Source organism: Melitaea cinxia, chromosome Z, assembly GCF_905220565.1.
Source record: "Melitaea cinxia chromosome Z, ilMelCinx1.1, whole genome shotgun sequence".
Classification (NCBI taxonomy): domain Eukaryota; kingdom Metazoa; phylum Arthropoda; class Insecta; order Lepidoptera; family Nymphalidae; genus Melitaea; species Melitaea cinxia.
The window spans coordinates 19972777-20090000 of record NC_059424.1 but is presented as its reverse complement, the minus strand read 5'-3'; the positions used below and the strand labels follow the sequence as shown (position 1 = coordinate 20090000).

At 32.4% G+C, this 117224-nt stretch overlaps 2 protein-coding genes across 2 annotated transcripts; both read left to right on the top strand.

Annotated features, from left to right (window-relative positions):
* The first annotated feature begins 24761 nt into the window (after positions 1-24761).
* Positions 24762-52322, top strand: LOC123668912. The gene is made up of 15 exons (XM_045602604.1): positions 24762-24825; positions 25277-25354; positions 30572-30710; positions 34617-34836; positions 35700-35871; positions 38030-38250; positions 39144-39345; positions 39724-39821; positions 41295-41448; positions 41952-42136; positions 42804-43059; positions 43826-43954; positions 44711-44793; positions 46080-46272; positions 52225-52322. The coding sequence occupies exons 2-15, from the start codon at positions 25282-25284 to the stop codon at positions 52320-52322; spliced, it is 2223 nt and encodes a 740-aa protein (XP_045458560.1). The 5' UTR covers positions 24762-24825; positions 25277-25281.
* Positions 52323-57451: 5129 nt separating this feature from the next.
* On the top strand, positions 57452-96425 carry LOC123668963 (DENN domain-containing protein 1A-like). Its single transcript, XM_045602650.1, has 14 exons — positions 57452-57468; positions 58172-58327; positions 62171-62308; positions 64564-64747; positions 65419-65676; positions 68247-68348; positions 70017-70129; positions 75564-75672; positions 77310-77498; positions 79772-79804; positions 88450-88556; positions 90169-90367; positions 90865-91263; positions 95479-96425. Exons 1-14 carry the CDS (start codon positions 57452-57454, stop codon positions 95710-95712), a joined length of 2238 nt encoding a protein of 745 aa, XP_045458606.1. The 3' UTR covers positions 95713-96425.
* The last annotated feature ends 20799 nt before the right edge of the window (positions 96426-117224 follow it).

Sequence of the window (117224 nt, the reverse complement as noted above, 5' to 3'; positions counted from 1 at the left end):
CTTGTGGTTAACAACGGATCAGTCAATTGATTACTGTTTGCTTGTATTTGGTATCATGATTATTATCATATTTTTCTTTACCTTCTAATGGTTGGAACTACTTTATAAAAAAAAAAAAACATTATTCCCTTAGCATTAGGACGTGCTGTCTATTACCGCAAGTGTTCCTTTGAAGAAATACTCAGTTAACTTTGATTACCACTGAAGGAAATGTCGGAATGAAATGTATTTCCTGTTTGGGAAAAACGTTTCAATATACTGATCTTATTCTACGGTTTTTTTATTTTTGAGGAAATTGTATTATTTTTAGAATTAGAAAGGATCTGGAAATAGATACGATTTTATTAGCGAGGGATTCTTTCAAATTTCTTTACCTCCAGGCATTCCAATGCCCCAGTTACGTATATTAGGGACATCCGTAAATAAAATAAAAATAAATACGCTTATACGGTAATAACTTTCTTATGCCTTTAGATGCTAAAATTGTCAACCAATTGAGGACCCATCAGAAAGATATGATCACTAACGCTAAAACTTCGAATTGTTACGATTACGGTCGAAACGTAAAATTCAAATGAAAACAATATTATACACAAAATATTAGGAATGAATTTGAATCATTATAATAAGTATTACTTCTGTTTGACTTATCTTGTTGTAAAATTTAATGTATCTCTTTATATATGAATATATATGATAAACAAAACAATAATAAAAAAAAATAACAAATAAATTAAAAAAAAATCTTTATTACATACATATTTTTAAATTATATCGAATAAGTAAACGTAATGTATATGTTTATAAACCTGTCCGTGAGCGTGTTGTCCTCACGGTATTGGACATGTACCCGTATTCTGCGTACAAACATTATACTTGCATTTCTTAAATGTTTTGTTATCCTACCCCATATACTGCTCAATTGTTGTTTATTTATATTTTGATTTGTATCCCTCTACTTAATATTGAGAACAGCTGTGACTAGATTGTAGCACACACAAATATTTTAATATATTTCTTTTCTTATTGTTAGTTTTAAAATGAATAACTTCGAATGTAAATATGCCAAGACAAACCCAATAAGGGTTTAATAGCATTATTACTGTTGAAATAAAATATGTGTATCTAATATATAAAATTCTCGTGTCGCGGTGTTTGTAGTTAAGCTCCTCCGAAACCGCTTGACCGATTCTCATGAAATTTTGTGTGCATATTAGGTAGGTCTGAGAATCGAAAAACATCTATTTTTCATCCCCCTAAATGTTAAGGGTAATCCACCCCCATTTTTTTTTGGATAAATTATTTATTTTTTAATTTTTTATGATACAACATAAAAAAATAGGTGCAACCCTAAATTTTCAACCCAAGACAACGTTTGCCGAGTCAGCTAGTAGTAGTATATATATATATATATCTTATATAAGATTGTTATATCCAAGGTATTTTTTTTCAATACCACATATATCGGCTTAGTTGTAAATTTTTTTGTTATTTGCTATAAAAATGTAATTTTTATTAAATTATTTTTGTTAAATTGGAATTTTTAATTGTTTAATTGTATATCTACGTAATACATTATGATTAAATGCATTACGATTATAAACGCTCCACACTACAGCCTGTAATATCCCTGCTCTCATACATACATAGTCTCTTTTTCCATCTAGGAGAAGTAGTGGAGCTTAGTCCATCCCGCTGCTGTACTGCGGGTTTTCAAATATATTCCCTACTATGAGTAACGATCGCTCATCAGGTGACAACGACAGTTTAACGTGCTCTTCGAGGCACGGTGGGGATACTCACAAGGATAAACAACGAGACTGAAAATCATATGAACACAAATATCCACTCCGAGCGGGAATCGAACCCGCGACCTTTACGTCGTCATACCAGAGCGGCTCTAAATGCAAAGTATCGTTATAATAAAAATTTGCCTGTGCCAGACTTGATTTTAAAATCATAATTGGACTGCTACATCAAGTGACATAAACAGATCGCCATATTCCGTGTGTTATGACAAATTAAAATAAGAGTTAATGACTTGATACGTCGTATTGATCGTGTAGCATTGACATGTACGTCGCTTGTATTGGACCAGTGGCGTATTTTAAAATACAACGCCCCGAGCTAATAAAGTAGGCATAGGCAGCGTATGTATTAAGATGTAAATTTTCGGAAAATAAAATGATTAGTCAATAATCGAATATTTTCGTTGTAATTTTTCGATTGAAAGTTTTTTTATGCCGTCTTTTTTTCACGTCTCTAGTACTCGTATATATACTCATCTTGCGCCTCCCCTCGTGTTCGGGTAGTGCCGCCCCTCACAGCCTACTGGCCCAAACCATGACCCTTTAACAATAACAGTTATAACATATCATATATATCAGTAATAATAGTTTCCAAATGAAAATGTACCACCAAGAAACACGTAGACTTGTAAGCGTAAAATTCGATTTCATGTTTTTTTTAATAAATAAAAAAAAACATTTAAAAGAAGATTAACAGATAACTTTGAAAACAAATGGCATTTTTAATTATGTTCGGAGAAGACCTTGGAAATGTTTATGTACCAAATTACAGCCCAAATGGGGAAGTCCCTTAAACTTAGAAAAGATAAGAGTCAAATATATTAATACTCTAGATAGTTTTACATAGCGTTGTGGATTTTTGGTTGTACCCAGAATACCTGAGCTGTGTTGACAGCACATGTTGACAAAGCAGTTGTAATACTCCTAGTGTTGCAAGATTACGGTTACCGCCAATCCTCTATACTGTCTATACTATCAGGCCAACCCTAGTAATATTTTTTATAATATTTATTATGTACATAAATATAAGTTTTGTATATACTTAGCTTATTTAATTTGACTTTACTTTATATACGAGTTTTATATATATAACATGTTAAATGTGGTTTCAACAATAAATTTGCATTTTTTGTCGTTTATGTTATACGTAGATATATATTTTCTCTATAAAGTTTGCCGGTAAGATATCGGTATTTGTGACGAGACCCACTCTGTACTTTTGAAAGTTAGAATATTGCTATTTTCCCTAATGGTAAAATTATAAATGTGTATTAAATAAATAAATAAAAAAACATAAAGCCGAAAAATAATACTGTCGATATTTAATAACCTAACTCGCTCGTTATTAGTTGAATAGTGGAACAAATATTATTCAATACTCGTTTTCCAAAGGCTTTTTAGTACGAAATATTGAATATTCATTCCAAAACGGTAAATATATTTTTATTTATCTTCAAACGAAGCCTATTCACCTATTTCAGTTCAACGCAAAACAAATTGTTGACGTTTTATTTAAAAAAAAATCAATGTTAACAACTATGGCTTTTTGTGTTAGAAATTATAACTTGTAAACAAATCCCGACCTTATCCCGTTGTATTTAAGTCATGAATGGACTAAGCATTTCAGTTTTTGATTTCGGAAAAACGCGCTGGCAGCTATCATCGTACGTGTTTTAACCGACTTCAAAAAAGTACCGACCGTTTGACCGTAATCTTAGATATCTGTCTCCTTACAACTTTTTTATGTGTGAACCGATTTTAGTAATTCTTTTTTAGTACTTTTTGAGTAGTACTTTTTGAGTTATAGCTAATAATGTATATAGTTATATTGTACACGATGCAAATTGAAGAAATTTTGTTTTTGTTTGAGAAATGGTCCACGCTATAAAAAAAAAACGAAAAATTCAAAAAAAAAATTCAATTTATTTCACCTCATGTTTCAACAGAAATCAACCCGTAAAACGTATATATAATACTTAAATAATATTGATTACATTCTTTGATTAGCAGCATATAACTAAAAAACATCGTAAGTGCATTCACTATTATAAAAGTTTTTAAAACAATATACCGCTTATTACAATAATAAATATACAATAATGTAGATCAGGGATGTCAAAGATACGAAGAAAGAAGAATCATGACTTCACTCGATTCCTTTAGGAAAGTTTTAAAATGCGCACTCAATTTTGCAGTGCCATATATTGAATATGACCGTATGCAAAATTCAGTTTGACACCCCTGATTTAGATGTAAAACAAATGCATTTTTCAATTTATTATTTATTTATTTATTTGTAATCAACAGCAATCACAGTTTATATTGTATAATTTTAAATCATCATCATCATTTCAGCCTATCGCAGTCCACTGCTGGACATAGGCCTCCACAAATAAAAATAAAAAATGGAAATAAAACTTATTATTTTTTTATCATTTAAATGTGTTAATAGGGTATAATTTATATACGTACGAAAACTGTGGTAGGGCACAGCAGGAAATTTCCTGCTCAAAATATGGAGTAGCCCGACTACTGGGGTAGTACCTTGATCTTACAGAAGATCACAGCTAAATAATACTGTTTTCAAACAGTGTTGTGTTCCTGTTGGTGAGTAAGGTGACCAAAGCTTCTGGAGGAGAGATTGGGGATAGGGTCGGCAAAACGCTTGCGATGCTTTTGGTGTTGCAGACGTATATAAGCTACGAATTGCTTACCACCAGGCGACCCGTACGCTTGTTGGCCGGCCTACTTATATTTAAAAAAAAAACACACAAAGTATTTTAACATTTAAGACGTGTTTGTAAGTATATATATATCAGTAAGTGTGTACCTGATCAAAGTTAATTTCTACTGGTATGTTAGTACCGGTACCTGGGTGATGGTGGCAGTGGGATGGTGTGGGTGGAAATATATGATATGTCACTTAAACTTTAACTAGGTACTGGATTTCTATATGGCGGCAAGTGGTTTATTTCAAGAGTTTGCTATCGAATATTTTTTTCCCGCGCTCATTTATGAAGTAAGAGATCGTAATGAAACTTAACGTACCCATTATAACCAATCTGCCTTGAAGCAATTCTATTGAGATATATTATTTATTTTTAAGAGATATTTGTCTAGGAATGAGATATTTACCAACATCCATCTTTAGAACTTTACGATTTACATGCTAATTTTGCTACGTCTTATACGTAGAATGTCGTACAGGGATAGAAAATTAATTTTGTCTATGGCAACATATATCGACAAGATAGCGAAAAATATCTCCAAAAAAATTTTAAATTTAAATTGTCATATTTAATTACCATTCTATTGCAACTATATATTGTTCGAAATTCGATCATTATTAACTTAAATAAGCTTGAACATTATTAAAGGTTTTATTGTCAAAGACTGTGAGTATACTTCTATAATAATAAACAAAAGAGTACATATGCGTGTGTGTGTCAAATACATCGTAGTGTGTGTACCTTAATATTTTAGTTTCATGTATTAATGTATTTCTAATACACCATTAAAAAAAAATTAGCATTCTGCACTCCTCTATATAAACTATTAGTGTGCCAATTTCATACTCCGTCCACACAATTTTCGTAAAAACGAGCACAAAGTTTTTGCTTCACGTATTAATATATAGATATGTCAATTTTAGTTTTATAAAGTTCTAATAGTTCTATCCTAACAAACCTATAAAATGTAAACACAACTAATGTTCAGTAACTAATCGGTTGTTAGCGAATCATTGACTTGGATACACACAATTCAATCAGCGACGAACTATATTTGCTATTTTTCAAATATTTAGAAATTTATGGTCAATTAATATTATTTTGTAAATTTTCAAGAATTAGGTATACAAAGTTATTGCCTTAAATACCGTCTTATGACTAAGAATCGACTTATGAATAATAATTTATAGTTTTTACAGTGAGCTATTAGTTGCCTTAGAAAATATGTATTAAATAAAAAAAACCGGTCCCGTGCGAGTTGGACTCACGCACCGAGGGTTCCTTACAAAAAATATTAAAGATATTTTTATTATATGATATAACAAAAAAATTATTCTTTTCACAAATTTTCCTTTTTTCTGTGGTATGACATTGCTTGGTACCTTTGAAGATTCGGAGTTCACTGAAAGTACCCTGTAAGTTTAGATTCCCTTGCGAGTGTCCAAAATTTGCAGCATAAACGGCTGTATCCTTTAATTGCGTTGGCTTAGAAGTTTGATTTTTGCACAACTCCAAGGGACATTAGATCTGATTATTTTATATGAATTTCAGCTCGATACCTCTACGTGTTCCTGAGAAAAAGGGTCCTGACAGACAGACGGACAACAAAGTGATCCTATAAGGATTCCGTTTTTTCCTTTTGAGCTACGGAACCCTAAATATAAATCATTGTTGGTTCCAGAAGAGAACACAATTTGACAAATGTTTTAAGTTTCAAGTGATTTCTAATGGATTATATTAATTTCTTACTTTCAGGACAGTAAAATCGATCTGATTGTCAGTGATGTTAAGAATATATTTTGTCATTGTCACACATACAGAGATGGCACATAAGTAAGATAAAGATAGCAATGAGCTCATCTTGATAGGGCTTTCGAAACTGGATTACATTTTTTTTCGTACTTTTTAATACTTAAAACCTCCTTGTCTATAAATAAATCTATACAAATAAATAAAATTGGTCTGTCTTGTCTGTTTGTAATATTAAAGTAACCGCTTTTTACTAAATGCATATGGATGTATACATGGTAAATATAGCAAAATAACATTTTTTACAATTTTTATCTGTCTGCCTGTCTGTTTGTTCTGGCTAATCTCTGAAACGGCTGGACCGATTTTGATGGAACTTTCAAAGAAAGATATGTGATGTAATAAGGAGTAACTTAGACTACTTTCACTGTATAAATTTATTTATTTTGTAAGACTGTGAACTGAACAATTTTTTTCTTAATTCCACGCGGACGAAGTCGCGGGTACAGCAGTATAAGAATAGAATAAAATGTATCAGAAAGTCTATTCTTTTTATCTTATAATAAGAAAACAAATTTTTTCTTTATAGTGTAATAATTATATTTATTACTAGCTGACCCGGCGAACTTCATATCGCCCAACAGTCGATTCTTTAATTTTATTATTATTTTTTTTAGAATTTTTCTCTCCGTAAGAACCATCCTCGTACTTCAAGGAATATTTTAAACAAAGAATTAGCGAAATCGGTCCAACCGTTCTCGAGTTTTGCGCTTAGCAACACATTCAGCGACTCATTTTTATATTATAGATATGTATATTATATTTATAATAATTATATTTATCCCACCAAAAACATTTTCATGTAAAATGTTGCCAAGACGAGATCATATGGCTCGCACTGTCAAAAAGTTATCAGATCTCTTGTAGAGCCAAGCTTCTAACTCTACACGCCCTAACTCTACAAGCCCTAACTTCACAAACTCTACACCTTAGTCAAAATATGTGGCTTGGCCGTTTCGCTACCGTCACGTGGGTGTAAGGTGAAAAATTTTTTCACTGTTTTTTACTTTTCTGTCATACAATAGTTCTATTAAAGAAAAAATAAAAAGAAGAAGAATAATTGAAATACATATAATACAAATAAAAATAAAAAGAGAAAATATATTTATATAAATGAGACAGGAAAGTCGTCATCTACAACATCGGCAGCCGGTAGTAACGAAACGGCCAAGCCACATATTTTGACTAAGGTGTAGAGTTTGTGAAGTTAGGGCTTGTAGAGTTAGGGCGTGTAGAGTTAGAAGCTTGGCTCTACAAGAGATCTGATAACTTTTTGACAGTGCGAGCCATATGATCTCGTCTTGGCAACATTTTACATGAAAATGTTTTTGGTGGGATTTCACTTCTTTTTGTAAGTTGCTTATGACAATATTATAGTTGCATTTTACCTCCGACACATTTTATACCATAAATATCATCCAATCTTCACCATATTCGGTTTAAGCACGCTGTATTTGATTTTATGTTGAACTGATATGCAAACGGTGATCTCCGCCAAAACTTAAATACCAAAATTACAAAATGTAAATTTTCGACATAAACTAATAACCGATTTTTATTTTTTTATGTATTTTATTATTATTATTAATAACAAGGAGTCCCTATATCAATTTTCAGACCTCTAGCATCAAAATTTGAGGAAGTCTCATACAAACTTCCATCTCCTAGTTTAAGGGGTTGGGGGGTAAAAGTTCCAAGTTTTAGAATTTTTTTGTTGTTTGTGTACTAATACTAGCTTACATACCAAGTTTCAGCTTTCTGGGACTTCAGGAAGTACTCTATGAATTTTGATGATCATCAGTGAGTGACGAAATCGGGGTTTTTTAGATATCAATAAAATCTAAAGTATAAGAGCTATGCAATTGAAACTTTATATGTTTAATAAGTTCACTATTGACATCATATCCCCAGAATTTTGTTTATCTAGTATAATCCAAACCCAAGTTATGAGGGTTCAAAAAAACGACGAAGCACTTCGAGAAAAGATAGATTTTTTTTTTTTTTTTTTGTTTCGTCTTGGCGGGGGCACTACCGTGCCCCCAGATATACATGTATAATTTTTATTTGTCTCATCATAAATTTTAAAAAATTCGAAATAATTTTGTATATAAAAAAAAACTAAAATATGGAAATACCTACAGCTAAAGTTAAACTTTAATAAATTAACAAGCGCTAGATTAATATCTGTGTTTAAAATAAAACCCACACGAGAACACTACAAAAATATTTTGTGACCTACGCAAAAAAAAAATTGTTACAGTAGGGGTCACCTACAAATTGACGTCAAAAAATTATTAAATATTGACGATCGTCAAAAAATACATTAAATACAGAGAGTAAACAAAATAATTAATCCCCTTTAAAACTTTTTACAATCACCCCACGTAATTAATATATGTTAGAAATTTTCTTTCTTTTCTAGATTTTTTTGTCTTCGAGACAGATTTATTATATATTTTCTAAAACATCCATATCCATAACCTACATTTAAATTAATATGTATGTAATTTTTGGTACATTGTGTATACCATACATTGAGTTGCCGTTTTAACAATGGAGAATCACACATTAAAAATTACTGTCTTACAGAGAAAATATATATGTTTTAATGCAATGCTAAGTAGGTATATGAATTAAGTTGTAAAGGATCTAATAAAAATAATCAGATTTTATTTATAGAATAGCCATTACAAAAATGTATACGCAGAGCGACAATACAAATCACTAAGGATAGTTACCTTATAAACGGTAGTTCAATATTGTCTTTGTTTGTATTTAATTTGTTTTTGCACTATAGACGTAAACAAATTTTGTTCAGATCAATCGAGTTATTAACTTACGCCATTATTTTCCAACATTTTAAAAGTCTCAAGTGCTTATTTATACGCATAAATGTACCCTTAATGTTTACTATTATAATCGATACAACGCCTTTATAAAAATGTGGTATTTTAATACCGTCATGAGGCTAACTTAAAATGCTGAATCACAAAGACACTGAAGACACCTCGGAGTGAGAAGTCTAAAAATGGTATAGTAATTTATTTGGGTGCATATAGTGTTCCAATGTTTAGATTGTTTAGACGTCTGTATTTTTTTTTTTTACATTTATTACTGCAATTATTTGTATTAAATCTTAATTTGGAGAAATAAAGAAAATCAGAAGAACTTAGACAAGAAACCTAGCAATAGATGCACAATAAAGTATTCTCATCTCATTCAAACAATTTGATAGGCTTGGAAAGAAATTATACATATATACTAATATCAAAACAGGCACAAAAATACAATTGTTTTAAAAGAAGTTTCAATAACTTTCTTTGATGTACGTGAATTGCAAATTAAGTGTCTTTTACTTCGACGAAGTAGCAATATTCTTTAATAACTCATTTAAAATATTGCGTAAGCGTTTTCGATTGCATGAGAATTGCAGGTATCTTTGCCATGCAGTTGAGGAGCCCTAATTTAATTTAATTTAATTTAATTTACTCTTTATTGTACACATAAAAAAGTTTACAATTTACAAAACGATTCACAAAAAGAAATGTACAACAGGTGGTCTTATCGCTAAACAGCGATCTCTTCCAGACAACCAGCTTGGAGGAGATAATGTGAAAAAAGCGGAAAGGGTGTACAGAATTAAAATGAAGAAAACAGGAAGAAAACCAAATATACACACACATACTTGCATACATATACATACATACAGATATTAAAAATATGTAGTTAACTATACAAAAAAATACAGAACGCATTATATAATAATATGTACATACACTACGCATATAAATACATATCATAGATTATAATACCTTATAACAAACTAAAGCGATGGGTTATCTCATGAAGCGAAATCGATGCCATTTCTATAGTTCACACGTTCTGTGCTCTAAGTTAAAAAGTTTGCTGACAGTTGTAATCGGATTCTCAAACCCGAAACGATTTTGTTAAGAATTCGATCGACTAGTATTCAATGCTTACCGTTTTACTGACATTTTTTTGCTGTATAAATTATAACTGTATAAATTGTACTAAATTACACAATGTTATTCTGAAAAAAAAAAAACGAAGTCATGTGCATTTTTTGCATTTCAACCAACCAACAACATTAATTGCATTTACTCGCAAAAAAACCGACTTCAGTTACGTCGACGAGTAACAACGAAGGTAGTTGAAATAATAGTCAAGTAAGTTCAGATTCTTAAAGATAAGTCATATTCATACATATAGTACTCGTCAGACCGAGAAAAGTAAATAGGTCCAAATGACAAGTACCACATTTTGATTAAAGAGAGAATTCTTTAAACCGGTCAGCTCAGTAAAAACTTCTGAGTTAGCACAATATCATTTCAGCCCAATACAGTCCACTGCTGGACATAAGCCTTCACAATTTAGCGCCAAAAATGGCGTGAACTCATGTGTTTTGCCCATAGTCACCACGCTAGGCAGGCGGGTTGGTGACCGCAGGCCTGGCTTTGTCGCACTGAAGACGCTACTGCCCGTCTTCGGCCCGTGTATTTTAAAGCCAGCAGTTGGATGGCTATCCCGAAATCAGTGGGCTTTTTAAGTTCCAAGGTGGTAATGGAACTGTGTTATGCCTTAGTCGCCTTTTACGACACCCACGGGAAGAGAGGGGGTGGCTATATTCTAACTACTGTAACCACACAGCAACCGTAACCACACAGCAAAGCACAACATATAAAATTTAAAAAATAAAAATAATCGAATCGAGGACCTCCTCCTTATTTCAAGTCGGCTAAAAAAAGAATAAGATCGGACAAGCTGTAGCTTAAATAAAAAAGAATTCTTTATTTTGGGTAACAATTAAACGACCCATAAAGACACTTCTTCGTACAATGGGTATAAACAAAAAAAAAAAACAAATACAACTAAACATTTTAAATATCACAACAGTTTTACAATTACAATAATAATAGTAACTAGCTGTACCTACCTGTGCGAATAATTGGCACTAAATTGACACTTCATAATAGTCACTTATAAAAGAAATATTTAATTTTAATTTTATGTATAGGAATTGGTAAATAGCTTTAAATGTCGTTTCTTTGTTCTTTCAGGTAGGTTAAGGGTTTTTATAATTAATTTTGTATCATAATGTATAAAGAAAAATTGTATAATAAAATCTTTGTTCTTTCAGAGCAACACATTGTATAATTTTCCGATTCCAATTTAAGTAATCAACTAATGTCTTATAAATATAATATGATAATCATACTGAAGAAAAAGAAATAGTAAGTAAGTACAGTAAAAATCTTGACTAGACTAGCTCGCTGGCTATTTTTACAGAAGCCATTCTTAAAGCTACAGAGCTGTATTCGATTCCCGACTCCAAGTCAAAATAAATTTATTTGATCTTATATCTTGTGAATGTAATGCCTTTTTTTCACGTGGGGAAAATCCATCATGGATACTCTCCAGCGCGGGGGCGCCAGAGGGTTATGTCAGACTCCTACTAACTAAAAACCACCACGTGTGAGCAGTCGTCCGCCTGGGTGGGGCGAGATCGCGCTAGCATTCGATGCCTACCTTAGGAACAGACAACCGAGTGTATAAATTGAATATTATATAATAATAAAGTTAGCAAACAAGCGTATACATTCCTCTTGTTAGTACACGGCTTTATTTTTTACGTGGGAAAATCCTCGTGGATACCTTCGGTTAAAAACCACCACGTGTGAGCATACATCCGCCTGAGTGGGGCGAGATGGGACCGCGCTAGCGTGCACGTGGCCACCGTAGCCTATTTTATTTCAACACTAGGAGAATACAAGTGCGTTACTGACCCTATCTCTTAACCTCCTCAGAAGCTTGTATACCTTACAATTGCAAACCACACTATTTGGACACAGTAAAACGAAAAACAAGTTTAAGAGATGCGTTTAATAAATCGTTATTTTATTTTACACTTTAATGGTTTTATGTAGTAATGTTAATTCGGTAAAGCCGCCCATTGCGAGTAATCGTCGATCTGAATGTCTTTGGTTCGTAGTTTAAAATTATAAAAATACTAGCTGTACCCGCGACTTCGTCCGCGTGAAATCTAACAAAAGAGTTACTGTTCAGTTCGCAGACTTACATAATAAATTTCTAAAATAAAAGTAGCCTAAGTTAGACCTTATTATACCAACTATCTGCCAGTGGAAGCCCCGTCAAAATCGACCCAGCCGTTTCAGAGATTAGTCGGAACAAACAGACAGATATACAGACAAAAATTGTAAAAAATAATATGTAATTTGGTATATGTACCGTGTATACATACAATATGCATTTAGTAAAAAGCGGTTATTTTAATATTACAAACGGACACTCTAATTTTATTTATTTGTATACACGAAGTTTACATTAGTAGATACAGTAATATTTCATGGGTAAAAATTGACTCAAGTGAAAAATGATTTTTACATACACACGGTCATGTGATCCTAATGTAAACATTTTATTGCGTATGTTTTAGTTTACAGCTGACTATTATACATATATGAATGTCCATATAAATAACATTGAATCGCTAAAATGTACGTACGCTGATAACTTCTGAATCTGCACTAAATTGAATATTTCTTTGATTTTTGTTTTCCTTACTGATAGAATAATGTTTATGTAAAAGAAAATTAAAATCAACATGTTCAAGAGAAAGTTAATTTATCATTAAATTTGATGGTGCGATGGTTAATATTACATCCGAAATCAGCCAACTGCACCAACAAGCCTAATTAAAAGTTTTTGTAAGTTTGAAAACTTTTTTATCATTTTTTATGTTTTGTTTTTAAAACCCTAGCAAAAATATTTTTAAAAAAATCTATCGCGCTACGTTATTTACAACCCATACCAAAATAAACAGATTTCATTAAGAAAAGGAAAAGATACTTATTTTAAATTCCGACCTTATCTAATCGTTCCATAGCTTAATTGGCTAGAACACCGACACGGTCAGTCGGAGATGCAGGTTCGATCCCCGCTGGAACGTTTAGAATTCCCTATGTAATAAGCTAAGTAATGGTATGAGGTAAGGCAGGTAATAAGGTAAGGTAATACAAAAAAAAATTGTACGAATTAAAAAAATGAACCACTGAAGATCTAAATTATAAATCTTTTAATATATAATCTTACTTCATTATAATTGTAGTAAATTACATTTGTTTCAAACATATTTTTAATATATTTTTTTTAATAATCTGCTAATTCAAATTTTAATGATGTAATTTTTTATGAAAATAGACGCTAACTGATTATAATGAAAGAATGAATAAATGGTTTCAAAACCGATGTAAAAATCTTGTGCAAATGTACTTATTTTTTTTAATAATAATTATCTCTTATTATTTCATCAGGAACGAAAAAAAAACACATTAAGAAAATTTTAAATTTATATCTCATACGTTGAGATAGCCGTACGAAAGTTCACAACCTTACCGATTGTCTCATACGACCTCTAATAAATGTTATTTTATAAATAAATAAAAAGAAATACGCAAGCGTTTGGAAAAGAAAAAAAATATACATACATTATAATAAAACGAATTGCCGAGTATCAAAAAAAAGCAATCAATATTAACAATGTAAACACAAAAACTAAAAAAAATGCGAGAAATAATATCACCTACCCACTTTTTAATTTTATAGCGACGTACGAAATCCTCTTCAAATTTTACAATGTTCCAGTCGTCACGTATTTCGTTAAACTCATTCGGTACATTATTTATCACAGTACACTTTTAATTAAATTTATTAATAGTCCAGTTTAAAAAGTTTCGTCACTTTATGAAAACTTTTTAGTACGCGTGTTTTCGCGTGAGCGCTCTAAGGCGGGCGGACGTGCTACCGCGACGGGCGCTTGGACGATAAAACGAAGTGTCAAGCGGGCGTCGGTACGGGCTTATTACAGCGTCCACGCGCACAGACTACCCTAGCATGAGCTGCTCGCTGTAACTTTGACGCGTAGGCGGCAAACAAAACTATTTTACCGATCGGAAAATCTTACAATAAAGAACATCTCATCTAAATCCCCAAATAATATATAATCAAACATATTGCTTTGTAGTCATGAGTAGAAAATGTTACGTTTTTACGTTTAAGGAAAATGCAATGTTAGTAAGTTTTGTTGAGTGGGGAAGAACGTGGTCTCATTGGTTGGACTGAGCCGCCCAAAGCCAATGGCGTTGGAAGGTGGAGTCGCGGTGTGGATCGCTACGAAATACGTTGAGACAAATCGCCTCCCTTGTTCTAATCTTTCGCGTCATTTCTCAAAGACGGAGACGCTCTAAGCACCCTTAGATACGATGGGAGAGGAGCATAAGGAAATTATATAACATGAATACAGCTTAGTAATTTCATTCATTTATTTAAATTCCAAAGAATACAAAAGATTAATAAAAGTACCGTAGACTTTCGGAAGTCCGAACGGAATAATAATAAAAAATGTGTCTATTTTGTTTAACTTTCTTAGGGAAATTAGCCCCAAGCATTTCAAACTTTTTCCTTGAACTGCGCAGTTGTATAGAAAATTAAATTAAATACAGAAAATCAACGTAGGTACATGTAACCACTTAAAAATCCGTACAACTGTATAAGTTGTTAGACATAAATTGTCAATTAGATTTGAGGATTTTTTTTAAGGACTTCACAATTAAATATAATTACAATATTATCCAAAGTACAGACAGATGTTGTCACATCTTTCGGGCTGCCCAACGCGTAAAGTTTGTTATATTTATGGTTTTTGAAATTATTTCGCTTTTGAGGTAGGTCACAGTAGGAAAAATCCTGGGCAAAATCTGGAGCAGCCCGTCTGGGGAAGTATCTTAACCTTATAGTAGATCACAGCTAAATAATATTGGCAGCGTTGTATTCCTGTGATGGATGGTAAGCGATTACTGTAGCATATAGACGCCTGCAACACTAGAAGCATCGCAAACGCGTTGCCGGCCTTACCTCTAGTTCCCCCCTAGGGGCTCTGGTCACCTTACTCACCAACAGGAACACAACACTGCTTGAAAACAATATTATTGATTAGCCCGATGGCGCAGTTTGTAGTGCTTTCTCTTCCGCGGGTTGCGGGTTCGATTGCCGCCTGAGTCTGGGTGTAATATTTGTATTTATATATTAATATATGTATTATTTCTATGTATATTTATTAAAAAAAATAATTATAACAGTCGGCTGTTACCTGTAACACAAGCATTAAGTTGCTTATCATAGGAACAGACAACCGTGTGTGAATGTTATAAGCTATTTATTTATTTATTATTTATTTATCTGTGATCTTCTGCAAAGTCGAAGTGCTATCCCAGTCGGGCTGTTCTATATTTTGAGCAGGAAATTTCCTGCTGTGCCCTACCCCACTTAAAGTTAACCCGTTGATGTAAATTGAAATCCCTTTTTTTTCGTTTACGACCAAACATAACGATTCTATACACCTATTTAAAATAAGTATTCTAAATTTAATTGAAAACACAGTCTTAATTTAAACTTCGAAATACTAACTATTTGTAAATTATGTACATATTTCATCATCATCATCATCACATCAGCCTTTCGCATTCCACTATTGGACATAGGCCTCCACAAGTGTGTCCAACTCATGTGTTTTGTCCATAGTCACCACGCTGGCCAGGCGGGTTGGTGACCGCAGGGCTGGCTTTGTCGCACCGAAGACGCTGCTTCTTCGTGCTGCTTCTGCCCGTCTTCGGCCTGTGTATTTCAAAGCCAGCAGTGTGATAGTTATCCCGCCACCAGTCAGCTTTTTAAGTTCCAAGGTGGTAGCGGAACTGTGTTATCCCTTAGTCGCCTCTTACGATACCCACGGGAAGAGAGGGGGTGGTTATATTCTTTACTGTCGTAACCACAAAGCAAATTATGTATTTACGTATACATAATTCATCCCACTGTTCATTTGCTAACTAAGAAACTTGAGCGGTTGTGTATCCTTAGCGTGTAGATCGCTTAACCCTCGCAAAACAATCGCTGTTAACGTAGTTGCAAGTCACGTGGTCTACTAAATCTGTACTTAAAATAAAACTGTAATATATCCAATACGTTATAAATATTTTGAAACAAAATTAGTTTACTACACAAATGCAAAAAGGCGTTTTTTTTTTTGTGCCTGTTTATTTACGGTCTGTAAACGTTATGAAAATTGGACTCATTGCTGCTACTCTTCCTTGATCAATTTCCCATACAGGAATCCTCAGAATTGACAATGGGGCTAGGCTTGGGCCAGGCTGCTTAACCCAGCCTCGGCTATGCCAATGATTATCCAACCTTGGGCCAAGACTGGCTAAACCAGCCTTAGTCGTTCAATGGGGACCCAAGCTTATGTTGATCAGTTACATACGGTGTAATTAAAGTATTATTTATTGTTCTAGTTGAGACATGGTTCCCTAGATGTCGCTGTAAAATTCAAGTTGTTTTCCGAATCGCGCTGGCCAGATTATATGAAATATTATTTCTTGACTTATAGTCTAAAATCAAAGTGGTAATTTTTTTTTCACCTCAATATCCGAAACCTCCCGTACTACAGACCAGTGGGTGCTAGTGATGGCTAAGTGGGTAACTCATCATTTATATATGAGGTTGAGGGACCACCTCATTTGAGGCTAGGTATCGTAGGTCGGCCTATTCACCGCACGAACCGAACTCAGTCGATTGTCCGAGGCGCGTCGACTCACGAGTCACGACTCTCGAGTAGAATTTAGAAGTGTTCATAACTTATAAAGTTAGTTGACGCCGCGTTGGCGCAACGGTTACAGCCATGGATTGTATCTGTTGCGCTGGCGGTTGCGGGTTCGATCCCCGCACATAACAAACATTTTTATTGGCCATACAGGTGTTTGCCGTGGACTGGGTGTTTGTGCACTCCTTGTGGGTCTCCCCACCGTGCCTCGGATAGCACGTTAAGCCGTTGGTACCGGTTATTATCATGTACACCTGATAGCGATCGTTACTCATAGTAGGGAATATATCCGCCAACTCGCATTGGAGCAGCGTGGTGGATTAAGCTCTGATCCTTCTCCTACATGGGGAAAGAGGCTTATGCCCAGTAGTGGGATATTACAGGCTGAAACATTAAACGTTATAACTTATAAAGTTATAACGATACACTACTTTTATTTTTTATATCACTTTGCTTCAGAGAATGACATGTTTTGATGCGCGCTGTTAAACGTTACATATCATTTAATACTTTACTAAAAATAATGTTATGTTTTTCTGTTAAATGTTTTTTTTTTCAATTTGATATACATACTGGTTTTGAACGAAAGGCTCTTTTTTACAGTATTATACACTTTTTTAGAATTTTCATCCAGCACGGAAAATAAATCCACATTTGTCCTTTTCGTTGCATTTTAATTAATTACACTAAAATATAACTAAAATCGCTAAATTAACAATAATTTACACTACACTAAAACTAAATTATATTTACATTCTTAAACACATAATTTAAATTACATTATTTACGTTCATTCGCTCACTAAGCTCACTCAACTGTACCTACTACTCACTTTAGGTACTGGTATACTAAATTGATTTTTGGAAAACGATAGAGAGTTACGTGTTACAGGGATGCCTTTGAGAACCAAGTATGGCCCAGTCCTGACAATTACGCATGGCCCAATTTTGGCAATTAAGCATGGCCCAGTCTTGGCAATTAAGCATGGCCCAGCTCTGGCAACCAAGCCTTGCCCATCGTTATCATTCCAGACTTCTACCAAGACTGGGCCAAACCTAAACGATGAAAGATATGCAGTAAGTTTAACAAGTAATACATAAATAGATAGTTCCACTTTATATCGTTAGTGAAAACAGAAACGCAATGAAACAAAGGGATCTCTTATTACACTTCAAGAATCGCCTCGAGCAATAGCTCAATACGCTCTTGTTAAAATAAGTCACAAGGCTGCAAACATACTTTAAAAACTAAAAACTGTGTCTAACTAAACTATATCTAGTGAAAGATATTGTTAGTTTGTACAAAATTGTCTTATCCCTTTTTAATATAAGTTACAGTAATTCTACATTTTTAATTTAATTTTTTCGAATTATTACTATACAATAAAAATATTACTTATTTTATATTTAATTATAAGAATAAAAATATCAAACATAGATACAGGTCATAGAAGTACCTACGTATATAAAGATATATTCATGTCCAGAAGAGATTTTTTCTAACACATCTGAAAAGAAACAGTTAAAGAAATTACAGAAATCAATCGAGGCACTAGTTTAATAACATGCACGATTTAAGTGATTATAAAATATTATTTTCTAATCGTACTTAACATTTAATCGTGCAATTAATAGAATTGTGTTTGCTCGCAAATGAATAAAAACCGACTTAACAATTACATCGACAAGTAATACAACGTAGGAAGATGAAAAAATGTTGTCATGTAATACGCGTTATTGGAAATAACTGATAAAGAACTCGTCAGATATCAACACAAGCACCACCTTTCGTTAAAAACATTAATTATCAAAATCAGTCTAAAAAAAATTCAGTCAAATTGAAAACATAATCCTTTTTTTAAAGTCGATTAATAAAGTTGATTTTTATCCTTTAAGCTTTAAAAACACTTTCGAATCTATAATAATTATTTAAAACTTAATTAAATCAATGTGAAGCTAAAAAAAAGATTCTGATAAGAATAATTAGCAAGAAACTCGAGAGTTAGGTAGGTACTATTTTCAAAATCATGACTGTCTAGTGCTAACCCAGTACAAGTTCAATCATTCAGTATGTCTTGCATAATCTTTATTATTATTATATCGATTGCAACCTTTATCTGAAAATCTATAAAGTCAATGAATCTCTATAACCCAAAAATTATTTCATATTAGTTTTCTCTGATTGTAAAAATACTTATTATACAGATTAAACATTTGTAGTGACAGCGTTTTCTTTATATACTTATTCTTTTTCTAAAAAAATTGAAGCTAGTAAATCACGTAATAGATTTACACAAATTTATCAGAAAAAAAATACAGTATTTTTATCCATATAAATAAAAATAATCGCCAAACCGTAGTTATGTACGGCGCATACATAACTTTCTAACGACTGCACCAAACTGGATTTTTTTTGTACTTATTCGTTATTGTCAGGATAAGGTTTGTATGAAAGAATGTTCACGATAAACCGATATAATTACAAAAAAAAATAGATATATGAAATTCTTCTTATTTTTATTTTATTTTTTATAATGATATTAATATGTCCACAGGCTTATAATACCCGGGCTTTTGTTATTCCATATTTTTTGATTTTTTCTTTAAACATGCATCGGTACTTTACTGCAACTTTAAAAAACTTAAGAACTAGCCTTATAGTCTTTAAAAATCGACGCTTTTAAGCGGGGAAAATCCTCAAGGACACCCTCTGGCTAGGAGGCACCGGAGCGGAGTCAGACTCTAAGTGAATAAAAACCATCCATGAGTGAACAGACTTCCGCCTAAGTTGGGCGAGATCGGGTCGCGCTAGTATGCACCACCTCACCCCGGCGGCCGGCCCAAATTAAAAAATCCAGGCCCCGGCACCCATAGAGGGGTGGCACCTACAAGACCACCCCTGCTGACGTCGTGTGGGGCCTCAAGCCAGCCGAAGGTCCCTAACCCCCCAGCCGGCCACCCCACTTAAGGGACGCTCAACCGGATCAGTCTACCGTTTGCAGAATGGGGACACATGTCCAGGAGCGTCCCACTCCAAGCCTGGCAGGCCTGACCTCCAATGCCCGGCTACACGGCGTTGGAGGACAGGCCCGCCCGACCTCCAACGCCGGATTGCACCAGCAACCGAGCAAAGCTCCAAGGAGCTAGTACAACCCGGCTGGCACACCGCACCTTAGCGCTACAGAGTGGGCGAGCCAAACCCCCAAGACCCACCCGCCCTGTTCCTCCCAGCTAGGCAAATGCCCTATCTCCAACGCCGGATCGCACCGGCAAACCAAGCTAAGCTCCAGAGAGCCCAGTACGACCCAGCAACCACCCTACAGGTCCGCCGGACTGCACCAACAACCGAGCTAAAAGCTCCAGGGAGCCAGCACAGCCTGGCCCTCACACATCAGGTCTGGCGAATTGCACCAGCAACCGAGCAAAGCTCCAGGGAGCCAGCGCAATCCAGCCGGCACACCCCGCTTTCGCGCCACACCGCGCTTTCGCGCCACACCACCCGACCACGACGCGCGGGCGACCGAACCCGCCCCGTCTGTCCGCCGGTTTTTGGTCTACGGGGGTCCAGGACCTAAGACCCCTAGCACTCGTTGGAACCAGGCGAGTGACATTCTCCCATCCGCCATCTAGGGGACGTGCCCAGTAGGAGATCCGGCAGCTTCCCCTGGGTTATGTTCAATTCTATCTCAATTTAAAAGTACTTTTGAAAAATTAAAAAGTTGCATGCTGTAAATCTATACTGAAACCAAAACTGTGTTTTTTCTTACTATTTATCTATCAACATTATGGCTGGGCATCACGGCGAATCTACTAATATGATTTGTATGAAACTTAATCGGTTGGGCTGGGCGGCGCTTGGCAGGCTTCGTCGGGTCTTCACTTCGAAGATTCCGCAATGCTTGAAGACAAAAGTCTTCGAGCAATGCGTCCTGCCTATGTTAACATACGGAGCCGAGACGTGGACACTGACGAAGGGACTGGTCCACAAAAAAGTCACTCAACGTGCAATGGAATGGATAGCCCGTTCCATGCACGTTGAACGACTGATGCTTGGGTTTTCTCTCAAAGATAGGATTAGAAATGAGACTATCCGCGAGAGAACGAAAGTAACCGACAAAGCCCACAGAATTAGCAAGTTTAAGTGGCAGTGGGCTGGTCATCTGTGTCGCAGGACCGATGGCCGTTGGAGTAGACGGGTTTTGAAGTGAAGACTGCGTCGTGGCAAACGCAGTGTGGGACGTCCTCCAGCCCGTTGGACCGACGATTTACATAAGATTGCCGTTGTAGGCTGGATGAGGATTGCGGAAAACCGGGATGTCTGGCGCGAACTTGGGGAGGCCTATCTTCAGCAGTGGACTGCAATAAGCTGAGCTGAAACTTAATACGAACCAACAAATTAAGATCTAGGACACTACTTTTTATTCCAAAACTAAGTAATTACAAATCTTCAGATAGGCATTGAGTATACAAATGTGTAATAGCGGAAAAAGTCAAAGGTACAGATAGTCTTCTATATAAATAAATAAAAATATAAATATCACACAATACACACACTGTTCTGTTCCTAAGGTAAGCAACTTAATGCTTGTGTAACAGCCGACTGGTATATAACTACATTTTTTTTTCGATAAATATACTTATAAATAATACATCTGTAAGAAATAAATAAATGTTTTTTTTTTTAATTTTTTTATATATAAATAAATATTCATACTACACCCAAACTCGGAGTGGGAATCGAACCCACAGCCCTCGGAGCAGAAAGCAGGGTCACTACAAACTGCGCAAATGGGCTAGTCAAAATAGAATCGTTGAAGGTATTGCTAAGCGCAAAACTTGAAAACAGTTCTTCGATTTCCTGAAACTTATATACATAGTTTTATTTTCGGTCAGTTCCTATCTATAAGTCCGGCCGCTGAATACGAAGAATTTCGTACACCGACCCCTCATCTTTTATCTTTGTCGTTCACGTATAAACATATTGCCGTTGCTCTCACGCAGGTGCAGTGACCGCCGTATTCACAGATTGTCAACCTTTTATTCATAGATAAAACAAATAAAAGTAAAAATAAAATAAAAAAGAAGCTTTTATTTGAATGCACTAAAAGGGAAAAAAAATTTACTTTAAAACTTTTGACAGTCTTTACATATTTTATATATGATATAATAACTTGGCACGAGATTTGAGTACTCGTATTACCTTCGTTCGAAAATTTTAATTGTTAAAATCCATGTTGGATTAAGAATGACGTCATAAAGTGACATGAGTTAGACATGGTTACATGCATTGTCATCCAAATTGAACTGTTGGGATGCGCTCGAGTTCAGCTTCTGTCGGCGACGAGGTCCCGAGTCAAGTCGATGCATGTCTGAACGAGTAAAGGACATGTCAGGACAAGTCAAGCAATTTAAGGAAACTGAATAGCCGCTTTAATAACTTTTCTCTTTTTCATTTTACAAATGAGTGAGAGACAAAAACATTGTAAGATTCTTGTAAATAATTACGTTACTTGAAAATGTAAATTTTTGTTTATAGGGATATCATTTTGAAATTAGTCTTAAAAGAAAGGTCTTGACTCAAAACTATTTTACAAAAAGATTCAAGTCAATAGGGCATAAGCCCTTAAACTATAAAGTTTTTAAGATATTCAGAGAAATGTATTAAATTAATAGAATGAGTATCACACCTATAATTAAGATAACGCTTAGCTATAAAGATCTTTTGTTTATGATTATAGCTATCTATTGTCAGTATACTATTTTGTTGGTGTTAAATAAAAAAATAAATAAATATTAAATGCGAATCTGTGTTTATTGGTTTCTTTATATAAAAATTTTGAGAACAACTGGCAGTAGGCAAAAGGTCATTGTACGAAATTCTTTCTCTTCAGCGGTCGGACTATACTAGGCTATTGCAGTCCACTGCTGGACATAGGCCTCCCCAAGTTCACTACAGACATCCCGGTTTTGGGCATTTCTCATCCAGCCTACACCGGCAATCTTAAGTAAATCGTTCCAGCGGGCCGAAGGATGGGATGTGCTGCACTGCGTTTGACAACACGCAGTCTCCACTCCAGGACACGTCTGCTTCGGTGGCCATCGGTTCTGCGACACAAGCGACTAGTACACTGCCACTTCACTTGTTACTTCTAATTAGGTTTCTACGAAATGAAAATTAAGAATATTGCACAAAAAGTTTTTTTTCAGAAAGCGTAACGATCTTCTTCTTCTACGTTCTCAAAATATTTTGTTCATTACGAGAGGAAGAAGTTTTAAATTATGAAACCATAAAAAATAATAATCTCTCAACCATAGAAAATCTTTGTAAATTAGTAACATATTATTCCGAGAAGAGAAAGAGAGTGTGCAGTATATAAAAAAGTTAATAAATCTACAATGTCCAATTCATCATTCTTCTTCTTTCATCATATTAAAACAACGTAGCGACATCTTCCGTATGGTATAGGAAGTGATTATGTCATTTTTAATTTTTTATTTATATTGTTAGGTTGGTACTGATTTATTGATTATGTCGAATATGTTGCTAGACTTGCAATTTTTACCTGAAAAAGGGAATTTTTTTATTAAACACAGTTTGTAATCTTTAATGGTTTAGGTGTAGTTGGAGATATGATAAATGACAATTTTAAATAATTTTTTTTGCCAGTTAATTATTTTATTTTATAAAAGTAAAAAGATAACATCATTAAATAAGTTTTCGACTTGAATTGACAGAAATTTTGGAAAAAAAATAATAATTTAAAAAGTAAAGGCTGTTTGTATTGATTGATTTCTAACCGAAGCTCCTTGTGGTGACAATTATTTATTCTTGAAGATTCATCTAAAATCAATCTGACAGAAAAAATAATTTTATTTATGGATGATCTAGTGCGTGATAGAAGCTTTTTTGTTTAAATTAACAAAACGGCGGCCTCAGGAATTGTTTATAAAAAATTAAAAAAAAAAACTTTCGATCAGTTTTGACGTGACAACGTCTTATAAATTGGTTTGCCGGGTGACACTTCAAGAAACTGCGTTACGCTCCGCTCACGTTATGCGCTCACAATGAGAGCGAGTGAGAGGCACGCGGGCATGGTTAGCCCGCCTAAGAGCGAGAGAGACAGACATAAAAAGTGAATGAAATTCAGTGCGAGATTCTTTGTATAAATTAATGTTTTAAATATAATTCTTTGTATAAATAAATGTTTTAAATTGTTACTATTATTTCATCCTTCTTCCTACTATACGAATGAATATTCACATTAAAATTATTTTACCACTCAAAGTCGTTGTCACGTAAAACTTTCGCCCGTATACCGACTTTACAGGCAACCAATTTTTCATGTTTTTACTTTATTTTGGAAATTTATTTATTTTATAACTCTGTGAACTGAACAATAACTTATTTGTTGAACATATACATTCTTATCATTGTCATTATTTCAGATTGTGTTGTGTATATTACTTTAGGGGTGTTAATTAACCAGCTCTTGGCAACACTCAAGTCTTACAGAATACAGGTTGATTATTCCAATGATACAACTTGACAACTTAAACAGTATACGAATTTGTCGCTCATCGAATGTGTTGTGAAATCATGGAAAAAACATGTGGTTAATAAAATTGGTGATTTTTTAAAAAGTAAATAATATTAAGATTTCTTAAATCATTTACTTATTGTGTTTTTTTTTTAATATTTAATTTTAAAAGCAGCTCAATTAATTTTATTATATATAAAAAAAAATATATATATAAATCTTATACTATTGGAATTTGGATCTGAAAAGGTAATTGTATCACATTTTATATTATATTAGTAGTAATTTATCGGCGAGCGAATGTTCTAAAATATGGTTGGTGTTTTTTTGTATTCTCAAACTCAAACAAGCATTGGCGTTTCGCGAAGGCAATTCTTGGTACCTCTATAAAAAGACTAGTAACGATTTTCCTGATTACTAATGTACTAATAATAATAATAATAACGAGTCCGGTGTTAATGTTATGTAGCTTTGCGGATTTTTACTCTTTAAGTAACAGTAATATTAAATTAAATCAATTGTTATATGAACAAAATTATTATCAATTAAAATCTATAAGCTATGAGAATCTGCAATGCTTATGACTTGATGTTTACAAGGCTACTTTTTATATTACCGAATTGTGTATTATATTTAAATAAATTGTCCTTGTTGCTATTTTATTGCTTATTTTTTTTTAAATAGTATACCTTTATTTCAGAATTGATGGTGCAACTAAAGATGAAAGTTAATAAGAAATTGCTGCCAATCAAGGGGCACTTTTTCTTATTCAATGCAGGTATGTCTTTGTCTTAAAACATTCTAATATGACTATTATATCATATCATAATCATCGTCATTGTCGTATAACAGTCATAGTGTCTACCAGTTTTACGTTGGTTGAGTTTCCACAAAATTTTTTTTGTAGGCGACAGGTTATTGCTTTATTTGTAGCTTTATAACTTATCTTAAACCAGTATCTCAAACACAATAATCATTTTTATTTGTATCTTCTCCATTCTACACGACATTGTCGGAGTCAAATATGTTTTATTAGTATTTCTGAAACCTTTAAATTTACCAATCAGTCAATTAACTTTTCTTTATAAAAATAAACTTATCAACATAAACATTTTTGCAGTTTACTGTTAGGAATAAAATAAGACCCATATTATGAAAAGGAAAGGGAATTAAATCATATGAAAAAATAACGCTGACCTGCCCTGAATTTGTTGTTCTTCTTGTTGTCAGAAAGAAATAAATATAGTTTTTGAAACATTAATGTAATTGTTGTTATGAAGTAAACTCCAGTGCCTCTTCGGGGCTGATATACACACTTTATTATTTAAATGCTTGTATTTTCGTTGATTAAATACTAGTTTTTGCAATGCATATGTTCAACTGAGGTAGGGTACAGTAGGTACAGATAGTGGTGTTATGTTCCTGTGATGAGTAAGGTAGAGAGCTCCAGGCGATTGGGGATAAGGTCGACAATGCACCTGCGATGCTTCTGGTATTGCAGGCATTTATAGGCTATGGTAATCGCTTACCATCAGGTGAGCCTTAGCTTGTTTGAGGACCTATAGTACGAGATCCGGCTGCAAATTAGTGCACTCATATCATATCATGATATATAAATCTAATATTTTTTAAATAATACCTTATCAATAAAATTTTCATTTACATAAATATCCTGGGTTTTATTTTTCATCAATATTATTATTAATTAAACAACTTTTTTCGGATTTTATCGCGGTTTATTAAATATGCGGTTTATTTAATATGTAATGAACCGCGATAAAATCCGAAAAAAGTTGTTTCATTAAATGAGTAAAATTCGCGTAAACATTAGAAAACAATTATTATTAATTTTTTTGTTGTAATTTTTAAAATTGTCATTTTGAAAAGAAAGACATATCTTTTGCAAGTATTTATTAAGTCAATTCTATTACTTCCCTGTGGTTGAGAACACTAGTATCTGACGCATTCGCAATGACTTAAAAGCGTAGCACAGATGGTAATCGCAATCCTCGTCTAACAAATGTTGTTACACGCTCTTTTTCACTCTACTTTAAATAATAACCATTTTCAACAGTAGGCGACCCAAATTTGCGGCCGAATTTGGTTAAGTTATATATAGAAAAAATAAATAGAAAAAAAGATGTAAGAAAGGTGCGGCCAGGTGCACACGGCAACCGTTATTTTTCAGAATCTTTACATATGTTGCCGTGATGTCGACGGTATTTTATTTAAAAAACAAACAACGAAATTTTTTACCAAAAATCAAGTATAAAAATAATTTAATTAAAAGTACTAACGGACACATTTTGATAGGCAACCTGGTTGATATATTTTCTCCTAATCATAATTGTACATAAAAAAAATGTTTTTTAGCAGAACCTCAATGAGTGCACTAATTTGCAGCGGAATCTTAGAGCACTAGTTGTATAAAAAATACATGTCAATGATCTCCATCATTATCATATTATAGATTATACAACCAGCAATATCATTTTAACCTTTAAAAATATATTTAGAAAAAGACATATATAATATATCACTTTCATCAAAGTGTAATTTGGTTGTAAATGATAATTATGACATGAAATAAAAATGAATGAATTATGATACATTCATAAATATTTTTATTACTTTAAATTACAGTTGTTCTGATAACATTTACTGAATTATATTCAAATCCAGACAGATAACAAAAAATTACAAAAGTATAGTTGGTGGTATTAAGATCTCTGGGAGAGTCCATAATAGTTTCGGAAAATTGCTAGCAATTTTCCTGGTGTTGCTGGCATTTAAGCTATGGTATCTGCGTACCGTAAGGCAGAATCATATGATTGTTTATCTTTGTTACTTTTGAAGTAAAAAAAAAAGTGTATTAAAATTTTTCTCTATCATATTTAGATTGAGGACAAACATTAAGGTTTAAGCCGCTACTAATAGCTGATATATTTTCTATTTATAACCCATTTATATGTACATATAATTAAAAAAATAATATTAGGAATAAGGAAATATTGTTTGAAGTTGGTATAAATATATTATTCCTTATCTCCTTATAAGAATGGAGTTGTGCAGTCAGTTTTTGGGTGAATTTGTGAAACACAAGCTTGTTGCTTAAGATTTCTACTGCAGAGTTATCGATAGCTGAAATTTTAAATATTAAATATAAATTAAAGAATACAGCCACCCCATCTCTTCCCGTGGGTGTCGTAAGAGGCGACTAATGGATAACACAGTTCCAACCACCTCGGAACCTAAAAAGCCGACCGATGCCTCGATGGCGGGATCGCGAGAGAAAGAGCTAATGTGTCATACACCGTATACTACGGGTATCGTGCGGATATGCTTGTTTATTAAATATATATAAAACTAGCTGACCTGGCGAACTTCGTATCACCTTATTTTTTTCTGAAATATAATAATAACATAATATATCAAAATAAAATATAGCCTATCTTTTAAGTTGGATCAAACTGCACACGGTGTGCAAATTTGACTAAAATCGGTTAAGTAGTTTAGGAGTCCATTGAGGACAAACATTGTGACACGAGATTTATATATATTAAGATTATATTTTATAAATTAAATATATGTGTAATACAAATAAATATAATGTACATAAACTAGCTTTTGCCTGCGGCTTCGCTCGCGCAGGAAACCTACCTAAGGAAGTACCTAAGGATTAAGACTTATTTATTTAGTCTATGCTGAAAGTACTTAAAATACTACATTAGAGGTTCTGACTTCAGATGCTAACACGACGATGAGCTCACTCTCGAGCAGGCCACGTAAAACTGGCCGTGCGAGAAACAATCCCCCAAAGACCAATTCCTGATGTTTTCAGTGACTGACCCTGAGACTTATTGAGAGTTCAGAGTTTGTATTGGGAAACAATTTAATTAATTTTATGTCATGTCCGCCGTCTTATACTTCGAATTAACTGCCATTTTCGCAATCAACGTCCCCAAAAACATAAATAACGATACCCATGTCGATTATATATCAGGTCGTCGATATGCCAGGTGTAATACCATAATGAGGAAACCAGGATCTGATGATGGGATCCCAGAGAAATCAAGGGGAAACCTTTGAAAATCTTCATACCTTTTTACTAAGTGTACCGATTTTGATGATTTTTAATTTAATCGAAAGCCGATGTTTACCATGTGGTCATATTCAAATTTCACCGAGATCTGATTACAACTTTTGGCTTTGTCCGGGCCTACCGCCGGGGCGAGATAGGGTCGCGCTAGCATTCGCCATCTCGCCCAGGTGGACGACTGCTCACACGTGGTGGTTTTTTAATCAGTAGGAGTCTGACATAACCCTCTGGCACCCCCGTGCCGGAGGGCATCCATGATGGATTTACCCCACGTAAGGGGAGGGGGGGGGGGTTGCTAGTTCAAAATATGTTGCTACTTATGTTGTTGCTTACTTATAACTCTATATAACTTGTATCAATTCGATTCCTTATCGAACTAATGTAAAACAAGAAAAAGATAATGTATAATCTATGGGTCAAAAAACCGACCTAAATGTAATTAGGGCGTTAATCAAGGTTCCATTAGGCTTAAATAAACTAGATAATAGCGTTTTCGTTATCGTGGTTATTCGACTAGGCGTCCTTCGTGGTTTTATACGTTATCTTCGATATATGTCGTAGGGACGACTAGTGCGTTTGTTAATTTTGTTCGTCTACTTACGTTGTATTACTTGTCGATGTAATTGAAGTCGTTTTTTTTTTTCGTTTGCGAGCAACACAATTGTGATTATGTTATAATGTTTCTTCAATTATTGTGGTAGTTTCCAAAAAAAAAAGACTTCAATTTGCAGCGGCAAATATAACCTAATACAGAATATTAGGGAAACCTCGAAAATTACATACCTTCAATATAAATAATTGTGTACCTGCTACTGTACTAATTTTCTTTGTTTACCTTTTTACTATGTGTTTACTCATCCTAGCGTCTCTTTTTTTTTAATCAGTTTAAAAACAAAGAAACGAACTTAGTACTTCTTGTGAAGCAAACTAGTAACTGTTACTACAATTACTGCACGTATGTCCAAATAAACGTTTTGTTTGTAACTAATTCTCTTTTCTTATCTTAAACATTTCAATTCCCGTCGTATACTTACTCTCCATCGTTATCAAATGGAACAGATCTAGTAATAAATAAACGCTTAACGCCTAAATGTCCCGTGGTTATATGTTGTGGGGTTAAGAGTAGTCCCTAATTTAAAGGGGGATCGTTTACTTCCCACATACCAAGTTTTGTAGCGAAAATTTTGTAGGTTATATGTGACATTTAACACTAGCTGTCCGCCAGCGGCTTCGACCCCGTGGACTAGACACGCTTTTGGCTGTTTCGTTCTCTCTGGTTAAAATATCGACACCAACAATTTATACTACGCTAATTCGACTTTTCGATAAGTTTGTTTTTTTAATGCGAACTTGATAAAATGTGTTTTTTATATGTAATAAAAAAAATGTGAAATTGCAATGAATAAATTAACTATTAAAGATACCAAATTTCAAAAAGGTTTCTTAATTAATATAAAAGGTATCACGTTTTTCCCTTTTATAAGCCTGTATTGTAAAGTTCACTTTTAAGAGTTAGCTTAGTATAAATTGCTGGTGTCGATATAGCCTATTTCAAGGATAACGTAGCTTATATTGGTGAAAGAAATTTAAAAGTCGGTCAGGTTATAAGTTTATTATAATTGTCTTTGTTCTCAAACCAAAAAAAAATCAACTTCATTTTACTTGGGCAAGTATTATTTAATACAAATTATTAGGTAAAACTCATCAGATCTTGCTCAAATTTAACTGGGAAACCATCAAAGTCGGTACCCACTAAGAACTTATGAAGTGATAAAAAAAAAACCAACCGAATTACGAATCTTCCTCTATTTTTCGGAGTCCATTTTTTATGCCTAACAAATCGCTCCTCATTATAATCGCAGTGTAGGTGTATAATAAATAACTTTTTTTTCACAGGTACTGCGCCTCTTGTGCCGTATCTGTCAACGTATGCGAGACAGCTAGGTTTTACTTCAGCAACAGTGGGATTGATTTACACCGTCCTGCCTATATTTGGTCTCTTCGCAAAACCACTGTTTGGTGTTATTGCGGACAGGTAAGTGATAAAATGATAAAAAAGGTGCAATGCACGGCAAAAAAAAATAATTTCAGAAACCACTGTTTCCGATGTCGCTATGGAGATATTCGTGATTAACTTTTGACGTTTCTGTAACTTTTTGTGAACTGACGCTCAAGTCAATGCGTCCGCTATATTGGACAATGTCAAAATTACGTATAAATTTTATTGAAAATCGTAAATTATTAAACAAAATGACATAATTTTTCAAAACAAATTATAAAATACAAAGAGAAATTATTTGGGATTTAGATTGGTTTAATCAGCAGGAAATAAATGTTAAAACTAAATGAGTACATATTGGTAGTTATCATTGACGCACAATACCGAACTGTGCTAATGCTTACCTGGCAGGCCCGAAGGCCTGTTTGGGTATGGGCCTCGAGGTTACCCTCTTCTACCCGGGCTTTCATCACCGGGGCTTTGCCTCCGAGGGTAAAGCTTTAGATTAGGTAAAACCGAATTTCGGGACCGTGGGGGGATGGGGGGGGAGGAGAGGGTGGGGAATGCTACCCCTGGTACCACTGTCACACCTCAGAACCCCATGGTTATGGAGATATCCATGGTTAAAGTTTTGAGGTTAGAAGAAGAATTTCGAAAGTTAGAGGAACGCTTGGCTCCGGCGCTGCGGGAAGTGCAGCCCTTCCGCCCTTGCGTGCGAAAGCACGCTCACTCATGCTCCGTTCCGCGCTCCTCTACGCATTCGTTCGCGCGCTTTCGCACGGCGGGCGAGGGCTGCCCTCCCTCCGCGCCTCCGCGGCACAAAAAAGCACTAGGGGTAGGACTGACCAAGACCACGTGGACAGTGGGGTGCTCCGATTCGGTTTTGGGTATTTTTCGAATTTCTAAACCTATATTCTAGCACGCAATGTTACTAATTTTATTAGAATATTAGCGTTATTTTGTTTAAGTGTCGATTTGTCACACAATGCAAACAGTACGAGCTCAAAGGTATTATAATAGCTTTAAATTCTTCTTCTAACCTCAAAACTTTAACCATGGATATCTCCGTAACCATGGGGTTTTGAGGTGTGACAGTGTTACCTTGTATAGATTCCCCTACACCCTCCACCCTCCACACCCAAAAACCCCATAATTCGGTTTTACCTAATCTAGATCTTAGCCCCTCCGAGATCAAATATTTCGGCCTTAATGGGCCCAGGGTCTTATAGCCCTTGGGGTCTTCGCTTAAATAAATAACGGGCGATCTGAGGTCGGGAAGTGGTAGGGAGTGGTAAAAAATAGTGCGTGCGTACAAAGTACACCTGTCAGAAGTGAAACTTCTTTAGCAAACTAATTAAAAATAAATACATTAATAATTAAAAACTAAGGTGAAGCGGGACACGAGGCGGGTGACGACTGTACCGGACGAAGTAAGCGGTATCGTAATTAAAAAACGTTGCACATCAAAACGTCGCGCATCTTCGTGACGTTTCACCCGTAAAAAATTTACACTCATGTGCCGAAAGAAGCTTCACTTGAAGAACGGCTTATCTCGATTTCCTCGATTATCTTTGATTTTTTTTTTTTTTACGAAATTTGGTGATTACCTTTTTATGTCCCAAATATACTGTAATATTTTGATTAACAATATTTATTTTTTCACCTTATTTTGACCTCAATATCGAAAAATCACCCTAACTTTCATTTGAGAATTCTCACGTCAAAATTTCTTTTTTTTTTTATTAATGTTTTCAGAAAATTGATTTTTTCTTGGAACTGGAATATTAGGATTAGAGATTTTAAAATGCTTTTTATTTACTACAACATCTTATTGTCTATATCTTCACTATCAACACTATTTCATACATATTTATGTATAAAAAATCTACCTTAATTTTCCTTTTCAAATTTATTTTGTGTGTGCAGATAAATTTCGTTCGAAAATCATTCAATTCGTCTACAGACGACCTCTGTGCATGTTCGTTTTATGCACATCTCATTTTTTCCTGCTGTAATTTTAATCTTGAAAGTTATTAAATAAATTCCTCTTTGATTTTTTTACTTGTATCATAAATGTAAAAGTTCTAGTACTTGCTTCGAGTCGAGGTAGGGAAATGCCTTACCTTGCCCCACTGTGGATCAACCCATGACTATTATAATAAATATTTTTTCCGTTAAATAATTATTAAAAAAAAAACTTCTTTAAATTAAATTTTTGGATATTTCATTTCAATCTATCAGGATGGACGTGTATGATGTGTTACTCCTTTACACGAAAAGAAGTTTCAGAATATAACATTTACCAACATTTATCCTGAAGTTTCTACATGATTGTATAATCAAATCATTTAAAAAAAATGCAAAAAACTGTTACTCGCGGCTTGTATTAAACAATTAGCACACTTTTATTATCGTGATGTAAAGATACAAAATTTAGACTTGGCGACGACCGAATCTAATCAAGATACAGATATACGTTATATCACAACTGTAGAACTGAATTATGACTTATACCATCTTTCTGAAGATTAAGATAATTCATGATAATGTAACAATAAATTTTAGGTTATATTTTAATATAAAATAGCTCAAAATTAATTTTTTGTATGTTTAACCATATACACACCGTAATCTGTTCCTTAAGTGGGCAACTTAATTTCTGTGTTTTAGGAAACATCTGGCCAATATAAATAAATATTTTTAGTAATAAGCCATATTATATATAACATATTATTATTTAATCTCTATAGTAAATTAATTGTACATGAATCTTGTCTAGGCAAGATAAGACAGATTATTTAGGACAAAATTATTTTCCCTATGTTTGTTTACAAAGGTGTATATTTCTTATCTTCACGGTAATCAAACAGTAACATAATAAAAGCCTATACTTTCATAATCATTTACAATTTTACTGTTGTGTTTTAATACTTGCGATATAACTTGACATTGTTTTAGAGTTGATTCTATTTCGTTGGTAAAAACTTAATCTACATGAATATACAAATTTATTTATTTTAATCTACTTTTTTTTGTACCCAAAATAAATTTACACAACAATAAAAAAGAAATGCACAATAGGATAGCCCCTTTGGTAGAGGCTAGCTATAAAAATAGCATGTTTAAACATGATTATAATTCAGACTAGAATGTAAAAAAAAAAATCAACAATGTGTATCACACGTCAAAGCAAAAAATATTTATTTATTAATTTGGTACATAATAAATGGACCTTTAATTACAGTATTATAGACAATTCTTTTGAAGATTAGAAAAAATTATACAAACACATGAACATCAATGCAATAATGACAATAAATATGCATTAAAAAAAATTATAATTAAGACTCCATCATACATTTTTTTGAATGAAGTGTGGAAAACCCCAAAGTTTGTTGACATTTTTTTATGTCGATACAGCTAAAAGACCTTATCATCAGGTTAGAACAATATACTTACCCAAAATGTAACCTAGATATATCCTTGAATTTTTATAAAATGATTATTTCTTGTCAATTATTGGTAGTAACTAGAATCTAGGGTAAGGTTAAAGATCTTTATTTTCTCATTTAAAAACCATACAGTCATTTGCATGAGAAATAACATTATTAGGGTACCAATAATAACTTCGAAAAGAAATAATTTATCCAACATACTTGTAACGAAAAAACAAGTCCTTTTAAAGTATTTACGCTTATCCATATATTGTAAGAATTTACTTTGTCCGCTCTCCCATATAGACAATTGAGATGCCATACATCTTTTTCTTATATTCTCATGTATTATGATGACCATTAAGCGCGAGGTTTCCAGACAACGCTATTCTAGACTACTACTGACAAATTTATTAAAAATCTTTATATTTTGTAATTTAATTGATACGCTCTCATTAAATTAATAAGAAAACGTAGAAAACTTAATCTCTACCAAATTTTGCTCCAGGTTTCAAATTCAAAAATTGCTGTTCCAAGTATTCCAATTAGTAATAATAGTAAGTTTCTCGGCCATATATTTCATACCGGGAAATGTAACGAAGGCGACCGTTGATCTCGATTGCGGTGATGGAGCGTCGATGCTCAGAAGTTGTTACAAAGACGCTGGTCAGATAGATCAGTGTAAGGTGAATTCGCTCGGCAAGGATAATACCACAAGTGTCTGCAAGGTATTTATTTATATCGACTGCAGATTGCCAATAATGAGTCTTTAACAATTTCGACTCTTAAAAACGTTAACTGGTATATGCTATGTTAATGTAAATATTTTTTAATACCACTGGGGACACGAATATCATTACAGCCTATATAGTCCACTGCTGGACATAGGCCGCCACAAGTTCACGCCAAAAATAGCGCGAACTCATGTGTTTTGCCCATAGTCATAGAGAGGTTGGTGACCGCAGGGCTGGCTTTGTCGCACCAAAGACGCTGCTGCCCGTCTTCGGCCTGTGTATTTCAAAGCCAGCAGTTGGATAGTTATCCCGCCACCGGTCGGCTTTTTAAGTTCCAAGGTGGTAGCGGAACTGTGTTATCCCTTAGTCGCCTCTTACGACACCCACGGGAAGAGAGGGGGTGGCTTTATTCTTTAGTACCGTAGCCACACAGTACACGAATATATGGTCGCCTAATGTTAAGAGATAACCATAGTCATTGCCTACACCATCAACTCTAGGAGCTAACTAAGTGCGTAGTTGCTGACCCTAGAGCTCTGACTACATTACTCTCAACAGGTAAACAACACTTTTTTGAAAGATGCTAAGTACCCATATATTCACCTGTAATCTTCCGAAGGTTTAGTAGCTTCCCCCGTCGGTCTGCTCAAAATTTTAAGCAAGATATTACCCATTGTGCCCTACCTCACAAAATAATAAATTAATAAAAATAAACTCTCTCTTTCAAGGGTTGTTGGTACAATTACAGCCCCAGATTTTGAGGGTAATATTTATGTGTATTACTTTTTATTATCTTAGGAACAGACAACAACACGTGGATGTTATATATTTATATTTAATATACTATCATATTACAGATGAACTGCGACATGGATTCCCCGGACATGTGGCAAACAGTTTGCGAACACTGGCACATACCTAGCTACTGCTACAACAACGTGAACTCTATCGTGTACAAGGCAAGCATAAGTCATATCATGGAGGCTGATAAGTGTGTCCGTTTTAATGCATCCATCGTTGAACTTAATGGTAAGAATTTTTTATTTATTTATTTAATATTGGATGATGAATTAACAATATATTTACAGTATTAACAGTAAAAGTATTAACAGTTGATTAGACATTTGTGTTTTTGTCGTGAGTGCTTATAAACACTGTTTTCTCTACAAGGTCCTTTGAGTTTGAGGCTTGTTTCAGTAACTTTTTGACCTCTTCCCTGTCCTTGACACAGAGTGTCACACTTATGAGATATCTCCTACCTAGTGTGCCATTACATATTTTTCAATTTCACACCTGTAAATTATTATTTATTAAATTACATAGTCTGGCCATAAATACTGTCACAATTAAAAATAAACGAAATATTTATATTTGAATTTGGAATCAGTCATTTTTATATGATTGTTGTGTTTTAACAATTTCGCGAAATAAAATAGTAAAGTATTTTGTTGGTATTTAAAATGGAGTGGGTTGATAAAGAGAACTGAATCGCTCTGATTGCATTACACAAAGTAGGTATGGAGCTAAATACAATTTTTAAAACTCTCCATACGCTTTGTATTTGTCAAATGTACCATATGATATAAATGTACATTTGATTAATATGTTTAAAACCTCCTCTGCTTGTGACAGAAAAATATCTGGCCGTTCTTCGTACGAAAAAGGCGATCAAAGCAGTGAGGGAAATAATTTGAAGAAACGCTTCCATAATAGCTTTCTTAGAAATTCTTCATTATCAACATTGGTTTCCGGCCGTCCTTGCCTCCGGGGCTTGTTCTGCAGGTCGAAATTTCCAGAACGAAAACGTTGAAACCAAAAACGCAGTGCTTTCTTTTGTGTCACCGCACCCATACACATCATTAACCCTTCGAGCCGTTTCTGCAGCACACCAGTGCACCAGCCAAGGTGGAACTCGTACTCATAAATAACACGTCAGGCTTTCCATTTTGTAAACCGAGTGACGCAAAGATTAAAAACAAGAGAGGATAAAACAAATGAATTAGAGTTTTCGAAACGCAAATACATGAGTAAAAAGCTGTATAAATTTGAATTTGGAATTCTTAACCAAGGAGGATATTTGAAATGAAAGTGGCCAGAACGACAAAACGCCAGTTTCATGTAAGGACCTAATATATGTATATTACAAAAAAAGTGTTTATATCAGCCGGGTATTATCTAAAACAGGAGTTACCAACCAGGGGGCACGCTTCCCAACGGGAGGGGGGAGGAAGTGTTTGTAACTTTTTTTTTATACCACTGAGGTGGCAAACAGGCAAGAAAAATCAAAAAACCATGTATATTACACACGTGGTAGAAGTGAAACCTTCAAAAATAGATAATGAGACGAATGTAAAATTTCAAAAGATAATTGTAGATTTTAGTAATGATCATAGTGATACAACGTTTGATGGTTATTTTACATTTTATTCGTATATATTACATAGATTTATTCAGACTCAGAGCTTACATTTTCGATACCAACCACCAATATGGCACATGACAAGAAATCCATTTGTTGTCGATGTGTTACAGTTACCAGAAGTTTAGGAAGAATTTCTAGAAATGAAGGCTGATTCGTCAATGAAAGATGACTTCCACCTTTTGGCATTGGAGCAATTTTGGATCAAAAGATTGCCTGTTAATTCGAAACTTGCCTCTCTTGCTTTACGAGTACAAGTTCCTTTTTTTTCTACTTGTGTGAGACAGGCTTTTCTGCTCTTAGTATAGATTAAAACTAAACAGTGAAATCGTCTTGATGTCGATAGCGACCTGATGATAGCTCTGACAAAAACAGAACCTAGAATTAAGCAACTGGTTCTGAACATGCAATCTCAAATGCCTCATTAGTACCTACTCTTATTTTATTATTATTATTTTGATAAAACATTTATTATTTTAATTTCAAAATTTAAAAATTGTTTATTATAATTAAAATAAATGGTTTTTAAGTACATAATGTGCGTTTTTTTTGTATTTATTGAAAATTGTATTGAAATTTATTGAAATTTGTATTGATGTAAAAGGGGGGGGGGGGGCATGAAAAATTATTAATAGTCTGAGGAGCCTCAACAAAACAAAGGTTGGGTTGACACTAATAAACACTAAGGCTACCTTAGAAACAGACCGCGTGTGTATGTCAAACATGTCTATATAAGAATACTTGATTTAATTATATTTATTGTTTCAGACTTCCAATATTCACCAAAATGTCGAAACAGTTCAGGATATGTTGAATTGAACGAACCCTGCACGGCTAACTGTGATAATGACAATCTTTCACAATTAATAAATACAAGTAAAGTCAATATGACTTGTCATGATGAAATGGTCGATTTTCGTTTCTGTTCATACGATAGTAGTCAACTATCTACTGTTATGAATGGAAATGACTCTCTTGGTGATTGTGATGTATGTAATTTTTTTTTTAATCATCTATATATAAAAATGTTAATTTTTCTTAATTATTTTTAATATATATATATATATATATATATATATATATATATATATATATATATATATACTAATATTATAAAGATGAAGATTTTGTTTGTTTATCTGTTTGTTTGTTTGAACGCAGTAATCTCAAGAACTACTGGTCCGATTTGAAAAATTCTTTCAGCGTTAGATAGCCTATTTATCGAGGAAGCCTATAGGCTATATCAACAAGGTAACATCAATAGGAGCGGAGCACTAATGAAGAATGTTCCAAAATCGGGACTTTTTTCCAAGTAACAATTAAATGCGGACGAAGTCGCGGGCAGTAGCTAGTATTTTGTATAACTAGGTCGGCAAACAAGGTACGGTTCACCTGGTGATAACCAATTACCGTAGCTTATAGACGCCTGCAATACCAGAAGCATCGCAAGCGTGTTACCGACTCATTCCGAATCGGTGGTAGCTTTACGTCTACAAATATAATAATTTATTTTTAAAGTTTTAATTTGTAAAATGACGATTCGAAAGTGCTCTTGGAGTCTATTTGAATAAAACTGTTTTTTATTTTGATTATTCTCCGATCCCCCCCCCCCCCATAAGCTTTGGTCACCTTATTCACCAACAAGAACACAACACTGGTTGAAAACAGTATTATTTAGCTGTGATCTTCTGTAAGGTCGAGGTACTACCCCAGTCGGGCTCCTCCATATTTTGTGCCGGAAATGTCTTGCCGTGCCCTACTTGCAACCCTGTAATTAAATATTTTAATTTATAGTACAATTTTCATATAAGTTACATTAAATATAATCGGCATAAAAGCTTTTTTTTAACAAATATATTTAATGAATACAATTGCTTTTCAGATGACATGTGCAATAAATTCTCCGCTAGTGATAATGGAGATATGTGAAACATGGAACGCCGATACCGCCATTACTTGCCAACCGAAAAATATTAATGAACTACCTTCAAATTTGACATTTGACGCGACATTATTGCTACACAAAACACTATCGGAACACAAATGCGTTTATATTGAAGTCGATCATATACAACTGATTGATGGTTTGTATATATTTTTTTTTGTTTGTTTTTGTACTTGATATAATTAGTTTTTATTCTCAAAACAAAATAATTTTTTCGCTAGGCTTTAGATTAAGAACCGTCATTTGCAGTTTGATAGGCTAGGGCTTTTTTTTTGTAACGAAATTATGTCGATAATCAGTCTAATTTTGTAGTTAGATTGGTTAGGGTTATTTTTTTTTTATGTAACAAAATTATGTCGATAAACGGTCTAATTTTGAGCTTAGATAATTCGACGGTTCTTAATCTAAAGCCTTACCATTTTTTTTACATCGACAAGTACGAGTACGAAAATGAGTACATCAATCAATAATTAAAAAAAAGTAATAGAAATGTTTTAAATTTGTTTGTATCTTTCAGGTTCAACACATTACCCGTATTGCGTATCGAAGATAGAGCACAATCCATTACTACACGAATTTCACTCATTCTGTACCATTGAATGTGATAATGATGAGGTACGTTTAATATGTATTTTTGTGTTACCCACACATTAGGAACCGAATTTCGCTTAAACCGAATATAAAAATCATCATATCAAAAGTTTCGATGTAGCGGGTACATCGTTCCATAGCTTAATTGGCTAGAGCGCCGACACGGTCAGTCGGAGACGCGGGTTCGATCCCCGCTGAAGCGGTCAATTTTTGATATGATATTCAAAAATGTATTTTACGTAACGTACGGTACGTTTATTTATTATTTACAGTATTTTACGTATAAACAATTTGAAATATTTCACAAAGAAATATATGTTTCATATTAATTTATTGATTTTAAATTGGAAATTGTGGGTAGTATACGTGGATTAGTTTAACGTGTGTCAATTGTATTGAGTAAAAAGCTCTATCAATGCTGTTCTAGGAATCGTTTCTTTTTATAAGTAGTTTGTTTATGTGTTAACGGGTAATATTTTCGTGGTTCAGTCAAATTGGTTTCGATGACTGGTTCTTTTTAAATAATTTATTTTTCTTTTCATCTTATGTACCTTATTTTTGTGATACATTTCGACTCGATGACAAATAAATTTGTCATTGGCTTAAATAATTTGTCTAACTGCCTAATATTATTTAAAGGGACTACAGGAGCTAAAAGCATGTTTTATAAGCGTTAAATTATATGATACACTGCAGTAAAAAAAAAACCAAAAGTATACAATACTCTACAGGATATATGCTAGTTACATAGTTAACTAAAACAATATGTTTCAAGTACGATAGAAAAAAAATATAAAGGTACTCTATATAATATATAAGATATGTATTAGAATGCTAGGGCTTAAGCTCGCTTTACGATGGCGTTCACGTTGGTGGATTTAACCAACTTCCAAAAAAAGAGGAGGTTCTCAATTCGACTGTATTTTTTTTTATGTATGTTACATCAGAACTTTTGACCGTGTGGACCAGACCGATTTCGACATTTTTTTTAATCGAAAGGTGGTGTGTGTCAATTGGTCCCATTTAAATTTATTTGAGATCTAAGAACTGCTTTTCGAGTAATATCTAATAATGCGTTTTTACTTGACGCTTTTTTCACCGACCTACGTTGTATTATACCGCAAAACTTTTTAGTGGATGTACCGATTTTGATAATTCTTTTTTTGTTAGAAAGGATATATCCCTAGTTTAGTACCATGATAAGGAAACCAGGTTTGATGATGAGATCCCAGATTAATCGAGGGAAACTCTCGAAAATCCGCATAACTTTTTACTGGGTGTACCGATTTTGATAATTAATTTTTAATTGAACCGAAAGCTGATGTTTATCATGTGATTACATTAAAATTTTATCGAGATCTGATAACTACTTTTTGAGTAATCTTTGATAACGCGTAGTTACTTGACTATTTTTTCGTCGATCTACGTTGTATTACTCGATGTAATTGAAGTCGGTTTTTTTTTTTCGTTTGCCTGCAAAAACAATTATTTTTCCAGGTAAACGATGTGTTCCGGGCAGCGACAGAGAGTCATATAAATGTGACGCAATACACTAAACAGTTTTGGTTGTTCTTCTTAATGATGATCATCAGTTGGATCGGACAAGCGGTTGTAGTGACGTTCGCTGATACTATATGTTTTAATTTATTAGGTAATTGTGGTTTGAATTATTTAATATATATGTATGAATGTAATATGTATATAGAGTAAAAATGAATCACTTAATTTGTACCTATTTAATTTCCTACTTATTCTAATTTTAGCAAACGTTACCTCTATAATTCGTTTCACATATTGCAAGACAGGGCGACATTTGTTAGACCAGCTATTTAAAAAACTATATGTTGTAAAAACAAAAATATATCAATATCATAGAATACATTTTTTCAAAGTATGTGTAGTTTTTTTTTTTTTTTTTGTGGAATTTAAATTTATTTATAAAGAGAAGTGTTGGTGTTTAATGTTATACATTTATATTTAGTCCTTTGATAATTGCAACATATTAAATCAACTGATTGTTTTTAATTTACTGACTGTTACGTTTTTCATGGCAGAGTTATACTAAGAGATAGATTAAACTCTAGAAATAAAGGTCTGTCTAAATTATTTACCACGTGATTTATATAATATTTTTAATAATATACACAATTGCAGGTACAAAAATATCACACTACGGTAAACAAAGGCTATGGGGTTCGGTCGGTTGGGGCATATTCTCACTAGTAACCGGGACCCTCATAGACGCATTCAGTGAAGGCTCGAACAAGGACTACACTGTTGCTTTCGTCCTTATGTTTATATTCATGTTGGGTGATTTGATTGTCTCCTGCTTTATAGAGGTATATAAGATTTTTTTTTTTTTGACATTGACAATATCATGTCATTGCCACATACACAATACAGATATGTAATATATTTTTATTACCTGAATTGTATTGAATTCGTTAATGATAAAGTTTTATAAATATATTGTTTAACGAAGAATATTGACTGGGCTGTTGGTATCATTGGTGTAGAAGTGATGAGGGTACCGTGGTTAGTATCCTAACTAATTATGTAGTATATAGAAACAAATAAAAAGTACAAAACAATGTATTTATTTATTTATTTTATATACTTTATTGCACTCAAAAAATAGATATAAAACACAAAATAATAGAAAGGTTTGGAAATGGAAATGTAAAGAACCGTATCCCGAATGGGGCCATTTTGCGTCCATTAATGAAACGTATACGGTTGGTATACCAACGGATAGGCGTTTACGAGTAAATTCACGGAAAAATAGTTTCATTTTTATTCGAAGTGGCCGTATGATTATAGGTAACTTCTGCATCTTCAACCCACCAAGTTGGTGCTCTAGCCAATTAAGGCAATTAATTAATTTTTGATATTATGACTTCATAGCCCAGAACCCGTACTATCCAAGACACGGTTCTTTGTCAGTCATAGACGACTATGTAAAGATGTTCTTATATTTATTTTAATTTTAAAAATATTTCTTTCAAGGTCGAATCAACAAAAATGTCAGTCAACATATTAGCAGATGTCGGATCTATACTGTATTCAATACCTACGTTTATCTTCATAATGTGGACAATAGCTGTGGGTATGTGTACGGGATTGATATGGCAGTTTTTATTCTGGCTTATTGAAGATGTGGCCGATGGTACTTGTGACGGTTCGGACTATGTGAAGACATTGCAAGGATTGGTCAGTGCGATACAAATGTTTGGAGGTGAAATGCCTTTTATGTTTATATCAGGTAAGTCTGTATATAATAACTAGCTGACCCGGCAATCGTTGTCTTGCCGCTAAACGCTATTAAAAATAGGGGTTGATGGTAGAGGGTTGAAAATTTAGGGTTGTATGTATTTTTTAATGTTGTATCATAAAAAAATTTTGTCTAAAAAATAAAAAAAATAAAAATTAGGGGTGGACTACCCCTAACATTTAGGGGGATGAAAAATAGATGTTGGCCGATTCTCATAGATACCGGATAAGCACAAAAAATTTCATCAAAATCGGTCAAGCCGTTTCGGAGGAGTATGGCAACGAAAACTATGACACGAGAATTTTATATATTAGATTAGAAGCACTGAATTACAATACATATAACTATCACGATTCAGCCTGTTACATCTCACTCCTGGGCATAGGCCTCTATGTACGGTCGGCCAAAAAAGTGGTGTACCAGTTTTGATTTGGTTTCCTGGTCATCGAAAATTACAACAAGATTCGTTATTAAAAGATATTACTGCAAGAGACATATAATAATGACGTAAACCTAATTGATAATTATTCATACGTCATTATTACACGTGACATTTTAAACTCTATTAGGTATAAATAATATCGTTATCAATAATCAGATAAAGACGGCAATAGAAGTTGTCAGATCGATCTGCAAGCGAAACTAATCTTTATCAACTATGAATCAGCAAGCGGCATTCAACCTTAGGGTGGTATACCACTTTCTTGGCCGACGGTAAATAAAATTATCAATTTCTATATAAAATTTAATATTCCAGGCTACCTCCTAAAGAAGATAGGACATATAAACTCTATGACGCTAGTTCTGTTCGCATTCGGAGTACGTCTCTTTTTGTATTCATTCCTGACAAATGCCTGGTGGATCTTACCCATTGAACTGTTCCAAGGTATTTTACATTTGTAATTATAATGCCGCATGCATAAATGCGTTTTCGTCTGCAGTTTTATATTTAATTTTAAACTTTAATATAAACATGTTTAAAGATAATGATTCTTATAACTAAAGGTTCATTTAAAATTTTAAACTAATAAGTAATAATTATAACAAGCTCTTATTTTGTCTTATACGACCTTAGCAATACTGTTATTAAATCATATAAATATAAAACCATCGATTGTCTTTTTTTGCAATCAATAAATAAATAAACGCTTGACACGCGTTGGCGCAGCGGTAATAGAACTGGCTGTTGTGCTGGCGGTCGCGGGTTCGATTCCAAGTTACGACAGATTTTTGTATCGACCATATAGATGTTAGTCGTGGTCTGGGCGTTGTGTTTGTGTATTGTGTGTGTTTCCGGACCCCCAACACAGGAGAAAATCCTACTGGGGGATTCGTTGAGTGTGAAGCGATTATTATTATTAATAACACCCAAAGGCCTAGTCTGGGTATATTTACCCCTGTGTCGGGGATCCGGGAACATTCAATATACAAGCACAAAAGCCCAGAAAACGAAAAATATCTCCGTGGCCAGTACAAATGTTTACCATGTGTGGGGATCAAACAGTCAGCGCTGTAATGGCTGTGCCAACGCGTCGTCCACATATAAAATATAGATTTCAAATTACGTGACAAATAATAGAGTAACTTGAAAAATTGAGACTTTAAAAAAGTAGGTTCTCAATTCGACTGTTTTTTTTTTAAGGTATTACTTTTGGCATGTTCTACCCAACTATGACGTCATACGCCAACGTTTTATCCCCGCCGGGAACAGAAACTACTGTCCAGGTAATTTAAATATTAATTTTATCTGTAATAATTTGTTTTGAAATAAGTGATATCGTAAATTGTTACAATAATATTAAACCTGTAAGTGTTGGAATTTATTACAACTTTATTTCATATGTTAGATTTTGTTTTTATTTTTATTGATAATATTCAATAGTATATAGAAAAATAATGTTATTTAATTACCTAAAATGAATAATATTAAGCAAAAAACTAGGTAGGATATAGACAATATTTTTTGTAGTTATACTTCTATTCACGCGTTAGGGAATAATTATGAGAGAAAATATTACGATGCTCGCGCACACCGTCACGAAAAAAACCGACGCTGAAGCTATCTAGTCAACGAAGAAGTAGTTAGCAACGTGAAGTTAGCTAGCCAATGAAGTATAACTTCTTAAGTGCGTACATAAGTACACACACATTTTTTTATCAAGTTGTATCAATGTTTCCACAAGGTCTTAATTGCGAGCAAATTTTTTGATATTGTCAGTCAGTCAGTCAGTCAGTTTAGCCTATTGCAGTCCACTGCTGGACATAGGCCTCTCCAAGATCGCGCCAGACATCCCGGTTCTCGTCAATCCTCATCTCCAGCCTACACCGGCAATCTTACGTAGATCGTCGCTCCAACGGGCTGGAGGACGTCCCACACTGCGTTTGCCAAGACGCGGTCTCCACTCTAGGACCCGTCTACTCCAACGGCCATCGGTCCTGCGACACAGATGACCAGCCCACTGCCACTTCAACTTGCTAATTCTGTGGGCTATGTCGGTTATTTACGTTCTCTCGCGGATAATCTCATTTCTAATCCTATCTTTGAGAGAATCCCCAAGCATAGCCCGTTCCATTGCACGTTGAGCGACTTTAAACTTGTGGACCAGTCCCTTCGTCAGTGTCCACGTCTCGGTTGCGTATGGTTAACACAAGCAGGACGTATTGCTCGAAGACTTTATTCTTCAAGCATTGCGGAATCTTCGAAGTGAAGACTCGACGAAGAAATTTTGATATTGCTTCGCCAATATTGATAAGGTCCAAACCCTCAATGCAGGGCCGTTCAGAACATACGTTCGTAAATAACGCTGATATTCTGACTTTCATTTACGCATCAATAGTTGATACGAAACATAGCACATGTTTACATATATATTTTAAAGATAGCCAGAATAATTTATTATCTCAGATTACATATCAAATCACTTCAAGTTATTTGAAAATATATTTCATTTAACATCCCTTATTATCAAAACTAGCTAAAACTCTCAGATAAACTATTGTTTTTGTTACAGGGTCTTGTAGGCGCTGTCTTCGAAGGGGTAGGTTCATCCCTCGGTAGTTATATAGGAGGCGTGTTGTACGAAAACTACGGGGGTTGGAATACATTCCGCTGGTTCGGCTATGGGGCATTCGTATCCTGTATTCTCCACGCCCTAGCTCAGTACCTAACGAAGAACAAACACCCACAAATGGGAATGACTCAAGGTAAATCGGTAGAATAATTTCATTAAATTCGTTTAGTTTATGAGATTAAATATATAAAAAAGGGTCTAAACTCTAGACTATTAACATTTTTAGATATAGTCGTAATTTACTCTTTTACAGTGTTAAAAGTTCACAGTTAAACATATATACTTTTCTGTATTAGTACATGGATACAAGCAGAATTATAAATCATATTATCAGCACGAAAACCAATTTTGTGCCGATAATATTATTTCAGATCAGATTTTTTTTAAATATGTGGTTTTTTTTAAATGCCTCTCGCTTGTACCTACGTATACAAGTTGTTCGACTCCTAACTGTGTTACTTCAAATGTCCTTCTGTAACCTACAGATGCGCTACGTGTCTGTTACACCTGTAATAGATCACGTATCACGTGAATAAACAGTCCATTATTAAGTTTTACTTTGTTTCAATAGACTAGCTTTAACTGAAGTAGGGCACAGCAGGAAATTTCCTGCTCAAAATATGGAGCAGCCCGACTTTCAAGCAGTGTTGTGTTCCTGTTGGTGAGTAAGGTGACCAGAGCTCCTGGGGTTTTGGGGATTGGGTCGGCAACGCGCTTGCGATGCTTCTGGTGTTGCAGGCGTCTATAAGCTACGGTAATCGCTTACCATCAGGTGAGCCGTACGCTTGTTTGCCGACCTAGTGACATAAAAAAAAGGTACATCGATAGGCTTGTTCCGCATGATACTATCCGTGAGCTGCTAAGCATGGCTGGAATTTACAAAATATAAATAAAGACGGCTCTGAAATACAATAAAAATATTTGAAGGAACGCAGTTGGAGGCGAAAAATATATATATTTATTTGATAAGGATATAAAAAGCTTCATTTTAAATGAATTTGTCCATAAAAAAATAATAATTGTATTTTATTTGGTTTTCTTATTTTTAGAAATAAAATTTCACTCATTACTTCTTCAAAATTCCAATCCTGAGCTTGGATAAAAAAAATATAACAAATAAATAATGCTAAATATATTACATAAATATTGAAAGAATTTAATATCTAGGAATCAATATTATTTTTATATGCAAAAAAAAATTGATAACTAAAAGACAAGAGAATAAAAATATAGAAAATTGTCTGCATTCCCACTAAGAAGGAAATTACTCGTATTAATTGTTTATTTGATAACATTAATTTGTAATTGTATAGTTAATATACGAAAATAAATATAACCACAATTAATTAGTACTGGAAAAATGCAAAACATTTGAATTTTTTTTTACATCGGTTACAAATTCGTTTAAAATGAACTTTATAACGTTACATAAGAAATTATATACGTATTTTTGTAAAGAAAATTTAAAAAAGCCAGTTATTCCTTATGAAAAAACTAGTTTAAAAGCTAAGGGAAGTTTCCTAACATGTAGCCAAATAAATAACCTGTAAGGTTTTTACTTATAAGCAAAATGTTTTTGAAACATATTGACTAAGGAGTTTTTATGAATTGGGCATTTGTTTTTTATTATTTTTTCTTTATATTATTCGTATTAAGTACGTTACTTTTTTTTAACAAATGTGACGAAAATGTATCTACATTAAGTTTCTATTCAACAATACGATCGAATTTTATGAATCATGAAATTATAAATTTCTCACTCTGGAAGTTGATTCTCTGTGATAATATTGTAGTTATCCACAATGAAACTTGGTTAAGTCGCCCCTGAATGTCTTAGAAATACCCTGTTATTGATAACAAGCTGACCAAACTAAATATATTTGCTATCCGTGAATATTCAGATTTTTATAGTTCTGGTATTTTCAAATATTGTAAGCTTGACATTGGATTTCTTGCATTATTTCTTACTGTTCAATAAACATACTGTAGTGTGACGACGTCAGGCTTAAACATTATATAACTTGCTTATTAATAACATTTTAAATTTCTCCTGCCCCTGTTAACTATCAATCAAATAGAGCCTATATAAACAACAAAACTCATTGGAAATACAGATTTACAGGTTTCATTGTATATTTATTTCATCATACATATATCATGTCTCAGTTAAGAACATAGAGAATAAAAGTCCCTTTATATATTATATAGTTTTAAGGTTTCTTTTAATGTCAATTTGACAGGTCCATTACAGAGTCGTATTTTTATTTTTCGTATTTTTTTTTTTTGAGATTGAATTTATTATTTGGCTGTGTTATCATATAATATTATATTCGGTTTATAATTTTATATTTGTTTCATAAAAAAACATTATACCGAAAAAATTAGAAGATCTTTTTTTCTTCACATAAATCAATATCTTAGGAATATATGTATGTGTAATGTATATTCTAGAAGAATGATCATTAGATGATCGATTTATCAATTTTCGAAGTAATTAATATACACAAATATGTTTAAAATAATGTACTATACCTCATTTTTATTAAGATATTAATTCAAGGGATCCCAAGAACAAAATCATGCCTTTTATATTGTCTAATTATTGTGCTAGAACCACTGTACATAAATACTGAAGCGTTAATCTACTGTAAAAAATTCTAAACTTAGATTAACGCTACACTTAAACAAAATTTGTGCAAAACTAGCTGAATTTCGTACCGCCATATTTTTGTTTTCCATGAATATGTCGATTTTTTATTAAACTTCTTTATTAGAACCTTGACCTGACAATGACGGACACAAAAAAAAAATATCCATTTTGTTACACTCAATCAAAAGTTATATGGGCACGTACAGTGTGATATTCATATATTAAAATCCGTTCAAGAGCCATGTTAACATATTATTTTTCTCCATACAACTCGGTCGGCAAACAAGACGATTCACTTGATAGTAAGCAAATACCATAGCGTATAAACGCCTGCAACATCAGAAGCATCGCAAACGCGTTGCCGAAAATGCCCCCAATCAGGAGCTCTGGTCACATTACTCACTACAGAAACAACACTCCTTGAAAACAAAATTATTTATCTGTGATCTTTTGTAAGGTCGAGGTACTATCTCAGTCTGGCTGCTCCAGATTTTGAGCAGGATATTTCTTGCTGTGGCCCACCTCAGTTAATATATGTGTATAATCATTTCTCTCATTAGATTTTGTTTTTGGGACCCTTTGAAATAGGTGTAAAAGAAATGCCTGAAAGACGTCAAAACACCATCTTATTTCCATCATCTTATAAGAAATTAAAACGTTGATCCTTAATTACTTTTTATCGATAAAAACACAAAAGGGTGAAAATAAATAGTAGTAGTAAGAATAGTAAATATATATAGTAATAGTAATATTAAGCGCCTTAAAATATTAAGCGTCTGTTTCATTAGTTCTGGATAAAGTTCATCCTGCACAAAAGTTATTAAGTGCAGGATGTAATATACAGGCCATTAGTTTCATCTTAATTATTAAATTACAATCGTGAATTAAAATATCCCACAAGTATGGTAATAATGTATCATAAAGTTTTCTCTGTTGGATACTGTCATACGTCGGATCGTTTTTACAGTAAACCGTGAAACAGACCCTTAAGATGTTAAGCTGCCAAATCTTTTTTTTTAAACTAATTTCAAGTAGTGTACATTGTACAACGAAAGCAAATACCATTCCCTAGATAATTTGTACTCACAAGAGATCAAATTTGACTATTATTTCCAATTTTTCTTAGTAGATATTTATTTATAGAAGTTTTATTATATTTAATATAATTATAATTTATTATTCAATATTTTAAAATGATACCCTGCAAATGTTCGACTTTTGAACTATTTATATCCCTAAGTAATACGTAATATATACATATTTATAACGAAGACTTAAATACGAACAAAATTTGTAAACGATTTTACATTGTATACAATTTATTAGATAAGGATGTTGTATAAATGTACGTGTCAATTACAAAGAGACAAGCATGCATTACAAGCACAGAAATAATAATAATACCCTAATATTATTACTATATCTGTGATTACAAGAGTATTAATTTTTTTAAATATGTGGTGACATTGACATGAACAATAAAAAGCATGTGCATGTAAACTAATTAATGTGACATCAGAATAGATGAATACAAACATTTAACCCAATAATATTAACGCAAGCACATTTTTTATCTATTTTGCAAAATAAATCGCGGTTTTAGAACATGAAGAAATATCCAAGACATGTACAAAAAATATGAGACAAGAAGATTTTCAAAAATTATTTTATTTCAACAATCATAAAAAGATAACTGAATTCTATCACCACATTTTATTGATAGAATAAAATATTTCCCATCCTAAATATTTATGGTTAGTTAAGGTAATATTTTGTGCATGTAAATTACCCCTCCAATGGTCTTCTAGAACCGCGTCTTTTTCACATAATGCCTATTAACTAAACTTGTTCAATTTTCAGTTACAGTCCCTTAATGTATCAATATCCCTAAATAATTCTAAAGTTACATTTTTGAAATGGAGTTAAAATGACAAAACAATGTACATTTATTTTGTATAATTATACAAAAAGTATACATGCTTTGTATAATTAAGTACATTAAGCTCCATTTGAAAAAAGTAACATGCCATTTATATTTGCATGTAAAAATATGCTTTAAATGACTTGTAATGCATGTTATTTAGAACAAAAAAGAGAAAAAAAGCCTTAACAATAATTGAGCACTGGGAAACAATAAGATTATATGATTGACCATTTTAACTCTAATAAAAGCTTGGAATTTACTTTGCATGTAAGAAAATACTCTCGTTGATTTCGAAAGGAAATTCGCTGAAATTATGCAATTTATATATTTTATCTTTATATAGCTTTTTATAACTACTCCAGAATTTTTACGAGTGCTTGATATTTTTTTTTTCATATTTAGAAAAAAACTACTCGTTATCTACTGTAATATAAAATGATATAAAAATGTTTTTTTTTTTCTTCCTACGGTATTATAATGTGGTAACGTTGGATGAAAAAACCAAATTATTATTTTTTTGTATCACTATTAATACATTGAAATAAATTAATTTTGGTATTAAATTTAAATATATACACAGATATTAATTAATATGAGTAATTGGAAATTACTACTTTTTTTATTAATCAATATTAATATTGGAGTAGTTTTAGGTTTTATTTTTTTCTGAAGTACTTAAGATTTAAGTATAAAAAAGTATGGAACATAAAATTATTACTTTTGTACTGCGAATATAATCTTTAATATGAGGACAAATACTTTTTTAATTATTATTTGTTAATCGGATGAATAAGTAGATACATACTTTTTTATATATTATTTTTTCTTTATTGTTTAAACTTAACCAATGAAATTATACTTTGTATTAATTGCAAATATTCAGTATTATTTTTAGGCATTTTATTTAGGATAAAATATATGTTATTGAAATTTACTGATTCGTGTTTTAATTTTTTTTTAGTTTATCCTTTTTACTAATACAAATTAAAAAAAACGACATAAGTTTACACAGATTATTAATTTAATATGGCGTTTCGAGGAGTTTATCTTTAAAGAGGTGGGTTATCTTCAGCGATGCATTTTCGAGAAAAACAAAGCAAGTACATTCCAATCTTTTATAATTATGTTTGAACTAATGTGCGTTGTTATATGGTAAATGTTGCTATACATGTTCGAAAATCAGTGGATGAGCGACTGATCTAATATTTGTAATATCTTATTTGTTTCTTGTGTACTTATAAAACGTAAACAGTGTTGTTTTTGACGTATTCGTTATAAAGAAGTATTTTTATGTACTGGTTTTATAAACTGTATTTTTATATTTATCTTAAATTAAGTGAATTTAAAAATTGCTTACAACGTTAGTCTATATTTATAATATACGATGATATACTATTATATGTATTATTGGTAAAAAAAACTTATCTTTAAAATGACCAAGTTTACGTTTTGCGTACAATTTTATAGTCTGTATTTCTGTCTTTGTGTTGTCAGTACGTTTATCGTTTCAGGTTTGACGAATGTCGTTCGATACGGACAAGGGAGCGATGGAGACGCGGTATACATACTAGCTGATATGGACGATGATGCTAACGGTCGTTTGAAATAAAATATAAATTTAATTTATAATATTATGTACTAATTTATAGATAATAGGGCGTTCCTTTATTACTTTGTTAATCTTTTTAAGTAATTATTAGGATTTGATTTCGCGTCTACTATTGTATCTTATATATGTATATATTTTGTTTCAAATAAAAGATGGACACAAGTTAGAGGCAATAAATTAAATAACATATACTACATACCATATCGCATATTAAATCATATATTCACTTAACTAAACAAGAAATCAGTCGAATAGATGCAGCAGTCGTAAACTTTTCTTGTGCTGTACTATTGCTTTTGTTCGACTGTTTTTTTTTTGGTATGAAGCTCGGGAGTGGTATGCAGTATATTTCAAAAAGTAATGTTTCTAGCTTGTATCCACCTTATGTATAAATCTAAAATGAATGGACAACATAGTGAGAATATACAATTATTCGAGTACTTTATAGCGATATACATATATGATCGGGGAATACGATGCTTTTTTATAGCATATATCAAGTTCCTACATCAAATTTAGTATTAAAATTTACATTATTACATTTTTAAAAGACTTATTACATTAAATTTTATTAAATAGACGTATATATGTATATATATCGAATTAAATTGACTTATTTTTCGCTTTTCGAAAAACGTCGTTTTCCTAGTATACAATTACAGATTGTTAACAATTTCGGATGCGGAATATGTAAAATTATGCACGGTATTTGCGTTAAAGTATTCCAAATTGCGAGATATTAATCATAAAAAAAAAAAAAAATTAAAATTGAGGTAACACGAATGAGTGACCAGATGAGTCGAATGAAAATCCTCTATATAGTCTTATGCATTTTCTGATTTTAGCTTGTAAGTTAAAATATGTAACGCAGTAATAAAGGAATTGAAATTTTAATCAAACATTTTAAATGTCGTTGTTCCATGTAGTACTTAATGTCTAGTAATTATTAAATGTCTATTTATTATACACTAACATTTACGCTCGATTTTATAAAGACGGTTCGTAAACGTAACGACTCGTTTTTATAAAATCGAGCATGCAAATAGGTAACAGTAATAAAGGAATTGAAATTTTAATCAAACATTTTAAATGTTGTTGTTCCACGTAGTACTTAATGTCTAGTAATTATTAAATGTCTATTTATTATACTCTAACATTTACGCTCGATTTTATAAAAACGGTTCGTAAGGATAACGAATCGTTTTTTGAATATAGGAATTGAATTTTGATAATATTCATGTTACCTACGACTTGTGTGTGAGCACTATCGAATTTATAAAATATGACGTAACAACTCATTTCGTTTGAATTATTTTCATTTATGGATTGATAGTTGTGGCAACGGATGAGTTCTTATATGTCATTTTTAATATGATTAGATCGAATTTTCGAAATATCGAATGACGTCACAAATCATTGCGATCCAAGTTTCTGTTCATTTACTATCTAGCGATGTTTCGAGAATCGCTTAATGAAAATAATTAAAAGTGACTTATTGAAGTTTGTGATAATTGTGTTTGATATGTATTGGTAGAAAAACAATTGCAGTCTTATGTATTAAACATGCCTCTACAACTACTTGTAGTTAATAGTACTGATGTTCTTTATTACGGTTAACCCCATTAGCCTAAGATAAATAAGATAGAAAACTTATTATACACTCTTCGTCCTAATGTGTCCAATTCTTATCCGTCTTTATAACATAATAATCTCTTTATCATGACAAATCAGATAAATATTATTCATAATATTTATTGATGCAAATATAAAAATGTTTGAGACAGCTTTACTTACTGCTCTAATAAAATTTATTACAGAAGTTTATTCAAGATTAATATCTATATCTTTCTGCATATACCCTATTACCTCAGTGTTCATAGAATATTCCAGGAACGTAAATTTATACTATTAATGTTATCTTTTGGATGTTCTTTAAATAGTGTTCCATCTCTATTTATAGTAGTAAAACAGTTTTAAAGAAAGAGACAAACGATATATTATACTACTTTTCTAATCTAATCTGGTTTTTCCTTAATGTAAGTAGTGTGTAGACTGTTTACATGTGATCCGGGTTCAAGGTAGGTTTAAATAAGTTGCAATTAATAAATAAAAAATATATATAATAAATGTGTTTTAGAATATAAATATTAACCAACATAGTTGCAGACTACAGTACTTATAAGAATACCTCTCGTGTGTGACTACTGCTTTAAAAATATTATTTATCTTCAGAATTATTTGCTATGTATTTTTACTTTTTAGTACTTAAGTATTCTGCAGCTACAAAATTTTACATATTTTTTTTTTTGTAATGGTAAGTTTACTTAGTTTAGTATATATTTTTTTTTAAATTATTATTTCTCGTGCGGATTGACGTTCGGATATAGTTGGATAGGGTTTGATAAAATTGGTGTAGAATATGGTGATCATTTAAATATTCTCTTAAAATGAACGAAAGCTAAACTTTAGTTTTATTGAAATATGTATTTATTATTTAAACAAAAATATGTATACGTATATATTTCGACATCAACAATTTATTCTACGCCAACTCGAATTTTTGATAAGTTGGTTTTTTAATGCGCACTTGGTAAAATGTTTTTTTATACGTAACAAAAAAATGTGAAATTGCAATAAATAAATTAAATATTAAAGATACCAAATTTTAAATAAGTTTCTTAATTAATATAAAAGGTCAAGTTCGCGTCATGTAAAAAGAACGACGCTGAAGCTGCGCAGAAGCGATTTATCGGTCTATTTGGTGGTGTGGGGTAGGGGACGGGAGTGTTTATCACGTGTCGCATGCTTGCCGGCGTGCTATTGGTTGGACAGTTCGACGTCGACTCAAAATACTATCGCGCACAAAAGTTTTAAATTACGAAATAGTTTTACATAGAGAAGTGAGAAAAATTATTCACGTAAAAAGAACGCTGGCTATCAAAATGCGCAAAGGTGATTTACAGTGTTGCCAACTCTTGAAAAAACTTTTTCGTATTGTCCATTTTTTGGAACAATCTCATTTGGTAAACAAACCACTGTCAATCATAATTCACGTTTTTTCCGCATTTATCACTTTCACAACACATTAGCATACGGACACTTGTAAAAGTCCATTTACTATTTATTGCACTAAAAAACAAAGATCAATTTATCATTTTAAACACATAAAAACTATTAATACAATTATTTTTAAATACGACATTTCAATAACAAAATTCAATTATTTTTTTTTTAAATACGACATTTCAATAACAAAAATTTGTTATTGCTTTTGTTTAAAAAAAGTGTAATTTTGTAAAGTGATAATTATTATACTTATTTAGTCCGAATTATTCGCACTGGTTTTTTTATTATTTTTAATGTATCTACCAATAACCATTACAGGAAGCCGCGAGTGAAAGCCTAATTGAAAAATAAAGCAGTAATACTTTTGTGCGCGAGTATACGAATGCGCAAACGCACCCCTCCATTTTCCTTCAGCGTTCTTTTTACATGACGCGAACTATATCAATATGTAAGCCTCTATTGTAAAGTTCACTTTTATGAGTTAGCTTAGTATAAATTGATGATGTCGATTTGTTGGCCCAAACGTCCACGTGAATTGGTAAATTACCAAGTAACATAATTGCTCAAAAATAATGCATTTTTGTTAAATATTTAATCTTTGTATATATTAGTTTAAGTTGCCAAAAATAATATTTAACTAATGAAAGGTAAATTATTATAATTATGTATAATGATACTTTAATAATATTTTAATATGTATTTTAAAATGTAATGTCAAGGAATTTGGAATTGTGAACGAATGACAATACGGCGTGCACTTATTGCTTACCTGTTTTATAATTCCAAAAATATTTAGAAATGTACCTATACTTCTTCCTAACTACATGTGATATTTTTGAAATCGTTCTTCTGTATTATTTTTATCTAATAAAGAACTTAAATTATTTAGTTTGTTCTTTTTATTTTAAGTAAAATAAAATCTACTTTTTAATACAATGAACATTATTACTGAAACAGACTAAACAACAAAGGAGAACCTTTTTCAGGTTACTGCAACAACATAGAACCAAAATAGGCGTTAAGCAACAACAAACATATTTAATATGACCCATGGTTCTTTTCAATAATGCAGCACGTGCACAATCATTTACTGTGATCACTCATCACTACTAACGAAAAGTGGTTGATAGTAGGTTCCATATTTTTCACAATTCGAAACAACCACATAAATCGGCCGATTACGATATATGGCGACACCCTACTATATATTGTTCTTAGAATCCGTGATCCGTCTCTACTGGGCAAAGTTTTTTTTATACCTTATTACCAGTGTGCGAGCGCCTTAAGCTAGTGTTTTTAATAGAATACTTCAATGTTTTCAAGCGAAGCTTCTTATATACATGTTACTTATATAATTAATTCTTCTCTAATTTGGAAACCTGTCCGAAGGGCTTACTTCAAATACTCAAATTGATCTCGACGTTCTAATTTACTACAACTTAAATGCTAATTAATAGCAGGTTTTTTATTTATTAATATTCCAGACTAAAATGTAGGTATAAAGCTATAAGGGTATCGTTTACAAGTAACTAAAAAGTATTTACATCATGCCCTGTTAATAAAATTATTTCTGTTTACAACAGGTAAACAAAAAAAAAGTACCATTCGTGTTCCATAGCTGTTTAGGTACCTTTATAATTTAAACAGCTGTCTTCATAAAATAATTAATAACGTATCACTCTAAGCTCCATGAATATTCATCTTGTCATTGGCACTCTATGACATCTCTATGACAAGTTGACAACAGAAAACTATCAAAATATCAGTCATTTTTTTATCTGTGTGGATTTTAGATCTGCTTGAAACGAAGTGCTGCGCAAAGTGAAGCAGGCAATCACTGCAATAAGCACTGTAATAAAAAAAAAGTGAAGACTGACTCAATAACATCGTCTTTCATAATAGTTTGGAATGAATCAAAGGCAAAATCAGTAAAAATGTTCGTCATGAAACGAAAGTGATATCTATGGCTTGTGATGTCTCATAAAATGAGAAATTTTCAAATATTTGCCAAAAAATAGTCATAGTAAGATGTAATCGAAATATTTGAAGGTCCACGTCCAGACATGGGTTCCAGATTACGGTAAAGAAATAAAGTTTATTATAAACATCTCGTGACATATGTATATAATTTTCTGACTAATAATTGATTTGATTGTACTATACTTGCGCTGCCAAATCATTTAACCTCTTCAATATGACAATCGTTTAGTGTTTTTCTATAATTTTTTTGTAACAAATTCATTCGTTATCAATTGTTTTCAATGAATCTCATTTTGCTCCGCTCTGACATATTTCCTGTGCCTAATCAAAAATGTCAGTATGTTCTCAACATTGATTCCTCCCCCTTTTACGGTTTTCACTTTAATTTATTTATAACTTGTATTTCCGTTGTCTATAACAATAAAATAAGAAGAACTTAAAATGAAAGTGTCCAGTAAATTTCACACATTGTAAGTAAATAAAGTCTAATTTCTTATTTGAAATTACTGTTAGGGCCTCTATTGCAATAAAATTAGTTACAGCTGTTAGGAAAATACTGTTGTCTACTTCATTAAAAATATCAATACAGTTATGCTGCATTTTAATGCACTGATGATAGAGGCAGCAGGTTAATAAGTATATATATGTATAAATAAATCCCTATTTTGTTTGGATATGACACATCTTGAGAACGACTTGACCAAATCTATTAATTGTTTTTTAAAGTTTTCTACTACTTGCTTATCGGTCATCTCAGCTAATAATTATTAACTTTTTTTTATTAATTGTTATCAATATTACAGAGATACTGTTCGATTCCTGTTTGAATTGTTCTGTGAAGTATCACCCGGTGATCATGCTAGAGATCCGTACATAATAAGAAAGTATCCAGAGTCTTATAAAAATGAAGAAGAATTGAAAAATGTACCCAAATTCACATTCCCATGTCAATTGGAGAAGTAAGTATAGAATTATAAATATATTAAAATATATTAGGTCCCTTCACTTCAAAGATTCCGCAATGCTTGAAGACAAAAGTTTTTGAGCAATGCGTGTTGCCTGTGTTAACATACGGAGCCGAGATGTGGACACAGACGAAGAGACTGGTCCCCAAGCTTAAAGTCGCTCAACGTTCAATGGAACGGGCTATGCTTGGGTATTCTCTCAAAGGTAGGATTAAAAATGAGACTATCTGCGAGAGAACGAAAGTAACCAACATAGCCCACAGAATTAGCAAGTTGAAGTGGCAGTGGGCTGGTCATCTCTGTCGTAGAACTGATGGCTATTGGAGCAGACGGGTCCTAGAGTGGAGACTGTCTGTCTTGGCAAACGCAGTGTGGGACGTTCTCTGACCCGTTGAACCTGAACCGACAATCTGCGTAAGATTGCCGTTGTAGGCTGGATGAGGATTGCGGAAAACCGGGATGTCTGGCGTGAACTTGGGGAGGCCTATGTCCAGTAGTGGACTGCGATAGGCTGAAGTGTGAATTTTTCAACAGCAAATCATAATAAAATAAAAAAATAAATAATTTATCTAAAAATAAAAAATAAAAATTAGGGGTGGTCTACCCTTAACATTTAGGGGGATGACAAATAGATGTTGTTCGATTCTCAGACCTACCCAATAAGCACACAAAATTTCATGAGAATCAGTCAAGTCGTTTTGGAGGAGTTTAACTACAAACACCGCGACACGAGAATTTTATACATTAGATTAGCATTCTGCACTCCTTCTCTATATAAACTATAAGTGTACGAAATTTCATACTCCTCCGTCCGCGCAATTTTCGTAAAAAGGGGTACAAAGTTTTTGCTTCACGTATTGATATAGATTACCATATTTGTTTCTCAAAGAGTAAGAACTCATTATATTATACGTTAAAATGTTAAACCAATTCAAGTTGAAATAGCAAACACAATGTCCAAGTATCAGTATTTAAACACACACAAGCATGAAGTCGGTGTTGATCTATATCTCAATTGATATGGATCTATGTCAAGTATCCGTTGAATCTCAATACATTATAAATCCTGTCGTTCTAGATATTATCTGTTGAATTTGTGTGTATAGTTTAAATAGATATGTTTTAGTCTTTTTTTAGTTTACTCTTAGGTCATTTTAAATGACTCATTAAAATTAGATCATAATTATCTTAACTAAGATAGGGCACAGCAAGAAATATCTTGCTCAAAATCTGGAGCAGCCTGACTGGGGAAGTGCCTCGACCGAAGATCACAGCTAAATTATACTGCTTTCAAGGGTTTATTTGTTTCTTTGACCAGAGCTCCTGGGGGGATTGGGAGTAGGGTCGGCAACGCGCTTGCAATGCTTCTGGTGTTGCATGCTGTAGTAGTCGTTTGCCATCATGTGAGTTGTACGCTTGTTTACCGACCTAGTTGTATAAAAAATATTCATTTTCTACATAAAAAAGAGGCCCAGATCAGGCCTTAATCTGGGATTTCAAAGGCTGAATCAATCAACCAATATTCAAAAAATAATTGTCTATGCTCACTGTCTATTCAGTTTCCAATATAAGCATCTTTAAAATTGTTTCATGAGCAAAACGAATTGTTTTTGGAGCATAGGAACCGCATTAAAATCATTAAAAAAAAAATAACTGAAGTAATAGACTTTCCTACTTTTTCATTCATCTCAGCACAATTTACAGTCTGAATCAGTGGTTGTTTAAAAATAACTTTGGTTAATTTATAAAAGAGTACAGTTTTTAATACATTAAGTCCCCTTAAAGACTACTTCAATAAATTCTTTATTTTGATTTTGAGTAATGTTGTACATTTGAACCAATGTTTTAGTTGTTGGGAAGATTAAAATGTATTTAGCTCAGCGGTTTGATCCAGATGCTACAATTATTATAACATGATATTAATCGTAACACCTGGATTTTGTTTCTGCATTGATTATTGTCAATAGTTGATTTTGACAGTTTTGGTAAACTACTCATTCAGAGGTGACAATGATGCTATTGTTTATTCTAAGGACTACTAAAATTCTCTAAAATATAAATTATAATTAGATGTGCATGACTATGTCCATATTTTCGTTTTTCTAAAGTTGCTAAGTCGTTCCCCATACGAGGTTTTTATCTAGTTGTGGGATGCTTAGAGATAAATTTATTTAATTCAATTACTAGATCTTGACTTGATTCAGTCTATAATATCCCACTGCTCGACGTAGGCCTTTCTCTCCACGTAGAATTGTCGTAGCTTGATCCAAATATTAAACCATATATATAAAATTCTTGTGTCACAATGTTAGTTGAAATACTCCTCCGAAGCGGCTGGACCGATTTTTATGAAATTTTGTGCCCACATCGGGTAGCCAACCTCTATTTGTCATAAACCTAAGTTATAAGGGGGGTGGATTAAGGGGATTAACAGTATATATGAGATAACAACGTTTGTAGGGTCAGCTAGTTGTACAATAAATATTATTCATTGTGCAGAAACGTTTAGTACATACTAATTTAACACCTATATAAAAATCATCAATAAATAAAGCTTATCACTCTGTTCAAGATTATTTTTGTGATTCACGAGCTCGGAATAATATTTAGTTTGCGTTCACAACATCACAGAATAGATTTGCTCATAGTAGACTGATTGCAAATAAGCACGGAGAAAAAAAATTGTGTTCAAATGTTATTAACTAAAAGTACTGATATCGAAAATAAATTGAAAATTCCAAATAAATTTGCTTCACAGTCTGTAACTGTCTTAAAATATGTTTAATGTTTAAGATGTGGTTGTGATGTACAATCACTTCATCACTTCAGCCTAATACAGTCCACTGCTGGACGTAAGCCTCCACAAGTTCGCGCCGTACAATAAAGTATAAATAAAATAAATAAACCTAGTTGCTTAAAGAGTATCAATTTGAAAATTTAGAATAACTTAAAATACTTGACCAAAATACTGGATTGGTTTCCACAAGGTCTGTCATTTTTTATTGTTCATAAATAACACTATATATAATAAGTACCTGGGTGACCGAGCTTAGCTCGGTATTTTTAGTAAATCGTGTTTTTTAAATTTTAATTTAATCGTGAATTACATATTTATAAAATATGAATAATATTTTTTACCGACAATGATAAAAAATATAAATAAATATAAAAAATCAAAAATAAAAAAATATAAAAAATAATAATAATAAAATAGAAATAATGTTTTTCGATTTTACATGCATTGTTAAATAAAAAATAACAAGTGCAATTAGAAAAGGAAAAGAAAAAAATAGCAATCGATCGAGGATTTGAACCATGGTCTTTTCGGTCGATCGCATGAGCTATTACAATTTAACTGATAATTGCGAAATTTACCTTCGTATTCTAATGATATTTTTTCACTGTTTAAAAACTGGGATAAAACGATTTTCTAAAAATGAATCCTAGCTAAGTTTATTTATCTCCCCCGAAATTCCTGCATACTAAATTTCATGAAAATCGTTGCAGCCGTTTCCGAGATTCAGATTCTATATATATATATACAAGAATTGCTCGTTTAATAGTATAAGATAAGATTAATGTTATCCGTAATTGTTGTCAAATTGACACTAAAAAGATATTTATTGAAATAAAATGTAAAAGGAGCTTATGTAATAATTATCTAAAACTATCTTTATAGTATAGAAGCCACCTCCACATTAAAAAAGTTTATCAAATTAAATACAATACAAGTCAATCTACTAAGCTATTATCGTGTAAATCGCCGGCAATATTACTAGTTTAATAACAACCTGTTCTTATATTCGTAGAATAATGTTTTTATTTTTTCTATTTCAGTACATTTGTTCAACACTACTCCTTTGTTTTAACGTCTGTGGATTCTAAATATACATTTTGTTTTTGTCGATATGATCCAAAAGCGAATACAGCGTTGGTGTTATTATCACATTTACCATGGCATGATATATTTTACAAGTAAGTGTACTTATATAATAGACTTTTATATTCACAAATACATAATAAATATGTATATGCATTCTTGTATGAAATTTTGTGTGTATATGTGTGTGTGTGTGTGTTAAAGCTATTGCGACTTAAGTGACCATTGTAATCTTTTATTTATGAATTGTAAAAAAAAAATAAGTTTATAAGTTACTAGTAATAAAATACCTATTTTATGACCAGATCCTTTTACAAAGCACTCTAAATTAGAAGGAATATCTTCGATTTTTTCGGGAATTATATAGGTAGTGTAGTTTGAATCTTGCGATTGTAAGACAAATACATTATGCTTAAACTTATATTTTTCCATTTTTTCAATGATGTATAATTGCACCCGAGATGCTATGCGATAACTATATAACAAAAGCATTCTATTAAACCTGTTTAATTTTTCAAAAATATTTTTTTTTTGTTTGTTCTAAGTTTTAAAAGTGGAATTATTTTATGTATACAAAAAGCTGTGTGGTTACGGCATTAAGAATATAGCCACCCACTCTCTTCCCGTGGGTGTCGTAAGAGGTGACTAAGGGATAACAAAGTTCCACTAACACATTGGAACTTAAAAAGCCGACCGATGGCGGGATAACCCTCCAACTGCTAGTTTTTAAATATACAGGCTGAAGACGGGGAGAAGTGTCTTCCGTGCCACAAGACCAAACCGCCTGTCCCGCGTGGTGACTAAGGGCAAAAGACATGAGTTCACTGCATTTTTGGCGCGAACTTCTGGAGGCCTATATGTCCAGCAGTGGACTGTGTTAGGCTGAAGTTATAATGATGAATGATGAAACAAAAAATAAAATAAGTTGATAATATATAAACATTAAAATTTTATTAAATGTATTTAATAATTACGCTAAATGTTTTCAATGCTACGTTTTAATCTTAACGATGTAGAAAATGAGATGACATTGTGTTATGATTGTATAGACTTATAAAACATGTAATAAGGATGTACTTTGTTTAAATATAATACCTCTATAAGAAACCGATATGGAACCTAATAAGCTTTTTATATGCGGAGTAGCGACTCAGATTCGCTGACGGCTTGCGATCTCGTCTTTTTACAAAGAACATAAATTTTGGCTCGATGCATAGTAATACTAGCTTGAATTTTATCCATTTAAACATTTGAATCAAAATATTTCATCAACTGGAATATTTTCGTTGCTAAAAAATAAATATTTAATGACATTTAATTCTGTGTTATTTTGTAAAAAAAAATCCATGAAATAACTAATCATTACAAAGTTGTGAGCTATGAATGTTGCGGTTATAAGAACGTAAATTGCGAATTTGTTTATGTTCGTAGCGTGTTATTTTTCTCTTGAGAGCAGTTCTGGCTTTGCGAATGTTATGCGCTATTACGTTATTATCCAAAAACAAGATGCGTCCCATGGTTTATTAAAAAAAAGAGATACTAAAATATTTTATAGGCTATAGCCTTCCCCGATAAATGGGCTATCTAACACTGAAATAATTTTTCAAAGTAACCAGTAGTTATTAGCGCGTTCAAGCAAACTCTTCAGCTTTATAATGTTAGTATAGATAATAATTGAAATTCTTTTGAATTACCTGATTTCACGCTTATCATTGCCTTGTGATTGTTACAATAACTCTTGTGTATTTCTATATGTTATAATTAATACATTTAATAAATAAACTGAAGAAGTTAATGTATTAAATGAAATATTTATTTAGTTTAGCAGTTAAATATTGGTTTTGTTTAATATATACGATTTTATTTTTGTGTTACCCCCACATTTAGATCTAGCGGGTACATCGTTCCATAGCTTAATTGGCTAGAGCGCCGACACGGTCAGTCGGAGACGCGGGTTCGAACCCCGCTGGAGCGGTCAATTTTTGATATGATATTCAAAAATGTTTGGTTTTCTTTTTTAATATTAAGCTATATCGTTAAATATGCAGTGCTATTTGTATGAGAATGTTCGGTGGTTGCTACTGGTAGCAGTGTTGAGATTGCCGTGGCTGGTTCGATCCCTGCACATGACAAATTAAAAAAAAAAATTTGAGTAGGCACAAATGTTTATCGTGTTTCAGATTTTTTTATTGTGATGTATAACTTTCCGGACACACCGAACAAATGAGAATTATTATCTTAAGAGTTTCTGTGACCGCAACTCATATTAATAAATTTTAACTTTACCCTGGCGAGTAGTAAAATGAAAAAAAAAAATCTATTCACAAATAATATTTTGAGTTTATTTCAGGTTACTAAATTGTATAGCAAATTTACTAAACAGTAATGAAAGAGGGGAACTGACGTCATTCCTAGAGGCCTGTCGCATCAGGCCTCCGATGCCCGGTCATACATTGAAAGTTACCTACAATGCCGGTCACAGTGTATTTTCCTGTCAATGTCCGGATAACCGGCTGCCTAGTATACCGGATAATGTGAGTTAATATTTTTTATTTAATTTTCGAATGGGGGGACGCTAAAAAGGTTTTGTGACCCGGGCGCGAGTTAAGCTCGCTATGTCACTGGTCAGCTTCTTCATGTATTAGAAAGGTTACGGATTAACATTTAATTGTAGCTAATGTCCTTACGAAGAGATTACGCTATCATATATTATAATAACAAACGGTCGGACCTGACAGTTTTAGGTGTGAATGTTTGAGGCATGGTGGGGAGTCTCATAAGAACATAGCCCGATCAGAAACAGATTTTTTTTAAATAAAATCAAATATCAAACTCGCAACCGTCAGCATTACCACTTGAAAGTGTAGAAGTATGTTTAATACAACAAAACACAGAGCAAATAGAGATGCACTGAGATAAGTTTATGTATATCTATAAAAAATGTTTTGTTGAAATACATTTGCGACAGATGGAATTTAAGATTTCTCTATGTATACACTAGTATTGTGATGTTTACAATCACGGAAAGATTTGATTTCACGTGTAAAAAATTAAGATAATGAGTTCCTGGATGGATTATAAAAATACTTCTTCCAGAGGAACACTACGTCATCACTGACATCAACTTAAGAAAACTGAACAGCCAAATTCGTATATTCCACGTGGACGATAAGCTAGTAATTATCAAATTAATTTTTGTTTACAGTGCAATCTCACGGAGTACTTCAGCGCAATGGACACAAAATGTATGGCCGGTCTATGGGCAGCTTTATTACACGAACGTAGGATAGCAATAGTAGCGTCAAAGCCGTCTCGTCTCTCCGCCTGTGTGCAAGCAGCAAACGCCACTTTGTTCCCAATGTCATGGCAGCATATATTTATACCGATATTACCGAAACACCTTGTGGATTATCTATTGGCGCCGATGCCTTTTCTTATTGGCGTGCCGAGATCTGTTATGGAGGTTTGTATTTTCTAAAATCTTGATAATCTGTAGTATTAATAGTTTGAGGATTGTCTAATGTTATCTTTGTATTATAATCTTATTTGAAGTAAGAAGTATTTATATTCCGTTTTTTTGGAAGAGTCTTATTTGTCTAACTTTAACCCCTGTCAATCGTAATTCACGTTTTTTCCGCATTTATCACTCACTTTCACAACAGATTAGCTTACGGAAATTTGCAAAACTCCATTTACTATTTATTTCACTAAAAACAAATATCAATTTATCATTTTAAACACATAAAAACTACTAAAATACGAATTCCGAGAGTACAGATATATACAGTACAGCTAATATTTTTGAATATGACATTTCAATATCTTTTTTTAAAAGGCAAATAGGGATGTGGTCATAATATTTTTAGAGGTGAATGAGTATAAGTGAATGAACAGCATGAGCGATAAAATAGACCTATTCTTTCCCTATATTTTAAATTTTCACGAATTATGATTTGTTAAATAATGTTACCGTAAAGCGATTTGTTATTAATTTGTTTTTTGTTATTAATGTTTTTTTTTTCTTTCTTTTTATGTTGAGCGCAAAAAAAAATCCTTACAAAATATTGCAAATGTCAATCTTTTATGGTTAATTGTAAAAGTTTTATTTTATATTATGAATATCCCTGAATATCAATTTCACCCTGAACATTTTTAACGCTATCCCATATAAATATTAAAGTATACCACATAGCAATGGCATAAAAGTTTACTGTAGTTAACAGGAAACATTTTTGAGACTTTAGGATGAGATTTAGGATTACCCAATGATAGCTTCGTGGAGTACAATGTTATTAGTCCTTTTTTTAGATGTTAGAGGGCGTGTGCCGCCGGCGCAAGGTTTCATAAACGAAATATAAATTTGGTGCTTTTTATGCTCGATGCTCGATTATTTATTTATTTATTTTTCGTTATTCTGTACCTCTACTAATTCTTAGCAAAAATATTCAATATATTATTAGGTTTTGATACAATTTTAACAATATGTTAGCGTTAAATATTTGAACATAAAATGAATTTTATATTCGTCTATGGCTTATTAATATTGTTCATTCATTTGTTCTTGGTGTCACTTTACTATACTAACAATATTGTATTGTCTGTGGTCGAAAGTACGCAACATTTGTTTACTATTTAAGACTCTTCCAAAAAAATACAATATAAATACAGTGTTTGCTTTCGCTTTGCTAAAGACTGAATTTTATCTTATATCATATGCTGTTCTCACCACCATATATTGCTAAGCTATCTCAGTTAATACTGTAGCACATCATTTTTTAAGTATAAATAGGGGTAAACAGAAGTTTATCAAATTTCATAATTAAAACTTTAAAAATCAAAACCTCATCCCTCTTAATATTCTTCCAAAGCATCTACTTCAAAAACATTGTACAAAATAAGTTTTAATTGTTCAATCAATAAAAAAAAAAAAAGTCATAATATTAATTTCTTTTTCACACAATATGTTAAATGAATATGCTGTTTGATTTTGTAGGAGTTGTTTGTGTGACAATATTTTGATATGATTTTTTATTTTATACTTCATTTTTGTATCTATGTAATACTAGCTGGTACCCGCAACTTTCTGTCTGCGCAGGATTAGTAAGTACTTTGAGTAGCTTATTATCTTCTCAATATCTCTTCTATCTTTATACCAAAATTCATCAAAATGGGTGTGCGACATAAAAATCAACCAAATGTGCATTAGAAATATATTATCAATTTTTATTGTATTTATGGTTCACTATTTTTGCGATAATGGCTTACTCATAAAACAGATATATGCTGTCGCTAACTTTTTTGCAGGACTAATTAAGATAAACATTTCTCTTGTACATTATATACATGTAAACTCTACAGTTTTTGCAGCATAAGCCAGAATAGCTCGCAGAAGGCAGATTTTTTCCGACTTACTTAACAATTATCGTCTTAAAAATTATAGTCTTTGTGTTATTCTAATGTATAAGCTATCTTATTGTAAATTTTCATTAAAATCCATTCGGTACTTTTTGCGTGAAAGAGGCACAAACATCAATGTTTATAATATTAGTAGGATTATGTTATTTATTGGCGCAACGGTCACAGCACTTTTGTGACTGTTGTGCTAGCGGTTGCGGGTTCGATCCCCGCAAACGACAAACATTTTTATTGGCCATACAGATGTTTGCCGTGGTCTGGGTGTTTGTGCAGTCCTTGTGGGTCTCCACACCGTGCCTCAGAGAGCACGTTAAGCCGTCGGTCCCACTTTTTATCATGTACACCTGATAGCGATCGTTACTCATAGTAAGAATATATCCGCCAACCTGCATTAGAGCAGCGTGGTGGATTAAACTAAGGGTACCAAGCTTAAGATTAAGAGGCCTATGCGCAGCAGCGGAATACTACAGGCCGAAGCAAGCGAAGTCTTTATTGCACTTTAAAAACTATGTGTATTTATTTATTACTATGATTATATGTGTGTGCGAGTGTTTGTTTATGATGTCGTAAAGCTAGTAAACTAAAACTGAATATATTAAAAGTTTTTTTCTTTTACAGACAGTGCGAATGTCAGAAATAGGTGATGTTGTAGTACTAGATGTAGACGCGAATGAACTGAGGTCTCCGTTCCAGGATCTAGACAGTCTTCCTCAAGATATGGTAAGAAAAATTATTTATTTATTTCATTACTTGTTTTATTAATTAAACAACTATACCAAAATATGTTGAGAAAAAGGGGGACCTAGAGTCATATAGTCTTGTGGTAGGGCTCGTCAGGAGGTACTAGGAGGAAATTGGGGATAGGGTCTGCAACACGCTTGCGATGCTTCTGGTGTTGCCGACGTCTATAGGCTACAATAATAAATTATTTATCATTTTAAATTAAATTTATTTGAAGTTTTTATTTTTATTTTAAATTTTATTTATTTTTAAATGTTTATAATTAAAAATATAATAATTTATAGTATAATCGCTTACCATCAAGTGAGCCGTACGTTTGTTTGCTGGCCTAGTTATATAAAAATACTAGCTGACCCAACTACATTCTATATTCAAACGCGCCATCTATAATCTAGAAATAGAAATACAGCACCATCTACTGGATATCTGTGTAACTTAGATGCCAAACGGCCATCTATTAGAATTTTATAGAACTAACTGATAAATACATACATAGTCGTATAATAAACATTAAATTGGCAATAACCAATATTGAGATAAAAAAAATACCCTATCTCCAAAGTTGAACCAAATTACAGATGCTTACCAAATTTGATAAAAATTGGTTTAGTAGTTTCGGAGTTTGTCGCTAAAATACATCATGACATGAAGTTTTTATATATATAGATTATCTTATATATAAAATTCTCGTGTCACAATGTTAGTTACAATACTCCTCCGAAACGGCTGGACCAATTTTTATGAAATTTTGTGTGCATATCGGCTAGGTCTGAGAATCGGCCACCATCAATTTTTCATACCCCTTAGTTATAAGGGGTAGTTTAAGGGGGCTAGTAACATACATGGCAAAACAACATTTACGGGGTCAGCTAGTATAATTATATATTTCTTAAAGTGTGGGAGAGTGATTGGGGTACTAACCTCAACCGTACAGAAGATCACAGCTAAATAATACTTTCAATTATCATATTTTTCTATACCAACTAAATTTGTTAAATCTCCTAGGAATAGGGTCAGTAATGACTTTGCAGTACTCCTGGTATTGCTATCCACAGGTTACAGTATTAGTTAACCCTCAGGCAGACTCTACGCTTGTTTTCGCCTTTGTAGCATTAAAATTATGTACTCTAATTTATGAGATATCACAGTTAAAAATTTAAAGGATAATAGATCCACTGTTAGACGGTGCATTGATGGTGATGATAAAAATATTTGTTTTTCATGTGGGTATTACCAAGATTCTGTGTGGTTACGGCATTAAAGAATATAGCCACCCCCTCTCTTCCCGTGGGTGTCGTAAAAGGCGACTAAGGGATAACACAGTTTCACTACCACCTTGGAACTTAAAAAGCCGACCGCTGGCGGGATAACCATCCAACTGCTGGCTTTGAAATACACAGGCCGAAGACGGGCAGCAGCGTCTTCGGTGCGACAAAGTCAACCCTGCGGTCACCAACCCGCCGGCCCAGCGTGGTGACTATGGGCAACACACATGAACGCCAAAAATGGCGTGAACTTGTAGAGGCCTATGTACAGCAGTGGACTGCAATAGGCTGAAATGATAATAATGACGAATATTCAAGATTGTTCTTTTGATCAAATGTGTCATATTAATTTTATTTTTAATTATTCTAATGATTGTTTTAGGTAGTCGGTTTAAAGAAGGCTTTAAGCGATAAAAATGCATTGGGAGATGCTGTTTCAAGAGCATTTCTACGTTCCCTTGTCTGTTTGATCGGTGGCTACAGAGATGCTATCAGGTATTAATGTTTTCTACAACAATAAAAATAGCTATATAGTTTTGGCGCAGTTTGCAGTGATACTGCTTTCTGTTCCAGGGGTTGTCGGTTAGATTTCCGCCTCGAGTCTGGGTGTGATATATGTATGAATTAATTTATATATATTTATCGAAAAAAAGCAAATCTAGTAATAGTACTAGATTTGTTTATGTATGATTTTTGCTCGTTTGCGCTATAACGTGACGCCTAACATACTCGTACCTTAGTGATTAAACTATGTAAATTACACAAAAAATAATTCCCTAGATTTTGAAACTACTTTTTTTTGAATAACATATATTTGATTATTATATATCTGATCTTCTTTTTCACATCGGAAATAATACATATAAAAATTATGTACTTAATGAAAAAAATAGTAACTTCAAAGACTTATCTTTTGAAGTTACTTTACAGTATAGAATAGAAATTACATATTAGAAATTCGAATTATAACGTAGACGTTAACCAAAGCCCGTCAAGTTTCAGGGGCCGTTGAACTTCAGAAACTCTTAATTTTAGCGGTCATAGAATTTTAAGAGACTCGGAAATAGGGACTACTAGGACTCTTGGATTTTCAAATTTTAAAATCTCTAAGGCAACAATCTCACAAAAAAAGATACATTTCGATGATTTATTTTTAGGGTTCCGTACCTCAGAAGGAAAAAACGGAACCCTTATAGGATCAATTTGTTGTGCGTCTGCCAGTCAAGACCCTTTTTCTCAAGAACGCGTGGAGGTATCAAGCTGAAATTCATATCAAATATTCAAGTCAACTGTCCCTTAAAGCCGTGAAAAAAATCAAACTTCTAAATCAACGCAATCAAAAGACACAGTCGTTTATGCTGCAAGTTTTCGACGCTCGTAAGGAAATCAAAACCTACAGGGTACTTCCCGTGAACTCAGATTCTTGAATTTTCGTACGAAGCAACGTCTTATAGTACAGATAAAGAAAAAATTGCGAAAAGCATACATTTTTAGTTACATCATAAAATAAAAATATTTTTAAAGATTTTGTTTGTAGGGAACCCTCGATACGCGAGTCCGACTCGCACTTGGTCGGTATTTTTATTTATAGTCTGACTGACTCAATTGACGTTAAAATAATCGGCATGTTTTGTAAAATTTTCCAATTATTATCTGCGCGATTTTGACATAACTACATAACTATTATATTCAATTATATTTACTTAATAGCTGACCCTGCAAACGATGTTTTGCCATATATGTTATTAATCCCCTTAATCCCTCCTCCTCATAACTTAGGGGTATGAAAAATACATGTTGGCCGATTCTCAGCTAACCGATATGCACACAAAATTTCGTAAAAATTGGTCCAGCCGTTTCGGAGTTTGGTGACTAACATTGTGACTCGAGAATTTTATATATAAGACTAGCTATGATACCCGACTTCGCTCGGGAGTTGATATGAGTTTAAGAGAGAGTTGAAATAAAAAAATAAACTATGACGTAAAAAGTAACAAAAAAAGATTCATTTTTTCATTATTTACACTACTTGCTTATAAACATTTTTTATTTTATTGTCCGGGTTATATATATACACATTTTTCGAATTTCCTAATCTTGAGCAAGCTACGTATAGCTGACCGTGAGAGAAGCAAGGATTCTTTGAGGTTGATGCCACAATATTTTAAATTTTGCCCTTGCGCCTTGTTAATTGTAAAACTAAAGGCTAATTTATTTGGAAACTGCAATCTTTTAAATTGAAATGGAAATTCAGAAGAGATCAGTGGTATTCTAGGTATAAATACTGTGTCCTTTGTTCTTTCCAGATATAAGTTCAGCTTCAATGATATTATTCGATAGCTGTTTTACTATCACCCTCGTTCCATTACATAGTTTTGGGGAGTTGAGATTTCTGTCATAGCATTCCTGGTACTTGCAAAGAGTTTAGAAATTTAGTAGGGAAGTTGACATTTTCTTCAATGGATACCATCAGGTCGATCGATTTATATATTTTCTCTTCACCAGGCATTTTCTTTAGAATTAAAATTGATATCGTCAACTATATTAATTAAACACACTTAAAAATACTCACACGTGATACTTCAAAATAAAGGCTCACAGATAACTTCTTTCCTTTTCGTTTCGAAATCGCTTGTTTCGCTATTCAAATCGAACTAACTCTGGCGGGCGACACTGGGCTCTTATATATTCAGAGAGCTAGGCTCTAGGATATTCGAGAAAATTGGAGAATATTTTCTTTCTCACACCTTCTAGAATGTTCTCAACATTATCGTCCGCCGTAACAATAGGTTCTGCAGCTGTAGCATACGTCGTAAAGGCGCGAAATTTAAAAACTTAAATTTTAAAATGTTTTCAGAACTAATTTGAATAACTAAAATTATGTCGCTTTAACTTTAAAATTTAAATTAGCTACTGCTGTATAAATACATAAAATTTAATGACTTTATTACAGTAACAAATGTAATTTAAGACTTTAATAAAATTGGAATTTTAAATTTCGCGCCATTACTACACATGCTGCAACTGCTTGCAGCGCATTTTGAAATGCAACCCAAATAATCGTTGTTCCGAATGAAATTCAAATACTTGACAGATGGCGCCACTACACTTAATTTTCCAAGTTAAAGGGTTGGAAAACCCTTATATCTTTAAAAACGCGATCTTCAGGTTAAAACGAGAACTTTCTTGTTCTAGGGGGGGATAAGGGGCTATTACACTATATAACTCCATTTATCGTGCCGGGACTCCTTATTAAGTTTTATCGGCACGCACATTTTATCGACTTAGTTTTATTATATAATAATGATAATGATAATGACAATGATTACTGGCTGTCTATAAAACACGTCACGCACAATTTTACCGTGATAGCACGCTAAGTCACACTTTCAGTAACCCCTGAATAAATATTACGTCACAAAAGCTAAGCCCTACCCACATTAGCGTACAGATTAATAGTTTTGGATCGAAGTTCCTTACGGCAGGCTTGACATTTGGCTGGGCCACCGAACTGAAAAAAATGTGATACTAAAACCGTAAGAAAAATATATAACGGAAGTGACGTAATATCAGTCACACGACTGTATAATATGCCGTTTGTAAAACTAAAATATTAACTTTAAACTAACTAACTTTAACTAGTAAACTTTTTTACATTATAATGTAATTTTATACTGTCGACAAAAATAAATAAAGACATGTTTTTTTATTTCCCTTCATAGTTTGAATTATTATTATTATTTTGTTTGATTTATTTTATTTTACTTTACGGTATTTGCTATTTTCTAAAATACTAAATTTCCCAAATAGTTTTATGTACTTAATTAAAAACCAATCAAAATTAAAAAAAATCAAGAACTAGAAAATATAAATAAAATTCAACATTTTTTTTTTTCAAATTGTGTTGCTTCTATACTATCCGAACGAACTTCGTGTGTTACCTGGTGTCCCGTGACACCACATAATTTTTATTTTTTTATTTAGAAGATATTAAAAAAACGAGTCTGCTTTAGACCACACACCTGAAGTAAAACTTCTTTAGTTATAGAAAACGTAACTGGATTGAGAGGACTGTCCGAGTCAAGCATTCGTAAATAAGTTTTACTTCAATAACCTTCCCCGTGTCATATCACGTCACAATAAACAAAGACCAAAGTGGCTTTGACCTTATTTGCGAAAGTATTTTATGGACAACTTTCAACCAAATATAAATACCATAAAAAACTAAATAAATAAAAATAATCTTATATGAATATATAATGCAAAACAAAGTACCAGGAACGCATACGCATCAGGAAGTGTTGCAAAGTGTTTTGATTGTATCAAATAAGCACTCTATTGAGTGAAGCACCCGTCAGTAATGGTTGTAATGATCCTAATAGCTATTGTAAAGCCGTATATATCACGATAACATATATTTTATTATTATAAATGTAGAAAGAATAGACTTTTTATTCGAATTTTTTTTACGTTGTTTGCTCAAAGTACCTATATTATTATTTCTTTGTTTCGTACAAATGATAGGAGCAAAAACGCTAGAATTTTCTTATTTGAGTAGATATCAAAAACATTTAATATCTATTGTTTGTGTTCGAAAAAAATATTGAAATTACTTTTTGATCTCCTTTTAATTACTTTTTTTTTTTTACAAAATTAAAATTAAATAACGTAATTATCAAAGCTTAATTTATATCAGGACGTTGTGTAGTCGAAAGAAACAATATTTCATATAAATATATAATTATTATTAAAAGATAAAATAAGTTAGTAATCTTATATAAGTGCATACCAACCACTACATAGTATAATAAAACAAAGTCGCTTCCCGCTGTCTGTATGCTTCGATCTTTAAAACTACGCAACGGATTTTGATGCGGTTTTCTGTAGTAAATAGAGTGATCCCAGAGGAAGGTTTATATGTATAATACATGCATAATATAGTAGAGGAAACCTGATAGTTTTAGAGGTTTCTAATCTGATGTCGTAAATATACTCATATATTATATATTATATTTAGTATTAGAATTGTACTCGTGTGAAGCCGGGGCGGGTCGCTAGAATGTATATACATTCATATAGAGTGCTATGCACTTACTTCATTAAGTGGAGAAGAAGGCCTTCAAAATGTCCTTAAAATATGTTGAAACTAAACAAAAAAGGGTGTGTGTGCTATTTTACACACGGCTGAAGTAAAACTTATGAAAAGTAGCTCTGTAATATCACACTCTCTTACACATTTAGTGTTTGTTTAATTTATAGTGACGAATTTTCATTTTATCGAGTATCAAATCACACCGATTCGAAGGAAGTATTACTTCAATAAAAAAAGTACCTCGTACATGCATATGCTGTTTATAAGTACATGCACACGTATGGGGTACGGTCGGCGAGTTACTGTAAACGATTTTAAAATAGTATAGATAGTTATTCAATCGCGTTACGTACAAATAAGTCCTAAGTGGTTAGTTTATTTAACCTTATGCGGTGCTGGGCATCTTGTCAATTATTCGCTATAACTCAACTAGTGACAACGTCCTAGACTCGACCACTATATATACAAAACATATATGTATATATTTTATATATGTATGTTTTGTATATATATACGAAAATTGGAATTATTTGTACTGGATACATCGGGGAATCGATAGAACAAAATGTATGAAGCATTTGTTTTATTACGTGACGTATTACCGTTATTTTTATGTAATTTTATTGTATAACGTTGTTTTTTTTTAATTATTATTATATATTTATAATCGTTACTCTATATACTTTTCCAGTATAAGAATTTGCGAAATATTTAGCGACTTAAATCACGTTGATAATGTTCCTAGCGGGAAAAAAATAATTTAGCTAAATCTCAGACCTGAAAAAATTGATTTTCTTTAAAAAAAAATTTCTGTATAATCCAAATTGTTGATTTCAGAATCGAGAAGGGTCAGCTGATAACGTTCAATCCAGAAGCGTTTGTGAGGACGAGAAAAAATATGCAGCCATTTCTAAGAAAGATTTTACAGTCTCAAATATTTCAACAGGTGAGAGGGTGATTGATTGCTTTAATTCAAAATGCTGTTTTAGTATCTGTGTATTGTAACCGACTTCAAAAAATTGGGATTTTCTCAACTTGGCCGTATATTTTACATGTGTTACTTTATAAATTTTTGCTGTGTACCGATTTTGATGATTATTTTTTTTATCGAAAGACGGTACTTATCGTGCGATCCTATTTAAATTTAATCGAGATCTGAAGATATGTTTTTACTGTCTCTAATTATGCATAGTATACCTGGGTGACCGAGCTTAGCTTGGTATTTTTAGTAAATCGTGTTTTTTGGAAATCATATTTAATTACGAATACATATTTATAAAATATGAATAATATTTTTCGATTTGACCGACATAATAATAAAAAAATATGAACTGGTTATCTAAATTAAAAAATCGTGAGTGCGTTTAGAAATAAAGAAAAAATATAATAATTAATAGATATGGAGATTTGAATCGTGGTCTTCTCGGTCGATCCCGACCGGCAGATTTCCCACCTGAGCTATCACAACTTTATTGATAATTGCGAAATTTACCTTCGTATTCTAACGATATTGTAGCCATTTTTTCATGGCCTAAAAACAGCGATGAAACGACATTTTCCAAAAATGAATCCTAGCTATATCGAAATCTTCTGCATATCAAATTTCATGAAAATTGTTGGAGCCGTTTCCGAGATTCAGATAATATATATAATATATATACACACACAAGAATTGCTCGTTTAATAGTATTATGCATATTTAATTGACAATATTTTCTACTTACTCGTAATTTGAAAGTAAGTTAACAAACACTTATTGGATGTCAATTTTATTTTTAGTATATTTTTCTTCGGGGGTCCCCAACTTATCGTATTGATAGGATATAACTGATTTTACTTTGTTTGATATTAAAATATATATGGATTTTTAATACATTTCGCTGAGCGCCATATTCTATGTTATTTCTATAACTTTTTGTCTTTCTTATATTGTTACTTATACGTTTACGCGAATTTCATTCATTATAATGAAACGAATTTTTCGGCTTTTATCGGTTTATAAGGTTTAGATTTCTGGAGGACTCTAGTGACCATGGTTGCTGTAAAAGTATCCGAAACGTCGGGCATCTAAAAAAAACCTAATAAACCGCGAATAATTCTAAAAAAATTGTTTCATTATAATGTTGTCTTTCTTGTTTGCTCCTAGCAGAATTTACGTCGGATAGTACTAATATTGAATATATTTTATTAAAATGGCTGTAATAGAAAAAACTATCTTATTTCTGCCGCATTAACTACGTCTGTATATACTGACAACTTGTATACTAAATGTAACGATTCATCCTCTAATATCCCACTGCATAGGCCTCTATCTCCATGTAGGTGAAGGATTAGAGCTTAATCCATTACGCTGCTTCACTACGGGTTGGCGGATGTGTTACTATGAGTAACGATCGCTATCATATATTTATTATAACAACCGGGATCGACGGCTTAACGTGCTCTAGCACAGAAAGCAAGAATAGAAAAATAATAATAATAATAATGTGTATATAATTTATATCAATCGGCTGTTACCTATTACAAAAGCATTCATTTGTATATATTATTTATTTTAATATAATTCTGTATTATTCTTAACAGTTTATAGACGAAAGGCTCGAACTATTAAACTCGGGTCGAGGCTTCAACGACGAATTCGAAGTAGAGTGTAACAACTATGCGGAAAAATTAAGCACCGGAAGCGGTCAGAAACTGAAACAGCAGTACCGTGACTGGGCCAAGACGGTCAAAAAAGAGGGCGGAGCCTTCTTCAAAACTGTTAAAGATAAGGTAACGTTGAAAATAAGACAAAATGTACTGCACAATGACATCAAAGTGTTGTATGACTGCATATTGAGTTCGTCAAATCATCTAAACAATGCATGCTAAAATATACTCTACAGACTCAATAGGCACTGTGTATATAAAATTATTTCCTCTAAGAAAAAAAAAATTAAAAAAATAACTGTAGCTATCTATATATGCTAGCATTGAAATGTATTAACAATATCATTGTTAGATGTCTTTAATAGCCAAAATAAATGAAGTGTTAAGGAAACAAATTAAAATACTTATATTTTACGTAAAACATAAATATAAAAACGGCATTTAGAAATCTCACAAGTTATTGAAAAAGGCATAGATATAACACACGATTTTTATGAATATTACAATCGATGCAATTTATATATTATATAATTATATTATAAATTTTATTGGTCTTCTCAAACCCGATAAACGTCTTTGTAAACAGGTAAGTTGATTATTGGCTAAATCGGTTATTTTCTCTCGTCAAATAACTTGAAAATAATTAGTCATTACAATACTTGCAATGTATATCTTAGGTTTCAGAAACATTAAAAACTGTCAAATAATATATATTTTCGTTATTAATATGTAATTTTATTTGAATGTAATAGTTGTTTTATAAACTGCTTTTGGTTTGCCATATTCAAATAATAATTAATATTATCTTTATTTTTTTTTATTTTTGTTGTCTCTGTATACAAACTACTATAAAGCTTTTGGAAATGTGACAACCCTGATATACTAAGCTTGTTGATCTAAGCTCGATACGCTTTCTGTTTGTAACTAATATCGCATTATTATATTTCAATGTACTAATATGGCTGTAATGTATATTATAAATATATGAATTATTAATATGTCTAATGTTGTATGTCGTTGAAAACTAATCCACTAATTATAATGCATATATATTTGTCTCACTTACACTTTTTTTTATACAACCAGGTCGGCAAACAAACGTACGGCTCACCTGATGGTAAGCGATTACCGTAGCTTATAGACCCCTGCAACACCAGAAGCATCGCAAGCGCCTTGCCGACTCTACCCCCCCCCCTCCCCCCCAGTAGCTCTGGTCACCCTACTCACCACAGGAACACAACACCGCTTGAAAGCAGTATTATTTAGCTGTGATCTTGTCTATCTAATATGAATGTAGTTCGTCATATATATTTTTAGTGCACCAGTAGGAAACTGGTTATCCAAATTCGTGTAGTAATATAAATTGTGAAATACACAATAGAAACGATAAATTTGCTATCGGTAATTTAATTTGTATTGACTTCTAATATAACATAAACATTTTAGCAAAGTTAGTAAAACAGATTTTCGTTAAGCTATCTGTACTAATAATTATGTTAGTTTTCAATGTGTGAAAGAAATATTTGTTATTGTTTTATGTGAGACGACTCAGTCTCTTTTTTGATTTTGATCTCTGAATGTGGAGTCTCCTCTTTTAATATCTGTTAGATTTGGTTAACGGTATAGTACGGTTTTTGATTTGTTTAACGGTATAGTACGGTTTTTGAAGTGAATCTTCGTTGTGTTTTGAAACTTGATGAAATGAAAATACGTCACAATAACAAAACATAAATGTATAGCAGATAATGAGTTAGAATACATTACACGGTATTTTATATTCTCGGTGAAAAAAGTCTCTCGTTGGCCACTTTTCAGAAGTTACACTTCTGCCGTGTGTGAATTGCACACACATACTTTTTTTTTGTGTCTTTAACATCGTCTACAAGTTATAATTGGTCAATATCGTGTATAGACATTTGTGGAAACTATTGTTTTTAAATTTATCTTTAATACTCTCAACGTCTATTCACAGACGTCCGATAAACCTATCTGACGTATAATAAATAATATCCAATGATTGTATGTTTCTTCTTTACAATCAGAGCATACTAAACTTGTCAGATTATTCTATCAGCTATCTGTGAGTACAAAGGATTTAGTTTATAAGCTGTGAATTCGATTATAAAGAATTGTTTTACGTCTTACTGATCTAAAAGAAATGTTTTTATATCACACATCTAATTGTTACAATTGAGCTAACAAAACTAACAATTCTTGTAATTTTAAAATTTCTTTATAATTTTGTCTTTAAATTTTATCATTATTACTATTTAAATAAATAATATGTGTTATAATTGGTGTCGTTTTGCTAACAGAAAGTTTTTCGGTAATTATGTTGCATGCTGTAAGTACGTGGGTTTTTTTTTTTATACGCTTTAAATTGTTAATATTTGCAGGCGAATCCCGCGGTACAATCGGCTGTCAAAACGGTGAGTCAAAAACATTGGATGTCGATAAATCGTTTGTTATTCACTACTTAGTGGAATGTTTTATTGATACAATATAAATAATACAAACTTATGACGTAACGTAAATAGACCTTGGAAAAAAAGCAAAAAGGGTATATATAGGATTTTATAGCTTGTAAATATTGAAAATGTCCTTTTCTTGTATAGGTTTTAATATAATATACCTAGCGGACCTGTCAGTCGTTGTCCTACCAGGAATACAGCTACTAAATTATATCGCCGGCATACCGATAGCAGCGCCACCTACCGGGTTCAATTGTGTACAACATTTTAACTAAATCGGTTCAGTTCAATGACAAACACACGAACAGAAGAAATATATTTATTAAGATTTGTAATATATGAGATTGTTTTCTTTCGGAGTTGATTTTTGTGATTTTTGATATATTTATAAAAAAAAATCCTTTGTTCTGTCACAAAAGCCAGTATGTATAATGCGGTAATGAATTCCAGTTAATCATTTCGTCAAAATACAACTCTGTCTCAGTTATTTGATCGAACTGTTATAATCTGATATAATTTGAACCTTCTTTCTAAAGTATTAGATCTTAGACTGGATTTTGTATATTCAATTGTTAAATGTCCAACAGTCATCATTTCATCATCATTTCAGCCTTTATGTCCAACATTGCTATATTATTTGTTTAGTTTAACTTGATATGAGTTTAACTCATGCAACAAAGGCTTATCTTTTTGGCATATGTTTTTTTTTTTTAAATATATTTATTAGCTATAAACTACAATTTAAAACCTGGATTAATATTAAAAAAAATATATTTACGTTACGTTATTATTTAAAGCAGAATAGCGCGCTTTTAACACAGGTGTTACGTTTTTATTATCACATTATATTATTTATTCTATCTTATATTTTTATTATATTATTTTATTATATCTTATTACTTTATTCTATCTTATAGCTACACTAGAATTTTTTATTGTGAAACATCTATTAAAGTTTTAATAATAAAGATTAGACGTTCTTATTTCACAATACGTACTGTGTACATGTACTGTGTGGCTACGGTACTAAAGAATATAGCCACCCCCTCTCTTCCCGTGGGTATCGTAAGAGGCGACTAAGGGATAAGACAGTTCTGCTACCACCTTGGAACTTAAAAAGCCGACCGATGGCGGGATAACCATCCAACTGCTGGCTTTGAAATACACAGGCCGAAGACGGGCAGCAGCGTCTTTTTCTTCGGTGCGACAAAGCCTTTCTGCGGTCACCAACCCGCCTGCCCAGCGTGGTGACTATGGGCAGAACACATGAGTTCATGTTATTTTTGGCGTAAACTTGTGGAGGCCTATGTCCAGCAGTGGACTGTATAGGCTGTAATGATTTCACAATAAAAAACGCTACTCGATCCAAGTTGGTTCTGTATATTTTTTAATTCAACTTTGCGTGTTGGTGGTTAATTAATAAAATATTTTAATATATGTCTCATATCTGCTACTCATCTATGTGATAGTCGTTATTAGTTCTGTTTTTAATACTATACTTAAATATATTTATTTTGTATTTTATATCGTATGTTTCTAAATAATATAATGTACAACTGTTTATTACTCTATTACATTGTCTATATATTGTCTATTATGTGTCTGTTAGAAAACACAGCATCGCTAATGAAGAAGCAGTGTGTAACTTACCCTATCTTTATAGATACTACCGTGTTTTTACGCCCTTGTCTATGCTTTGACAGTGTCTTTGGTCTCTAGTTGTCTATGAATTGTCACTGCTAGGCGGGAATCGCGCTGTTTCGTCATTGCGTGTGTTACTCCCTACCGGTAAAGTTCGAATTTAAGAATTTGTTAAGTATAAGTTGTGGGTAAAATATAAAAAAATGGTATATAAAAAAATGGTGGGTAAAATAAAAAATGAACTATAACGCTGAGAACTCTCCGCACGAGGAGGAAAATACAAGAAATAGTGTTCAGAATGCAAATGATAACGAAGCGAATTCGTCTTCATCTAGTTCATCTCCTCAATCTGATAGTGAAAGACCATCATTTAAGAGACGAGGTGTAAAGGAAGACCCTCGAATAGAAGCCCTAATGAATCAGGTAAGCTTTTTATCAAACATATATATGCAGAGTCTCGGTAGTTCGCAAGTTAACAAAGACGTTACTAATAATGCAATTATTAGTGATAATTTTCTTACTATACCAGAGAAAACACCTCAATTATTGGATTTAGGTGAAATAGGTATCAATATTGATGGAACTAAATTAGTGAAACCAGCTCTCGCGGAGAGGGTAGATAAAATAAAATCATTACAACATTTTGGCTTACCCACATGGCAAAATGTTAGATATGCTAAGACCTTACAGTCCTATTTAGCTACTCCAGGTTTTATTGATCTTAAAATTAATGACGAGCTATGTCATTTAAGTAAATCAAAAGATTATTTAGCTGGTACTGAATCTATCATGGCAGCTTTGTCAAATGCTATTTTTGAGAGTAGTCAGTTACTGAGAACGGGCTTACAAGCAGTGGTTGATTGGGCTGCGAAATCCCCAGAGGAATTAAATGTGACCACACTAGTAGAAAAACTTAGTTCTTCTATAGGAAAAGGCAGTTGTTTTAATAAAAACTCTGAAGACATATTACAGATTTTATGTGGAAAGAGGGCCGAGTGTATAGAAACTAGGAGGGAGAGATTAATTAAAGAAATACCAAACAAATGTATACAGTTAGCATTAAGAAATATTCCTCCTTCTGAAAGTGCCTTATTTGACCAATTTAAACTTAATGCCCTCATTCAAAATTTCGGTGGTCCTACACAGTGGATGAGATCACTTTCTTTTAAAGAAAATAAATCTCATAATTTTGCTGCAAAAAGGAAGGGAGCAGATCCCAGTGCCTTTCCTTCCACTAGTGCAGAACCTAAAAGATCGAGATTAGATGTTTCTCGGAGAAATTACAATCACAATAATAATCAGACTAATGATTCTCACTCTCGTTTTCAAAATTCTCAAACTAGGCCCAGCGGTAAAGGTAAAGGCACAGGTAAAAGATCTTCCTTTCGTGCCTTCGACAGACAAAAACAATGACTTACAAGGACAATTCAGGGGGGGGGCAATTGAAGGACTTCAGAGGTCGATGGGAGAAGTTCGGAGCAACTCCCTTTCTACTGAAATCTATATCAGGATCTCGGATACCCTTCATTCGAAAACCCACGTTAGTATACCCCTCAACGAGAGTAGCTCGGAGCTACGCAACAAAAGTGTCAAGATTAATGACCGAACAAATAGAGGAATTAAAACAAATTGGAGTGTTAGAAAAACCTGCTACTTTGACCCCCGGTTTCTTCTCTCGGATGTTTTTGGTAAAAAAGAGCGATGGTGGCGTCAGACCAATATTCGACTTAAGAGAGTTGAACAAGTTTGTAGGAACGAAACATTTTCACCTCATAAACCATACCAAGGTACCAGACTTCCTACAACCCGGAGATTGGCTGGTAAAAGTCGACATATCGCAGGCATATTTCCACCTGCCAATAGCACAGTCACACCGACCTTTCCTGCGAATGTTTTACAAGCAAGAAGTGCTTCAAATGACCTCACTTCCGTTTGGCCTATCATCGGCTCCAAGGCTCTTTGCCTCTATAACTTGCTGGGTCGCGGAGATACTACGCAAGAAAGGAATGCGGGTCCTAGTGTATCTAGACGATTTTCTGCTAGCACACCAGGACTGTTCCAAACTAGCAACACAGGCCTCGGAAGCTGTGAAGCTTTTGGAGTTTTTGGGATGGCAAGTGAACCTCAAAAAATCGGTCTTGACACCAGTGAGATCACTCGAGTTTCTAGGCATACAGTGGAGTTCAGACAAGAACCTAATGAGTCTACCAATCAAGAAACAAAATTCAATTCTAAAATCACTAGAAAAAATTTTGATTCACGGAGTCTGTCGCTTCCGCCAACTTCAATGCCTTCTCGGACAATTAAATTTTGCGTGTTATGTCATCCCACGAGGTCGGCTTCACTGCCGCCGATTACAGATTTTACTCAGACAGTTCCCGAAAAATCTCTTGAGGATGACGGTCCCTCGGGGGGCATTACTGGACATACAGTGGTGGCACGGAGCCCTATCACTGACAACACCAATACATGCTGCAAAGGTGTCTCACTTTCTCACTACAGACGCCTCCGACATAGGATGGGGTGCAGTTTTAGACCAAGAGGTCATTTCCGGAGTCTGGACACCCCACCAAGAATTATGGCACTGCAACAAGAAAGAAATGTTTGCAGTACTGTCAGTAATGAGGAGAAACGCCGAGAGTCTCAGAGACTCCCATGTTCTCTTACAAACAGACAACAAGACTGTAATGGCATACATCCGCAAGGAGGGCGGAACACAGTCCATAGGTCTGTTATCATTGACATTCCAGCTTCTGATGATCATAGACAGCTGGAACATAACGCTATCAGCTCAGTATCTCCCCGGCAGGTACAATACTATAGCAGATCGGTTATCTCGGAGACGACCCATCCCGGAATGGCACTTAAAACCACTGGCTACCACGGAGGTATTCAAACGCTGGGGTGTACCGAACATAGACCTCTTTGCAACGAAAAGGTCTGCTGTCGTACCAATTTATGTCACGTTAGATCCACGGGACAAGTCAGCTCTCTTCATAGACGCCTTCTCGAGGGAATGGAACTATCCACTGGCTTGGATATTTCCTCCTCCAAACTTAATACCAAGAGTTCTCACCCACCTCAACAAATCGAGGGGCACCTTCCTCTTAGTAGCTCCAGACTGGGAACAGCCGTTTTGGAGAGCGGATCTCCAAGCACGAGCACTGGACAAACCAATGAAAGTGAACCGGTTACAGAAGGTATTAGTGGACCTCACGACCGGGCTCTCACCCCCACAAGTGGACAAGCTGACACTGAAGGTTTGGAGAGTTGGGGGTGGGGCGACAAGCTAAGATCTTGGTCTCAAGCAGAAAGGGACCTGCTTAAGTCAAGCTGGCGCAAATCTACCTTAGAAACTTACAAGCCAGCATTAAAAAGATGGATTACTTGGTGCACAATCAAAGGGATTAATTCAAGATCCCCTGGTCCAGAGCATGTGGCACAATTTTTAGCAGACACTTTTATAAAGGAAGGTCTAGCTTACAGTACAATGTTAGTCCAGAAATCTGCCATTGCTACCTTCTGTGGAATGGGTGATGCAATCTCATCAAATTTTTTAATTAGACAAGTACTAAAAGCAATACATAATTCTAAACCTCCAAGCTTTAAACCTGCAGTTTGGGACGTGAAAAAAGTCATAGATTGGTTAGAACAACATCCAGGAGGTAGTTCATTATTTGAAATTGCGAGGAAAACTGCTACAATTTTGCTTTTGGTCTCTGGTCGTAGGCTTCATGACCTTACACTCCTTAGAACAAAAGAGCCCCATTTTCTCGACAACGGTCATGAAATTTGCCTATGGCCTGTATTCGGTGCTAAGACCGATACTGGTACCAGAAGGCAGTCTGGTTGGAGACTTCTCCCTAATGAAAATGAAAATATATGTCCTGTCAAATGGACAAGGCTCTTAATACAATCATTTAGAGACCGTCAAAATGATAAAACAGATGGCTATTTATTCATTACCATTAAAGGACCCCCAAGACCAGCAACTAGGACAATAATTGGTGGTTGGATACGTTCAGTGTTAAAAGATGCTGGTATAGATGCTACACCTGGCTCTTGTAGAGCTGCAGTAGCATCACTCTCCTGGCTAGAAAACAGACCAATTGAAGAGATTTTATCAAGAGGTAATTGGGCATCTGTACAGACATGGAGAAACCACTATTGCCGAGAGATTAATACACAGGAACGCGACAATAGTAATACATTTTTGAGAGGTTTTGAACCTCTTTAAATGAAGTTTATAATAACTAGAAATATATAAGAATAATTAGTAGATAAAATCGTTGAGAATTCAGTGTTATTATGATTTAAATATTGATTGATTTAGAGTTATTAACATTAGAAGTTATTTCTTTAGAATTTAATTGAATAGATTTCAATAAATTCATTGAATATTCCCCTTAATTATTACTTTGGTTTATTATTTAGAATAAAATCATAAAGGATTATAATTGAAATATTATACTAGTTTAACTAATGAGTCTTATTTAATTTACATTCCTTTCAACATTGCGTGTGTTCTTTATTTGTTCTTGTCACCAGCAGATATCAAACACGTCTTCATTAGCGATGCTGTGTTTTCTAACAGACACATAATATACACGTTTTACACAACAATAAAACGTTTATTATGTGCCGAAAGAAAACACAGCATCGCAGAAATTATCTTCCTGGTGAAGACAGCAATGACGAAACAGCGCGATTCCCGCCTAGCAGTGACAATTCATAGACAACTAGAGACCAAAGACACTGTCAAAGCATAGACAAGGGCGTAAAAACACGGTAGTATCTATAAAGATAGGGTAAGTTACACACTGCTTCTTCATTAGCGATGCTGTGTTTTCTTTCGGCACATAATAAACGTTTTATTGTTGTGTAAAACGTGTATATTATTCTTTGCAATAAATTTACTTAACAATTATATTATCTGTGATAATTATTGTGACCATTATGTCTATGATAATTTTTTATTTATTTATGAAAAGATATAATAATAATAATAAGATAAATTACATTAAACTAAATAATAAATATGTTTCTTATACTTTAATGTGTAAATATATGTAATCTAAAATATATACAGCATACACTCGTAGTTAAGCTATTATTATATATTTCATATCGAAATGCGGATACACGTAGTATTTATATATACAGAAATTATTATTATTGCATGTATGATTATATAAGTATGTATATGTTATAACGTATGATATTATAGCTTAATATAAAACATAGCTAAGTTATTATTTATTTTAAAGTTTTAAAACGTACAATTTTTTTCTTTTATTCGTAGCTTCGATTAAGCGTAGCAAATAGAAGCTTTTTTTTAAAATAAACGATTCCACAAAATAGTGAATACGATACGATGTTTAAAATTCTATTAAATATATCTATCGTTTTGCACTTTGACCTTATTGTATGTGCAACTGTTATTATTGCATGCGATTTAATTATTTATTACATGTAAAAAAAAAATTAAACCATAAATCATAAATTGCAACAACCGCACCATTCTTTTTGTAATCTAAAATCAATTTATTTAATGTAAGACTTTATGGTATTGTAACTTGAATCAAAATAATTTTCGACTTAAATGTGTGACTGTTATTGCAATTTTGGTTTATGGTCAATTGTTCCGAACACCTTGTTTTTTTGTATTATGATTGTTTTAATAATTTCGTCCAAAGGCTCGTTTGAAAGGAATTGCATGAAATATTAAATAAGGGATATGAGTAAATGTATTTTTAAAAAAATCATTTTTAATTACTTATTTGATTATAATAATAACTAATGGTAAAATTTCTTATACTGTTTTTTCTTTTTTATATTTGTTTTATATATAATATTTTATCTATTTTTTTATTTATATTTATTCTCAATTTTGAGGGACGTTGAATACTAAAACTCTTATTTATAAAATATACCTAAAACACATAATATACTGGAAATTGCAACACTGTACATGACATGATTTTTTGATGATTTTTTTTTAATTTTACTATACTGTAATGTAACAGACGATAGATCGTGGTCAAATTGAGAATAAATTAATGATTAATTATGGTTGAATTTCGACCACTAGGCGACCACTGGTTATTATTATTAGCCCATAAACATCTCACTATTGGGCATTGAGTTACAACTGAATCAGCAATACTTCACGGCTGATTGTGGACTATGGTTTATAAATCATTATTTATTTGTGTTTTTATTTGAATGAATGTAAAATTTTAGACATTGGTATTATTAATGCGACTACAGTTAAAAAGATAATTAATTCTTTTTTTTTCAGATTTTTTTTTTTTTTTTTTTTTGTTAAGTTGTGCGAATAGCGAAGCAATTTTTAATAATATATTTTTTAGTTTGATAAATAATTCTTGCACGAAAGCACTATTATATTTACACGTCTAATTAATTCGGTTAAATATTAGATTGATGGACACAATATTTCTTATATTTTTTGTTGCACATTTGCCTGTTCTATGATAATTTATATAAGTATTTAAAAAAAAAGTATTATAAATATTATAACGCATATCTAAAAAGCACACAAAAAGTTCATATGTGTTTGTGTGTATAATGTGTTATAGAATCGACTTGAAAGTTATTGAAAACTGAGACTGGCATATAAATTTAATATTCTTATTTGTCGATCATGTCATACAAAGAATTAACAAGAATTAGTTTTTTTTTTCTAATTTTTTTATATGAAACAAACAGTTTTTTTTTAATCGATTGCAAAGATTTTCAACTATCATTTTTCAAACACTATTTAGCATTGTTGCCATATATAATTAAATGTCGTATAAAATCATAATTTTGAACTGTAATGCAGCATATAAATAGCATAATCTAGTGTATACCACCATATCTCAAAATACGTCCCAATTATACCAAATCGCTAAACTACTAACTCGTATGTTTATTGTATTAATACAATAAATTTTTACCAGGTCCGGCAAGGCGGTAAAAATATGAAGTCAGCTGTTCGGGGCTTAAAGAACAAGATGCCCAAAACGGGTTCTAGGCCATCGTCTATTAATACAACGGATGATAGCAGGTATTTATTGCTTTATATAGAGGTATAAATAAAAAAAAAAAAACAATCGATTAGTTGCTGAACTTATAAAGTAATTTAAAAGTTTCCTGTAATGGCCTAATTTCATTGAAAATTTTAGTAAATGTATTATTATGTATTGTATGTATTATTGATAAAATCGGTATAAATAAATATATAAATTTTAATGGTGGTATTATGTGTGATCAGGTAAATTTGGACACCATGTATTGTCTAGAATTTATCAACTATCTCGGGGTAACATCACGTGGTCTGTCTGCTCGTTTGGCCCTATGATATATTGAATTAATTTTTTTGGGCTTGAACAAATAAAAATCTGATATTATTCGTATTAATAAACTTCCAATTAATTTTGTACTTCTCAGTGCGGCCTAATGTTGTAAGTAAAATTCGTTATGCTATTGTAAGATATGCTACGTTTTGATGTATACCTTTCGCTAGCAATTTGATATGAACTAGCTAAAGTATCGAAATAGTTTTGTGTTATATTTATTAAAATTACTAGCTGACCTGGCGAACTTCGTATCACCTTATTTTTTTCTGAAATATAATAATAACATATCAAAATAAAATATAGCCTATCTTTTAAGTTGGATCAAACTGCACACGGTGTGCAAATTTGACTAAAATCGGTTATGTAGTTTAGGAGTCCATTGAGGACAAACATTGTGACACGAGATTTATATATATTAAGATTATGAATTTCCACAATATGCTTCCTAAATACTAAAGATAGGCTATTTGACTCCGTTGACTTGTTTGATGTACGAATATTTCCTAGATGTGTTATAAACCATCTTAGAAATATGCTATTTAGTTGTGGCTCCACATGGTCGATGAAAAAGTAAGAACTGTCTGAATTAGATTTACATTTCAATATCTTAATGATAAACCCAGCACCCTGCATACATCGTCTTTGAAGGTCTAACACTTCGTAATGATTAACTTTTAGTACAGCTAACTAATTGCATATATATGTATACTATATTTGTTTATATAGATAATATTAAATAGATTGTTATATTTTTCTTCGATTTTATTGGACGATACCGGTTTTTGATTTGATTTATATCGTACCGCTGTGCTGTGTGTCGTGCGACTTCGTCCGCGTGAAATTTAACAAAAAAGTTATTGTTCGGTTCGCAGAGTTATAAAATAAATAAAATTCTAAAATAAAAGTAGCCTAAGTTACTCCTTACTATATCAGCTGAAGTCAGTCAGTGAAAGTCCTGTTAAAATCGGTCCAGCCGTTTCAGAGATTAGCCGGAACAAACCGACAGACAGACAAAAATTGTAAAAAAAAATGTTATTTCTCAACATGCTTTTAGTAAAAAGCGGTTATTTTAATATAACAAAACAGACATTCCATTTTATTTATTTGTATAGATATAGATGGTTTCAAAATGTCAAAACAGCCAAAAATTCCTTACGTCGTTTTAGAACTTCAACGATGATTTTTTACAAAATATATTCTATCATGTATATACTTTCGATTGACTAAAAATAAATTGCTAATATGCTCTGAATCCTAGGCGTATTTATAGAAACTTCAGATCTTCAATGGGCATGGCTAACACAGCCTCTATTTTGCCAGGTTTTCATGTGGTTCAGCCACCCCAGTCTCATCTGATTCCTCCGAATCGTCCCCCTCCCATGACCTACCCCCACGCGAGCCACCCCCAACCCTCCCCCTTGATCTCCTCACCGAAATGGAGCTCCTCTTCCCAAACAGACGTCGGGATAGCTTTCATGGCAGCACCCATAACTCGGACACCAGTTTACCGGACAAAGCTGTAAGTTTTATTATTTAATATTTTCTTAAAATTAGATGTTTAATCGAGAATATGGAGAAATGGTAAAGATTTTTTTTTTTTGGATAGTTGAAAAAGTTTTGTCTGTGTAAGGTTATAGACTAAATATTTATAAAAGTCGATTTAAAACTGTTTAATGTACTGTTCTTCCAAATTCTCCTCTTGCTGAATGCTCGTATCGTAAGCGCTTTACTAGTCATAGCTTTTGACACATACGCCTAGAACGGGCGAAGTTTAGTGTAAATATCACTATGTAGAGTCGTAGCGTCAGTTTACGATTTACTAAAGATTAATTGTGTCAAAAGTTATGAACATCGTGTAGCGCGATGATGATACCTTTGATACTTGACGTGTCAACTGTCAAAGTAATGGCATCGCGTCTAGTTGGATCGCTTTAAATGTTAAGCTTGTATCACTTGTATGCGAATGACCGCTCCTAGGGGCACCGTGGCACATTATTCGTACATTTTATTTTGCAGAAAACCTTGTCACCATGCCCCCCACCCCGGTTACCGGAACGTCCCCACCCCCCACTCCGTTACCCAATAATAGCGACAAGGAAACTAATAGATTTGTCCGATGCGCCCGAACCTCCCCCGAGGTCTATACCGGCGCCTTCAACGACGCACTTTATAAGTAACATAACAAAAAACGACGCGAACGCTACCCGAGAGTTCCACACTAGCACGATTAGATTCACCGAGGGCAACGACAAGGCTAAATTAAAACTGACCTTGTCGAATCAGAAGAAGGTTCCAAATAGCCAGCCTTGTAATGGCTCCACGGTCAGACCGGTACCCCCCGTTCCGAGACCGGTCACAGACCGGCCCAGACCGAGAATCGGCAAGACCAGAACTCAAGAGGTAATTTTGATATGCGTTACTATTGTCATAGCGATAATATTATATATCAGTCAGAGGAATTGCATATATACCTTGAGCAACGTGTGAAATTATGTTTGCACTAACATCGGTGTGATATGTATTTATATAGGTATATTAATTTATTATATAAAAAAGTATTAATAATAATAATAATATATTTAACATTGATAACTATCCCTTTATTATTTTTTTATATCACTCCCCTGAAAACCAATGTCAAAAAAAATATTAATAAAAAATATAATATAAAAATCAAGTATGAAGACTATCTGAGGATGGTATAATTTTGTTACAGTAAAAAAAAATACATCATATCATACATTATCTCTTCTAGTTAAGTTACACAGCCCTATACCTCGCTTATATATACGATTCTGTTTTTTTATCATTTGGAATGTTTTGGAATGATCTGTTAAACGTTGTATTGTCTCTATATGTCTAACGGTGTTCCCACATATGATTATAATAAGTTAATTTTAATTTTGAATTTATGAATTAAATCGTACTGCATGGTCGTATCAATAGTTAATTTTAAATGCTTCTATTGAACATTGAAACAAATTTAATTGGTTTCAAACCAAGTCTACGTTATGAAAAATGTAATGAAAATTCCTAAAAATAGTTTTAATTTATACCTAGTAAAAAAACGAGATTATATTTTAAATTTTGTCTTAGGTGGGATTGTAGAGAGGCGTCGTGTTCGAATTCACCACTTGGGAATAGCTTATCATAAGCAATAATTTACTAGGATTTAATAAATCAAATGCTGTGGCTAGGCTAAGTGACAGCGATGAGTTGCCATATTTTGAGGCAAATATATTAGTGTATTCACAATGAAAATAATTCATTAAGTTAATAAAAGAACCAATATATTGATTTCATATTATTTTTATATGTATTAATTTTTATTTTGAATTTTTTCAATCTTTTGTTTTAGTTGTGTAATTATAATGCATAATTATAAAAATTGATAAAAATTAAAACGTTTGTCTGGCATAATATACTGCTTACACACGATACAATTTTAGTATTGGTACCAAAAGTTCTAAAAAGTAGCATTTATGACTTAAATTATGTTTGCGTTTTATAGTTATAGTATAATCAATGCTATATAATATTTATAATAAAACCAATCATTGAAAGATAGTTGCGGTTCATATCGTTTTATTTATATAAATAATTTAATAAAAATGAGAAATGAGAATGAGAAAAAAAGACATTAATTATTAAATTAATAAAGTGTCGGTACGTCGGAGATAAAAAGGGTTTAACAATATTTATCGATCTTATCTTTAGGGGAAAATTTATTTTTATTTTATTTATTTGAAATTAATGCAAAACAAGACTTGAATGTATTTTTATACTCATTACTGAGACAAAAAGACTGTTCGGTTGGAAAAATGATCTCAAAATTGGTTAAAAAATTGTAAAAAGATTAAACACGGTTGTCATAGTTATTGTTGTTTTAGTTTTACTTGTTGAAACGTGAAATTTATGCAAACATGCAACGTCGATAAATCATAATTTAGGGTACACTGTTTATATATTCTATAAATGTTTTATTAAAATTCTACATTGTAATATCATCTTTGTCAAACGTAAAAATGATTGATTGCGATTAAATTGCAATATATTTTGTACAAAATTTTAGCTATTACTGTACGATTATTGATGAGTTATTATAGAAAAAGATTAAATATAATTTTTTAGATGCTAACGAGAGAGAAAAATTCAACCACATATACTAAGACTATTTCTAATATTTTATACAATCAGTCTGTCAAACAGAAGCTTTAGTTTAAGCATGAGATTGGTGCTTAGTTTTGGATTTAGTTTTCTATCAGGGTTTTGCAATTATTTTGCAGAGATGTCTGTCAGATTTTTTGTTTACGCAATTGTCTGACTAACAAAAGTATTTAAATTTAATTTAATAATTGCAGTACGATTGATTTAATACTCATAAATAAAGTATTAATGTAGTGGGAATATCTGTTAATTTTATACGTGTGTGTTATATGTATATATACGGTACTCGCACATATTGTTTCTTAAAATGCATGTACGCACTTAGTGTTATGACCTAGGAATAATTTTAGGCTGATCGTTCATACGATATCTTGATACGCTATGCGATATTCAATCGTTTTGATTTTCGTTGAAGAATATTTTTTTTTATTTCTTTATACTGTGAAAATATCACAAAAAGTATTTTTTAAATAATATTTATACGTTTTTTCTAAAGTGCTCAGACAAAACGGTTTAAACATAATTATGCATGTTTATTAGCTCATATAAGCATGTACTTATAGGAGCCAATATCAAAAAATTTTGTTTCGAATATTGTATTTAATAAAAATAATATGAGAACTTTATTAATTGTGCTGTGAAACTATCGATTTCTCTAACAAGAGAATCAAAATATAAATACAGCCATAATAATCATACCATATAGGTTTGTTAAAAAAAATATTAAATTAAATTAATTGAAATATACTCTAAAATCGATAAAATAAATCAACATTATAAACAAATATTAATATGAGTTAATTATGATTATGAGTTAATAGTATATCTTAGCATCGAAATAGCTTTATGTATCGAATGAACGGTTAGCCTAAATGTTTGTCGAGTTCAAACGCCCGGCTCCAGGACGAAGGTAAAGGTTACAAGTGAACCCGACTTATGACATTAACCTCGAATATTAAACTTAGACTTAACATATATAAATTAATAATTAAAACCGGCCGCAGAGATGATACTCACATTGACAAGATACGGTCGCATGTTTGTTCTATAGACTACTAATTGAAATAATTATCGACTTATGAATCTGAAGAATAGCTGTGTATAAATGCATTGTCGTAATCGATAATATTGTTTATTTATTTTTGTATTATTATTTTTTTTTATATCTTTTTTTCATTCAATAAATATTTAATTAAAAATATAATTTCCTATTTTTTTTTAATTTACCACTAAATTTAAACTAATAATGCTCCTAATTCTGCAACAATTCTCAATGAGTACCGTCGGGGTTTTTGTTTTTTATTTATTATTAAATTATATAGTTACTCGGTCAAGGACTTGACACGATGAGTTCCGTACAAAATTACTGTTTAAAAGTAAGAACGCGTTCATAATGACATTTTGTACGAGACTGTAATACGCGAAAGGTTAATATTTTAAATTAAAAAGTTCTCTTGTAAGGGATGAGAAATTGTCAAGAGACAATATGATGCCATCAATTCGATTCAAGTTTGAATTTGTGTTCTATAAAACCCTAATCCTATGTTTTGTCCCGTGTGTTATTTACAATACCCACTTAGCGTTGTCTTGTTACAACTTGTGTGCTAGTTCTTTAACTCTGATTTTTCTGCATTTTTTTCGGGGTTTTTCCTTTGGCTTTACACTTTTTAGTTACATTACATAAATAAGTGATCCTCATGATTTGATTTGATGTTATAAAGTGGTTTATTCAAAATTAACATTAATAAAAATAAGGCTGATTTGCTTTTACTATCATTATCTAACTCGGCTTTATCGCCTAATCTAGAAAGGGCTTAAATTAGGCTGTCAGGCTAAAACGCTTGATACCGATGATCGAAACAAATCTTCGATTTTCGGATGACACACACACACACATTTTTAGTCAAAAAAGTATACCAAGGTCATTCCAAAAATGACAAAATGACCTTTGATTAACTGATCTTACAATATTGGAATTTTACCCTTTTAAGATACTCATTGTAATGGTAATATTGAATAAAAGTTTGGTGAAAATAGCTTGAATGAAGGCGAGGTATCAAAGGTTCATTACACTGTAGGTTAATACGGACACTAATCGTGCGATAAAATTTCGCACTTGACCGTTTGTTTTTCAGACAATGAAATATTTTACTCGAGAAATACGAAACGGAGAGAATATTTACTTTTGAACGATTTCGATTATATAGTTTATACGACTCTCATCTGTTTTGTCGTTTGTGGTAAGTCATTTTCAAGTGTCAAATTTATAAAATGCTTATATATTGTCATATTATCTGTAATAGATGTACAATTTTTGTTTTTATGTTATTGCTGTTAGTTCTAATTCATCACAGTTAAATCGCGTTAAAATATACAGCTCATTACTAATCGGTACTGAGAAGGTTGCACAATTAGGGGTTGAAAAAACGTCTCCGTTATTAAATTAATGATAATTTTTTTCAGTCGTCCAGCTCTGATCTAATACAACTAGACGTTACGCCCTCAGACTTAGAAGATTTCGATCCGCTTAAATATCGAGACAAGAACGAAAAGGAACAAGTTAAAACATCGACGGATAGCGCTTTGTTGCACGAATACGGTCTAGATTTTAGTCAATTCGGCTTATCCGATTTCACGGCTAGCTCGAGTACGCCGGAGACATCTACCGTTCCGAAGGGATGGACTACTTTCAATTAGGGCTTTATCGTCACGTGACATAGTTTCCCGAGTTGATAGAGTTGCGTTACACTTGAGTGTTTTTTGCGGCTACAATATATTTTTGAACGTATTTTATCAATGTTATTTTGAAAATCATGTTCCTTATTTAAACTTTAGATCATATATACGTTTTACGATCAGGTCGAACCAAGGCACGAAATAAAATCATAAAACATTTCTGAACAGTTCGATATTGATGTTTTAGTTCAGTGCATCAAAGTATGCACATTTTATATGAAAATTTTTAAACCAGCGAAATAATTCGCAGATTGGTTTGTTTGAATTTCAATGTTCACTTCATTAAATAAATAGTCTGTCGGAAGTACGAAATGTATCAATGATTCTATTTGTAAGCGTATGTTTTGTATGGATTTTAGTTGTCGAGTTTTCGATACTCAAATGCTCTATTTAAAAGTAAATACATTTAAGTGAGCTGGTAATTTTTTTTTATCATGTAATGTTGAAATTTCGTGATCTTGTTTCGTCGCTACTGAAAAAGGAATGAAATGAATCATTCAGTATGTTTATGAAATATTGTGCTAGTTATAATTTTGTTTTTGAAGTTTTTACTCGTTTTAAAAGAAAAAAAAAATCCGCAAAACGAGAATATGTCGCACAAATAACGCGCTAGTGTTTACGCGACTTCGTATTCCATTCCTTTGTAAATAAATCGCTTTTATATAAAAATAAAATAAAAATCTTTTTATTATAAAATTACGAAGCGTAAGTGGGCTGTGAGTGTCAAAACTTTAATGTTATCGTACATAATTCCGATTTTTTTCATTAAATCATCTTACGAATCGTTTATATTATATATTTTCTATATTATATTGTAAATTATACCATTATATATACACCACATAAAAAAATAATATAAACAATTACTTTAAATTTCCGTTTTTATTTGACAGAAAATAAAACAAAACATTTTTCGTAATTTGTAAACTGTTTTACTAAAATTGTAAAGTTTGTCTAGCGTCCTAACAAGGCCTAATATATTAAATTAATATGATTTTTCTTTCTAATACTTAACCCGAGGTGAATTTAGTTTTATCAATAAATTATCAGATGTGTGTTAAATGAGAAATGAATTTAGCGAGACGATAGTCTTGTTATTGTATTATATATTAGGTTTGTAAATTAATATGTAAAATAATTTTGAGATAGTACGAAAATTCGAATCGAGACTATGTGTTATACAGCTTATATATATGTATAAAAAACGTGTCTATAATGCGCTTTCCTATTACTAGTGTAATTTTATTTATTTCGCGTAAGAAGATTATATTTTATTGCATTGTATATAATGTTACATATCAATAAATTGTATATTTAGCAATATTTTTTTAACTATCTAGATGTTTGTATATTAGTAAAATAACTATTATTTTGTAATTTAGTTGTGCGCTTTGAGATACATATGTGCGTTTAAATTTTATATGTGTATACGGCTTAATATCTATGTGTTTAGAAATTTAGTGTTGCCAAATGAAATTTGTAATTATTATCTTAAAATAATAATGTTTTGTATGGTAACGATTTCTAAGTTAAAAATATCGGTGCATCCATGACTTGCGATCTTTTTTATTTAAAAAAAATTTAGCACCTAATGTGTATCTCATGCGTTGAGATAGTAATGAGCCACTTTAAAAATATTTCGTGCTATTTATTGGTTCATTCGATTTGTTATGAATTTGTTATTTTTTTTTTTTTCGTCTGTTGTTTGTATGCGTTTCGTGAAATCTCGAATGAACGGCGGTGCTTTATGCTATAACAATTTTTATTTTATGATGTAGTGAATTTTGTTCTAATGTAAGTGAAAGCCAGTTTTATACTCGAATTGATTCCACCGATGTTTGAGTGTTTCCTTATATAATACAACCTAATATGATTCAAGCAAGACAAAGGGCCAGTTTAATCACTTGCACATAAAGTTTATCTTGCACATTAGTTACTGATATACAGTAAGGGGCATGTAGGCCCTGAGGGCTTGTTTAACCTCAACTAATGAACTACAACTTTTGGATTTATATGTTGAAATATGTTACTGGTAAAAAGGAATTTTGATTGTGAAAAAAAAAATACGAATATGTCACAGAATTTTATCTGATGGATACTGTTAAATATCAGATATCTTTATCAAGAATTTTTAAAACAGGAATGGCGAATTTGGTCCTTGAATAGATTAAAAGCGATGTCGAGTGACAGCACAGGATTACATGATACAAAAACTAGACACGTATTTACAATTGTGTCGCAAAATACCAGATTAAATGTCATCAATGTAAACGAAACTTTTGGTAGTGTACTAAAATTTTCAAATAATAATAAACCTGTCTCTTTGGATAGTTCTATTTTGATTGGCCTGTGATAGAAAAGCAATAAAAGGATTCTGTTGATCCTGAGTTCCCTTAGGCTGTACTGAGAACATTCAATTATAATTACAAATATGATTATCATATATTCTTGCCTAGTTCTAAACTATTTTGATGTAATTAAATTTGCGTTGTCATATAAATATTTCAGTTAAATTTATTTATCAAAAGGAAATAAATATAAAATCGTTTTTTTTTTAAATTAGGATCGTAATATAGGTACTGTACATTTTTTTTGCATGCAAATCTAATTTTAGTAAATGACATTTACGTAACCTATTATAAATAAGTGTTTAAGGTATATTTTAGAGTTATTAGGTTAATTAAGTTGTAAAAATATAAAAAAAATGGCACCCACTAAGATCTCATTACCGTTTAGTAAAATTGTTCGATGACTTCCCTTGTAGGGTAACGTCAACGTTTCATTTTTTTCATTCATTTCCATGACTTGTCATCGCCATACCCTGCTCGCTTCAAAGATGTATAATTAACATTGCACTATCTAAACTTTTCGCAGTATATGCAACTTCATATAAATTCTTTTGTTCCTTACGTATGTCCAGATGTTCAAACATTTTTACCGATTTGACAATTTTGAAGATTATTATATTTACTTTGTTTGTAAAGGAAATCGTAAGTAGACTATTATTGTGTTCAAGAATAGTAGCTATACTAAGCGAATATCTTGTACTGCTAACTGTAAAATAATTGTAAAGAAATAATCCAGGATATCATTAGGTCAGTATCGTCGAAGTTGTATGTTGCTAATGTTCTTCAATCGCTCAGAAGAGCACGGCCTTCTGCATGTGTCTTCACTGTGTCATCTTGCATCACTCTAGTTTACTATCTGCGGCAGTTTAAGGTCAACTGTCTGCGACTGTATTACGCTTCCATTTAACTTAATAAATAATCAGTCCCTTGATCCATTCGTCCTGCTCATTACCATTTAAATCTTTTTTTTTTGTGTATTATATTGGGTTGTGTTTATGAAACGCCCAAAATGTAACCGTTTGATAAGCTACTTGTAAATATAAATATATTGTATTTAATGTTGTATATGTCGTTTTACTTAGCTTTCTTTTTAAGCATAAATTTGTATAATTTGTCAAAACTAAAAAGACTTGTCCGTAATTAAAAAAAAAAAATGTTAAAATTATATGTTAATGTTACATCTTTAAATTGAACAGGGCATGATTTAAATTAAAAACTATTAGCATTTAAATATGTTGTTATGGTTAAAAATGAGTTTATTAACGAATAAGTATTAATCAATAATGGTTTTATACTTATCATGAAATTACAAGAAAATTTTAAAATTAATACATGCCATGAATAATATTCAGGGACCCCCATCATTTAAAACGTGCAAGACACGACTGTATGCGTGAGTTGAGTGTGAGTTAATGTGGGTCGAGACTTCGTGCGTGCGTTTTCGTGCGTGCGTGTGTGCGTTCTCGTGCGTGCGTGCGTGTTAGGGGTTGGGGGTTTAGTTCGGTACCTTGAAAAATATAGTGATGCTGGTTAATAATTTATTAAAATTTTTGAGTTATAGAGTGTTTTAACCCCTTCATTAATATGTACAACGTTTAGGTGTTTTTCTTTTCTTTTTTTTTAGGTATGCGTATTTGTGAACGAAATTCTTTTTTTATATTTGATATTGTAAAGCGTAAAGCACTGCCAAATGATGTGGGCTAATATTTATTTTATATTTATTCAAACTAATAAAAGTAAAAGTACAATTAGCTGTTGATTTAGATAGAAATATATTTGTATCATCTGAAATGTTTTAATTACAATATAAATTATATTTTTATACGGTGCTCTATCGTTAATGAACTTGAGATTGCGTTACGCGACGGAATATACTCACTAAATAAGTTTCAAAGCCAATTAAATATATGTCTGGTCGATTAATGAATTGATTGGCCGGAATCGAAAATAAAATTTTTAAGAAATTATATAATGTTAGGTATTTATTTTTTATCATTCCAATAGTTACATTAATATTTTGTATTTTATCTTAGTAAGAATATTTTTCTTACGAAGTAATGGTAAAAGAAAAATTTACACCCATTGTTGTGATTATTATTCAGATCAGAACACCTATAACTTGATAGGCCAGACGCAGGTACTTTTTTGTCAATTATACCTGTTTGTAGGTATGATTTTAATATATGGTTACCTGTATGAAGAAATAAATACTTAAAAAATTATTCCTAAATCAGTAAATATAATGTTAAATGCAAACTTCCCCGAGAACTGCTACCAAAAGTATTTAAACAGCATGCGTCTTTCCAGGACTCAGTTCTTATACTATCGAAATTAATGGCAACTAAAGCATGAAAACTATCAAGTTTTCTTGATCGCTGACCTTTGTGTTGAAATGTGACCACCTCGTTCCAAATAATAACATTGCATACTAATGTTTAACAGTGAGATAAACCTCTTACAAATTTTGTCTTAAGCTTAATTCAAACATTGGAAACTTTGGACGTAAGTTGTTGTACCACGATGAAACAATTTATAGTACCTTCAATTAAATGCCTTAACGAAGTACCTAGTATTGCCTTTATTTATTATTATGAAAGGTATTCTATTTAATCCATATAACCCCGTTACTATGTTGTTATTTCAAAAACACTTCAAGTACTTCTTTGAAATGAGAAAATATACCGTCGAAATTTTTGTAGGATAACTCTTAATCGAGATTACAAATACTGAATGCAATATGGCTATCGATACATATATTTGTGTGTATTATTGAGGATATGAAGATATGATGGTGTTATAAATGATTATTTTACTACCTCTCATTAACAATTGGTACTCTGGAATTTAATACAAAAATTTCTACGTCAAATTTAATTTAGGACAATGGAAAATAAATCGGTCATAGTTTTTATTTATTATCTTTCGAAAGGAGATGTTAAATTTTATTACATGTTCATATGTCTTGAATGCAAATGAACGCTTTATTAAAATTAAATAAATTTATATAATATTGTGTAACTTATAACACAAATATAATTATAATTTAACAATGATTTGGAACTCGTAATTTTTGATAACATAATAATTGGTAATATTTATGATCTTGTCATTTGATAAAAAATTAAGTCTATAATATAAATTCCAGATTTTTATGTAAAGAGTTCTTTCTATTAAGGAAAATCATACATATATCATAACAACGAATGTTTAATCGATGGGACATGTATATACAAGATTATATAAAACAAAATGTAATTGTATGTCTAAGAGATTAGATGTTTAATAAATTATTTTCGTTTTTTTTTTTATTTTTATTTTTATGTAATGTCTAATGTGTTCATTAACCCGTGTCTGTTATCCCTTACTTAGTAATGAATTAAAAGTCATATAAATAAAAATGATTGTTTGAATAAAGAAATCGATTAATGGGTTCGTTCGAACCGACCGGTTATCGGATTAAATTTTATCTCAGATAAAACTAAATACGCTATAAAAGAAAGTGGTATTACATTTTATTGTTATGTGGATATAAGCGAATAACTCAATTCTTCAGGATTAAATTATTTACTTGGTTGGTATAGTTCGATAAGCGATTTCTAAGCCTTGAACAATAATTCCGACCTTCCAGTATTGCTTCTAGTTTGTGTTTTTTTAGAGAGACATTAGAGACGATTTTCTAGGTTATCAGAAACTATATAGTTTTTAGCGACATTTCGCTGATATGCCATCGGAAAAACGAAGCTATTATTATGTAATAAAAAAAGCCTGAACATTACAATAATAATACAATCCACTATTCTGGTAGAAAACTACGGGGCCTGAAGAGGAGCTTTTGAAAGGTATACGATACGATTCAGGATGTAACATTACACGGCTGGGGTATAGGCCTGTTTGTCGAACTTAATCCACCGCGGTCCTCGTTTACGGGTTGGCGGTTATATCGATGAGTAATTATTGCTATCAGGTTTCGATCACAACAACCGGGATTTACTGCTTAACGTGTTCTCCAAGACACGGTGGGGAGATACACACGGCCAGACAACCAGGTGGAAACAAATATTTGGTACAAATACAAATCAAGCGCAACAATCAAAGCGCCTACACTGTGCACGCACCACTGCACCGAACGATGTTAGGTATATATATATTTAAGAATAAAGTGGTGGATGACTCTATACCAATTAATTGAAACTTATTGATACAGTGCTTTTTATACTGTAATTCCGTTTGTGAATGTAGAGTAATAAATTATACAGACAAAAACTTGGGCCGATCAAACTGTTAAGAAACTTTTTTCACGAAGTTCATTGTCTTAATAGAAATAATCTGACAACGTCGCCGTTTGTATTTACGTTGGTGAGTAAGGTGATCACAGCTCCATGGGGGAATTGGGGGTAGGGTCGACAACGCGTCAGCTCGAAACGCCAAAAGATGTTGACGAGCTTACTCTTTTTTTTTAATTTATTTATTTAAGTTAACAAACAGTGTTCACAATAAAGTTTTACATAACAGACTTACAATACAAACATTATTAATCGTGACACCAACACCGTCAACTCCAGATTACAATTTTATAATAGTAAAAAATGCACATCAAGGAAAAGAAATGGTAGGTATCTAATATACATAATACATCACAAATACATTTTTTCCTTAAATACCATCAACCAAACACTAGTGATTATTATTGTTATTATTACTCAGCTAGAAATACATACTAAGCAGACAACTTCTGCTATCAACACAGCGCATTTTTAGGATCTTGGGCTAATTTGCATGTAGGTACACAACACTATTTAAGAACAGCAGTATTTAGCCGTATTATTCTATAAGATTTCACATAGTAACTACATCCATCTTATCTCCCTAATGTTTTCAGTTTGAAATGTCATAGATCAGAGGCGAGAAAGATTTTTATAAAAAAAAAAAAAATACACCGCACATGAATCAGTGTTTTCTAATATTACCCTAAAAGGGTTACTATATCGAGAAAGGTCGGATAACCCAAGATAATGATATCGGGATATCCGGTCAAAAATCTTATGTTAATAATTTCTTACATTTACACCTATTCTAAAATTGCGAAACGTTTTTAGATTTATCGTTACGATTTTTTGCATAATTACAATAACTTCGTCATTTTAAAAATCTATACAAATAAATAAAATTTGGTGTGTCTGCTTGTTATATTAAAATAACCGCTTTCTACTAAATGCATATGGATACAATCCATACACGTTACATATACCAATATAACACAATTTTTGTCTGTCTGTCTCTCTGTTCTTTCCGGCTAATCTCTGTAACGGCTGGACCGATTTTCACAGGACTGGCACTTTGACTGGCAGATAGCTGATGTAATAAGGAGTAACTTAGGCTACTTTTATTTTAGAAATTTATTTATTTTATAAGTCTGTGAACTGAACAATAATTTTTTAATAAATTCCACGCGGACGAAGTCGCGGACACGGCTAGTAAATAATATAATTAATGTTAACGAAGTCACAAAACCCTTTTCAGGTTTGACTCAAGCCTCGTTTCATGATATTTGAAATGATTTAAATATTAGATTAAAAAATCCATTTTAAATTTTTACTTAACAGTTCTTTGTTTCTTCTAAACAAGACGTCTTTAACGAAACGACGATACTTTGTGAAGAAGTAAGAAGTCTAAACTTAATAATAGTGACGCGTTTAACAACCGCTCTGGTGTAGTGGTGCGTGTAGTCGCCTGAAACATCGACGGTTTGCGGGTTCGATTCCCGCTCAGGATGGATATTTGTATCTGTACAAATATTCCTTTCCAGTTTGGATATCTGTCCTCGTGGGTGTCCCCAGCGTGCATAGACCGCTAAAGGTGGATCTTTGCAAGAGACGCTAAGTCCAGCAGTGGAGGTCCATCGGTTGAAAATTATGATGATAAATATTTTAGTCGAACAGAACGATATCAAACAGTGCACGAATCCTGACTTGTTAAAAACTGACGATTTCGACTGAGCCTTTATACAGCAACAACACTTAACACAGAAACCAGGGCTGGCCCTAGCCTATTCGGCGCCGGGGTGCTCGCTGTACCTCGGCGCCCCCCTATCGGAGCTTAATGTTATGGAATGACAGCTTCGTAACTGATAACTACTATAGTACCTACACTACCCTGCCGGGCGCCCCCCGGGACCTGGCGCCCGGGTTCGGCGCACCCCTTGCACCCCCTGGTAGAGCCGGCCCTGACAGGAACAACACTACATACGAGACTACTCTTTTTATTTAGCTGTAATCTTCTGTAAGGCTGAAGTACCTACTTATGTTTGAGCAATATATTTCCTTCAGCAATTTACCTAATATAGTTCAGATCAATTTTTATTCAATCCGGTCTGAGTTTGAGACTAAATAAGTCTACCATAAACAAATGTATTGCTTGTAATAAATCCCTTAATCTGTTCGCTTTTTTACACTTATGTAATAAAGTTAGTTATATTACAAATAATATTTTAACTAAGACATGTATTGCTGTCTCGAGCTCTAGAGTAGACCTGCAAATAGGTAATAAAATAAGATTTCGTAAAGGACATCTATAATCCTAACGCAATTTTTCGTTCTTGTAATAAGTGTAGTCGGCGCTTAAGAGTCGTTATTTATCACTGTAATGTTTCCATTAATACTTGAAAATAGTTTTGTCCATTCCGTTGTTTTTTTTTTTATTAATCTAATGAATACCTACTTAATATAACACATTTTAAATACTTGTTATTTTCAAGTCGAGTCGATAGCTGTTCACCCTTACATCAATCTCCTCAGCACTTTGTGTCTTCGTTAATTAAAATATCTTTCAATACCTATCAAGGGAATTCAGCGGTTGATGCCAATGACCGAATTTATTCGATTTTCGCATCCACCACGCAGGGAATCCCTAAGAGAAAATTATTAAAACTTTCCCCCCACGAGGATTTTTCCAAGACCCTTTCGATAACGCGTTAAATCTATAGAAGTAAATAGATTTTACTATATCAAAGCAAATTGTTTTGTTGTTCAGAACAAAATAATAAAGCCTTATATTAAATTTTAATATGATTTGATTATTTCGTTAAGTGTTAATCTATCTAAGTTTAAATTCAATTAGTCAAGGTACAATACTGAGGTACAGCACAGCAGAAAATATTCTGGTCAAAATCTGGAGCCCGACTGGTGGAGTACCTGGACCTCAAAGAATATCAAGTGTTCCTGTGGTAAGGTGATCAGGGTTCGGGGGGCGCTTAGGGGTAAGGTCGACAACGCGCTTGCGATACTTCCGGTATTGCAGGCGCCTATAGGCTACGGTAACCGCTTACCATCAGGTGAGCCGTACGCAGCTTGTTTGCCGACCTAGTAGAAGGTAGGTCGTATTTAATCGCTACACTTTCTAAGTAAGTATACACCTTATAAACATATGCATCTTTATATAGGTAAGTTGTACTAATGGTTATTTATTTATTTATTTATTCATAAGTCAACACCAACAAGTAGTACAACAACAAATACAAAATTAATAAAGTAAACATCGGTATCTAGATAATTGCCTACTTTTTTACAGGTGTTTCTAAATTACTAAGAATATCGTCAAAATCAAAATAAGTCAAATTGAAAACTGTCCACTTGGTATATGTACAGTAATAAATATTCGAGATTAAATTCAGAACTTGTTGTCAAAAACTGAATTATTAAAAGTATATTCAAAAAAAAAAAAAAACTGTCGTCAAAAACATTTGAGAAAAATATAGTAAAAGGGAGCATCAACAGAACTAATAATTATACTTTGTAATCGTTTTGACAAAAATATGATGCTATATTATTAATTTTGAATACAAGAACAAGACCTAACTACTTTCAAAAGTGGGATTTACTCTTGTATTGTAAGACCATATTTGGGTTGTACCGAAGGTACCTAAATATTTTTATCTACTTAGTTGACATATCCACAAAATATACACATTTTATAATGTATTTAATTATAAATAATTAAAATCCTAAATCTACAACAGTATTGCATTACAAATTAGGAATACGTCTTCTATAGAAGCCGTAGTTGTTGAAAGATGGTATGTTTTTCTTGTCATCCGCTTGATATTGAGCCAGCAACATCGGCCAACTTTTCTCGCTATCCTGATTACTTGGATTTGCTTCCATTCTCTGACGAATCTTCGCAGCCTTCGCGACTACCTCTGCATTCAACATGTTCTCTAAGTATCTTAGCTTGTGTGGTAATATGATTTTCGTTTCCTGGAAAATAATCATTAAAATGTTAAAATTCATATCTTTATATATATATATATATATATATATATACAGGGTGTCCCAGGAAAGACTGTCAAGCGGAAGTCCAGAGCTAGAACATCCCTTGGGGATTCCAAATCACCCCTATGTATATGATCCGATTTTTTATAGTTTAGGAGATATGATTTTTTTTCTAATTTTTCAATGTTTTTCGACCTTAGCGCTATTTTTGATCATAACTTCGTAAATAATTGAGATAAATGCCTGATTTTTTTTTAATAATTTAGCTAAACCTTGGGTCCTAACTAATACATACACAAATAAACCCTAAAAGTAAAATCATGCGCTTAAACATAATAGAAGTACTTAAAAAAACAAAAGTGCAAAAAAAAACATTACTTCGAAGATTTAAAAAAAAAATAATAGCAACAAAATAATTTATTTAAAAGAATCTTAAAAACTTCCTTAGTTTATCTAGTTTCTACCATAAAAAATTCAATAAGTTAACTTTATGGCATCATCCCCAAATTTTGGTTTAAATACGACAAGTCAGATATTTGAAAACTTAAGTTTAAAAAATTGTAATAAATTCGGTCGTGTTTACTGGGGGTATGGCTTTGAAAACAGATAAAAAACAATAGTTAAACGGTATGATAGCCGCGCCACTTGTTTGGAAAGTGACAAATAGAGTCAATGAACTAATGTTAGAGTGAGATAGGGGCAATCCGTGACTAGTGGTGATGATAGGAACTGAATACGTCACACTGCTCTGCTAGTCGTCTGCTTACCCTTGTGCTTACAGTACGATAGCGATTCCTCTTCTCTGATAGTTACACATTAAAGCTGTAATAATTGGCTTTCACACCGGACTTTGATTGCATTTCGATTTGGACTCGTATTATTGGAACTCTCGACGAATTGGCTTTAACCAAGGACTTTGAGTGCAAACTTATCTATTGGTTGCAAGTGAAAACTGGTGTTTACTTCATCATGACAAGACGTTGTAATGCCCATTTTACAAGTGAGAACTATGAACAAATGCATTACTTTTACGGGTACGCAAGAGGGAATGCTGCGGAAGCTGCGAGGTTGTTTCAGGAACAACTAGAACGAAGAGGTGATCGTGCATCTGAAAGATGGCCTAATCATCGGACTATCTTGCAAGTTCGCGATGCCTATCGAGAAGGCAGAGTACCAGGAACAATCACAGGGCATCTGCCACTAATAAGAGACTCAGAATTGGTAGAAGAAGTTATTGAAGAAATAGAAAGAGAGCCCAGTGTAAGCGTCAGAACCATTGAACTCCGCACTCCATAACAAAATCTGTAACACACCGCATACTTCAGAGTGAGGGCTATCACCCATATCACATTCAAAGAGTCCAACAATTGAAATTGGAAGATTACCCCAGACGGGTTAGATTTTGCCAAGAAATGTTGCGGCGTCAAGCAGTCAATGAAAACTTTTTTAAAACAATTTTATGGACTGACGAATCACATTTTAAGCGAACTGGGATTTTCAACATTCACAATTACCATTCCTGGGCTGTCGATAATCCTCATAATATGTACGATTTTATTTTTGTGTTACCCACACATTAGGAATTCTAAACATTTTTGAATATCATATCAAAAATTGACCGCTCCAGCGGGGTTCGAACCCGCGTCTCCGACTGACCGTGTCGGCGCTCTAGCCAATTAAGCAATGGAACGATGTACCCGCTAGAGCAAAATTTTTGATATGATGATTTTTATTTTCGGTTTAAGCGAACCGTGGCGCCGTCTATAGTGAGTTCTTTACAGAGACCCGTAACTATTAAAAAAGTTTCCTGTCAAAGAGTTTCATATTATTATAGACACCATGCTATTTTTAATATGTACGATTTTATTTTTGTGTTACCCACACATTAGGAATTCTAAACATTTTTGAATATTTGTCACTTTTCGAACAACTGGCGCGGCTATCATACCGTTTAACTATTGCTTAGAATACAAAAGATTAGATAGGAAGTGTTTTTTATCTGTTTTCAAAGTCATACTCCCAGTAAACACGACCAAATTTATTACAATTTTTTAAACTTAAGTTTTCAAATATCTGACTTGTCGTATTTAAACCAAAATTTGGGGATGATGCCATAAAGTTAACTTACTGAATTTTTTATGGTAGAAACTAGATAAACTAAGGAAGTTTTTAAGATTCTTTTAAATAAATTATTTTGTTGCTATTATTTTTTTTTAAATCTTCGAAGTAATGTTTTTTTTTGCACTTTTCTTTTTTTAAGTACTTCTATTATGTTTAAGCGCATGATTTTACTTTTAGGGTTTATTTGTGTATGTATTAGTTAGGACCCAAGGTTTAGCTAAATTATTAAAAAAAAATCAGGCATTTATCTCAATTATTTACGAAGTTTTGATCAAAAATAGCGCTAGGGTCGAAAAACATTGAAAAATTAGAAAAAAAATCATATCTCCTAAACTATAAAAAATCGGATCATATACATAGGGGTGATTTGGAATCCCCAAGGGATGTTCTAGCTCTGGACTTCCGCTTGACACTCTTTCCTGGGACACCCTGTATATATATTTTTGTGTGCGTTTGTATGTCACTAAACTCCTCCTAGACAGCTGGACGGATTTTGATGAATTTTTTTTTGTGAGTTCAAGGGGATTCGAGGATGGTTTAGATTCACAATTTGGTCCACTGGAAAATGTTTATTTAACTAATTTTTCATTTATAAGTAGTTGTTAATTTTGGAATGTTTTACATTGGATCCGGTAGACTGCGCTACCATCGCAGTTTGTCCCGAAAGTTGGTGCTGCGATCAAATTGACAAAAATATTTGAAATTTTGTGTAAAGGCAAAACAACGTTTGCGCGTTGTGCGTTGTTTGCTGCAGGTCAGATGACCTTATCGTAATATTATATTCTAAATGTCTGAAAAAATATATAAATGTAAGAAATATACGACATTTTTGCGGTGTAATGTGTTAATAAGTCTATGTTTTAAGCCTTTAAGGCTTCTAATATATCCATATGTACCTAATGATAAAGTTATTTATTCTACAAGAATATTTAAAATTGCTTTGCAAACCCTGTGTAGAGTGCGCTTAGATAAAGTCTTCATCTTCGAATTTGTAGGCATTAGAATTTCATGCCATAACATAATAAATAAGGTGTGTTATTAATTTTACAGTCCACTGCTGGACATAGGCGTTCCCAAGTTCGCGCCATATAGAGCCAATTTTTTAAATGTTTCTCAAATATTTAAAAATATCATATACTTTTTATAAATATTAATAATAAATAAGTAGCAAACTGCTTATTGCTTCTTTTTATTTACATACTCTAGGTCTCTCAATCAGACCTTATATATAATTATCTACTTATAGTTTTTATGTGTGGTCGTGGATAACGTCGTTGTTTGTGAACCGATTTTGATAATTCATTTTTTGTTTGAAAGGAGATATCCCAAGAGTAGGGGGTGATACCATGATAAGAAGACCAGGATCTGATGATAGCATCGCAGAGAAATCTAGGTTAACCTTCGAAAATCGTAATGGCGACTAGTGCGTTTGTTGATTTTGTTCGTCTACTTACGTTGTATTACTTGTCGAGGTAATTCAAGTCGGTTTTTTTTCGTTTGTGTGCAAACACAATTATTCGTAATTATTTTAAGAAATACGTTGTTTAAGTCTTTAACGATAAGAATATAATCAACCTTTAATATTATGAAAGAAGATAATAAAATTGATTATCTTCAATTTGTGTTTAATATAATTTTTTTAAAAGTAATAATCGGAGGAGTATATGACTTCTTCGAAAAATCGCGAACAAAGAAATACTCTACGAAAACGTTACATGGAAGTTTCTCGAAATAGGTCGACATGTGGTTAATTCGTCGAATTATCTCTTACTAAACTATATTGGAATGAGTGATTATTTTATAATTTTAGAAACGAGCCCATATATAATAATCAGTTATAATATCTAAATAATACATATAAATAATCAGTTGTAATATCTGAGAACGGGATTATTATTGTTATAAATAGAATATAATTAAAAGTTAAACGTTATTACCATTTAATCTTTTCCTAAAAGTTGGAGTATAATGTTTTGTTAATTATAATAATGAAGCGGTTGTGTATATATATATATATATATATATATATATATATATATATATATATATATATATATATATATACAAACTATTTTTCATTTGTATTGTATTGTAGATTAATGACTGTACAAAGTATTTTTAGTGACTGTGATTTTATTTTGCTTTGATAATAATAACCAGATTACATTGTACTTTTCCATAGCAATATTTAAGTACCTTTATAGAAACAAGTTATTAATACCTAATCTCAAAAATTATAAAATATAATATACTTTTTTTTTAAACACGTTTAAGCACTTAGAGAAAGAGACACGCTTATCGCCATCTCTTTTCATTAACGTAAGTATATCGATCGTGGTTTTTGGACCAACGTGGTATGTCTACATCCCCTAAAAGCATCTAATTTTGAAATGGAACTATACTCGTATATTCGTAATTAAAATATAACCAGGTACCTACAAGTTAGGATAGGCATAGGTAAGTTAGACGTAGCGTTCGTTTACTGTTGAAATTGTAATACAATACTATCAATCGGAAGTGATTTTCTGTCTTCCGTTCGAGAATTCCGCTTTCGAGATTTGTGGTTTCATCTCAGCACGTTGTTATTAAAATTGGCTTACAATATGACGAACATATTAACTACTAATGATTAATATATTGAAAGCGTTTTATAGCCCAAAAAAAGAATAGTGAGGACGCAAGGTCCTAGTCGGACTGCGCCAGATTTTGAGCAGGATTTTTCCAACTTAGTATTATAATAATAATTAACAATATATATTAATTAGCATTATAATATTATTGTTTTTTCGTTTTTACATACTTCTTACTGTATTTATTTTGGAATTGGTCGTGTATTTTGGAAACAAATAAGATTTATTTTTGTCTACTAAGACCTAATTGTACGTGTCGAAGGACCAAAATAATAAAAAGACAAGATAAAAAGACGCGCTTTGTGGCAAAGGTCGGTAAAATGTATGTAGATATATATGTACGTTTATGATTTAGGTTTCCTGTGTAGCTAGATATAGAAACCTACGAATTTATTTAATTATTTGCTAATATATTTTAGTAAGTAGTTAAAAGATGACAATACTAAACTAAATTAAAACTAAATTATTAATTTACGCCTACGATTTGATACGATTAATTGATACATTATTTATTGATAAAAAACTAGATGTGGCCGGCGGTTTCACCCACGTTAATCTAAGAATCAAGAGGTACTAAAATATTATATAGCCTATAGCCTTTTTCGATAAATGGGCTATCAAACACTAAAAAAAAATTCGAATCAGAGCAGTAGTTCCTGAGATTAGCGCGTCAAGGCAAAAAACTTCAGCTTATAATATTAGTAGATATAGATTTTAAAATGTCTTTAGGTTACACAATAGCAAATGCACTGTGAAACTTGCGTTATTTATTTTATTTATTTATTTATGTTTATTAGGAAGACATACAGTTTGATATACATTAAAAATAAAATTTAAGTGACATACATTTACCAGTTAAGTCTTCACATAATAATAAATTTATAATATATAATAGTTATAGATATAATGACTATTTTCAATAAATAATTAGGGCTGTCTCAATTGCTTATATTGAAGATATACAAGAAGGCAGACGCTAATAAACACATTCAATGTGAATTGCTCTTTATAGTGTATATTTACCCAGTCCAATATGTATTTGATGAGTCTATTGTGTAAACTAATATATGCCATATCGGACTGGACTGAACGTACGCGGTCTTAAACTTAATTTAGAATTTTGACATGGAATACGTGGCTCCACCAAAATAACTTGAACCTCCCGTTGGTCTAAATATAACAAAATATTTACCGTTTTGTATGAGGAAACATTTCGTATGTTAAAATTAAATTAGCGAATCGCAATGGCGGATTGGATGCTTTGAGGCTAAATCCTGAATGTCAATTACTTATATCGTTATTAAATTTATATCGCTGGCGTGTAAATGGTATTTAATATTAGGTGTCTTTGTACAAAATTAGTATTAAGGATAATACAGTTCGTATTAATAAATTTGAAACATTTATCTTAGAATTGTATTGTATTTACAGTTAATTATCATTGATGATTAGACAAAATTGATTCTTATATCATTTATTTCGTTAAGTGTTTCATTAACGCTGGTGGATTTCATTCACTCTTAAATAAGATATTTGTGTTTATAAATTTTTTGATTTCGCTCTGATAAAACACGAACTGTCCGTTTCATAGATACCTGATAAAAATCGCTAATCCGGATAAATTACATGTCAAAATATAATGGACGAGAATATTCCAACCTCATATAACCTATATGGAGAAAGTATAGTAGTATCTTTACAGGATGGTATCATTTCTTTTTTTTTTTCTTTTCTTAAATGGTGTTATAGTTTTAACGCCTATGTCTGACTGTGTCTTTCTCTCAGTTGTCGAAAGGATAGAGTTTGGTTCAGTTTTTTTTATTAAATGTGAACGAGACTTTCCTTGCGGTGATTCTTAGCTATGTTTAGTAAAAATCGATAGAGCAGCTTGAAGATTAACTTAGTTCAGTTCAGCCTATTGCAGTCCACTGCTGGACATAGGCCTCCCCAATAAGTTCGCGCCAGACATCCCGGTTTTCCGCAATCCTCATTCAGCCTACACCAGCAATCTTACGTAGATGAAGAAGAAAAGAACCCCTATGAAGAGTAACTGCTCTTAAATAATGTAAGGCATGGAATCATTTTATAATATCATATGATCATAAGTATACAGTATTGATTATGCAGGCTGTTTATGAATATATAAATAGCATTACCGAGGCTCGTTGGTGACATTAAAATTTAAATCGTGCTTGTTATTTCAAAATTATCCCATTGAAATTAAGCAAATCGTGTTCGGAAGACTCAAAAAGCCGGCTTGTTTGCATGGAACGTTCATAACATGATTTTAATGGAAAACCAATTGTTTCGAGGGGATGAAATGTGCACGCGGCATACAAAAGAGCTTATAAGTGTCTGTCGTTTTTAATGGAAAAATAATTTGTTGGAAAGAATGGTTCTTTATTCACTTGACTACTCACTAGTAGGGAATTAAGATAAACAACGATTTGAATTTTGATGAACTTTGAACTCACGTAGACATTAATAAATAAACACCTCACACCCAACGGATTGGGTCGGAAAACACAATACACAAACTCCCAGACCCAGACCAAGATGGACGAATGTTTGCCACAAGAGGGGATCGAACCCGCGATCATTAATTGCAAAATTTAATTTTTACATTTAAATGCAGGTACTTATATTACCCCCCCCCCCCATATAGTAAGTTGATACCTTTGGTACGCCACATGATGAGAGGAAATAGAAATAGATGCACGAAAGATATAACAGAATGGACCCTTATGTTAAACGTTGGTCTGATGAATTAAAAAAGCATGCGGGTCCAATATGAAGAAAAACTGAAACAGCAGAATGGAGGAAGTTGGAGAAGGCCTTCGTGTCGCAAAGACACGACGCGACGCCCGATAACAACGACATACTCACCTAATAATATAATATAAACTAAAATTATATACATGGCGATTTTATTAATATATAATTGTAATTCAATTAAAAAAATTTAAGTTGTAAATTCTAATTTGCACGTTTAATTTTAACTATGAAATGATAAATTATGTATATTGTGTTGGCAATAAACTCTTCATAATAACTTATATTCTTATGTTTATATTTCCGAAAAAAATCATTCGATTTCATCAACACCCCGAGAGCGGTTTTAACGTTTTTAACGCTTATATATTGCGTTTTAATTTTCATTAGATATTTCTAGGACATATATACTATTTGTTTTATTATAAAAATATATGTAAACAATTATCAATTACCAATTGCCAATTAGGTAAAGTGAATATATATTTTTTTTTAATCAACAAACTTGTTTTTAAGAAATTGTATCTCTGCTTTTTTATTTCATAATTTATCGACGAAAACAAAGAAACAAGTATGGAAACACGTGTAACCGAATAGATAATTAATTAAGGAACAAAATACTAACGTTCGAGACGTTTCTGCGCGAGCACGCCCCGAGCATGACGTGAGCAATAAATCCTCTGCGTATTTGTTAATTAATACGCGTTATTTTAGCTTGTAAAGTAAACGAACCATTATTTACATAAAGTTTTTTTTAAATATATTTTTTATTAAACGATGGCCTCTGGTAAAATAAAATCCTGTGATGCGGGTCGGCAATCACACTAAGTTATTTTCTTTTTTTTTTTTTTCGAATACTTTGATGGATCTAGAACAAGAGGGCTATTAAAATTTTTATTTAAGTATAAAATTTATTAAATTCGTAAGCAAGTTATTCTAAGGTTATTTGTAAGTCTAACCTAACCTAACTTTTTTTTTAAATTTATTAAAATAAAGTTTATAATATTTTTTTTAGAAATTTCGTTCGTGTCAATTTTTATAACAACATTACGCAAAACCAGTAAAATGAATTTGAATGTTGTTTTAACAATTACTATCTTTAAATAAATAGTCATATAGATAACATTATTTCTGTTGCTTAGTAATAAAAATACGGCAGCCTATCAAGTTGTACATTTTTAATAATCGTGAATAAAGATAGCAGGTGTGCGTTGTAATGCATTAGCTCTCAACGTGCGCTTGAAAGCCTCCCCGAAACACCGACGCTTCGTGATATAAAATCAAAATAACATAACTCACGTAATACTTTAATGAAAAAGATGATGTGTATTTAGGCTACAATCTCAGCAAATATCAATCGTTACTGGCTTACAAAAAGTTTAGATCTTCCAGTACAAATATATAAATAATCCTATATATGCAAACCCTACAGGCATATTTGTTTTGAAACTAAAAGCCGTGTAGCGAAACGATGACGAAAAAAATCTCGTTGTACTGTCATCCCAAAATGGATACATATTTTTTATAGTTCCCGTGAAATCATCTTTACCAGAATAACGTTTTTATGTATTTTGACCCAAGTAGTCTATTAACGTGCAGAGTTGGATAATTAATCTTCTTAAATGTTTCTACGTTAATTCGAGTTTATTATAGCTATATATAAAACGTTTCCTGCCTGTGTTCAACAAAAATGGCATGATTAACGTGTGATGACACAAGAGTACTTGGGAAATTTGGCGGTATTTCACTAAAATAGGTAAGGTTAAATTCCTTTAAAGTACTATTTAGAGAGCGTCCATAAACCACGTGGTCATATTTTAGCCCTTCTTTTAGCTTTTCCTGTCAAGGATGGAACGTGGTTTTTTTCGCGAGATTTTCTACTTTTTACTTTACATGAATTAGAAAAAAAATTTAAATGAATATTAATTTAAGCTGAATCTGATTTAATAACAGTTAATAAATCATTTATTAAATAGCTACAATTTATTAACTTTTAACGAATAGTTGTTTACTATTAACATATATCATTTAGCTGTTAATAATTGTACATTCCTCAAATAAAATAATTTATTAACAGTTCATTATTTCGAACGTTTGATTAAAAAAAAATAGCATCCGTATGTATTATTTAACAAAAAAAATTCATCTGAAGAAAACTATGTAGCTTTGCTCTAAGCCCTCCCCCCTCCCCCGTTACGTAGCTCAGCGTAGCATTCAAACTCGTCCCCGCCTCGACCAGGCTACGCGGTTTATTGACGGTCCTTTATTGTGGTAAGGAACATTAGGAAATAGTTGCTAAAATTTGGATCAGCCTGACTGTGTAAATGCTTCAAGAATAATGCCATATGTTGCACCCTTAGAGGAGATCACTTTTAATCTACTGTAGTGTTGTGTTCCTACGGATAGTTAGGCCAGATTTCCTGACGATTCACTTGTGTTGCCAACAAGGGATGGCAACACACTCGTGATCCTCCTGGGTAGTTAAGCAGCTCCGAAGCAGTTACCATCAGGCGGACTTTGCATTTATTACTCTAACTAGTAGTATAAAAATATTAGCAAGTATTGTCATTGGAAAATAAAACATGAGAGGGTAACACTGAAGTACTTACTTGCTTTTGTATCCATAGTCTTACGATTTTAAAATAATTAAATTAATACAATTCAAACATTGTGGTGATTCAAAAAAAAAAAACAAAAATAACTGTGTTCAAATATACCTCGAAAGCATTTTCGAATCGTCATTTTACAAATATTTTTTTTAAAATGATTATTACTTTTTAAAGTAAATCTATCGCCGATATAAATTCTGCAGAGAATCGTCAAGAAACTCCGTTATTCTTTTGAAAGTAGATAATATATAAACTTTGTTTTACAAAATTAGTTATATCTAGCATGAAATACAGCGTCACTAAGTCCACATATTTTTATCAACTATGTAATCCCGCATCGATTAATACGCTTTATCTATTTTTTTTAAAATAAAAACTTTAAATTTATGTTGAGACAATTCCGAAATTTTGCGTAGGATTGTATTATACATGCGATTACCATAACCCAGAAAGAAAATATTTACTTTGCGCACTCGGAAACTTAGTTTAGTTTTTTTTTTGGAGTTTATGGCGTGGTATCTAACGTTTAGGCCATTAGAGTTTAGTTATTCCTTCTTGTGTTTACACTGCGATTGTTACTATGTATATCAAAACAAAAAAAAAAATATCAAAACAATCAATATTCTTGTAAAAAAAAAAAAAAATGAGCTTGCTTAAATTTAATATAAAATTGAATTTAACTTGCATTTTCTTGTAATCGTAATTTTGAGTCATAATGACCAAAAT

Bases quoted from the DNA above. Each gene is read 5' to 3' on its own strand.
- LOC123668963 (XM_045602650.1), top strand. The intron at 77,499-79,771 runs GTAACGTTGAAA...TAATATTTGCAG, and splicing joins TCAAAACTGTTAAAGATAAG to GCGAATCCCGCGGTACAATC. The intron at 91,264-95,478 runs GTTACTATTGTC...AATTTTTTTCAG, and splicing joins AAGAGGTAATTTTGATATGC to TCGTCCAGCTCTGATCTAAT.
- LOC123668912 (XM_045602604.1), top strand. From the start codon at position 25,282: ATGGTGCAACTAAAGATGAAAGTTAATAAGAAATTGCTGCCAATCAAG. The intron at 41,449-41,951 runs GTAATTGTGGTT...ACACAATTGCAG, and splicing joins TATATGTTTTAATTTATTAG to GTACAAAAATATCACACTAC. The intron at 42,137-42,803 runs GTATATAAGATT...ATTTCTTTCAAG, and splicing joins TTGTCTCCTGCTTTATAGAG to GTCGAATCAACAAAAATGTC.